The sequence below is a fragment of the Hemibagrus wyckioides genome, linkage group LG16 (assembly GCF_019097595.1).
Source record: "Hemibagrus wyckioides isolate EC202008001 linkage group LG16, SWU_Hwy_1.0, whole genome shotgun sequence".
Classification (NCBI taxonomy): domain Eukaryota; kingdom Metazoa; phylum Chordata; class Actinopteri; order Siluriformes; family Bagridae; genus Hemibagrus; species Hemibagrus wyckioides.
In genome coordinates, this window is record NC_080725.1 from 20,716,619 (window position 1) to 20,860,797 (window position 144,179).

At 38.5% G+C, this 144,179-nt stretch overlaps 8 protein-coding genes across 11 annotated transcripts; 5 read left to right on the forward strand and 3 right to left on the reverse strand.

The window, feature by feature from the left end:
• The first annotated feature begins 24,415 nt into the window (after positions 1 to 24,415).
• Positions 24,416 to 58,925, forward strand: phf24 (PHD finger protein 24). Of its 2 annotated transcripts, XM_058410983.1 has the most exons (9): positions 24,416 to 24,803; positions 37,435 to 37,826; positions 42,413 to 42,598; positions 49,072 to 49,150; positions 49,355 to 49,557; positions 52,095 to 52,261; positions 54,710 to 54,745; positions 57,238 to 57,330; positions 57,661 to 58,925. In XM_058410983.1, the coding sequence occupies exons 2-9, from the start codon at positions 37,437 to 37,439 to the stop codon at positions 57,755 to 57,757; spliced, it is 1,251 nt and encodes a 416-aa protein (XP_058266966.1). In that variant the 5' UTR covers positions 24,416 to 24,803; positions 37,435 to 37,436; the 3' UTR covers positions 57,758 to 58,925. The 2 variants fall into 2 exon arrangements, with proteins under 2 accessions (XP_058266966.1, XP_058266967.1); XM_058410984.1 differs by lacking the exon at positions 54,710 to 54,745 and having other exon boundaries at positions 24,430 to 24,803.
• Positions 58,926 to 65,828: 6,903 nt separating this feature from the next.
• Positions 65,829 to 75,392, forward strand: prkab1a (protein kinase, AMP-activated, beta 1 non-catalytic subunit, a). The gene is made up of 8 exons (XM_058412794.1): positions 65,829 to 65,990; positions 67,445 to 67,645; positions 69,557 to 69,723; positions 70,708 to 70,801; positions 70,888 to 71,002; positions 72,032 to 72,165; positions 72,821 to 72,889; positions 74,162 to 75,392. Exons 2-8 carry the CDS (start codon positions 67,496 to 67,498, stop codon positions 74,237 to 74,239), a joined length of 807 nt encoding a protein of 268 aa, XP_058268777.1. The 5' UTR covers positions 65,829 to 65,990; positions 67,445 to 67,495; the 3' UTR covers positions 74,240 to 75,392.
• Positions 75,393 to 76,926: 1,534 nt separating this feature from the next.
• LOC131366628 (phospholipase A2, minor isoenzyme-like) lies at positions 76,927 to 79,017 on the forward strand. The gene is made up of 4 exons (XM_058411247.1): positions 76,927 to 77,081; positions 77,463 to 77,610; positions 78,523 to 78,656; positions 78,743 to 79,017. The coding sequence occupies exons 1-4, from the start codon at positions 77,033 to 77,035 to the stop codon at positions 78,859 to 78,861; spliced, it is 450 nt and encodes a 149-aa protein (XP_058267230.1). The 5' UTR covers positions 76,927 to 77,032; the 3' UTR covers positions 78,862 to 79,017.
• Positions 79,018 to 79,154: 137 nt separating this feature from the next.
• LOC131366627 (phospholipase A2-like) lies at positions 79,155 to 82,237 on the forward strand. Of its 2 annotated transcripts, none has more exons than XM_058411244.1 (4): positions 79,155 to 79,779; positions 81,442 to 81,589; positions 81,775 to 81,908; positions 82,002 to 82,237. In XM_058411244.1, the coding sequence occupies exons 1-4, from the start codon at positions 79,608 to 79,610 to the stop codon at positions 82,118 to 82,120; spliced, it is 573 nt and encodes a 190-aa protein (XP_058267227.1). In that variant the 5' UTR covers positions 79,155 to 79,607; the 3' UTR covers positions 82,121 to 82,237. The 2 variants fall into 2 exon arrangements, with proteins under 2 accessions (XP_058267227.1, XP_058267229.1); XM_058411246.1 differs by having other exon boundaries at positions 79,659 to 80,757.
• Positions 82,238 to 84,393: 2,156 nt separating this feature from the next.
• On the forward strand, positions 84,394 to 87,845 carry LOC131366686 (phospholipase A2-like). Its single transcript, XM_058411344.1, has 5 exons — positions 84,394 to 84,685; positions 85,926 to 86,049; positions 86,395 to 86,542; positions 87,129 to 87,262; positions 87,393 to 87,845. The coding sequence occupies exons 2-5, from the start codon at positions 86,001 to 86,003 to the stop codon at positions 87,515 to 87,517; spliced, it is 456 nt and encodes a 151-aa protein (XP_058267327.1). The 5' UTR covers positions 84,394 to 84,685; positions 85,926 to 86,000; the 3' UTR covers positions 87,518 to 87,845.
• Positions 87,846 to 87,926: 81 nt separating this feature from the next.
• Positions 87,927 to 90,929, reverse strand: LOC131366685 (uncharacterized). Of its 2 annotated transcripts, XM_058411343.1 has the most exons (3): positions 90,834 to 90,929; positions 90,687 to 90,742; positions 87,927 to 90,604 (listed from the first exon to the last, which is right to left on the reverse strand). In XM_058411343.1, the coding sequence occupies exons 1-3, from the start codon at positions 90,851 to 90,853 to the stop codon at positions 88,356 to 88,358; spliced, it is 2,325 nt and encodes a 774-aa protein (XP_058267326.1). In that variant the 5' UTR covers positions 90,854 to 90,929; the 3' UTR covers positions 87,927 to 88,355. The 2 variants fall into 2 exon arrangements, with proteins under 2 accessions (XP_058267326.1, XP_058267325.1); XM_058411342.1 differs by having other exon boundaries at positions 87,929 to 90,604; positions 90,687 to 90,866.
• A 21,158-nt stretch (positions 90,930 to 112,087) lies between these two features.
• Positions 112,088 to 113,773, reverse strand: LOC131366509 (protein phosphatase 1 regulatory subunit 3C-B-like). Its single transcript, XM_058411005.1, has 3 exons — positions 113,620 to 113,773; positions 113,452 to 113,507; positions 112,088 to 113,053 (listed from the first exon to the last, which is right to left on the reverse strand). The coding sequence occupies exons 2-3, from the start codon at positions 113,463 to 113,465 to the stop codon at positions 112,126 to 112,128; spliced, it is 942 nt and encodes a 313-aa protein (XP_058266988.1). The 5' UTR covers positions 113,466 to 113,507; positions 113,620 to 113,773; the 3' UTR covers positions 112,088 to 112,125.
• A 3,000-nt stretch (positions 113,774 to 116,773) lies between these two features.
• LOC131366496 (protein phosphatase 1 regulatory subunit 3C-B-like) lies at positions 116,774 to 119,468 on the reverse strand. Its single transcript, XM_058410980.1, has 3 exons — positions 119,278 to 119,468; positions 119,118 to 119,174; positions 116,774 to 118,539 (listed from the first exon to the last, which is right to left on the reverse strand). The coding sequence occupies exons 2-3, from the start codon at positions 119,129 to 119,131 to the stop codon at positions 117,570 to 117,572; spliced, it is 984 nt and encodes a 327-aa protein (XP_058266963.1). The 5' UTR covers positions 119,132 to 119,174; positions 119,278 to 119,468; the 3' UTR covers positions 116,774 to 117,569.
• Between the last annotated feature and the right edge of the window lie 24,711 nt (positions 119,469 to 144,179).

Consider the following 144,179-nt stretch of genomic DNA (forward strand, 5'->3'; position numbering starts at 1 on the left):
TATGTTTATGTTTTATGTATTGTGTACCACAGTCCTGTAATGTGCAAATGGGCAAATGTACGCTGTGGTTGGTTTTGGTGTGTTCCAACACATGTGTGTAGGAAGCATTGCAAGTCCAATCCATTGAGTCCTATGTGGAGTTCTGGTTGAGAGACCGTATAGCCTGTGGGAAGAAGCTTCTCCTCAGTCTCTCTGTGTTGGCCTTCAGGGAGCGGAAATGCTTCCCTGACCTCAACAGAGAGAAAAGTCCATTGTTGGGGTGGCTGAGGTCCTTCACAATCTTCCTGGCCTTGGTCTAGCACCACTTGTTGTAGATTGAGTGCAGGTCAGGGAGCTTGGTACAGATGATTGCACCACCCTCTGAAGAGTTCGTCTGTCCTGCATGGTGCTGTTCCCGAACCAGGTTGTGATGTTTCCCGTCAGGATTCTCTCTATGATGCAGGAGTAAAAGTTCATAAGCACCTTAGTGGGCAGTCTAAAGTCTAAAGTGTCTGAGATGGAAGAGACGCTTTCTTCACCAAGGTGTTGATGTGACAGGACCATGACAGATCCTGCGTGATGTGAACACCGAGGTATCTGAAGCTGTCCACTCTCTCCACTGAGCTCTCGTTGATCACAGGGGTCTGGTAGTTCCTCTCCTGCTTTTTGCTGAAGTCCACTATCAGCTCCTTATTCTTGCTGACGTTAAGGAGGAGGTTGTTCTTCTGGCACCAGTTCTTCAGAGTCTTACGTTCCTCCAGGTAGGCCGTCTCATTGTTGTCAGAGATCAATCCGACCACAACGGTGTCATCAGCAAACTTGATGATGTTGGTGGAGTTGGTAGTGGCCATGCAGTCATACGTGTGCAAAGAGTACAGCAGGGGGCTCAGAACACAATCCTGGGGGCTCCAGTGCCGAGGGTGAGTGAGGTTAGGACTCTGCAGGCCAGTCAAGTTCCTCCACACCAAACTCACTCATCCATGTCTTTATGGACCTTGCTTTGGTCACTGGTGTGCAGTCATGTTGGAACAGGAAGGGGTCATCCCCAAACTGTTCACACAAAGAGCATGAAATTGTCCAAAATGTCTTGGTATGAAGCTGAAGCATTAAGAGTTCCTTTCACTGGAACTAAGGGACCGAGCCCAACCCCTGAAACACAACACCTGAATTCAATGATTTGGAGGGGTGTCCCAAATTTTGGCAATATAGTGTATGTTAATGTGACCCAATCCATCTACAGCTATTAGAGAAAATTACTGAACACCTCTGACCAACAGAATTGAGATTTTATTAGTGCTGTGTTATAATACTTGCCTTTTAGTGGTGGAGTTTTGACCAGGAAATAAATTAAAGCTGTAATAAATCACATTATGTCTATTAGCATAAACTGTACTCTGGATTTTTCAGTTAAAATATATTCATTAGCATTACACACATGATTTTTCGCTCATATGACAGACGCAACCCTCCAAAAGAAATGCTGACTCTCTCTCTCTCTCTCTCAACATCTTTTATTGGCCCATGTTGTGGTGAGCTCCGTGTCATCCATCTTTTTTCTCAGCTGCCTGTCACTTAATTGCTTTTCTCTTGCATCCCAGATTGGCACAGTAAAAACTGCTGAGCTTGATTTTTTTTTTGCAGTGTGGAGAAAACTGATACCAATCAGCATACGTGAGAAGAACAGCATTTAATCCGAAGATTTAACTGGATGCTGCAGGAAGCCGCTCGTGCATAGGAGTCCATCTTACAGGCCTGGAGAATGATATATAAATCAACAGCAGCTCACAGTGGAGGGAAAAGCCACACAGCTCTGACCTCAATCAACCAGCTTATGAATGATTAATGAGCAATTCCCACTAGCAGTTAAAGAGACACCATGTGCTCTGCCTTCACCCTCCGGCGCTACATAAACCTACACTTGTGGTTTCTCACTTATCAAAAATATGGAGCGATGTGAATTTTTTTACCTACTTGCACACATGGCAAGAGTGGCATGATTATGCAGCAACTGTACATCTAAAAGAATTCCTAGAAAGGATATATATAAATCTAAGTGAGAAATATTTTTATTCAGAATTTTTATATTCCTGTAAAGCAGCTGTGCAACAACAACTAAGTTTGTGTTATGACGTTCCCGAGTAGCTGGACATTTGAACCCTGATCGGAAAAGTTATGTGAATTATTATTATTATTATTATTATTATTATTATTATTATTATTATTATTATTATTATTATTATTATTATTTATTAATTTATTAATTTATTTTTGTAAATAAAACAGGTTTTCATTTGTGATTTTATTTTTTTGTAAATTTAGATTTATTTATTTTCAACAATTAGTTTTTCTATATCATTCCTAGATTTGCATTTATATTATTTTTCTATATTTTTGGATTTTCTCAGAATTTATTTTCAGGGTTTTTGTACATTGTATTTAAATAAATAAATAAATACACAAATAAATTAATAAATGAACAAATAAATATTTATATTTTTATATATTTTTCCTTTTCTTTACAACATGTTTATTTGTTCCTTATTTTCTGGGTTTTTTTTTTAAAGAATTTATTTTCAGTGTTTTTCTAAATTTGTATTTATTTAAATAAGCAAATAATAAATAAATAAATAAATAAATAAATAAATAAATAAATAAATAAATAATTTTTTTTTTTTTACATTTGCACATTTATGGCACAGGGATGGCTTGATATATTACACATACACTTTAAAAGCATGACATCTTCATATGTTTTTCCTTATATGATGACACATAACCCCATGTGGCACATTTTTCCATAAGGGAATGTCATGCCAAATGACTTTGCAGCTCTTTGCACTGGTTGTATATCATTACTTGTGGCAGTAAGACTCTAAAGGCCTGGCTGGATTTGAAAGAAATACAGAAATGAGCCACAAAGGCTCTAGAACCAAGATTTGTTTCTACTAAAGTGGTGGAAAGGCCAAAATGTAGAAAGAAAGTATCTGCTCATGATCTGAAATATACGAATGATCACATCTGTGAAGCACGGTGGTGGCTTGGGTTTGCACAGATACTTCTGGAACATTCTTAATGATGTTGCACAATTCTACATGACTATAAACTGTTTAAGAAAGGACATTATCAACATTTACATTATTTATTGTCCGGTTTCACCCAAATGAGGCTGAGGTTCCCTTCTGAGCCTCAAAGTTTCTTCCTCATATCATCTCAGGCTCCATCTCCACCATCACCTCATTAGGGATAAACGTTAGGGATAAATAGTAACTTAACTTTAAACCTTATTATTTTTTCTATGTTTCTATACTTGTGTGAAGCTGCTTTGAGACAATGTCGATAGTTAAAAGTGCTATACAAATACACTGAATTGAACTGATGACGGAGCTCATGATGTTGCAGTAGAATGAAATCAGAAGTCCATAGAAATATTCTGTCTAACAATTTACAATGAAATGCATCCAATTCAAATGGATTTTAAGTCCCACAAAACCTCTAAGCCATGACTTGTTGTGTGGATTTAATTTTCCATATGAAACATGTGGAGCCTATACTGGGTTTGGCAGGTACAAGGTAATAAAATGCTGCATACAGTGTTACACAGATAATTAATACATACTCAAGTTGATCATGTGAGAAGCTGATGAGCACACATGACAGAACAGATGGTTTTCTTTATGTTTTTTTTACTATTTCTTTTTATTATTTTTAATTGATTAAAACGTTTTCCAAATACTTTAAAGTGGGTTAAACTATTAAAAACTATCATTTCGAAACCTTCTTTAAAATTTAGATGTGATTTTTATCTTTTTTACTGAGAGAACAACGGTTCTTTAAAAAAAAATTAATAAAAAAGATAAATATAAATTTAAACAATTAACTCATATTCCTATTTCATATTCCTGTAAATCTACGACAATGCAAGTAAAATTTAATTGACCCCGGATTATTAATTTATTAATACATTTTATTAATTACATTTGTTCATTTATTTATTTATTTATTTATTTATTTATTTATTTATTTATTTATTTATTTATTTATAATTATATCTTAATTATAAGTTAATTTTTTCTATCATTATTTTTTGTAGATATCTCACATTTCCATTTCTATAATACAAGCATTTTAAAAATAATATATTAAAATTAATTTTATTTATTGAATACAATTTATTTTATTTTTATTTCATTGTTTACTACTTTCAAGCTTAAAACAACTTTGTTTTATTTCTACAAATGAAATAAAACAGAAGCAATCTGCCTGTAGAATAAAAAAAGCTTTCAACGCTTGAAATGAGTAAAAACACTTCTAATATATTTAATATTTAATTTAATCTTATACAAAAGATCTTACATATCTTATAATCTTACATCTGATTCATAATAATCTCATTATAAGAAAAATTAGATACATTTTCTTTGTGTGTGTGTGTGTGTGTGTTGTTTTGCACTCTATAATAAAAAATAAAAAAAGTATTGTACTAAATATAAAATCAGACACAGAAACATGAGCCAGTCTGCTCAGAGAGAGGGATAAAGCGGTGGAGGAATTCATTACAGCTGGAGGAAGAAGAGATGGCCTTGGATAAGGAGATGAGATCCATTAGCATGAAGAGAGGAACGTCTTTTCTTTCTGGACGCTAATGCTAGCACCGCCCATCATCTGATATTTACCGTAAGGTCTGAGTGGATCTGTTTCCTGTGTTATTAAAAGTCACAACATATGAATTTTTCTTAAATTTTAGCAAATTCTACACTGATTTTTAGAACTTAGATTTCAGAAATCTACAGTCAGAGCCACTTGCCACCATTAATAATAATAATAATAATAATAATAATAATAATAATAATAATAATAATAGTAATAATAATAATAATAATAATGTCACTGTTACATCATTAGCAGATGACAGAGACATAAACAAATCTATTAAAGCAGGAAAACTAATAACACACACCTTACACACACTCTCCAGGCAATGTTCGTCTCCCTTGGCCTTCTCACAGCATTGGCAGAAACATATTTCTTCCAGCTTTCAGGTCTCTAATGACGTCTTGCTTCTCCTTTATCGCCATCCATCATGTCTTAAAAAACACACACACACAAGCCGTTGCCTCTATAGACCCTTCTTGTGAAATCGAGTGACCTGACGATGACATGCAATAAATTTCAATTTGTAGAGTCAATGATGATCTGATTCTGGTATAGACAGTGATTGAAGGGATCTTGAGGGTTGCCAAGTCTGGCAATATTATCTATAATAATATTTAACCCTTCCATATTTCTTCCTTAACTTTTTATTATTCCAGTTTGATGTATAATTAAACAAAGGTAAACTTTTCTTTCTTTTTTCCTTTTTTTCTCTCGGTTTGATTTAATCGATGTAATTACACCTTGTATATTCTTGCTACTGTTTGATTGTTGATTAATTTATTATGACAGCAGCTCTGGCAAATCAGAGATTCACCTAAAACAATTATTAAAAACTGCATATAATTGTAGATGTAGTCAATTTATGGAAGAGGTCTGTTTAAATGAATGAATATGTTTTTAGAGAATTACAACTTTAACATCAATTCATATCAGGTCACCCCATCACTGATTACTGTCCTGTAACAGCACAACCCAATACTGTGTTCTACAGACGGACCATCGAGAGCGTCCTGAGCAGCTGCATCACTGCCTGGTTTGGGAACTGCAGCAGATAGTGAGGATAGCTGAAAAGATCATCGGAGTCTGTCTCTCCTCTATCAAGGACATGTACACCACACACTACATCCACAAAGCCAACAGCATTGTGGACGACCCCACACACCCCTCACACACACTCTTCACCCTCCTGCCATCTGGAAAGAGGTACCGAAGCGTTCGAGCCCTCACAACCAGACTGTGTAACAATTTCTTTTCTTAAGCTATCAGGCTCCTCAACACCCAGGACTGAACTGTTCTACACTCTTTCACACACACACACACGCACACACACACACACACTCACCTGTGTGAACAGACTCACAATATAATGCTTACTTCTTATTTGCACTACAACTGCTGCTTGTACTAAAAAAAAGACATTTTAGAATTTTACAACAAAATAAAATTACGACTACAGACTTCATTAAATTCTAAAATTACGGTAAGGTCTGAGTGGATCTGTCTCCTGTGTTGTTACCACATAGTCACCACATATTTATTTTTCTTAATTTTTTAGCAAATTCTACACTTTTTGAAGACTTATTATTGAGTAAAAGCTTTAGAACTTTCAGAAAGTTAGAGCGTCACCATCATTAATAAAACAAAAATAATATAAATATAATAATAATAATAATAATAATATAATATAAAAAAAAGGTTTTAATGAAAATAATAAAAAGTATTTCCTGGAGAAAGAAATTAAGTCTCGAAGACTTTATTCTAAAAAAAGGGACATTTTAGAATTTTAAAACAGAATAAAATTAAGACTACAGGCTTCATAAATTTCTAAAATTAGACTAAAAATGAACCCAGCTCCAATCATCATTATATAACCAGACACAAGAACTGTTATTTTTTCCCTCCATTTCTGTTCTTTTAGTCCATGTGTAAACGCCTTGCTAACAGATGTGGCGAGTCACTGACTGGGACAAGCATGCGGTAATTGTCGAGGATGTGCGGAGGTGGCTAATCATATTAGCATAATAGAGAATTTCCCGCTGGTTGGGTCGGGTGGAGAAATGGCCGGTTTAATTGCAGAGCACAACTGACTGAAGTGTTTTCCTCTTTCTTTTAACACCCACATTAACTTTCCTGACTCTCTGTGGCAAAGCAAAACATGATCTGGTTGTTAAAGTCCTTCTGGTACGTTCTGGAAAAAAGAAGTTTGCAGGGGCGTGGCTTATGTCAGGATGTGATGATGTCATAAAATAAGATAGGATCCAATAGTACAAATGAAACCTACATCACAAGAAGGTGGGGATTTGTTTGAATCTGGATGGGGGAAAAAAATGTTTCAGTTGCTATGGCGACAAAGAGGCTTTGTTTATCTCGAATCATCATTGTTTATCATTAAATTGTAATGACCGATTGTTCTACTGAGAAAGACAGATGTCACCGAAGTTTATTAAGTTTAATTATGTAACAATCATACATAATTTCTATCTATTATTAGTTACATTTAATGTTGTGGATTGTCCATAATAAAAGTTAGAACTTGTAATAGGATCTTTAATTTAAATAAATAAATAAATAAATAAATAAATAAATAAATAAATAAATAAATAAATAAAAATAAACAAACTTGTCCTCATACAAATCATCACCATAACCAATGTTTAGACACTTCTCAAAATCCGTTTAAATCCGTGAAGCACCCACCTTAGGAGTCCCTGTGATTTAGCTGTTGCTATAGAAACCATAATGTATTAGAACAAAGGAAGTAATATGAACCTGATCTGATAAAGAAAACGAATCAAGAGATTCTGATCTTCTGATAAGAGAACAAATAATGTGGTCAGCTGTGGTCATCTGGTCAGTGGTCAGTTTTGAGAAGAAAGATTGCATGAAAGTGTCTTTTTATCCATTTTGTTCACCTTCTTTCTTTCAGATGTTCTTGAGGAAAGGAAAGGAAAGGAAAGGAAAGGAAGAAACGGGAAAGGAAAGGAACAAAAAGAAAAGAAAAGACAAGAAAGTACATCGAGTGCACATAGAGCCCCGCAGTTCATTTAAGCAATAAATAATAGAGATGGTCCTCCTCTTACTGTAAACCCTATTAACTTTGGCATTAAAGTGATAATCGTATAAGATGGAGGGCTCTCATGTTAGTTCCTCTCTTCCATCACTCGCTCCACCTTTCGGCGTCTGCCCTGATGCACTTTCTATTCATTATGTTCTCAAAAGTCTAAAAGGCAGCCCACTTTAAAATAGGCTGATCTTGATGAAGTGCTGCAGTAATGAATTAAAGATGTGCTGCTTATCATTTCAGGGACAGGTACGAGAACACAGACACACACACACACACACAAGCTCGACTCACTCGATCGTGGTGTTGAATTCATCCGATTTTGCCTGTGACTGCCGCTTCCATGCGATTCATCATGCCTAATACGCTTTTAACTGCATTAAATTGTCATGTGTTTTCATTACAGAACCAACGTGAGGTTCCGTTCCAATTAAAGGAGCGCTATACGCTGCCTTCCTGTTCCACTGTCACTTCATTTCATATTTAATTGACTCCAGCAGGTCTGTACAGTATTACAGTACAGGATACAGTATCGTTTCATCCTGGGTTATTTCAGCCGTTTATGAAGCGCGTATCTCTTTCGTAGTCTGTCTTCAGCTTTCAACCAAATCTGCTTGCAAATGCAGCAGGACTAATGTCTCTAGATGTTGAAGAAGACGACAGTGACCACAGTTGGCAGACGTCCTGCATGTACACATTATAAAAAAGGTTCATTTCTAATGCTACAAATACTGAATTTTTTTAAAAAAATTTAAATAATTTAAATAATATTATTGTGTAAAGAATAAAACACTTGGAGGCATGCGGTTTCAAGAAACAAATCAGAGCTAATGTCACTACCCAGAGCTGATTTAGTTCATTTAAAGCCTTTTTAATTCTATGGATTGTATTTAAGCTTCATAAGTTCATTTGTGGAAACTGTTGTGATGAACAAAACCATCTAGCCATGGGTGTCACAGTCCAGTGACTTCTGTGCTGGTCCAAGCATGGATTAATAGAGAGGGTTGAGTCAGGCAGGGCATCCGGCATAAAACATTGCCAAATTTAACCATGCGAATCGTCAGTACTCGGTCAAGGCCCAGGTTAACAACGACCACCATCGGCACCGTTGCCCTACAGGGAGCAGGTGGAAATTGGGCTACTGTTGGTCGAGGAGGGAGGAGAGTGCGTAGACAGAGACAGAAGAGGAAAGGTAAGAGTGTAGGACTGAGAATAGGAACTCTGAATGTTGGTACTATGCTAGTGGGTGCAGGTGTTGAGGATGCAGAAGATAGGGATAGGTGGAGAGAGATGATTTGCTGCAGCGACCTCCGAAGGGAAAAGCCGAAAGAAGAAGAAGAAAAAGAAGAAGTCGTGATAAACAAAACGTGTAAGAATCATTTTTTGGTCAAGATGGAAAAGTCCTGTTGGTTTTTTTTGTCGAGGGAACCAGAGTGATGATCTCGTCTGGGTTGTTCTACAAAAATACCTAATTTCTGCAGCTCTCTATTCTATGTAAATTAGGTATGATGTGCTAAAGAGACGAATTGTTTGGGATTCGAACCACACCCAACTGATCACTGACTCAAATCCTTACCTACTAAACCATCATTGTGCACAGAACAGAAGGAATATTTATCCCCAATTATTCCCCCAATTCATTTCTTCGCTCGATCTTTTGCCGACACAAACCTATAATTTGTTACCATGAGCAAGCCCAGCAGCCTATAATCAACATTTTACACCTCCACTGACAGACGCTGATAACAATAACGACTCTCAGTGCCACCTAGTGCAATAAATAGACCCAAATATCTGACACGTTTAATTTAAACAGTCGGACGCTGCTGACTTCCAGCTTTAACGCTTAATGGATGTCTGCGGTCCGACCTGCCAGAATTATTTCTCTGACGCAGCTTAGCCATGATAAGTGACCTCTTAATCAATCCCGAGGAAGCCTCGTATATATCTCGCTCCTGTCTTCGCTGATATGTGGGTTATGGGTTCAGTGCTCAGTCCTTATCAGGAAGCAGATGAATGAGGTGTGTATCCTTGTGTGGGATCTAAAAACAGCTCAACACCTTCAGTGTAAATGAAATGCTGAACTGGTCCAGGAAATATTGTTCCAGCTCCAGGGAACATTTTTTTTTTAAATACACACATGATTACATCATAATGGAGATAAATTTGGATCTGAATTCATATCTAAAAATATTGTGCACATAATTGGAGGGAAGCTTTTTTAGTAGTAACACAATCCCACTGTGTTTCTATTCAAATTTCAACACGAAGTAAACGTGCTGTAAACTAAATGGATAAAAAAATCAATATTAAAATCAATATTAATTAATATCAAAATTAATGGTGTATGAATTCTGGCTCTAATGGATCCTCAACCTCACATTTTGTAATAAAAAAAAATTCAGTATTCTTTCTTTCATTTGTTTTTTAACACAATACCCGTTTTCTACCAACCAAACTGCTATCTATCTATCTATCTATCTATCTATCTATCTATCTATCTATCTATCTATCTATCTATCTATCTATCTATCTATCTATCTATCAACCAACCAAACTGCTATCTATCTATCTATCTATCTATCTATCTATCTATCTATCTATCTATCTATCTATCTATCTATCTATCTATCTATCTATCTATCTATCAACCAACCAAACTGCTATCTATCTATCTATCTATCTATCTATCTATCTATCTATCTATCTATCTATCTATCTATCTATCTATCTATCTATCTATCTATCTATCTATCTCTTGTGAGTAAAGTTTTCATCATTTTAACCATTTGTTATTTGGACAGATGACACACGGAAAAAGTCTTCACCTGTCCAGTATTAGTGACCCAGTCCAGATGTAAGCCTCAGCCTCGGATGTGATCTTTGGCTGGAGTTCATCCAACTCAAGATTTGATGTTTGATGTGATGTTTTTCAGCACACCACGGAGGTAAAGAGTGATTATTTAAGTTGCTACAGACTTCCTGTGAGCTCAAAGCCATCTGGTCTGAACTGCCACATGTGGAGGGCTGATTTTATTGGTCTAAATAAACAATCATGAAACGCTGTGAAATGCTGTGGAAAGAAATATATACACAATTAGAATAGGGTCAAAAAAGGGATTTTAACAAAATAAATGAAATACAACAAAATGAAATAAAAATGAGAAAATAACTAAGATAAAGTGGAGAAGCAGAGAAGCAAATGGAATAAAGTGGCATCAGTGGAAAAATAAACAGATAGAAGAAATGCAGCATATGAAACAATGAGTTACTGATGAATATTGTGGTTTGAATATATGAATATAGGATGACTTATGAATATCGTTTTTCAGATTTTTCTGTGTCTGTGTAACTCTAGAGACTTTGTGTGTGTGTGTGTGTGTGTGTGTGTGTGTGGAGGAATTCCCAGGAGATTTCTGAACCATTCTAACCATCCTTGTAACTAAAGCCATGGATAAAGTCACAGAGATCACATTTCATTGTTTTTTCCCTGTTCTGATATCTAGAGTGAACATTGACCAAAGCTCTTCTCATGTATCTGCATTATGATTCTCAGTATTGTGCTCCTGCCACGTGATTGGCTGAATGAATGTGCAGGTGTTCCTAAAAAAGTGGACGGCAAGTCAGAGTAGTAATCTTCTAAACCTCTTCTAAACAATATAGACGAATGTAATTAAAATAAGACTTGATTGGAGGAGATATGTCCAACTTTTGGGAAAAACTATCCCTATATAGGGATGGCGAGGAAGAACGGATGGCTGTAGCCATAGTTACCACAACCAAAAAAAATTAAAAATAACACAGACCCATTATACAAATGAGTCAGAACCTGAGATAAAAACCTCTTGGTCCAGTAGTAAACGTCTTCTGCACCACTATATACACACACAGGTAAATGAGAGACAGGTGAGATCAGTCAGCATGTGTCTGGGTATGGAGTAATGTCTGGACCGGACTTATCAGCAGCATGGAATGGAGAGCGATGGCTCATGGAGTGTTTGTGGAGGACCTGGATGTGACAGTGAGGTTTTCAGTAATTTATCTCTTTTTCCCCATCTACTATGTGTTCAATTCTATTATTATATGCACTAGATTGGACTGGATTCCACTATTCCTCAGACACTTGGGGGTGCAAAGCCACAGACCAGTCAGGGTGCCCATGCTGACCCTGTGCACCACCAAAAGCACCAACAATGGGCATCAGAACTGGACCATGGAGCAATGGAAGAAGGTGGCCTGGTCTGATGAATCACGTTTTCTTTTACATCATGTGGGAGTACATGTGTGTCTCTTACCTGGGGAACACATGGCACCAGGATGCACTATGGGAAGAAGGCGAGCCGGCGGAGGCAGTGTCCTGCTTTGGGCAATGTTCTGCTGGGAAACCTTGGGTCCTGCCATCCATGTGGATGTTACTTTGACATGTACCACCTACCTAAGCATTGCTGCAGACCATGAACACCCTTTCATGGAAACGAACGATATTCCTTGATGGCTGTGGTCTCTTTCAGCAGGATAATGCACCGTGCCACAAAGCAAAAATGGTTCAGGAATGGTTTGATGAGCACAACAACGTGTTTGAGGTGTTGACTCTGCCTCCAAATTCCCCAGATCTCAATCCAATCCAGCATCTGTGGGATGTGCTGGACACCTCACCTCACCCACCACGCAACTTAGAGGACTTAAAGAATCTGCTGCTAACATCTTGGCACCAGATACCACAGCACACCTTTAGGGATCTAGTGGAGTCCATGGCTTGACAGGTCAGGGCTGTTTTGGCAGCAAAAGGGGGTACCGACACAATATACGGCAGGTGGTCATAATGTCATGGCTAATTGGTGGATCTAAGACTAAGAAGAAAGAAGGAAAACCTTAAATATAGAATACTGTAAGAATACTGTATTCTAACCATATTTCCATCAGTATTTACATTACAGTAGAGTACACACGTGCAAACTGGCAGTAGATAATAAATATGAAGAACCTTGTGAGTCTAGAAAATAATGTTAATAGTTGTAGTAGTGCAGTGTGAGAGTGTTATCACCTGGAACACACTGGTGAACACTGTACACTGTTACTGTGAATGGTATGAAAGATCTCCTGTAACGTTCTTCTGGAGAATGAGCTCCACTGACTCTGTAGTGTGTTGTAGAGCAGGTGAGACCGATTGTCCATGATGAGGACCAGTTTTTTTGTGACCTCCTGTTCCTCACTGACTCAAACGTCTCCAGATTGTGTCCAATGATAGAGCCAGCCTTCCTTAATCCTGCTGGCATCCCTGGCACTGATGCTGCCCCCCTAGCAGACCACAGCACAGAATGGCACTCACCACCACAGACTGGTAGAAGATCTCTTAATCACTGAATCACTTCCTGTCATTGTCCTGCCTCGCTGTCTACATTCATTGCTGTTATTCATTTTTATATGGGAAAGATTCCTTTGTTCTGATTGGCTGGATGTTTGACATCATGTCTTCTTCTTATTTTTGGAGAGCCACAGAGACTTGAATTTCTCCTTTGAGCTGAAATGCTATTAAAAATGGCAGACATTATGCACATCTTCACTAAATATCATAATGTTTTGGTTTAAAAATCACTGACTGCAGCTTTAATTCACAGAGCGTTAACTTTCAGTAGGCATTCGCGTACGCAAACCGACTTCGTTTAAACAGACACTGTAGAAATGCAATAACACTCCAGTTGAACACCAGGTCTTCCGAACTCCACACGCTAACTGAGCGGTATCGTCGTTAATTTGGCAGTAAGATTAATTATCATGCTGTAGGTGTTAGCTCAGAGGAGTTACTGTAGCAGAGCTCTCCCTCTTGTACTCTCTCGTTTTTATTCACTGCTTTATAATCGCTATATGAGCTCCACAGAAGAGCTGCTTCCTGAGCTGAAAAAAAAAACCAGTTTGCATCATCATGCTTTTAGGTGTTTGTTATGTGTAAAATGAGTCACGGTGAGACGCCCCCACAGTGCTTATACAGAGTCTGACCTTTCTCAATGAACAACAAACGCACTGGCTAAAAAGAGAACAGGGAAAGAGGAAAGAATGAAAAAACATGCAGAGTATAGCGGATAATTCACCAGCAGGAGATTCATCATCATCATCATCATCATCATCATCATCATCATCATCATCATAAGGAAGACAATAGAAATGTGCACAATTTCCCCAAAATCATAAGATTTAAATGATGTAATATACATTAAAATATAAAAATCAGTGACAATAGTAACAAATATTAATTGCTAAAATGAATAAATAAATCATTCTAAATGCTAAAACAGTACTACACATAGAGGTTTTTTTATTTTCTTAAAAATGGCAAACAATGTTGTCATTAAAATAAAGAAAAATATATACAGTAAAAGGCATTATTATTATTATTATTATTATTATTATTATTATTATTATTATTATTATTATTATAAAGTAAAAACAATAATTAGTAACAATATTAACAAATATCAATGGCTTAAATAAATAAATAAATAAATAAATAAATAAATAAATAAATAAATAAATGCTAAAACAGTACTATACATATATGTTATTTATATTCTTTAAAAAGTACATATTATATATAATTATAATGCAACTACTTAACTTTTAATTCTTCAGTTAAAAATGGCAACAATGTTGTCATTAAAATAAAAAAGATTACAAACTGATATAGCAAAAAGTTTTATTGTTATTATTATTGTTATTATTATAAATAACATATATGTATAACACTGTTTTAGCATTTATTTATTTTAATAATTAATATTTGTTATTCATGTCACTGATTATTATTTGTATATAATAATAATAATAATGATAATTATTATTATTGTTATTATTATTATTATTATTATTATTATTATTGTTGTTGTTCTTTTTGTTAATAATAATAATAATAATAATAATAATAATAACAATAATAATAATAATACATTTTACTATATTATTTTGTAATTTTCTTTTTATTTTTATGACAACATTGTTTGCCATTTTTATAAATATAAAAAAATATGTATAGTACTGTTTTAGCATTTAGAATTATTTATTTATTCATATTATTATACTTTTATTGTTATTATTATTGTTAATATTACTATTATTATATTTTTTAAATAAAATTTAAGGAAATAATTAAATAAATGTAATCAGATACATAATCATTTTGGTAATGATTAATTATTTGATTATTTGTGAATATGTTTTCTTTCTCAGAGGTCAGAGGAGGAACTTTACTCTAATCAGTGTTACATTACTGATCTAACAATTAACATTTAAAAGACAGAGCTAGAAGACTGGGTGAAAGAAAGCTGTCTCTGTGCAGGACATCACACCGCTGTAGCTTTGATTCGGAGTCTTGATGGAGACGAGCTGAAAATGAGGACTGATTAGAGTCTCGCTCAGATTTCAGCATCGCTGGCTTTAACACAATTAGACGTCCATTCTGTTGTGTTCCACTGAGAAATGTGTTCATTTCAGACAGTATCCAGCCTCATGACATCTAAAAAAACGTTTAGCCCGAAAAGATGGAGAAAAAGTGGAAACTCGAGTAATCTGCATGGACAGTGATGTTCCTCAGATCTCAGAGGCTTTTAATGGACAGGAGAGCAGAGTGTATTCCGCTCTCTTGCATGCTTATGTCTGTTAATTATTTATTTTACTAAAATGAATATTACTTTCAGTTAGACTACATAGAACAACCTTTACATTTACCTTCATGTTAATCTTTTTTTTTTTTTTTGCTTTCACTGTGTAAATAAAATACAACATTTTTTACAAATTAATAAAAATTAAAAAAAAAAAATATATATATATATATATATTTTGGAGATTCATGGATATTATTTTATTTATTGTTTTTTTTGTTTGTTTATTTGTTCATTTGTTTATTTGTTCATAGTAATATTATTTTTCCGTTACTCTAAACTGACCTAAAATGGTTTAAAAAAAGAAAAAACCCAGTAATAAATAAAAAATTACTTGGGTATGCATGGCTGTTTTATTTATTTATTTATTTATTTATTTATTTATTTATTTATTTATTTATTTATTTATTTATCTATCTATCTATCTATCTATCTATCTATCTATCTATCTATCTATCTATCTATCTATCTATCTATCTATCTATCTATCTATCTATCTATCTATCTATCTATCTATCCCACACACCATTTGAGACAAAGCCCTCTTATAATCTTATCTCAGGGAACTTCAGTTTTATTGATGGAAGTCTAAGAAACCTAGAAAGTCATGCAGTGCAGGCATTCTGGGAGCTGAGGATGTTTCATGCCTTTATTTATTTTTTTTTAAAAGCTATATATATATATGAGACGTTATTTCATTTGCATTTTAAAGCAGTGAAACTTCTACAGTCCTTTACGAATGGGACAGAGCTACATATCAGACGGAGGCGGTTGCTAGGCAACACTTTTGGCATCAGATTTTTGGTCTTTTTTTTTTTTTCCCTTCGCAGTAGGTGATTTGCATTACTCCTCTGTTTGGCTCTGGTACAGGCACAGAGATAGCGCTCGGTCACGTAAGAAATCAGTTACGTGAAGCTGAGCTGTATTTGCGTCTTATGATGTTAATCATCACACGCTCGTCTCGGTTCGTTTAGATCGGCTTGTGTGGAATCTGATGTGGTATGACACCAGATCCAAAAGAAGGTCAACAAGCTGAAAAACAGCTGAGGTTTCATCTGGAAGGCAGACTCGCTTTGTTCTGTGGTTTAAGTGATACCAGGGTGCCTGAGATTGAAAAGCAATCACACTGAGGCACTGAGGGGAAAATGGGAAATACGAATGCAAATGCGTGGATCTTATTGCTTTTCATTAGAAACATAGAGAAAAAATCTAATACACTGAAAAGCAAAACCTTCATTGCTTTATTCAAAAGGAATCACTGGGAATCAGCAGGGGATTAATTTATTTATTTTTGTACACACAATACTCAAAACCCAGGCTTAGTCTTTCTGAAAGCTCGCTTTTAACCCCGGATAAAGGAAAGTTTCACACGGGTTTTTACCCGGTGTTATGAAACCCTGCTCTGAAGCACGTGCCATGAAACAATGTGGTGTTTTAATGTTACGATTCGATGCTTAGCAACAGACAACTCAACAGTGCGTGCTTCGTATCTTTCTACCTAAATGAGTGATGACTTAGCATGGTGCTAAATTGGTTAAGTTTCATTAGCCTCGGCTTATCAACTGCATTTCAAAGACATAATAATGTGTACATTTTCGAAATTAATTTGAACACTTGCTTTCATTTCATTCACTCCAATGACATGCAAAGAGTATTGTGTTCCTATGCTAGCCTTTTTCCCTGTACTGCATCTCATTACTCAGCTGCGGTCTATTTATTAATCTTCGGTTTCATCTTCGGACTTCCTTGTGCGGCTTCATATGCTCGCGTCTCATGGCCCAGTTCTCGCTGTTTTATTAATGCATGACGTCTGTGTGAAATCTGGGAATTAGCCCAGAATTATGCTAACTAACACTGACAGCGCTGGTTCAGTGAGATCAGTGTCACAGAGAGGACGTTGTGTCTGAGTTTCTTCCACAGTCTCATTAAAGATATCCGAAATCCGAGCTTAGAGGATCTGTGTTTTAGTAGCAGGGCTGTTAGCTGTGTATTGCATCAGGGAAAAAAAAGAAAAAAGATGAAGGCTGTGTAGAAAGAATATCGATGCAAAGACGGGATGTTCAACAGATGTGGAGAGGAAAAAGTGTACTTTCTTCGGATTTAGCGACAGACCCGGTGTTTCTTTGGGGTATAGATAGAAAGAGAGCTCATTGTAGCTAGCGAGTTGTTTAAATAACGTTTAAAAAGATCAAAGAAACATCCAGGCTTGCTAAAATATTAATAAAAATCTCACAACATTATACATAGCTAGCTGTTGCTAACTGCCATAGCTAGCTAACATGTACTTTAATAAATGTGACCAAAAACTGTTTAGCCTGGGAGATGAATAAACAAAAACGTTCAATCAAAGTTTTTTTGGTTTGTTTGATTTAATGACATTTGGCTGTTCAAGGGAAAAAAGTTCAAATAAAAGCAATTTGTTTTCATTTTGTGTTTGTTTCCTTCTACTGCATTTATTCAGAAGACAAACTGGTCATTTTTATTTACATGCTAATTGCTAATTTTTTGCCTTTAACCTATTCTGTTTCCCCATCTTTCAGTGAATTCAGTGACCTGTCTAGTGACCTGTCTTCTAATTTGTATTTATCGCAATGGTTTTATCGTGAGGCATTTATAAACCGAAGCTTAAACAGGCAATCATATTGTATTCTTCAAGATCCTGAAGATTGAGGCCAGAAAAAATGCACAATAGATATCAGACCCTTTTTCTGAATAGTTTTAATTATATACAGTCTCTGCATACGAATGCCCCCCCACCCGCCCACTAGAAATTTTAACCTTAAGAATTGAAATTTTGCAAGAACGTTGCATCGGCATACAAAGTATTTTCAGCATACGAACAAATTGAACCGAACTAAGTTGTGCGTACATCCAGGAGCCGTTCGAAACGATTGCGTCAGTGGAAAGCGAGTGAAGTGAGTTTATGATTTCCATGAAATTTCTTACAGTCAGTGAAACCTGTTTCGAAAAAGTCGACCCACGATACCAACGTTGTCTTCAGCATTCGTTCAAAAGCTAGGTGATTTTTCAGGCGTTTTTTTGTTGACAGATTGGTGGTGTGTGCGGTCTGTTCTATTTTTAGTCCAAGCTTGATGGCACGACTTCCTGTGAGGAGCCTTGACATGGAATGCTTGGCTTGGGTCAGTTCTTTGTAAGCAGCTGTGCAGTTTACATACGCTTCATATTGGAAATATTGGTCATATTTTTGGGCGGCTGGAATGGATTATCTGCATTTACGTTATTTCGTATGGGAAAATTTGTTTGGCAATACAGATTTTCGTCTTAGGAACTCGCCTCCAGAACATGATAAATTCATATACCGAGGTTCCACTGTAGACAGTACATAGAGTTACATAGAGTAAAGCAACAAGTAACATTTTAATTATGGATAATCAAAAAAATTTAGTAAAAAAAATAACTTTGATACACTGAAAACAAGGTGTGGATGCAATAAAATTCATTGTAACACAGAAAAGGCGATAACAATCGGATAACCATCACCTGAAAGTTTGAAGTAGAGTCTAGAACAGAAACCAAAATAAACATGAACAGATCTGTGACACGAAGGAGGACATTATGGTATTGTTGTCACTGTTCTCCATTAGGACCTCACGTTACAGGCTTCGGCCGGCTTCACGTGGAGATGACATTTGGCCGGCTTCCACGAACAACATGATGTAATTGCAGTGCAAATGGATGATGTGCTTAAAGCTTGGCTCATTTTGTTGCGAACATGGGAGCTATGAGAACACCGAGGACAAACTCACTGCATGACTCAGCTTGTGATTGGAGTTTATAGTATTGGCACGTTTGACCAAACCTTTTTCCCTTTAGTCATGGAAATTGTCATTAAATGTTAATAGCAGAGAGAGTACTGGAGTATGCGACGGCTAATATGAAGCCAAAGAGAGTATATAAGCTTCGTCGCTGGTCATTGCTGACCTCATATTAAGTATCCCAAGACCTTAGACAAGGAGATGTTCCACTTTTCACCAGAAAATTGTGATCCCGTAAACTATTACTGCTTTCTTCTCTATATTTATATGATGCATGAAAACCAGACCAAGAGCTTGACCAAACAAAACTCCACCATCGTGTTCTTTTGACCGAATTCTCGTCCCTGAACAGCGGTGGAGCTCAGTACTGTCTCGCAAAATGATAAAAAAAGGGCGCAGTCGTGCTACCTCCATCACCATTAGCGGCCCATCAGCAGAGCAATACCTCTTCCATTAGTGCTCATTTGGCCAAACCCAGGGGAGGAGGCGAGCGCATCAAGCCTGCTGCCCAAGCCGTGATGAATAGGCGAGTCTCAGTGCCAGACGCACAGCACTTATAAGCGAGCGGGCATCGTTCCTGGTGCCAGGGTCTGTATACCATCACACTGCTCATATGATGCTCAAATGTATTTTTTTTTCTTTTTTAAATGAAACTTCTGCTCTTTTCTCTTTCATCCACATCCAAATATGAAAATGGAGGGCATACTTTGGCTAGTAATGATGACCATTCTCTCTTTTAAGCTGCCATTTCACCTCACAAAGGCAGTCACTGGAGCATTTTAAGTGCTCCGGGCATTTTCAGAGCAAGCTTCCTTTAATTTTTCTATTGTGTGCATGTTGACATCATAATGGAGAGCACTTCGAATCCCTTTTTCTAAAGGCAGTAGTTAAAAATAATCCCAAAGGAAAAACAAGCTAAAATCTTACATCTGTACTTGCCAATGATTTTGCTACTTGTTTTAATTGATGGTATCTACCCTCAATCTTGGACTTCCTAGAAGGGGCCTTTCAGTGTGGAGTTTGCATGTCCTTCCCTTGCCTGCGTGGGTTTACTCCGGGTCCTTCAGTTTCCTCCCACAGTCCAAAAACATGTACATTAGGTTGATTGGTAATTCTAAATTGTCCATAGGAGTGAGTGTGTGTGTGGTTGTCTGTCTATATGTGTAACTTGTCCAGGGTGTACCCCTGCCTTTCGCCGAATGTGTGCTGGGATAGGCTCCAGTAGATCCCCGTGACCCTAATTAGGAATAAAGCGGGTATAGAAAATGGATAGATGTAATTTTATGTTTTTTCACGCTCTGTTTATTTCCTTTTTCCCTTGAAAGAAGTAAAATCCACCTTCACTAGCCAATCTCAAATGGCTTCCTGTTCGTATTCTTTGCACCTTACACTATACAATAATGTTAGTTATTAGTTAGCTATCTTGTGTCTCACTATTTAAACATCATCCTGTGATCTTGAGTCTGAGCTCCCTGGTAGTTTCACTGGAGATAAAACTACCCTTGCCTGTGTTTGGGGAGCTGTTTAATGAATGTTTTCTCACCTCCATATTCTCCTCTTTGTTCAAATCAAATTGTCAGAAGACCACGGAAAGTGACACACACACACACACACAGAATATTTTTAGATGGTTTTAGGTTCAAATGAACAGCATCCATTTCCTGTAGAGTGTGTTAACATTATTATCACTTTACTCATCCCCATGCCGATCTCACTGTTCTTTCGCTTGAGTGTCTATTTTATCATGATTTGTACCTTCACTTTATACAGCATGATAATCAAACTCTACTTGGCCTGACTTCACAGAGACTTTGTGTGAAAATGCCAGATGTGCCACCAGGAATAAGTAAACGAGGTTCGAGTTAGAATTGATTAAATCTGGACCTAATAATCTCTATGGTGGTGTACTTCAGTGCAGTTTGGCATTTTGTGTTGTTGTGGATTGCATTTTGGGAGTTAAAGTAAGTGGAAAAGCACTTTCACATGTGTTCCAGTACACACACACACACACACACATGCACACACACACAAACCCCACCCTCTGTTAGTGTACAGCATCATATAGCACATATCACCAGGAAGTGTAATGAGAATTGCATTAGAGATCTGGATTTTACTCTTCACACACACACACACACACACTGTTAATGCGCACGATCATTAGGTTTGTTAATTGGAACAGCCGTTGTATGTGCGCTTCTTTGAGTCTTTGTGTCGCCTGAACAGGTGTGATGAGCCTTACTGGTTTTAAATGTCGTGTTAATGTTTTTCCCTGCCCTATTCCAGTTTTAGTCCAGTTATCACTTCCACTGTGGGGATTTGTGATCATTTACAAGTAAAGTGATAGCTCTGTGGTTAAAGTGTTGGTCTTCCTCACTTCACTCCACTCCAAGGCTGTGAATTCAAATCCCAGGACTACCAAGCTGTCACTGCTGCTCCCTCAGCACTCAGTTGTATTAACACGATAAATGTAAGTTACTCTGGATAGGTGTCTACCAAATACATTGGCATAATGGCATGAGTGAGGTCAGGGGGTGATAAAGCCTGTGATGCAGTCAGTGCACCAGTTAGGGTTGAGGTCAGGGTCAAGGAACAGGTTTGGTCCTTGTAGTTACAGTGAAGGGAAATTGTAATGCTACAGCATAGAGATACACCGATCAGGCATAACATTGTGAACAGTGGGTGGTATATAATAGGCAGCAAGTCAATATTTTATCCTGAAAGTTGATGTTAGAAGCAGGAAAAATGGACAAGTGTAAGAATTTGAGTGAGTTTCACAAGAGCCAAATTGTGATGGCTAGAACACTGGATCAGAGCATCTCCAACATTGCAGCTCTTGTGGGGTGTTCCCGGTCTGCAGTGGTCAGTATCTATCAAAAGTGGTCCAAGGAAGGAACAGTGGTAAAACAGAGACAGGGTCATGGGCAGCCAAGGCTCACTGATGCAGGTGGGGAGTGAAGGCTGGCCCGTGTGATCCGATCCAACAGATGAGCTCAAACTGCTGAAGAAGTTAATGCTGGTTCTGATAGAAAGATATCAGAATACACAGTGCATGATGGGTCAGGGCTGTTTTGGCAGCAAAAGGAGGACCAACACAATATTTGGCAGGTGGCCATAATGTTATGCCTGATCGGTGTACTTCCTATACAGTACAGTTGTATGCTTGGGTTACAATTACGGCAACAGCTTAGAGAAGAACGACAAATGGGTTGTGATGGTCAGTGTCCACAAACATTTGTCCATATTGATTTGCCTACTTTCTGAATCCTGCTTCTTAAATGTTTCCTGTTACTGTCATACATCATTAGACTAATGTCTTGTTAACAAATTTGTCTGCACATGTACTTTGTGAAGTCTTGCTTTTCTTTCTAAAGCCTGTTTGTCTCTTTAGATAGTTCCCAGTATTCCTTCATTCTAATTTCTTGTTTATGCGATCTTGTTTTTTTTTAAATGCAGTCTAATATTTTCTGTGGTATTTATTTACAGTATCTTATGACTCATATTCTGTGACAGAGCATTAATAAAGGAGCGTTCAGATGTAATTACGGCCTGACCCGTGCCTGAGTCGTGCTGGGATTTCATGCAGGTGGATTATAAAGGTAGCTTTGAACAGTGGGATAATGTTACACTGGTGTTTATAAATGAAAGATCATTACATTTAATCCACTCCACTGGGTTCCACATCACTGCAGGATCTCTAACAGTTGGGAGTTTTATCCAAACGCTAATGTATAATGAGCCTTTCCATAACAACACGCCTGTGTAACTCTGTAATAATCTGTGAGTCAAGATAAAGAGGAGCTTTTCTTGTCATCAAAGCTCAAGTATGAATATAAACAGTCTGAAACAGAAGCAGAGAAGCTTCAGGAAGAGAGCACAGAGCTTTACTCAGGTCTTGCTTCTACTCTTCCTCCAAAGATTCTCTCATTATCCTCCTTTGTCATCATGATTTTCTGCTCCGTCTTATCGTTCCCTTCATCAAGATCATCACTAACAGGAGCATCATCATACTTTTCACCCTATTCTTCTTCATCATCATCTTTATCTTTATCATCGTCATCATCATCATCATCATCATCATCATCATCATCATCTTCTGCTTATTATCTTCTCCCTCTCGCTGGGGGTGATTTATATCATTATTATCACCATCACTATCATTTACTTCTTACGTCATCATCATCATCATCACCACCATCATCACCATCATCAACATTGTTGTCATCATCATCACCATCACCATCACCATCATCATCACCATCATCATCAACAACAACTACAACGCAATTTTTTCTGCATTGTATTTTTTATTCATCATCATCATCATCATCATCATCATCATCATCAACATCAACATCATCACCATCATCATCATCACCATCATCAACATCATCACCATCATCAACATCAACATCAACATCATCATCTTCTTCTTTATCATCTTCTTATTGTTATTCATTGTATGATCATCATCATCACCATCATCATCATCATCTTTTTCTTCTTCTATTTCAATCTTCAGCTTTTTCTCAGTACATTCATCATTGTATCATCATCATCACCATCATCATCATCATCATCATCATCATCACCATCATCATCATCACCTTCATCATCATCATCATCATCATCACCATAATCAACATCAACATCACAATCACCATCATCAACATCATCGTCACCATCATCATCATCTTCTTCTTTATCATCTTCTTATTATTGTTATTCATTGTATCATCATCATGATCATCATCATCTTCATCATCACCATCATCATCATCACCATCATCATCATCTTCTTCTTCTCCTCCCCCTCCACTCTTTCTCACAGTGTTTCATGTAACATAATTTGCAGCTCTTGCTGTTATAGTGCTGCTATTTAACCATTACTGTCCACGTGTATTTGATTATTATTATTATTATTATCATTATTATTATTATCATCATGTAGTCAGCAGTAGTAATAATAGTAGTATGCATTATTTTGCAGAGTTGTAGCATTACGTAACCCTTACATAAACAAACAAAAACAATTAGAATTCATTATCATGTCCCAGCCACTCATTACAATCCACAACAAATCCACACTGAGCTCCATTAAGGCTGTGTGTGTGTGTGTGTGTGTGTGCGTGCGTGCGTGCACGCGCACGCTTTTTGACATGACGGTGATGATAATGCTTATGTTTACACACAGTGAAGAGACAGACACTAGCTCCACTCTCCACGCCTCAGGAAGCTGCTGATGTATTTGACGTCTTTCGCAGCCTCACTCGGATCTTATTGGTCCAGTTCAGCCGGACCAATGCAGAGCCTCCGTGTGCAGGATGCTGCCAGTTTTTTTTTTGCTCCCCCATTAGCGACTCTGAGGAGCTTCTGCACCCAGTGACGCGCGAGCGCAGCCTCCTTTCATTCAACTTTTAATCTTGCGTTGCTTTGCATCACCTAAGCAGAGACCTGGAGGACTTCAGTACCGGAGCTGTCCACTCTCCACTCACACTCCACCCTTAGCGTCACGATCTCTCTCTCTCTCTCTCTCTCTCTCACTCTCTCTCTCTCTCACACACACACACACACACACACACCCTCTTCCACACTTGAGCAGAGCACTGACATGCCGGGCTGCAGCGCATAGAGAAAGGAAGCGACAAAGTGCAAACGGAGTGCATTTGAGTCTCAACGCAGGTACGTTCTCATCTTTCTTTCCTGTTTCAACCTGTCGCGCAAACCCTTTCCCTTTCATCTACTTTTATGTATTTTTATTCTTCTTCTTATTTTTTATTTGCTGGCCGTGCAACGGACTTTCACTTTGTCCCGAGCTCTCGCGCAAACCAGGCTACTCACGTTTTATTGATTACGACGCGCGCGTGCAGTGTATTTGGGTCAGCGCTCGCGCGAGGGTGTGGATACCGCTTTAGTTCGTTCATTAGCCTCATTAGCAAAAACAAACAATCAAACAAACAAACAAATAAATCACGCCGAGTTTGAACATGCATGAATGCATTTCTGGGGGAAAAAAAATTAAGTCGATTGGTTACATGTTCTTGATTTGATTTTGATGCACGCGGATGCATGCATGGTTCATTGTCAGATCTGTGTGTGTGTGTGTGTGTGTTAGCTGTAAAATCGGCACTGCGGAGCTGAGTGTATCAAATCAGCCTGCTTTAAAATATTCCTGCATCATCTCTGACGTATTTCGAGAATCATTACGTATAGTCTATGGATATGCATGTGCACTCTCAGAGAGAAAAATGGTACCAAAAGGTACTTTTCCTTGTCGCTTGGGGGTGGGGTGGGGGGTGGTACTCTTTCAACCTGGGAAGAGTGATGTGAAGATCTTTATCTTCAAAATAAATAAATAAATAAAAAGAATAAACCCTTAAAGGAACATCAGATGTCCATCAAAGGCACACATATGTAACTTCAGTTAAGACAACTGTACCTAAAGGTTGTTAACTTTTTATTTCCAGCCTGGTCTGTCATAACAAATTTCCCTGAAGAGCTTTATTCCTACATGACTTCCTTTTTCTTGTTCCAGTGCCTCTACCGCACTCTCAGAACTGCACTTTACCTGTTTTGTTACCTCTGTATAATGTATCTTTTACCTGGGAAGGTATGTTTGCAGCTTATCTTGAACAAATGAATCTCTGAAATGAAAAGGTACACTATATTGCCAAAAGTTTTTGGACACCCCTCCAAATCATATAATTCAGGTGTTGTATTTCAGGGGTTGGGCTCGGCCCCTTAGTTCCAGTGAGAGGAATTTTTAATGCTTCAGCTTCATACCAAGACATTTTGGACAATTTCATGCTCCCAACTTTGTGGGAACAGTTTGGGGATGACCCCTTCCTGTTCCAACATGACTGTACACCAGTGACCAAAGCAAGCTCCATAAAGACATAAAGAGTTTGGTGTGGAGGAACTTGACTGGAGTCCTGACCTCGACCTGATAGAACACCTTTGGGATGAATTAGAGTGGAGACTGTGAACCAGACCTTCTCATCCAGCATCAGTGCCTGACCTCACAAATGCACTTCTAGAGGAACGGTCGAAAAATCCCATAAACACACTCCTAAACCTTGTGGAAAGCCTTCCCAGAAGAGTTGAAGCTGTTATAGCTGTAAAGGGTGGGACAACTCCATATTACATTCATGTGCATGGAAAGGCAGATGTCCCAAAACTTTTGGCAAGATAGTGTACCAAACTGTATTGTTCCTTGTCACTGGGCTGGTACTGTTAAGGATACTCTTTTAACTTGGAGAAATTGCATGTGCTGTACCTTTACTTATTTCCTTGTTTATTTGAGTAAAACTGATCCAATTATTTTTTAAAGGTGAAAGACACATACTACAGGTACAAAATAAATAACCTTAGTGGTGCCATCAAAGTAACCAGGAAAAGTAGCATTTTCATTTCAACATTCCTGAAGCACACATTTTTGTGCTTTTACTGTTGGGTTTTTAAGCTAAAAAGGATTAATTAGTTTGACTGAAATTGTACCTCAGGAGTTTTGTTACTTTATCAGAAATAATTGTGCTTGTTACTAGGATGCTGTCCTTAAGCTCCCCTTATCTTTAACCTGGGAATGTGGAAGTGGTAGAGCTTTAAGGGTTTGTCAGTGATCCTTAATGTCTAATTATATAGTTTCAACTATCTAAGGTGAAATATACATATTAAGTGCACAAAAGATGTACTATTGATAGTAGCCATGAGGAAAAGTAGAGTTTTGAACCCTTATTTTCGAGAATGTACTACAGTAGAGGTTTCAATGAAGCTGCTGGCAAGCTACAATATAAACCGATCAGCCATAACTTTATGATCACTGACAGGTGAAGTGATGATCTCCTTATCAAGGCACCTGTTAGTGGGTGGGATATATTAGGCAGCAAGTGAACATTTTGTCCTCAAAGTTGATGTGTTAGAAGCAGGAAAAATGGACAAGAGTAAGGATTTGAGTGAGTTTGATGAAGGGCCAAATTGTGATGGCTAGACCACTGGATCAGAGCATCTCCAAAACTGCAGCTCTTGTGGGGTGTTCCCGGTCTGCAGTGGTCAGTATCTATCAAAAGTGTCCTTTAAGTCCTGCGAGTCCTTTAAGTCCTTAAATCGATGCTGCACCTCACAACGTACAGGACTTAAAGGATCTGCTGCTAACATCTTGGTGCCAGATACCACAGCACACCTTCAGGGATCTAGTTGAGTCCATGCCTCGATGGGTCAGGGCTGTTTTGTCAGTAAAAGGGGAACCGACACAATATTGATTGTTATCGGTGTATATTCCAGCTAAATAAAAAAAATAGCACTTTAGAAGGCTCATAGAAGGCAAATATTTTTGTTTCTACAGACTTCCCAAGAATCAAATCTAAGTATTTCAGACTCTTATACACAATTTTGTAAACACACTTTGCATGCTTTTCTACCCTAGATTATTTATAACAGCATCCAAAAAAATGACAGTTTCACATTTAAATCTCTGAAGGTTTCTTTCTTGCGTCCTTTCAGTCTGTTTTCCCTCGCCTCTGGTCTCGCCTCTGGCTTATTCTTCAGAAATCTCAGTCAAATCTTAGCGACAATGACAGAAGTGCTGTTCAGATTGAAATTGAATTGAAAGGTTTCCTCTAAGGAGCCCGACGATGATTAGAGATTTCCGTTAGTCACTCTAATAACTTTCATTTTCCCTGATACTCTCATTGGGTTTGGATGTAATTTCAAGTAAGATGTTCAATGACAATAAATGAGAAGTGGCAGGCAGAGGCATAATTAAAAACAGGCAAAGGCTGAACCGGAATCAGGCAGAAAATACAGGAAATAAAAATCTAAACCTGTTTAGAAAACTAGAATTTCAACTGAAAAGAAATAAGAAGTAAAAACCTTCGGCTGATCCCTGTTCGAGTCCGCCACAGTAGATCATCCGGGATGCATATTTGTTTTGGCACTGGTTTTAAGCCCGATGCCCTTCGTGATGCGACCCTTCCATTTTAACCGGGATTGGGATCAACACTGAGAGTTAACCCATCAGTGGCTGGACCGGTTCCCTGCTTGGTGATTGAGCCCAAGCCACAATGGTGAGAGCACAAGATCCTGCCACTAGACCATCAGGGGACTAAATATATGCAAAGTAATTCACTAAAAACAGGAAGCAGGAAGCAGGTGCTTTAGTGTTCAGGTGAGCTAGAGAGTTGTAATGTCTGGGTTGGATTAGACATGGAAGTTGTGGCTCCTGGATATGTGTCGGAGACAACGTGACATACAATACAAGAAGGAAATGTTGTATAAAGACTAGAGCTCTTGTTTAAAGTGGAACTTTTCTTGGACATGTAAATACAGACAACAGGAACACTTTGGAGTTTTTTTATTTCTCAAATCTTATCTTTCGTCTCAATCCCATTCCATTATATCTTTTTAAATGCAGGTTTAAAATACATAACTACAGTATATGATTTAAAAAAAAATCATATCTACAACATGCCCAGGAAGTTTACAATCTAAAGGGACAAATTATAGAAATGAAAAGGTTAAATAAATTGTTTGCATGTAAGGAATATCACTGAACACCCTGACCTCTCAATTTATATTCCACAGAAAAGATCATCACCTTGTCTATTCCTATAGAGTTACCTCCAGGACTTTCCCCATCTATCTCTCCCATCCTCTGTTCTGAAGCCTTTGCCTAAACGTTAGTGTAAGATTATGAGGAATGTGGTTTCACTTTAAGGTATCCATTTTGCTAAAAGTCACATGAGCATCTGCATTGAAAGCTGCAGCTATTGACCTTTACTTTATTCGATTAACCGCTTTTATTGTATGTTTTATTGAGAATGTGCTCGTTTCTGACCTTTCCCTGTGGCTTTGTTAAAATCGCTAATCCTTAAGAATCCTGTAACGTCCAAGAAGAAGGTTTTAAAGTGGAAGTGCGGTTCCTTGGGATGTCTATTGGCTCTGCAGTGCTCATTAGTGTTGGCTGTGTTCCTCTGCCAGTGCATGTGTCCTGACTTTAATGCAATGACCTTGTTTTAAGAGACACCTTTCCAACCTTGCATTTCATGCCCATTTAGCACCAGTGCTCTTTCACCTGTCTTTGATGATCACTCGGATTCCCCACCCTCTATTTTTAAGCGAAGGGATGATTGGTGGGAAAAAGAAACGTTGGTGGAAAAAGCATTGAATTGAAAACAGTGGGTGAATTCCAAAGTACAGAATGTTAACTTGATCTGCTGTGTTTCACAACGTCTTAACACAAGCTGTTCTGTTTTCTGCCTGGCAGAATTCAAATCCCAGCATGGGGGCTCTTCTTCCCTTTCCTTCAATTTCTACAGGCATTTAAATTCAAATTCCTGCACGTTCCCGAATGAGTCCCACTTTCCCTGTGAGCTGCCTGCCAGAAATCCCATCTAAATGGTGGAGACGTTTATTATTTGCAGTTGTTAGAACCGTTGATAGCACTGACTTGGTCACACATTCCACACAAGGCGCATCAGTAAAAGATATATTTTTATAACAGGTGATGCTGCTCCATCTCTGCTCGTCTTTGTCATTGTTTTTGTTTGGCTGAGTGGGTTGGGTGACTGTTTGTGATTCTGTGGGCGCACCGGCAGAAGGTGGCCTTAGTGAACTCGTTAGCGAGATTAGTTCCAGGGCTTTTGGTCCGTGTGCTGCGGGGACTCGAATCAATGGTGAGCCGTTCCCATGGAGAGAATAAAAGCTTTGTAGCTGCCTCATTTACAGAGAAAGTCCCTACAGGAGTGAGGAATGAAAGGCAGAGCTGGTTGGGATTCCAGTCAGTACGGGAAAAGCAGACCTGCGCAAGATAAAATTACAATGACCGCAGCATGGGAAAAAATAAGTTTTTAATGCAGTTAGGTAGAATGCTGATCACGAGCACAAGCTAGCCAACCTGGCCTCGTGAGAAACACATACAAATCTGAATAACGGAAATCTTTAATTTCATTGAAAAGTTACTAGCCCTAACTCTGCCCCTCATCTTAAATATAGCCATAAGGATAACAAGGCTGTTTCAAACAAAGTGTTTCAATACAACACAATTACGAACTATTGTTATGCCACAATATTAAAACATTGTAAAAACATTCCATTGTTAATTGAAAAAGAAAGAAAGATAAGAAATAGGTGGCCACGCCTCCTTCACCGGAACTAACAAGCAAGAAGCCACACCCCTTCCATTGTAACAAACAGGAACAGAGGCCACACCTCCTGTATTGTAACAAACAGGAACAGAAGCCACACCACCTGCACTGTAACTAACAAGAACCGAGGCCACACCACCTGCATTGTAACAAAGAAGAAAAGAGGCCACACCTCCTGCATTGTAACAAACAGAACAGAAGCCACACCTCCTGCACTGTGACAAACAGCAACAGAGGACACACCTCCTGCATTGTAATTCCAAGAACAGAGGCCACGCCTCCTGCATGGTAACAAACAGCAACAGAGGACACACCTCCTGTATTGAAACTAACAAGAACAGAGGCCACACCTCCTGCATTGTAACAAACATGAACAGAGGCCACACCTCCTGCATTATAACTAACAGGAACAGAGGACACACCTCCTGCATTGTAACAAACAGCAACAGAGGACACACCTCCTGCATTGTAACTAACAAGAACAGAGGCCACACCTCCTGCATTGTAACTAACAACAACAGAGGCCACACCTCCTTCATTGTAAACAACAGCATCAAAGGCCACACCTCCTGGAACAGGAACAGAGGACACACCTCCTGCATGGTAACAAACAGCAACAGAGGACACACCTCCTGTATTGTAACTAACAAGAACTGAGGCCACACCTCCTGCATTGTAACTAACAACAACAGAGGCCACACCTCTTTTATTGTAACCAAGAGCATCAAAGGCCACACCTCCTGCATTGTAACAAACAGCAACAGAGGACACACCCCCTTCAGTGGAACTATTTGTCAGAGAAACCATGCCTCATCTATTGGAAATAACATGTACAGAGGCCACACCTCCTTCACAGGACACTGAAAGTTCACCTTCTCAAATGGAACTAAAGCACAGAGGCCACGCCTCCTCAACTGGAACTGTCAGTCAAAGAAACTCTGCACCCAACTTACACACATGGTCTCCATGCTTTCTTGATTGGGAAAAAACACAACAATCATATTTATTTTTACAGCAACTGACAGACAGAAAGGCCACACCTCCTTTACAGAAACCAACACACACAGAGGCCACGCCTCCTTCACTGGAATTTCTAGAAGCAATGCTTGTGTCAAAGGAAAAATTAATTTGATAATGTTTCTAAAATAAAAGACTGCATTAGTAATAACAGCAGACATTGCAGGTACAGCGACTCCCACTTTGATCCTATAACGTTTATCTGAGACAAACCAGTTTAGCTATATTATACATTTTAAAGCCGATGCACCGATTATCATAATTGAGCATAAGTGAGTTTCTGTCTTTACAACCTTTCACTATTAGCTATTTTTAAATAATGCTTATTTTCTTGGGAAGGAATCGGAGGCCTGTATTTAATTTGTCCCCAAACATATGAGTAGATGCAGAGCTGAATCACTGAGGAAGTAACAGCAGTCACTCATGTCAAGCTTCGCTTCAAGGTTGTCATCTCTGATATCCTCCTCCACAATGCTTTTTATAATCTGGAGGCGTTTAAATTTTCAGAATGCTCTGGTTGCTCCCAGAGCTGGCTGGTCTGACACAGGGGCTTTGGGGAAATGAATAATTTATTACTTTTTCTTGTTAAAGAAGTAGTTTTAAAAAACGCTAACATTCTTACAAATGTAATTGATCAGCCTAGACATGTTTAATGTGTGATATTTGCTTGTTTAGCCTTGTATTAGAACAATGGGGTGAGCGTTTTTTTCCATTAATGTATGAACCATTTGTATTAAATAACATTGAGATATTAATGTACAAATGTAGAAACTTGGGTTGCAATGTTCAAAGAGAATGAAAACATAGATAAGCGTTGTGTACAGAACATTAGCTCTGTACGTTAGTGGGTTGTGCATGAGGGGATTCCATCCATCCATTTTCTATACCTGCTTTATTCCTAATTAGGGTCACGGGGATCTGCTGGAGCCTATCCCAGCACACATTGGGCGAAAGGCAGGGGTACACCCTGGACAGGTCACCAGTTCATCACAGAGCCACACATATAGACAGACAACCACACACACACTCACACTCACTCCTGTGGGCAATTTTAGAATTACCAATCAACCTAATGTACATGTTTTTGGACTGTGGGAGGAAACCGGAGTACCCGGAGTAAACCCACACAGGCACAGGGAGAACATGCAAACTCCACACAAAAAGGTCCTTGCCTGTTTGAACCTGGGATTCAAACCCAGGACCTTCTTGGGCTAACCACAAAACCACTGTGCTGCCTCCATCGGGGATTATGAATGTTATCTTAGAGACAGTTGTAAACATTACAGAATGAGGATTTATTGAGGCTCTTATTGGCAAACCTTTAAATGTACACTAAATGCAATGCATATGTATGCTGATCAATACCAAAAAGCTATAAATGACCAAGCATGTTCACAGCACAGCTAAAGGTCAGTTCTGACAACCACAAAACTGACCTCCATAAATCTGACCCTCCATAAAATCCAAAGCTCACAAAGAGCTGAAATGGACAAATTGGTGTCTATATGGTAACAGCAGGCTTCCTATGCCGCATGTGCTAACTCTTCTACTAATGCAGCTTAGCCACTGCAGCGTTTCAGCTACCAGAGACGGACAAGAAGGGTGCCATTACTTTGGTCCAAACCGTATGGCTATTTCCTGAGAATCTCATTTGCTGTTAAAATGCTCCTGCAAATGATTTCCGAATAAATTGATTCGTATCAAGTTTCATAAATGTGGCTCTGAAAACAGCGTGACCCATCCCTGCTTATCATAATATCCCTGATGTAAATAACACGACTCTCTAATAAGAAACTATTTAAAAGCCTGAAACCCTCAAATCCATCTCCGTCTCCAGCGAGGAAGCGGCGGTTTGTTTACAAATGCATGTTATTCAATCCTCTTGATCAGTTTTCCTGATAGTGCTGATGGATCCATTGGCATAAAAGTTTCCAGCGAAAGAGAACATAATTAGATCTGCCGTTTAACATTCATAGCTCAGATGCAGAATTCACTTCAGGCTGCCAGGAAAGAATATTAAGAAGCAAGGGAAGCTGGAGCGGTTAGATAGGAATGGGAAATTTAAGTTCAGGACTTAGACTCTGGAATGAATTAATGGTATTTTTATCCTTAGTCCTGATATTTTAGGATTATTTCATCCTGATATTTTATCCTTCAAGGAACATAGGTCTCTTTGTAAATCATTTCTATGTGAAAATGTATCAAATATTATTGGTCAAATTATGAAATAATAATCACAGCATGCAGTTCCCCTATTTTTTATTTTTGTAATTGATATTATTCTTGTTTTCTCTCTCTTTATGTATTTATATTTATTTATAATATTTCTTGCCATTGCTTATTATTTTCCTTTCTGTTTTTATTATTTATTTGATCATTTTTATTGTGATTTTTGTTAGACATTTTCTCTTCTATCCTTTTTTAAATATAAATGAATGATAAATTATTATATATATATATATATATATATATATACATTCATAAATTATTTTTTATTGTTATTGTTATATTCATTTTTTCTTCTGTATTTCTATTTTTGATTTATTATTATTATTATTATTATTTATTTTTCTTTTTTATTGTTTTTTTTGTGGCTGTTATTTTTTTATGCTTTCACGGTTAATATTGTCATTTTCTCTTCTTTGTTCTAGTTTTATTTCATTTTCTGTTTGTGTACATGTTTTAAGTTTTATTCTTATATTATGTTTTTTCTTATATTTTATTGATGTCATTATTGTTTTTGCTATTTTTATGTCTGTGTTTTTGTGTTGTTTTTCTGTTTTCAATTTTTGTAATTACTGTCATTTTACATGTGTTTACTCTTGTCAAATTTTTTCTTTTGTGTTGTTTTACTGTTAATTTTCATTGTGCTGTTTTTCTGTACTGTTATTTAAATTATTTTTAGTGTATTTTATTCTGTTTTTTTTTATTGTTTTGGCTGTTGTTCTTATAGACGTCTTGATTTCTAGAAAATCTTATTTACAGTTTGATCTAAAGCAAATAAATTCAGAAGCTTCAGCTCAAACCGTCTCCCTCTGTGTTGTCTGAAAGCCTGACATCTGATCGTGGGGCCGACATTGAGGAAGAAAGCGTGAGTGTGGATATTTTGAGGCTGAGGATTAGTTACTGCAGTGAGCTGTCTCTCACAGACTCTCACACAGCCTTGAAGTTTCTCACTGCTTTCCCACCTTTGCTGATAATTAAAGTTGCTCCCCAGGACTCCATCCTCAGGGAGAAAGCTGATATAGCAGGTCTGACCAACATGACAATAGAGGACAGCTGTCTGGGAAAATGAACTGAAGAACTTGACGACAGTGAGTGAAACACACAGAATAGAAATAACAAGCAGGATTATTTTCTATTTATACAGATTGATTGCCACCTCACGGTTCAGATCGGGTCCTGATCTTGAGATACTGTCCTTGTGTTTGTGTGGATTTCCTCCGGCTTGGATTCCTTCACAATGTTCCTGGGATAGACATTAGCCTTTGACATCCACCTTTGACTCTGACCAGAATAAAGATCTTACTAAAGATAAATATATTGTAACTGTTGGTACAAACGCTGTGGTATCTGAAAAATAAAACAATTCAGGACAAGCTTTTATAGGAAAATAATCAACCTAAAGAGATACTCCATACCATTGCTAATTATTGTCCTATAACATCATACATAAGGTCCAGATGTGCTTTGTTATTTACTTAAGAGCTAACATCCAGATGTGTACATACCAGTCTCCACTATAAGGAATCCTGATCTAGTGAAATTCTCATAAGATTTGTACTTGTACAGATTGGAAATGTCAATATTTAAGTAGCCTTTCTCAGAATTGCAGGATAAAAGGACAGGGCTTTTCAGGCATCCGTAGCCAGCAACACATTAGAAAAGTTTATCTGTTGAAATATGGGCTTAAAACGTTCAAAATCCTTTAAAGTGTCTACTTGAATAAATTGAAGTCTAATTTGTGCTGGTGGGAGATAAGGTTGCAGTTTTCTCTCATCTCTGCCTCAAACTACTTTCACAGTCTTACCATTTTGTAGCATGTAGTATATATAGTAAAAAACCAAGTTCCTACTACATATTCTGGTGAATTCTGAGCTTGTTTGCTGACTTATGCCCCTAAAAGTAGTCTTTAGTTGTTCGTAGTTGTTTGATGGGATATCTAGATTTGGTAGCACCGCCTCTTCCTAGCGGTCATACAATACAGCAATATGTGGGTTTGTTTTTAAACTAGGTGACTCTTTGCCCTTGAAAAAAATTTGGTACAAACACTACAGTTCCCATTATTCTAACTATTAGCATAAAACAGTTGGATATTGCCTGTCCCCTTTTTCAGCAGCATTGGTTAAAGATGTGAATTCCCCATTTGTGATGGTTATCGACTTTGTAGAACATTCAAACCAAACAGAATATCTATGAGCTTTTTGTAAATAGTTTTAATAAATGTAAGGTACTAAAAGAAAACACAATAGATGGTACATAAGACTACAGCTTACAGTAGACTTAAAGATTTTCAGCAGCATTGGTTATGGATGTAAATTCCCCATTTATTATCTCCATAGACTTTTTAGAACGAGTTTAAAGCACCAAACCAAGCAAAAGACAATATATTCAACAGCTAGAGGACTGCATGTAGAAATTATGGGATATATATGATTTTTGTTTTATGCTGCACTTTATGGTTCTTGTTCAGTATTTTATTTTGGTTGTCAATATACTTGTATATTCCTGGAAAGATCATCCATAATCTATGGAAAATAATGAATTCACCTAGCTAAACCCGTTCTCCCGGCAGCCCGATGATAATAATAAGTTGAAGTCTCAAACCACTATTGCGGCTCTTGTTTACAGCCTTATTAATTAGTTCCACATTCATCTTACAGACACTAATTCCCATGCCACCATCAGTGTCCCTTTCTTTTCCCAGACATGATTGATAAACTGACATTTTTGTTTTTTTCCGCTTGCCTATTGGATTATGCTAATCCACCTCATGTACTTTATGTGTCTCAGTGTCTTGTACAGCAACAAATCAGTACAGTACATTTTGGCTTTTTTTGTCTTGTTTGACATTGGCCAATTCAGTTTTTAATGAAGTAGCTAATACTAATTATTAGGGATTGTTTCTGGTGAAGGACAAACCACATAGCTCTTTATTTCACAGGCCGGGTTCTACTACAGCTATAAACTTAATTAATTTTGACAAAAGAATAAAAGTTAATAAAATAAGTTTAATAAATGTGGGATAATAGATGTAAAGATAATAGAACTAGAGTCAAAATTAAATATTGAATTTGTGTCCAAATATTTAGTTTTTTAATACTGGACATGACAAATTTTTTCTTACATTCAAAGCTCAAAATGTATATTTCCTTGTTTATCCAAATCCAGTGACCTAGCTAACCATTAATCTACTGCTTTTATAGACTACTCTAGAAACAATCTAGTTAGAAAGAGAACAGAAAAAGAAGTTAATTTGTTGTTTGTTTCCCTTTGGACTTCTCTATTTTTTCCACCAAGACTGACTAGTATAAAGTGAGAATTGAAGAAGAATCAATGGATGAATTAATGAGTCAATGAATCAGTTGACACTTGCCTTACAGCAAGAAGATCCTGAGTTCGAATCCCGGGTTCGAACAGACAGGGGCCTTCCTGTGTGGAGTTTGCATGTTCTCCCCGTGTCTGTGTGGGTTTACTCCGGGTACTCTGGTTTCCTCCCACAATCCAAAAACATGTACATTAGGTTGATTGGTAATTCTAAATTGCCCATAGGAGTAAGTGTGTGTGTGTGTGGTTGCCTGTCTATATGTGTGGCCCTGTGATGGACTGGTGACCTGTCCAGGGTGTACCCCTGCCCTTCACCCAATGTGTGCTGGGATAGGCTCCAGCAGATCCCTGTGACCCTAATTAGGAATAAAGCGGGTATAGAAGCTGGATGGAAAAATCAACTGATTTCTTTTTAAAATTTGTAGGTCTGAAAAACTGAAAGGAAAAAAATCATTTTATATCAGAGATGGATTGTTTCCACCCTTATGTTATGTTATATAACATTTTAACCAAATGTAAAGGGATCTGATAACCAATCCCATTCTACTTTATCTACATGTACTAAGCCTCTAACCTAATATCTCTCTCTCTCTTTCTTCGTGTTGTAGCCATGGGCGTTCTAATGTCCAAGAAGCAGCAGGTGGAGAAGGTCCAGAAATGCAGTGTGGTGGTCTCAGCATTCCGCGATGGTCTGAAGAACCAGCCAAGTGCCACTCAAGTTCAAAACAACTCTGAGAGCAAAGATGAGGCTCCGAACCAGGCAGAGTCTGATGAGTCTGGACGAAAAGAGGAGGACAGTAAACCTGGGCCTTCCACTGCTCCAACCAAAGAGGAGAACAAAGCCAATCAGGAGGCCTGGGGACGCTTACGGGATGGGAAAGGAGTAGAGCCTGAGGAGTTAAATAAAGTGCATCAGCTCACGCCGCCAGCGTTTATAAGACCGAAGAGGCAGCCGAATGACGATCAGCCTGTACAGATTGAGCTTGGTCAGAGAGAGCAGGTAAGACTGTAAGAATAAAAGCGTTCTGGATCAACATAATATCACTGTATCATTTTACGTGCAGTCTGTAATGCTATAGGGCTTCAGTTCACGGTTGTATAAACAAGATAGATTAGACTTACTATAAATATTTTCCTTGTGGCTGTGTTGCACTCACTCCAATGACAGAAAAAAACAGCTTTGCTAGCTAACCCAGACATTTTTAAATGGTGAACCTGACTGACGACTTTGCATTTGGACATATTTTAACAATAACACAGCCAAGTCCCTAGAATATCACAACCCAAACAAAGGCCCTATCGATATGGAATGGGTACCATGGCAACAATCGCAGATTTCCTCTCGTCCTTTTCACACAAAACACTCCTGTCAGACTCGTGCCTCTCTTAACCTGCATAAATGTCATTGAGTCCACAAAGTCCACAGCCGAGGTATCTGACAAGAGATAGTGATTCATATCACACCTTTACAAATGAGACCTCTCTTTCTTCACACACTCAGCTGTCACTGCTCAAAGGCACAAAATCATCCATCAGACCTTTATTCTAACATCAACCAAATACACTGATGTGTGTGTGTGTGTGATAGAGAGAGAGTCCATTCTGAAGACAGCTGTAGACTCACTTTATTACTCAGGATGTAGGGAATGCACCAGCCTCAATATTTACAACATGGATCTACGGCTTAAACAATGTACTGGGGGAAAAGTGCCTCTTAGGACTAGTGAAGGAGGCGTGGCCTCTGTGTCTGTCAGTCACTGAGAACAAGGCGTGGTCCCTGTGTTGATCAGTGTGAAGAAGGTGTAGCCTTAATGCCTGTCAATACAACTGAAGAAGGTGTGGCCTCTGTGTCTATCAGTCATTAAAAAAGAGGCAGGACCTATTTACCTGTCAGTTATTGTGAAGGAGGTGTGGCCTCTGTGTCTGTCAATCATTAAGAAAGAGGCAGGACCTATTTACCTGTCAGTCATTGTGAAGGAGGTGTGACCTCTGTGTCTGTCAGTCATTAAAAAAGAGGCAGGACCTTTTTACCTGTCAGTTATTGTGAAGGAGGTGTGGCCTCTATGTCTGTCAGTCATTATAAAATGGGCAGGGCCTGTTTACTTGTCAGTCAATTTGAAGGAGGTGTGGTCTCTGTGTCTGTCAGTCATTATAAAAGAGGCAGAGCCTATTTACCTGTCAGTTATTGTGAAGGAGGTGTGGCCTCTGCGTCTGTCAATCATTATTAAAGGGGCAGGGCCTGATTACCTGTTAGTCATTGTGAAGGAGGTGTGGCCTCAGTGTCTGTCAGTCATTAAAAATGAGGCAGGACCTATTTACCTGTCAGTTATTGTGAAGGAGGTGTGGCCTCTGTGTCTATCTATCTATCTATCTATCTATCTATCTATCTATCTATCTATCTATCTATCTATCTATCTATCTATCTATCTATCTAATAAAGTCATTGTGCAGATATGCTGTGGGTGAAATGCTGAGGGTGGAGAGCAATCCTGGTGGTGTTTGTGTGTGTATGTGTGTGTGTGTGTGTGTGTGTGTGTGTGTGTGTGTGCACGTAGCCTTTGTGAATTAGGAATGTTGATTCTGGCTTGGTTTTAAAGGGGAACTTCTTCCAGGAGCCATAAGCAGAGGGAGCCACTGTTTGTGTGACTGTGTTGGTGCATTTGGCACCAGGCCGGTGGTGGGCGGGTTGTCAAGGGGCCCAAATTGGGCGAGAAAGCCGAAAGCTGAAAAGAAGAGACGAATTCTGTTAGCGTCCAGATCCGAGCTGATTAATTCAGCTGATTAAGGCTGACAGCAGCGGGGTCACCGGTTCCACAGTGGTGGATGAGAACTCTCCACAGTGTGGCTTTGTTTACCGAGCCGCTCTCTCAGTGGAGAACCAGAAGAGGAGAGTGGTGAGAGAGGCACCTCTCACTTAGCGACTGTTTGCTGTGAGGGTTTTATGAAGCCTGTGATAAAGGTGTTGAGCACTTGGTTGGAGAGCTGGAAGCAAATGGATTCGTTATGAAACAGATTGCAAAAGGACAGTATTACTGTCACTGCATGTTTAGTGTAATAGCAGGGATATTGGCACTGGTGTGAAACAAATAGAAAGCATGGAAAGTAAATGTTTTTAAAAGTTAGATTTAACAATCAACAAAATTCAACCACTGAAGATGTCCAAGTTTAGCAGATTTACAAGTCAATATGTGTCCAGAATACTTGATTAGATATTTGCAACAAGGAAGCTAACAAAACAAATTATCTGAAGACCACTAGGAAAGTGAAAACAGAGGAAGCAATCTTTGAAAAAAAAACAAAACAAATCGGGACGATGACCTTCTTGTTAGCAAACATATTTTATGCTACGTTGATTCTTACACTTGTACAGGAAGCCATAATGAACCTTAACATTATTACTTCTGAGGTAAAAAAGTCATCAAGCACTAGGGGATGTCTATTTTCATCTCCAATCTAGCTAGTGACTTTGTCAGGATGATTCCTTTCACCTTACTGAAGGTGGGTTGCTTTACGAGGACAAACATACTCTTGAAGAGTGAGGACAACATCTCGGACAAGGTGACAACAAATGTCTTTAAAAGTGCCTAGGCTTTTATGTCAGCTTGGCTCCCTACAGACTGAGAAAGAAAACTCATCACACCTCCTCATCACATTCAGACCCTGAGATCCTGCTCTGTTTCACTGATGGCACCCGTGGGAGGCTGACTGGCACTCGAGTCCTTTTATACTCTCCTGCCCTCCTGCATGCTGCTGAGAAAAAGGCTTGGTCGTGTTTATCGGCATGACGAAGGATGGATTAACTCCCGAGGCATCTTAAATACATGGATTGTTTCGTATGGGAAACGTAGAACTGATTCACTATTGTAACTGCTGGGATGACAAGGGGGCTCCGAGTGTTTTGTCGGAGGCTAATTGCAATGCTGATTAGCCTGGTATTAACATGGTCAGGCAGCTCTGGAATGGAGATTGCAGGAAAAATAATCATACCAAATAATCAGACAAGTATTTTAGAGTTTATTATTATGTATGCACAAAAAAAAAACATGCATCAAGGAAGGCTCTGCAGGACAAAAATACTTTATTGCATTTCATAAAACCTCTCGAACAACATGGACGTGGGATTTCATAGCATTCCAAGCAAGCTACCCTGATGTACCTACGCTAATGTCGCTGGGGAAATTGTTGCTATATTTAAACCTCAGAAATGGAAGAGGGTTAATGGAGTAATTATGAAAGTTCGATTATGGAAATTCAAGTTCATTTGAGGTTCAGGATGCCAGACTAAACTGCACCACAGCACCTTTAAATTTAGCAATAAAGCAGCTATTTAGTTTTATTAACCTGTGGCCAGAGAAATGAAGGAATGAAGGTTTTATTACAGAAGGGTTTAATCACTTTCCATAGTCCCTATTTCAAATTCTTCCTATTTTCAAGTAGACGCAATGTTCTTTTTTCCCCTTAGCTGCTTTGATTAGTGAATTTAAGTACTTCTAACCCTTCAGACAACCAGAAAAGGTCTCCCCATTTCTGGATACTGGCCATAAATCTTTGATAAATAGGACAGTGGTAGGACTACAGTCACATCCCTCTGGTGGTAAAATCAGATTGGATGAACTATAAAGGAATTTTGACTTTTGAATTAAGTATTGATAAAGCTAAGTAATTGGGTCCCACTGGCAATGTAAGACCAATGAGAGTGTTCTGCTGTATGATATTCTGCTAGTTTATGCTACATCAATACCTACACTTTTAAAAATGCAGAAGCTTTATTCTTTAGATTAATAGGTGATCTGCAATGGCTTTCAAGATTAAACTTGCCTGGAATCATACAAGAATACCTTCAACCAAGGAGAATGAGCTTTCACAAATAAGTGAACCTCAGATGATCATTTTGAAGAGAACCGTGGACTGGACCAAAATGACATTCACACTCCACCAAATAGAACTAAGGTCACGAAACCTTTGTTATCGCCACATATACATTACAGCACAGTGGAATTGTTTTCTTCACATATCCCAGCTGAGGAAGTTGGGGTCAGAGCACAGCGGCAGCTAGAGAGGTTGCAGGGAGGGTTAAGGGCCTTGCTCAATCGCCCAAGAGTGGAGCTTGGTGGTGCTGGAGCTTGAACCCCGATCCTCAACCCTTAACCACTTGAACCACCACTGAACAAAATAAATAAACCCTCATTGAATACTACTATGAAACTGGTCCTGGAATTTTCCAGAGATATGTTGTTTCAGCATAAGCAACGGCAGACTAGCTGGAAAATAGCAGAGTTGATACCATGAAGACACTGGAAATGTACAGTTAGGCTAATTGCATTAAGTTACCAGCACCTGCTAGAGCTTACCCTCAAGACGCTAATTTCCTGCTCTAGAGGGGAAAATGTAGTTTAAAAAGCCTTGTCTGACTTAAAACACCCTTGTGCCCTTACGGCCAGAGTTAAAAGACTGTGACCAACCGAGCCAAGTCATTTTACTGTTCAATTTTTCTTACAGACTAGTAAAATAAGCCATTATCTCTTTATTACAGGTTGTAAGACTGAACCCTTTTTTGAGTCTTTTTTTTTGTTCTCTTTTTTGCAGCCAGTGAATGATGAGATGTGCGAGGTGTGTGAAGTCTGGACGGCAGACGATCTGTACCCATGTCGGACATGTACGAGGGTGTTTCACGATGGCTGCCTGAAGGAGATTGGGTACTTGCGTGCTGACACTGTGCAGGAGATGCGAGAGACGGCTCACACCACCATGGGCTGGAGCTGCTACTACTGTGTAAGTCTGACACACTTGTATATATTACGATTAGTTAGAAGAACTGAAGAAGAGAGGAACTAAGGGCAAGAAGCCTTCATTATCACGACACGTACATTACAGCACAGTGGAATCCTTTTCTTCATGTAGCCCAGCTGAGGAAGTTGGGGTCAGAGTGCAGGGGATACAGCACCACTGGAGCAGAGAGGGTTAAGGGCCTTGCTCAATTGCCCAAGAGTGGAGCTTGGTGGTGCTGGGGCTTGAACCCCGATCCTCCAGTCAACAACCCAGAGCTTTAACCACCTGAACCAGCTAGCCAAAAAAATTTAGCTTGAGCTAAGGATGCTTGCTAGACCTTGACTAGACAGTTATAGCTTAAGTCTATAAGAAACTACAGGTCATGAATGTATTATGAATTAAGGATTTTACCTTTAGGTTATCTAAATGTGTTTCTTCAGTGTGTTTTGAAAACATATCTAAGCAAATATAAGAATATCATGAAGACCAAAGAGCTATTCCATTTCTATATAGTGAAGCATGGTGGTGGTAGCATCTGCACTCTTAATTCCAGTTATTGATCTTTGAAGGGAAGGGAAATCTCTTGCGCATTAATGTACCATTACTTGACAGTTATCATGCTTAACTAGCTTGGTAGCATACTTGTAACTAGTTGGAATTACATTACACCAAACAACTTGTTTACTAGCTCCAGTTAAAATGTCTTATTTTATTTTATATTAGCTATCCTGCAAGCTAACATTTAAACATAGGGTATCATATCATAAAGACCAAAGAGCTAGTCCATTTCCATATAGTGAAGAATAGTGGTGGTAGCATACATCCTCTTTATCCCTGTCAATTTGACCTCCTATAGGAAGAATTGGGGGATTTAATGCTTTGTTTTGCCTGATTTAAGCTGTCTTGCTAACACACAGTGTTAACTAGATAAACTATTTTAATTAGGTAAACAATTTTATGTCATTAAATAAATATTCATAATCTTGCTAGCACACTAGCTAGTAGTGTACCTTGGCATTCGTTTTAATTAGATGCTGAAATATTTTATCTGATGCTAGTTCACATCTTGCTAGCTAGGTTAATAGCTCGACCACTGGCGTTATTTAAAAGGCTAAACTATTTTATCAAAAGTTAAATGTCTTTCTAGTTACTAGTTATTGTTTATTAACTATGTAAGTCCTTATTACTGAATAAAACAGCTTGCTAGCATACATGTTTAAATAATATGCTTGTAGACCTTTCTACTATTTCTAGTTACTGCTAATTGTTTACCAAGTAAACAACTAAGACCAGTAACCAAGATAACTAATTTTACATAATGCTAGTGAAATTAGCTGCTTCTTTTATTTAATACATTTTGCCTAATCCTAGCTGTCTTGCTAACACTTTTAATCTTACTTAATGCCAGCTTATAATGAACATGACTGCAGGTTTTTATTAATGACACAGACGTTTTTTGAAGGTTAAAGACATTGCTAATTCACTTGCGAGTTCTACTAATGGCATCAACAAGCTAATATCAGGTTTAATGTTAGCTAGCATAGTGTTACACCTAAAAATTTAGATATATTGATACTGAATAAACATTTTTGCTAATGTTTGCTAATTTAAAAGCAAAGCTAATTGTAGGTTTCAATGAGACACATTAAGACTTTGTATGCATCGTAATTTGCTTATATTCTTGGCTACTGTTTTTTATCAATAAAATATTCATGCTTAGCATGCTAGTGCTTCTGGCTACTAGTTCAAATGACACAATACAACAAAATGCATTACTTTACTTGCTAGCAAGCTCAAAATATACATCAGATACTCCAAGACAGATATCTTCCCAGACCTCTGTCCAGACTTGTTTTGCTAGCTCCCTCATCACTCAAGGAGACAACACCTGGGTTCTTGATTTCTACTAAGATCATGTGACTATTTCTGTAATGCCTAATGGTCTGATGCCTCTGCATCGCACTACACAATGAAGTAACACAATTCTTTTTCTCTCTAAACAAACCGACCCACTGTTTCCCTAACAGCAGCGTCTTAAACCACCTGTACAGTATTCTGATCACACAAAACACTGCAGCGTGTTGCTTCCTCGTGGAAAGCGGCGGCTGTGTGGGGTTTTAAGGTTAAAGAGGAAATAAGTGTGTGAGGATTATCTTGTCATGTTTCACTGTTTGGATGCTCGTGATAGCTGATCCTCTCTGCCTGTTAAAGATTTATAGAGCTGAATTTGCGGTGCGGGATGTCAGATGGTGCCAATGTGCTTCAGATTGAAACACCCGGCTTATCTCAGCCTCGCAGCCCGCTGAGGATTAAGGAAATTGGCCAGCTGGTGGAGAGCGTGAAGAGTGTGAAGTGTTGTTTTATTGCAGAAGTGTGAATTAGCGTGGCTACATATGCACGCTTTAAAATGTGTGTATGTATGCTGTGTACAGATGTGCATGAATCCATACATTGATTCATAAATATACATACCCTTGGATATGCAGATCCTCATTTTTTACAAGTGATGTCTGGTATTTGGTAGATGAGATCATTAGCTGATTGTTAAGTGCAGCTAATCACAAACAAAGCATGCTAGTATTTCTGGCACCTAGTTTAAAAAAAACACAATACACAAAACTGTATTACTTTGCCTGCTAGAAAGCTCAAAATATACCTCAGATACTCCAAAAAAGGTAATGTTGAAAAGCACAATATTAGCGCTCATTTTTTAAAAACATATTTGGCTAGCTTTAGTGTTGCTAAACATTCCACAGGCCGGATTACAAACAGCCATTAGCAGCTGTGATTTAGCATTCCTCAGCAGTTTGTTATCATCCTGGCTGCTGCGTCTTGCACATGTTTCCTCTGAGGAGTTGTTTCACAGCTTCTGGTTTTCTCACTTCATACTAGCTCCTGAATAATCTGTGTGTGATTGTAAAGGAGAGAGAGAGAGAGAGAGAGAGAGAGAGAGAAAGAGACAGAGAGAGGAAGAGGGGCAGAGAGGGAAAGAGAGAGAGAGAAAGACACAGAGAAAGAGAGAGACAGAGAGATAAAGATAGAGAGAGACAAAGAGAGAGAGAAGTGCAGACATAGATAGATAGATAGATAGATAGATAGATAGATAGATAGATAGATAGATAGATAGATAGAGACAGAGAGAGAGAGAAATACCGACAGAGATAGATAGATAGATAGATAGATAGATAGACAGAGATAAAGTGTGTGAGAGAGAGAGAGAGAGAGAGAAAGAGCCTATCTATGATTGCATTCACCACATAAATTCCCAGTGGACTGACACCACATGATTTTTGATATATTTCTCCACACGCTAGCCGACATTAGCCGAGTTTCACCACGCGCCAGGATGAACCCAAGGCTAACGCGGAATGACAAGAAGCATGGTGGAAAGATGAAACTGCAACATGCACAAAATTGGTTGGTGGAGACTTTTATCCGAGGTGTCGCATCGATTTTTCGCCAGTGGTTAGCATCTCAGGAAACACTTTCCAGTCACCGATGATGTAACAGCCCTTATCATGAACTGAGCTCTTTTTAAACATGACACGGCTTCCTCTTCCTCGTTATACCTCATCTTACAGCTGGTTAATGTTTCCTGGTATTACACAACGCTGTTCAGGTGGAATAAAGTGTCATTTTGGGAACAATAGTAAACAAAGAGCATGAATATTACATGCTTAAAATGTTAGCAAAGCTGTGACTGTGGGTTTATTCCTCAAAATCAAAGCTGAGGAGAAAACAGACAAATTGTTTACAAGTTTATTCAATGTGTTTGTTCTAATATGTTTATCATTTCTATATTAGCTAGTTTTGTTTTTGCTTTTTAGAAAAAAAATATGTCCGAATGATGGTCAGAGAGTTTGGTGGTCAACACTTTTGGTGTTTTCACACTCATTTGTTCATATTTTTTACTAAAAAAAAACCCAGTTGGAGAATTTTTAATGCCATTTCAGAAAAATCATCTCATGCTAATTTGTGAACACTTATACTGATACTAGCAACCTAGCTAATATCAGGTAACTAATTAGCCTAACCTGCTCTCTAAAACAGCTTTATTTTAATCAGTAATGCAGAAAGACAGACTGGTGAATGAAATCTGTTTGCGAGGAAGATTTTCACCTTTGTTCTAGCTTCAGGAACAGAAAATGAAGAGAAATTGACCGGCTTTGTGCAACTGACTGAATGCAGCTACGGTTTAAATTGGGAGCTGAAGAAAATCCTAAAAAAAATATTGGCGTCATTTTTTCATGTATATCTATTCACTCATTCTGACGGCTCATTTTTCACGAACGCGCTTGACCTGATAAAAAAAAAAAAAGCATTTGTTGTCTCTCATCTTTGAGAGGTACAAAGTGAAAGAAATGCCAAAATATTTTCAGAAGATTCATATAAAACACTTAAAGGACATTAAAAAATGTGTATAGGTTTGAAAATAGCTTTAATGTTGAAATATTTTATATCAGTGTTTTAGACCATTAGTTAAAAGGATGACAAACTTTTATTTTATTTTATCTTATTTAATTTAATTTTATTTAATGTAACTTAATTGTATTTTATTTTATGTTATCTTAGTTTGATGCTTAATTTGACCAGTTACCAGAACTAAATAATTCTTCGGAAGCCTTCCACTCAGACATTTTTAATTGTCAGTAATCAAGCACCTTATAAACCTGATATTAGTAAAAGAAGTGTTGTGTTTAAGTTGAAGGGTTAAACGTTTAATCTCCCCGAGCACAATGCCCTCTCCATCTGTCCGGCACTTCTGTTGAAACAGAGCCGATAAAGCGAGCGTCTCGGCCGCCGCTGGCGCGAACAGCCTTTAAAGAGGTGCATTGGAAAAGCGGAGTAAGAGCTCTGTCTGAGGATGAGCAGCTTTTGATATCAAAGAGACCTGGCTGCATTTGATCTTGAGAGCTTCCTCCTTCAGGCACTGCGAACTCATTAGGCCTTTTTAAGAGTCCAATTAATCAGTGTGATTATTATCCTCTCTTCATCTACTGTTCATATCTCACCCACTTCTTTCAGAGAGAGAGAGAGAGAGAGAGAGAGAGAGAGAGAGAATAGCGAGATGTAACAAAGGTTTAAGAAAGAGCTTGAGCTTTTAAAAGAACAGTTCCTTGTTCCCCGAACCTGTTCATACGATTCCTTTGCTGCTGAATGCTGCACTCTAATTGGTCAGAAAAGGGTTGATTAATTTTCCATAACAGCTTCCCTGACAGCTGCACCGGGTTTTATTCATACGCTTATTCAAATGTGTAGCACTTTTAACAATCGGCATTGTCTCTAAGCAGCTTTACAGAACATAAGAAATATAGTAAAATGTTCAAGATTATTATTAGACTTTTATTTAAATTTGTTTTTATTTATCCCTAATGTGCAAGCCTGAGGCGACTGTGGGAAGGAAAAACTCCCTTCGATGATAAGAGGATGAAACCTTGAGTGGATCCAGACTCAACCTCATCCTCATCTGGGTGACACCAGAGAGTGTGAATTATCATAAACATCGGAGAGTGTGATTATAAATAATGTCCTTTCTACAGTCAGTTGGAGTTGTGTAACCATGAGCTCATAAATTAGCTCAACATCTGACTTACAGATTAAACACTGACTCCTCCATGCTGAAGCCTTCAGTGCTCAATGATGGAGATACAGCATATGTAGAATGATATATTGTGTCCTGATTAGGAGTTCATTGTTGTTAAAGTCCTCAGAATCCAACTGATCCAGCTGGTATATCTCTAGGTAACCCAGGGCTGTCATTTCAAATCCTGCAAATCCAGGACAAACACTTGGAGCTATGAGTCAAATGCAGTGCTTTTCTTACACAAAATTAGAAAATAGTTAAAAAAATTAGGAGACAAGAAGCGAAGAAAGCGAACAATCCAACAGAGAAAGAGCAGGGTCAAAACAGGCATGGGTCAGTCTGGCTATGAACACGGTCCAAACAAGTCCAGAACAGAGAAAAGATGAAATTCAATAACTGGGTCATAGTAAACATCACAAACGTGAGAGAAACAAATGAATAATTCTTAAAGAGTCCATGGTGGCCATGTTTGTAGGCCACAGTGAAGCAGAATTTGTTCTAACATGCTGTTAGAAAAAGGGTATTCAGGGGTTGTACGGGGTTGTTATAAGACACCTGGCAACAAATTCTCACTTTTTAACCCTGACTTCACCCCACCATGCTGTAAGATTTAAGCTCCAAGACCTGAGCACTGTGTCCTGTCCTGTTTTACTTCACCCGAGCACAGACTGCTGTCTCTTCACTGCCCACTTTAACCTCTTAACAGCTTGTTAATTATCCCAAAAGTGTTTTAGGAGGAGACGAAAAGCACCTCCAGACTTGTAGATTTCCAGTGGGTGTTAGTGTGAGTGACTCTAACAAGCTAATTGGCTCACCCGGTAATGGTTTTTCCATATTGCTCTTTTTCAACACAAGGAAAAAAACTCAATGCTAATGATAATGTCTTTCTCAGGACAACGTGAACTTGCTTCTGACTGAAGAAGAGATGTACAGCTTGATGGAGACGTTCAAGCAGTGCAAGATCATCCCAGGTACATCTACACACATGTCTAGTCATGACCTCTTTGTCCTCAGCTATGTAGCGCTGTAGGAAAACTTAAGCATGCACCCCAGATGGTTGTAGCTTATTAAAAACATCAGTTCATTTATCACAGTGTGTGCTAATTAGCTCTGTGTCTCACTGTGCACCAGGACCGGTGATGGCTGAGGCTCAGTTCTTTGCTCCTCTCTTTCAGAATCCTGCCTCGTCTCAGACGAGCTCCTTCAGTACAGGCACTTTGTATCCAAGCAGCTGTTTGAGAAGGATCTGACCGACGATCAGGAGGAGGAGGTGCTGGCCCAGTTTGCTGCTCTTGACCCAGAGAAGAAGGGACAGATAGAGTGGTCAGATTTCCTGTATCACGAGTCGCTGTCAGTGCTGCAGAAATTTCGGACAGAGGTACGAGAGGGTCAGCTTGTGTTTGTGTGTGCAGACACGTTTATTAAACTTCTTTATTTTTACCAAATATTAGTAAAGCTGGCTATGTTGGTGGGAGAAAAGCTGTGACATCAGAACTTCTAGATCATTTATGCTATGCCTCCTTCACTAAAAAGAATATGCACTGATTATACACCCCCTTTTCTAACAATAATAAGCACAAAGACCACGCCTCCTTTATTGTGAGTGACAAAGAAGCCACACCTCCTTTAATTTTACTGACATAAACAGTGACCACACCTTGTCCACTTGGACTGACAGAAACAGAGGCCACACCTCCGTCACTATGAGAGACAGATGTAGAGGTCATGTCTCGATGTGAGAGACAGATACACAAGCCATAACTCCTTCACTGCGACTAACACAGAAGCTATACCTCCCTCACTGTGACTTAAACAGAAGCCACACCTCTTTCATTGTGACTGACTGAAAAGAAAGCTACCCATGCCCTACTATAACTAACACAGAGGCCACGCCTCCTTCACTGTCACTCACTAGCACAGAAGCCACACCTCTTTCATTGTGACTGACTGAAAAAAAGCCACACCTCCATCATTGTGACTAGCACAGAAGCCACATTTTTTTCATTGTGACTAACTGAAACAAAAGCCACGCCTCTTTCACTGTGACTAACACAGATGCCACACCTGTTTCATTGTGACTGACTGAAACAAAAGCCATGCCTCCTCCACTGTGACTGACAAAAACAGAAGCCACGCCTCTTCCATTGTGACTGACTGAAACAAAAGCCATGCCTCTTACGGTGTGGCTGACTGAAACAAAAGCCATGCCTCTTACGGTGTGGCTGACTGAAACAAAAGCCACACCTCCCTCACTGTGACTTACACAGAAGCCACACCTCCTTCACTGTGACTGACTAACACAGAAGCCACGCTTGACTAGATCATATGCCACGCCTCGCGTGACTAGATCATAAGCCATGCCTCTTTCAGTGTGACTGACTGAAACGTAAGCCACACCTCCCTCACTGTGACTTACACAGAAGCCACACCTTCTTCACTGTGACTGACTAACACAGAAGCTACGCGTGAATAGATCATATGCCATGCCTCTACTACCATAACTAACACAGAAGCCACACCTCCTTTACTCTGATTGACTGAATCAAAAGCCACACTTCCACTACCATCACTAACACAGAAGCCACGCATCCTTCATTCTGACTGACTAAAACCTAAGCTATGCCTCCTTTATTGTGACTGACTGAGACAAAAGCCACACCTCCTTCATTTTGACTGACACAGAAGCCTTTTTTATTGTAACTGACTGAAACAAAAAGCTACCCCTGCCCATCTATAACTAAAACAGAAGCCACGCCTCCTTCATTGGAACTGATCCAGAGGCCACACCTCTTTCACTGTGACTGACTAAGACAGAAGCCACACTTCCTTCACTGTGACTGACTAACACAGAAGCCACACCTCCTCCACTGTGACTGACTAACACAGAAGCCACGCCTCCTTCATTGTGACTGACTAAAACAAAAGCCATGCCTCCTTCTTCATTGAACTGACCCAGAGGCCACACCTCTTTCATTGTGACTGACTAAAACAGAAGGCACACCTCCACCACTATAACCTATACGGAAGCCACACTTCCTTCACTGTGACTGACTAACACAGAAGCCACGCCTCCTTCATTGTGACTTACTAAAACAAAAGCCATGCCTCCTTCTTCAGTGAACAAATCCAGAGGCCACACTTTTTACACTAAAACTGTCACGCAAAAGGCCACACCTCCAATAAATATTATGAAGTAAACGAGGTTTTCTTGCTAATCCATTGGTACAGTCAGAACCGATAACGGTTTGCAATTTATATGCTAGAAAGCAGCTTGAATATTCATTTGAACATTAGCTTTTGAATATTAATGAAATGTTTTAAAACTACTAAACCCCTCTGTTCTCAGAAGCTGGAACAGTTTTTGATGGAATGTAATGACACAATTATTACTAATCACATATTTTTTTTTTTCGTGCTACGGCTGTTAATTACCCATCTGTTGCTTTCACTGGCAGGCTGTGCCTTTTAGAAAACTGGCCTTCAGTGCATTATATGAAAATGAATTTAAATGGAATACATCAGTGTGGAGATTTAGACCTTAAAATAAATACAAGTATAATAAGTGAGAACAGGAACTGAGCTTCCCTGTGGATGTTCTATAAAGGTAAATGTAACCATAAATGGATAAAAAGTATGACTTGTCATACTTTAATAAATAGATAATTGTAATAATTGGCTAGATGTACTGTTGTATTAAAATAATTGACTTTGTGTGGGAATGTTAGCTCTGCTTCATCACTACACACTATCATCAATTAGTTTCCTAGTAAAGCTGATTCGTCTTGATTCAAGAGGACATTAATTTGTAATTAATTTGACCAAATATATTCGTGGTCATCACACCCCTATGAAAACAATTCCAGTGAAAATGATAAAAGCTCCTAGATGTTTATTCTGTATTGATTTTGCCCCCAGAACTCCCTGGTGCGTTTGCTCACGGCTAAAGAGCGTGACCGAGCGCGTGCAGTCTTCCAGAGTCTTGACCAGGATAAAGACGGTGTCATCACGGCCGGAGAGAGCCGGCGAGCCCAAGCTTCATGGTTCCGTAAGCACAGCAAAGAGCCTCAGTCCTGCAACGTCAGGTGGGTCAAGACGTCTAACTCGGAGTAATCACAGTGCTCTTCATGCATTCTCCGTAATGAGCACTTAAACAATCAGGCCTAAGGTTAAAGAAATTAATTACAAGCCCTTCTCCGTCCTTCAGAATCCTTCAGGAAGCAGGAAATCTGCACGAGTGTGGCCATTTTTAATAATTGTTTTTATGATAAACACCGCCACAAAGCGGCTTTACAGAAATCTGGATGTAGAACAAGAACAAACCCCTAAGGAAAACTATCCTCTTCTGGGTGAAATTCTAAATCAATCTATCTTCAGCTCTCAGGGATAAATTAGACGCTACTTAGTATTTGGTAATCTTGTGAGCCATGTAGAAGATTTCGTTTCTTACAACTGACAAATTGCTGTCGGACGATGATGGGATTTTAAGCATGCAGAAAGAATTAGAAGTAGAGAAATGAAGAAAGAAAAAAAGAAAAGTTTTCAGTAAAGGAAATGGGAGCAGAGGAACGGGGGAAGAGATAAAGCCTGGCGTTAATGAAACATTTCCCGACACGCCTTCCATGTTAAGCAGCTTGTAAAAGCTAATAAGTTTGAAATAACGACGATTTCCATTTCCAGGAGAATTCTGATAACCTACATGCAGCCATTTTGAAAGTATCATTCAGTAATCCAGGATTTGGAAGGGAAGATGTATGTTTGAGGTACAACGTGCTGTAAATCTTCATCTACACCCAAGTCTTAAGCTGTGTACGGTGGCTGAGAAGTGCAAAACAAAATAACAATTCAGACAAACCGGAAAAGGTAGGTATAGTTTGCGAATGGAATTCTTACCGCTGATTGGACGAGACATCTGTCACTCAGGATCTACAGGAAGTCCAGCAGTAGCTGCAGCAGTAGAAAGTGGATTGGTGTGTGTATGAACACAGCTCTGCTCTTATAGCGCTCCTTACATCCTTTAATCTGGAATAGTTTGGTCTTCCAAACATTCCTGTGTTCTTCAGGTGTGTTTTTAGAGATCGCAAACTAATCTTTACACCATGATACGCTATCAGTATACCCAAAATCACGCCATATGAACGTCCTTCCTCAGAGTAGCATTGAAGTAATTAAACTTTCTTATAAATATAAATATGGTTGTTATTTTCTTTAAAAGAAGTGTCACTATTGAAAGAAAAATGGTTCAAAGTGAAGGCACATGTACAAGAAATAAAGTTAGATACTCAATTTCCTACTGCTTGTATATCTTGAGTGACAGATGTCTCGTCCAATCAGAGGTAAGAATTCCATTCATGAACTACATATACCTACCTTTTCTGGTTTGTCTTGAGATTTAGAAGGGTCATATCTTCTCAAATGGAACACTAACGATTGTAACACTGACATTTGTGAGGCGTCTCGTCTTCCCGAGCGTTGTCCTTGAATTTTTTTCTCATCCATCATCAGGGCTTGGAAGCCCCACCCCTCTCCCTTTACGTAAGCAAAGCTTGAGTGCAATTTTTAGGGTGGAAACACTTTCTGCACTGTTTATACTGCACAATGGTGTAAAATAGTGCACAAGTTTGTGATTTGGGATGCACCTTTAACCTCCTGGCAGGTTAGAAGAGGTAGTCAGGCTGAACTGAAGGTGAATTTTGGCAGTTCAGTACTTCCACATCAAATGGTCTCTCTGCGTAAAATTACATTCCTCCAAGTTCTCCTGTTTTCTTTCACATTCCAGAAATTGGTAGTAGGTTGACTGGCTACTCTAAATTGCCCCTTGGTGTAATTATGTGTGCAGTGGACTGGTGATTTATCCAGGATGTAATCCTACAATAATTATACTGTACACCGATCAGGCATAACATTATGACCACCTGCCTAATATTGTGTTGGTCCCCCTTTTGCTGCCAAAACAGCCCTGACCTGTGGACTCCACTAGATCACTGAAGGTGAACCAGCATTAACTTCTTCAGCAATTTGAGCAACAGTAGCTCATCTGTTGGATCAGACCACACGGGCCAGCCTTCACTCCCCACATGCATCAATGAGCCTTGGCTGCCCATGACCCTGTCACCGGTTCACCACTGTTCCTTCCTTGGACCTTGGATAGATACTGACCACTGCAGACCGGGAACACCACACAAGAGCTGCAGTTTTGGAGATGCTCTGATCCAGTAGTCAAACCTGTCACTGGTCATAATGTTATGCCTGATCGGTGTATACTAATATAGTGGCAATAATACAACTAGATTTTTGACTGATTTTATTAAATAATGGAAAGAATCCATTCAATCAATATTCAATTAGTATCATTGTGTTTGCAATACCTGACCATTCTCAAGGCGGGTGCCAATAATTTTGCACCTGACTTCACAGCGTATGAATAGCTTTTAATGGCTGTAATGGATTTCACCTGTGTGTCTTTGTCTTCCATGTTGTCTCATCCATCTTCCCATCATCCTTATTATCACTGCATGTGTTGCTTCCTTCAGACTCAGGGGATTGTGTTCTCCTATAATGAATATGGGGTAAGTCACAGTTTAAAAGAAAGCCTTACCTTACTACTTACCTTTTGTATTTTTTTATTTAAATATTTGGAATATACGATAAATAAAAAACCTCAATCAAAGTAACAGCTACATTCTATATGGCTATGAGAAAACAATAAAGCTATTAAGGAAGAAATATCCCAGTCTGACGATCTATAAAGCAATGAACGTCAACAAAATGATGACCAAAAAAAATTAAAACACTAGGACGTATACGGGGGGGGGTGAAACCGGACATGGGTAAGGGTGAGGAGGACAGGTGCAGGGGGCTGATGGGTAATATAGTTTAAACATAGATTCGTTGACAAAAACAAACAAGCCCTATAAGGAAGGGATTAGTTTGCCTGAGTGACTTTCTTTTCCCTATACTGTGATCAAATTCCCGCGTCTATAGAGTAATTAAATAATCACAGGACAGTGGAGTTTCTGAGGGTCTGTCAACACAATATTCGCATCACACATGCTTCTATTATCACATTAATCTAACGTCAAATGAATGAAGCCATAAAGCTGCTCTAACTAAAAGGTTTGTGATATTACGGGATGCGTGAATATAAAGTGGATTTATATCAGTAGCTCATGGCATCCGTAGTAATGAGCCTTCAGTTTGATTTTATTTGCTTTCTCCTGCTAAAAGCCACGGAGCGTAGTCTGATAAAGTTATACGACTCACGGCATTTAATAATCTGGGTTTGTATTTTCACTTTTTCAGAGGTGTGTCCGTGTCCGAGGTGACACCGTGTAGCAAAAAAAAACAACCCAAAAATACCCACAAAGTCACAATCAGGATCCTAGAGAGTTGGTTAAAAAGCAGTAGATAATTTGATCTGTAATGTTTTGAAGGAAAGCACGGTGGCTTAGTGGTCAGCACTGTTGACACACAGCAAGAAGGTCCAGGGGCCTTTCAGTGTGGAGTTTGCATGTTCTCCCTGTGCCTGTGTGGGTTTACTCCGGGTACTCCGGTTTCCTCCCACAGTCCAAAAACATGTACATTAGGTTGATTGGTCATTCTAAATTGCCCATAGGAGTGAGTGTGAGTGTGTGTGTTGTCTGTCTATATGTGTGGCCCTGTGATGGACTGGTGACCTGTCCAGGGTGTACCCCTGCCTTTCACGCAATGTGTGCTGGGATAGGCTCCAGCAGATCCCCGTGACCCTAATTGGGAATAAAACGGGTCTAGAAAATGGATGGATGGATGTTTTGAAGAAAGAAAAACACAAACATGGCTGATTTGAACGAAAAAATAACTTTCAGCAAATGCTGGCATTAAAATTAAATTTTTTAATCCCATCCAAATAGGGTTAATCTGTTACATTTGGGGTGTGTGTGTAAATTGTAAATATAATTTCATTTCAGTTCAGTTTATTTGTAGTGATATTAACAGTGGATATTGTTACACATCCACATGAAAATTCAGATTTTATTATTCTATTATTGAATATTAAATCTTTTTTTTTATTTTTACAAATCTGTTGCTTTTATTCCTGCTAATGTTTACATAATCAAGTGAAGAATTCTATTAAAAACAAGCTGGTGAGTGTGTCATCTGATTCTAATCATCATCATCATCATCATCATCATCATCATCATAAGAACTAGTCCTGATGTTGTTATTAGCTAACAGATCCAGTCCTGCCATTATCCATGTTAAGCAAGAAGCTTGTTTTCCTCCGGGAAGTGCTCCAGCTTTGGTCTCTACATGTCGTGACCATTATTGCCTTTTAATCGGAGCTCATTAAAATCAGCTCGAGGAGAAAGAGGAAAACTTGGAGTCCTGAGTGACGGCTTGTGCTGTGCGAGTCTCAGAAACGGACCTGGCTCATGTTTAGTTTTCGTTTTCTGTGGTACATTTACACATGGATGACAAATTTAAGGAAAAACTGTGTTATAAAACTGTTTTCTTTCTTTCTCTCTTTCTTTCTTTCTTTCTTTCTTTCTTTCTTTCTTTCTTTCTTTCTTTCTTTCTTTCTTTCTTTCTTTCTTTCTTTCTTTCTTTCTTTCTGTAAGGAGAATTAGGCTAGACGAAACAGAAGGGAACTAATAAATAAATAAGTAAATAAATAAATAAATAAAAACAAGCCACATTTCCTTGGTTATATTATTAAGTTGTTTCTCACTCTTACTCTTTTTCTGCATTTTTTCCTCTTAATTTCGCTTCTTATTTGCTGTCAATTTTTCTATTTTTTTCTTAATACTTTTATATATTTTTAAAAATGACTGTGTCGATATGCAGAAATATGTAAAGGCATCGTGTTGCGTGCATCTGCAACTTTAAAATACAGATGTGTTGTACAAAATCAGTCCATCTTCTATCAGGGTGTGTGTGTGTGTGTGTGAGAGAGAGAGAGAGAGAGAGGGAGAGAGAGAGAGAGGCAAAGAGATAAAGAGAGACAGAGAGACAGAGAGAGAGTGAGTATGGTTGAAAGGAGGCACAAAATGGAGTGTGTCATAACTCATTCTCTTCTCCACAGCATCAGCCACGTCGGCCCGATTTCAGAGAGCAGTCCTGCCAGCTCAAGCAGTGACAGGAGCAGAGACAAGGCCATGGAGAAGTACGACAACAGGTGTGTGTTTGTGTGTATGCGTGTGTTTGTGTGTGTGTGTGTTTGTGTGTATGTGTGTGTGTGTGTTTGTGTGTGTGTATGTGTGTGTGTGTTTGCTCTCAGCTTTAAGAAGCACATAGTGCATTATGGACTATAAATGGATTAGAGATGATCCTTATGGTTCTGTGCTGCAAGCAAACAAAGTTCCCTCTCCTAATGACTAAATGTATGATTAAGGGTACTCTGCTTTATATTGTTCCTGTTCACATTAACTCATGAGTACCAGAGACTATCGTGCATGAGGTATTGGTCAAACTGACAATTATTTATGTTCTTTGGATATCTCTCAAGGCCAGTGCCATGGGACGCATTCCTGCGCGAGAGCGCCATCTACATCCTGGCTGCTCGACCCAACAGCAGCGCCATGCATATCCGCCTGCCCCTGTAATCCCACCAGAACCCAGGGTGGGGTCTGCGGGAGGTCAAACAGCGCCCCCTGGACGTGTGGAAAAAGTCCTGGCACTGACATAAAGGACGTGACACTCAGAGGCTGGCTAAGCCTCTAATCGACGCACCCGGTCCCGAACAGAACACTATTACTTCTATAACAGCACACTGAAGAAAAAAGAAAAAAAAAAGAAAAAAGATTTTACTCTAAGATGTTTTTCTGAGATGTTTCTCTGGCACATATTGTAACCCGAACCCATGCGGTTGGTCGGGTGAGAAGATTGACAGCTATTTCTGTATGTAAGCTATAAGGAGCACTGCCATTTACTGTGTATAAAATAGCAAAAAAAATAGCACCACAGTATTAAACCATCAGCCTTTAAATATCCAGTGTTAGTCACTCGTGATCAGAACTCATATGGGATAACAGACCGTGTTAAAGCCATCGTAAACAAGAAGACGATTAGCAGTGTAATGCGTAGCACGAGCACTAACAGGAAGGAAAGCTATCTGCATATATAATATAATATAATATAATATAATATAATATAATATAATATAATATAATATAATATAATATAATATAATATAATATAATATAATATAATATAATATAATATATATAAATGTGAATATTAATATGTATTATATATGTGTATTTATTCCTGAACCTCACCGTTTTAAAAATGTCCTGGTTTTAGATGCACCATGTTTATTATTATTATTATTATTATTATGATTATTTTTTAAAAACGTGCTAATAATAGGGGTTGAATCTGTCACTGTTCACAAGCCCAATCTGCCAAAAATCAAAGACTAATTCACGGCTTGTAATTAAAAATTAAAAATAGCTAATCTTCTAATCACTGGCTTAAATTCTCCGGAAGATTCCCAGAGGTTTGAATCCTTTAATGATTTTTTTTCCCCCAGATGATTCCTAAATATTCTTTGAAGCAAAGCAAGCTCACTACAACAATATCAGCTCTTATAAATTGTACTAAGTGGCTTCTACAGTCTTGTTCTTTTTGAGGGTCCAGCTCATGTGTACTTGCTTCAGTGGTGATCACTTGTTGAGTCGAATTGAAGCGGTAGGTGCAAGTGAAAGTGCAACGCTCCAAATTTTCGCAGCAGTTACTGGAAATAAAAGCATGGCATTAACTCCACAACCATCAACTGTCTATGTTATTATTATTATTATTATTATTATTATTATTATTATTATTATTAACCATTTGTTTTTAGTTTTGTTGCATGTTAAAAAAAATCAATGGATCACTGAAATCACACATTGGATATGGATGACCTAAACATTCATGTAGAAAATCTTTACTTATATACATTGTGTAATTCGTTGAGAACAAAATGATGTGACAATGGTCAATGGAAACCAAAATCATCAACCCAATGAGGGCTGGACTTTGATTCACACCCAAAATTTAAATTAAATACACACTGGTTCGGGGGGTGGCACAGTGGCTTAGTGGTTAGCATGTTTGCCTCACACCTCCAGCGTCCTGGGTTCGAGTTCAATTGGATTCAGGTCTAGGGAACATGAGGGCCAGTCAATGGCATCAATTCCTTTGTCGTCCAGAAACTGCACACACACTGTGGGCACATGAGGACAGGCATTGTCATGCACCAGGAGGAACCCTGGGGCCAGTGAACCAGTATAAGGTCTGATAATGGCTCTGAGGATTTCATACCAGTACCTAACAGCTGTAAGAGTACCGTTGATATTCCTCCCCAGACCATCACTGATCCCCCACCAAACTGCCAAACATTCACACCAGTAGACTACTGGAGGTCAAACTGTAAGGCTCCGGCAGTGCTCCAGCAGTTCCTCCTCAAATAAAGCAAGGGGTCTCCAGGTATCTCCTCCATGCTCTTGAAACTGTCCTGGAATACACACTAAACCTTCTTGCGAGCCACATATGGATGCCATAATAGAGGATCTGGACTACCTGTGCAACCTGATTGGAAGTCTGCAAGTCTGACAATGACCAAAAACAAAACACAAAACTAGAGACAAACCAATAAAGAAGGATAAGTTGAGAGCACATGTCTGTGGCCACCACATGGAAAATCGTCCCCTTTTTGTGGTTTGTCTCGCTGTTGCCCCTCCAGTGCACCTGATTTCACATTCATCTGCACCAAAGCAGATGTGATGATATTAGCCTACAAAGGTAAACCCATGAGCCTTATCCTAGAAGCATAAGCCTGGGATTTTTAGCCTAGGATGTAAAGACATGGAACTTTAGCTTTAAAGATTAAGCCCAAGAACTTTGGCCTAAAAGATAAGCCCAAGAACTTAACCAAGGACATTAAGCCCAAGAACAAATGAAAAGCAAACACCTACTAAGTTAAGCCTAGGTACTTTGACCTTAGCCTAGAAAGTTAAGCCCAAGAAACTTTATTTTAGTAACTGAATCCCAAGAACTTTATTACGATATTTTTAGCCTAAGGCTCTTGTGTGTTTTTCATTACAGTGCTGTTGTAGCTAACATCACACCAATGATTAGGAAAATGAGTTGACATTTAGAAATTGGTTTATAGCTTCATTTTCTTTCTCTAATGTTTTTTTTTTTTTGCTCAACAAAACTCATTTGTGTTCTCTAGAATTGAGGTTCTCTTTTTTTCCTTTATGAAAACATTAAAACGTTAATTATTGATGAGTTCATTATTACTCTCATAATGGGTTGGTTCAGTTATTTTAAGGGTAAATAAAACTTACTTCAGTTACTTTAAAATATCTAAATTACACTGGGGCCATAAACCCCATGAAGCGTCTATCATGAAGTGGTGCAATCATCCATCCAGACTTTATGGGTACATCCAGTTGTCATACTATATAACTGTTGCGTCTCTATAGTACTATTACTATTAATGCTCTCTACTAGATATTAACAACACTGTGTAACGTGTACTGCTCTTCTGAAATTTTTACATATAGAGATGCTCCTGTAGGATCAGAGGGTGTAAAAAAGAGCTTTTTTTCCCACATGAAGTGTGTGAAAAGCAAAGCCATCGCTCCGAGGGCAGCCGTCTCTTTCTCCCGGAAGACACGTCCTGGATCTGACATTCTCCGTTAAATACCAGATCGCTTTTTATAGAATGCCAGATTGATTTATTCAGCATGGATTATTACGGAATTGTGTACAGTCGCCTGCAGTCAGATTCCATACACATTGCAAAGTAATTTCTATGTAAATACAGCCTTGTTTTTTTACCATTACACATTCCTTTAAGTTTATTATTTATTTATTTAACACTGAGAGAAATGATCAAAGTAAAATCATGGCTGTATTCTATAAGAGAAAAACATAGGGCTTTTCACACGTGGGATCGTTCACTCAGGGGGATTATAAACCCCGGGTAAAGGGAATCCTGGGATCTTTCCTTTTAGGTTTCACACTACTCATACTTTACCCTGGGTTAACAATTAATCAATGAAACATTAAATTCCTCATTTGCATCATCAAACGTGATTGGATAATAAAATAACGGCTTGTCTCGCACTTTCAGTTTCAGTTGTGAGGGCAGGTCTGCCATTCTGAGCAGGTATTTTTTTCATTTTGTTCGTTGATATTAACTTCCTGTTAACTATTCAGTGTCACACAGTGCATTTCTGTTTCTATTACTACACACAATTCCAATTAACCGCCTGACGCTAACGAGCTATTTTTGTTGTGTTGCTACGTGTCACTACTCGATTCGTACCGGAAACACGATTTGTATTGCACATGTGCAAAATCTCAGGTTTTTGTTCCAACAACACATTACAACATTATATTATTAAGATTACAGGGTGAAGAGGTGAACAAGGTACAGGAGTTTAAGTAATTGGGGTCAACAGTCAAGAGTAATGGAGAGTGTGGGGAAGAGGTAAAGAAGGAATGGGTGGAGAAAGGTGTTTGGAGTTCTGAGTGATAGAAAAATATCAGCGAGAATCAAGGGGAAGGTGTAAAAGACAGTGATGAGACCGGCCATGCTGTATGGTTTAGAGACAGTGTCACTGAGGAAGAGACAGGAGTCAGAGCTGGAGGTAGCAGAGCTGAAGATGTTGAGGTTCTCTTTGGGAGGGACATGGTTGGACAGGATTAGGAACAAGTACATCAGAGAGACAGCTCATGATGGATGAAGTTAGGGAGGTCAGATTAAGATGGTTTGGACATGTTCAGAGGAGGGAGAGTGAGTATATTGGTAGGAGAATGTTGGACATGGAGCTGCCAGGCAGGAGGTAAAGAGGAAGGCCAAAGAGGAGGTATATGGATGTAATAAATGAGGATATGAAGCTAGTGTTGAGGATGCAGAAGATAGGGATAGGTGGAGAGAGATGATTCGCCGTGGAGACCCCTGAAGGGAAAAGCCCAAAGAAGAAGATTATTAGTAATATTATAAATACCCGAAACTGCCGTAAATCGTTTCGTCATACTTCGGACAAGAAGTAGACGCATTTCCGTGCATGCTCGGTACAAATCGTGTTTCTGGTACGGATGTTCTCTCAGCAGGTAGTTAAAAAAACTGCATTGTGGGTAATCTCGCCATAACCCTAACCTGATAACTGAAATAACGGTCGATGAAACGAAGGAAAAACAATAAGAATATTTGCTCGGATATTAATAACTGTTATGTATTGATGTGAAGTTGCTCAGGATAGATTTTTTATCCTGTGAAGATATATTTTAAATAACGCAACAGTGTGAGACTTAGAGGAGAGTGTAGTCATAATGATCCTTTCACATCGGAAATGCATCGGTTTTTAATATGGACGCAGCTTTAGTAGCATGGCTTCTTTACAGAGACATGCTGGGGATCAGAGAGATAGAGAGAGAGAGAGAGAGAGAGAGACGCTTTTCACCCCGAAAGGTCATGACATCTGGGGTTTCTGATCCGAGCTCAGTCCACCAATTAGTCTCAGAAGAACAGGATCAGTGGCTGCGGCTGTGGATTCTGGCAGCACTAACTGCGCTGAAAAGGGCATGTGTCTCGTTTATTTTTAAAAGGCTTCCTTCTTAAAGCACTTGTTGTTTGCCATTGTTGCCATTTATTTTTAGCCCTTGTTAAGCTGGAGAAAGAAAGAAAGAAAGAAAGAAAGAAAGAAAGAAAGAAAGACAGACGTTGTTCTCAGCTAGAGGTGTGATGTGAACGGAGTCACCCACACAAACACAACACAAATACATCAGCTACAAACAATCTCCCACACACACGTGTTGAAAGGGAGGCGAGTGATTCTAGGTGCTCAGTGTTTATCACAGTGAAGCATCGAGTTCTGCTTCTGAATACACACACACACACACACACACACATATACACAAAACCAGCTGGTAGAGTCTGCTTCTGTAGCTCCAGGGAGATCCTGACTCGTTTCTTTGTCTCTGGCTTTTTATAGGACGCTGTCATGAAAAATTAACACGCTCTTCTCTGAAAGCTTTTACAGACTGAACTCCTGTACACATCGCTAAATATACGAGAACGGGATGAAGCGGAGAAGAAAACGGGAGTAGTAGCATGAATTTTGTGCTTTATGGGTCAACACACACACACACACACACACACACACTGTTCCCAGCAACACTTCCTCTATATTTCAATGCCCTGTATCTTGTGCGAAGAAGATGGTGGCCAAACGTCATTCCACAAATGAAATAAATACAAACTACTTATATAATGAGTCCAACTTTATTTGATTGAATTTGCATCACAACCCTAAATAGTCACAGATTAGTAAGATTAGTAGCTATTTAATATAAAATGCTAATCACATCACATCACAGTTTACCGCAGGCTATCTTATTACATTATATTGCCAAAAGTTTTGGGACACCCCTCTAAATCATTGAGTTCAGGTGTTGGTCAGGGGTTGGGCTCGGCCCCTTAGTTCCAGTGAAAGGAACTCTTAATGCTTCAGCTTCATACCAACATTTTGGACAATTTCTTGCTCCCAACTTTATAGGACCAGTTTGGGGATGACCCCTTCCTGTTCCAACATGACTGCACACCAGTGACCAAAGCAAGGTCCATAAAGACATGGATGAGTGAGTTTTATGTGGAGGATCTTCACAGAGTCCTGACCTCAACCCCATAGAACACCTTTGAGATGAATTACATGCACATGAATGTAATATGGAGTTGTCCCGCCCTTTGCAGCTATAACAGCTTCAACTCAGCTTCAATCTCCACTCTAATTCATCCCAATAGAATATATTTGTACTGAATAGCAAACAAACAAACAAACAAGCTTGGGAATAACAGCATTAATAAACAAACAAACAAATCAATAAACTGTTAAGATTCATGTTTAGGTCACGCCCCCTACCCAAACCTGCTGTATCGAGTCTGCACTGAGGCAGAAAGCGACCGAGCCTCAAGATGGAGCTACGACTGTGTTTATATCTAGACATGCGGCTTGTACAGAGCTAAACTGGTAGCTATATGCTTCCTAAACTTGTCATTTTGTGAAAACTGCTTTGAGGAAACAGGACATGAATGACATTTGAATGATATGTTACTGAATAAATTTATTAAGAAGAAGAAGAGGAAGAGGAAGAAGAAGGCTAAACTGGTAGCTTATATATCCACATTTATAGCCAGGAATAAGAGACACTTTATCTCCATCCTCTGAAGCATGACATCAGCAGCAGGGTTATATAACTGGAGAGCGTGATGACAGTTTTAACCACACACACACACACACACACACACACACTTTGGCCTTCTCATTCACTCTACACGAATGACTTAATCTTGAGGATGAGAGTTCCCCTGGAGCGAGGTCACTTCCATATGCGTCCAGGAAAAAAACTGAGAAGAAAAAGGACAAGAGTGCACAAAAAAAAGGATGAACTTGTTAACCTGTAGTACAGTCAGGAAATAGTGGATGCTAAAAACACTTTTGGGTGTGTGTGTGTGTGGGGGGGGGGGTGTATGTCAGGAATGAGCTTTAATGTTGGGGCTCGCTCTTATGAGAAACTAATCAGCAACGGCGTGATGTGATGAAGCAGTGTGACTGTTATCAAGCCAAAGTTGAATGTTTTTCTATAACAGCACATGAGATGTTTTATTCCTCTTATCCCACACCAATTAATTTAAATACTGCATACTTTTATCCGTTTATTGTTACTTTTAATGTTTGTAGTAGTAATTACTTATCAGTTAGGTTATAGCAGCTGTATGTACTTCCCTATGGGTTATAACAGCTATAGTTCCCTCACCACTATTTCATTTATTTTTAATTTTTTCAATTAAAAAAAATATAATAAAAATATTAATAAATAAATAATAATAATAATTTAAAAAATAATAATAACAATAACAACAATAAAAATAAACAATAAACATAAACAATAAAAATAAAAATAAAAATATATTAAATTAAATTTAATTTAATAATATGCTCACTGTGTTACTGAGAAACTACAAGTGTAATAAATCTCTTCTGTCCTGAAAATGCTGGTATCCTTTCTTAAAGCTTTACCTCTGACACCGGAGACTCCTTTTTATAAATATTAAATAAACGTCTCCTTAGATAAAACATCATGATATCAACAGTTACGTACATTTTTTTTTAACCTATTTTTATAAACTGTCCATTGCACATTCTTTTTTAATGAACTGTTACTAATATACACCTGTGATTATAAAAAAAATGAATCAACAACCAGATTTAAGATCAGATTCAAAGGTTCTACAGGCATTAATGTCTAAAATAATAGAAATGTGAACAGCTAAACTGGTTACACATACTCTCATAATGCATCAGTTCAACGTTGTACAGCTTTTATAACTTCATTGTCAGTTTTATGTCGCCATCTAGCGGCAAGAAACTGGAACGACATTTCTCTCATTTACTCGTGCGCAATAAATATGACGCGGCATCAGATTGGGTGGATTTACTCGTAATAAAGCTCGTAATGAAGATAAATACACGCTGCTGTAATTTGTATTTTATTCTGAAGTAAATGCGAATCATAACCCAACTTTGACTCCGACAAAAGATGTATTTAATGCGTTGTTGTTGTTTTTTTGCTATTTGGCAACACATTTAGAGGGAATTTCGTGGGAAGAATCCGGCAACCCAGGGTTGGCAATCGCGCTGCAGGGGGCGGGGCCGTGTTGATGTCCTGCAGTCAAAAACCGACGTGGATTTTTCTTTAAAATAAATATAATTAAAAAGAAAAATGAAATAAAGTTAAGCGACTGGTGAATTGTTACTCTGGTTTATTTACGGTAACGAGGTAAGAAATTTTATTTTAATAATTAAAAAAAAAAAAAATGGTTGATGTGCCTATCGGGTACGATGCTAGGACGTTATGCTAGCTAACCAGGTAACAGCTGAACAACGCTGGTGTTTGTTTATAAAGCTAACAGCTAAGCATGTGGCTCATAATACATGCCGAGAATTAATTTATAGATTTAAACATTTATTTTTTATATATATACATCAGGCAGTTTATAATTTTACAACGTGCCTCCTTTGCAGAGTTCCAAATTCTCTTGTACACCCTACATAGTGTACACTACAGTGGCTCGTGCACAAAAGAAAGCGGTCCAAACTCTTTTACTATGTAGTGCGCTTTAGATACAGAAGGGAGCCCTGTGCGGTTTGGGACACAGCCCTGATGATGTTGCTCGCTTGCTGGCTGGAACGTTGTTGTGGTGGTTATGTTAACCTACTGTTTGTTCTTGAACGTCCTTGTGCTGTAGTTTACTTGAAAATGAGTGATTAAACTGAGCCATCATCTGATTGGTTATTTCGTGTTGTGACGTCATAAGCCTGTGTTCTTTCGTTCTAAAAACGCGTGCTAGTACTTTTCAGCTCTACTGTAGTGTCTCTGTATGATTAACAAAACTTTTCTATTTTTTTTCTTTCGTTCTTTTTATAAGGCGCTCAGGGCTCTAATAATCATAATTATTTACATATTCAAAGGCAAAAAAATAAAGATGTTTAAGTATTCGTGACTTGTGTTTACGCCGAAGGTACCCCGGTGATTACTGGCATTTATTTATTTGTTGTTTATTTGTTTACTTTTTCAAAGAGCTCAACAGATTGCAGGAGATCTTAAATTATTAAAAGAAGGGGGAAAAAATTAAGGATTATTAATAAAAAAGAAAAGGAAAAGAATTGCAAAGTTATTTCTGTGTATGTATTTATTTATTTATTTATTTAACTAACCCCCATAATTAAGAAAAAAAGAAAGCACAATTTATTTATATATTTATATTTATTTATATAAATGGTTTGTTCTTTTACTTTTACATATTAAGTGTATCTAAAATAAATTTCATATGTATATTATTTAAGCATTAATTTTATTATTATTTTTTAATCTTTTTATTTAAAATAATATTTACTTTACTTAATCCTTAAATATATTTCCCCAGATTGAGATATATAAATATATTTAAATACTTAGGTATAAAAAGTACTATGTCTTTGCCTCTGTTAAACTCCAGTGAATAAGAATGATTCAAGAAATTTTAGTGATTCGTTAAAGAATCGATTCCGAAACATGATTCACCGAGTCAGCAGTGTTATGTGTGTTCAAGCGAATACACTGGAAACCAAATGCAGAGAAGTTACATAAACGTCAGGTGAAAAGTTTTCCACTGCAGTGGACGATGATTTATCTGTTTGTCAACACTCTAATCGAGGTTTTTTTTTTTGCTGTGTTTTATCTGTTGCCCACAGTGTAATCGAGGACTTATCAGCTGACCACACGGCTCCACTTTTAAAGGCACCATGGGAAACACAAGCAGCGAGAGGTCAGGAGTGGGGCAGGGCGAGAAAGCCAGCCGCAGGGACAGCCGAGGTGCTAAAGAGGGAGACCGGCCCAAAATCCTCATGGACAGCCCTGAGGACGCGGACATTTTCCAGGGAGAGGATGTTAAGGTCTGCAGTGTGTGTGTTTCAGATTCAAAACACTGTCTGTCTGTCTGTCTGTCTGTCTGTCTGTCTGTCTGTCTGTCTATCTATCTATCTATCTATCTATCTATCTATCTATCTATCTATCTATCTATCTATCTATCTATCTATCTATCTATCTATCTATCTATCTATCTATCTATCTATCTATCTATCTATCTACACTATATTGCCAAAAGTATTTGCTCACCCATCCAAATAATCAGAATCAGGTGTTCCAATCACTTCCATGGCCACAGGTGTATAAAATCAAGCACCTAGGCATGCAGACTGTTTTTACAAACATTTGTGAAAGAATGGGTCGCTCTCAGGAGCTCAGTGAATTCCAGCGTGGAACTGTGATAGGATGCCACCTGTGCAACAAATCCAGTCGTGAAATTTCCTCGCTCCTAAATATTCTACAGTCAACTGTCAGCTGTATTATAAGAACGTGGAAGTGTTTGGGAACGACAGCAACTCAGCCACGAAGTGGTAGGCCACGTAAACTGACGGAGCGGGGTCAGCGGATGCTGAGGCGCATAGTGTGAAGAGGTCGCCAACTTTCTGCAGAGTCAATCGCTACAGACCTCCAAACTTCATGTGGCCTTCAGATTAGCTCAAGAACAGTGCGCAGAGAGCTTCATGGAATGGGTTTCCATGGCCGAGCAGCTGCATCCAAGCCATACATCACCAAGTGCAATGCAAAGCGTCGGATGCAGTGGTGTAAAGCACGCCGCCACTGGACTCTAGAGCAGTGGAGACGCGTTCTCTGGAGTGACGAATCGTGCTTCTCCATCTGGCAATCTGATGGACGAGTCTGGGTTTGGCGGTTGCCAGGAGAACGGTACTTGTCTGACTGCATTGTGCCAAGTGTAAAGTTTGGTGGAGGGGGGATTATGGTGTGGGGTTGTTTTTCAGGAGCTGGGCTTGGCCCCTTAGTTCCAGTGAAAGGAACTCTGAATGCTTCAGCATACCAAGACATTTTGGACAATTCCATGCTCCCAACTTTGTGGGAACAGTTTGGAGCTGGCCCCTTCCTCTTCCAACATGACTGTGCACCAGTGCACAAAGCAAGGTCCATAAAGACATGGATGACAGAGTCTGGTGTGGATGAACTTGACTGGCCTGCACAGAGTCCTGACCTCAACCCGATAGAACACCTTTGGGATGAATTAGAGCGGAGACTGAGAGCCAGGCCTTCTCGTCCAACATCAGTGTGACCTCACAAATGCGCTTCTGGAAGAATGGTCAAAAATTCCCATAAACACACTCCTAAACCTTGTGGACAGCCTTCCCAGAAGAGTTGAAGCTGTTATAGCTGCAAAGGGTGGACCAACGTCATATTGAACCCTATGGATTAGGAATGGGATGTCACTTAAGTTCATATGCGAGTCAAGGCAGGTGAGCGAATACTTTTGGCAATATAGTGTATCTATCTATCTGTCCGTCTGTCTGTCCATCTGTCCATCTGTCTATCTATCTATCTATCTATCTATCTATCTATCTATCTATCTATCTATCTATCTATCTAAATTTTATGTAATTTTATTTCTGGACATACATACACCTACAATTATTATGGTGCTTTTAAATACATGGTCAAACTAATTTGTTTTTATTTACATACTACACACACACACACACTTTAAACACAATAAATCAGTTAAAACTCTTGCAAATCAGACAAAAAGGCAGAAATGTTCCACTGACAGTAATTACATTAAGAAAATTCATATTTCCTTTACGGTGCCACAGTTTCACAGACAAAACTTTACTAATACACCTAATGTTGTAGTTTAGATTCATCACCCGACTGTATAGAAGGTCTCTATGCACTACCTTCAATTTTTTATCGTAAATAATATTGTGTGTGTGTGTTTGCAATGCTCTTCCCCTCAGGCTCCCTTAGAGAAGGAGGAGTTTTTAGCCTGGAGGCAGGACCTCGAGTCTGCTGATAAGGAGCTGTTGGCACGGCCGACAGTGTTTCGTTGGACCGGTGCCGGAAAAGAGGTCTATCTCTCTGGATCCTTCGACAACTGGGCAAATAAGATTCCTCTAACTAGAAGGTAAATAAGGACGTTAACAGAGATTCTAATCTCAACAGGCCACATGTACGTGAACAGAGGGGGAACAAAACTACTGCAGTGTTACCTGGCAGTGTCTGACTTTTATCACACTTAATGCCATTACATAATTATACACAATACAAAGCTTTCTGTGAGTTTATACTCCACAGCTCAGTCGAATTCCCCAATCTAAATGCAGTATATTTTAACACACATCACATTTTCTGTAGTAACAGCTCATAACAGCTCATTCACAGGGGATTTGCAGTTAAAAAGATCTAAGATGTTGATTTGAAGAGGTGATGTTTATGTTATGTTTATGGAAGGAGTCTCCAGTCTCAGCAACAGTCAGAGGTGAAGGTGTAACTTTAAACCTTAAGGACATAGAGAGGCAGATGAGAAAATGACTTTTTATAACTTAGGGGAAAATAAGGTAAGGATCTAAACTGTTTACAGCTTCAACTCTTCTGGGAAGGCTTTGAGTGTGTTTATGGGGATTTTTGACCATTCCTCTAGAAGCGCATTTGTGAGGTCAGGCACTGATGTTGGACGAGAAGGTCGCAGTCTCCGCTCTAATTCATCCCAAAGGTGTTCCATGGGGTTGAGATCAGGACTCTGTGAAGTTCCTCCACACCAAACTCACTCATCCATGTCTTTATGGACCTTGCTTTGTGCACTGGTGTGCAGTCATGTTGGAACAGGAAGGGGTCATCCCCAAACTGTTCCTATAAAGTTGGGAGCATGAAATTGTCCAAAATGTCTTGGTACGCTGAAGCATTAAGAGTTCCTAAGGGGCCGAGCCCAACCCCTGAAAAACAACACCTGAATTCAATGATATGGAGGGGTGTCCCAAAACTTTTGACAGCATAGTGTATCTGGGTAATTGCTGTGGAATAAGATTTCAGGCTTCAACCTTAAAGAAATGAATCCACCTTTTTTCCTGTAACAGCACTTGTGTCTTTTATCTTCTTTTCCTTCATCCAGTCAGAATAATTTTGTCGCAATCGTGGACTTGCCTGAAGGTGAACATCAGTATAAGTTCTACGTGGACGGACAGTGGACCCACGACCCATCTGAGGTGTCCAACCCAACTCTCACTAAAGTTACACAAATTACTCGACAATCTGCAGCTAAGTGTAGCTAACTGTATTTTTTTTTAATCAGCCTGTAGTGACCAATCAGCTGGGAACGATCAACAACTTCATCCAGGTGAAGAAAACTGATTTTGAGGTGTTCGATGCTCTCATGGTGGACTCGCAGAAATGCTCGGATATGTCAGGTAGCTAGAGTTTGACCTTTTTTATTATGATGATGATGTTTTATACCATAACAGCTATATAGCTTTATAACAGATGCAAATCACAGGCTCATAATAATGTGCTCTTTCATATAAACTGACTAAAAAGAGTGTAAAAGTTGTAAAAGTTTATTACGTTAGGAAAATGTAAATTGTTAATGCTGATGTCTTCTGGACAGAGACGTTTTGCGGTTTCTCAATAATATTGAGACGAATTGATTTATTAATATAAAGGCAGAGACAAAACAGATGCTGATGAAGTACCGAGTGTTATAGCTGTTATAATGGTTACAGGAGCTAACTTGTTTTATGGACGTTCCACAATGTTAAATGTAACTACTAACGCATTAAATGTCATGTTTTATTGTTAAAGAAATGTAATTGTTGGTAAACCTCTGTGCTATAAAAAATCTTGTTATTAGGAAATCGGGACATGAAGCTAACCGTGTTATAGATTATTTCCCTATAAATCCATTTGTATTTTAGTTCTTATTTAACCTCTATACAGATTTAAGATCAGGACTGAAGTAAGGCCCCAGAAGTTTTCTGTCCTCAATATGCAAAATGCGTCTCTGTTATTCAGCTCCACTTATTGCTGATGTTAATTTTCAGGGAAGAAACCTTGAGAGGAACCAGGCTCAGGAGGGAACCCTCCTTCATTTGGGTGACACTGGACAGTAAATAATGTAACTGTAACTCATTAACGTCCTTTCTACAGCATCAACCAAGGGCCCATGAGGAACTATTAGGTCAGGGTTAGGGTTAGCCCTAACCCTAACCCTAGACACTAATTCCTTGCTGTCACAAGCTGACAGATGAAATGGCAGATCTGTGACGGTGTGAAAGTCCCCAAGTGGCTCTGTCCACGGCTGTCTCCTGGTCACAGGCTGTCCACACATATCCACCCACAGTACCAGCGCGCAACACCAAGCGACAAGACTCCGACCAGGGGTGGAGCAAGGGGTCACACTGGAAACTCTGGAAACCAATGTTTCTTTCTTAATTTTTTAGATCTCTCAAGCTCACCTCCTGGACCATACCATCAGGACGCTTACGTACCCAAACAGGACGAGAAGTTCAAGTCTCCACCCATCCTCCCTCCTCACCTGCTGCAGGTCATCCTCAATAAGGACACAGGCATCTCAGTACGTACAAGATGCATCATTACACTACAACCTATAACTAAAATTGGAGCTATAAAAATGTGGGTGGAGTTTAGTTTACAGTCTCTCATGATTGGCCTGCTTGCCTCTACATTGCTTCCTGGTTTATTAAACAGCTTCCTGGTTTATTAAACGCACAATCTGGCGTGTTTAACAGCCTAGCAGTCCCGACTAATTAGACATTTAGCCTCGACATTTGCCTCGAGAGCTTATTTAAATGATCCCACACTTCTAAACGTTCTCTTTCACTGAATTAATGAAGTCGCTCCTCATGGCAGGAGTGTGGGAAGGTGCACGCTTCAGGCAGTAGACTGTTCTGTTTGCCAGGCTGAATTTTTCCAAGCTTTATGTAACTAACATCTATAAACCAGGTTTTTAGTGATATGAGGTTGTGAGTAATATTATTTGGATTTAACCAAAAATGTTTGTTAGGTATGTGTGTGTATGTATTTATTTATTTATTAGAAGTACATTCTGCATTTCAGCCATATATATATATATATATATATATATATATATATATATATATATATATATATATATATATATATATATATATATATATATATATATATATATATATATGTATTCCCTAAAATAATCATAAGGGACAAATTCTCTGTTTTTGTCTCACCAGTGTGACCCCGCGTTACTTCCGGAGCCCAATCATGTGATGTTGAACCATCTTTACGCTCTGTCCATTAAGGTAAGGGTGACATATGAAATGAAACACGATGGACATAAACACACCACACACACACACACACACACACACACACACACACACACACACACTATATGACCTCTTTTTTTCAAAAAGCGCTGCTTATGTTCACATGTATAGTTTTTTAACTACAGAAAAAGTAAAGGAGCTCAATGAGAGCTGGGTAGAAATGTCTATTTTTATTCTAAATGGAAAAGCTAGATAATTAGCTAATGTAGCTGAAGGGGAGAAGTTGTTTTGTTCCAGTGTGTGCATCATGTGCATCACCCCCCCCCCTTTAGTGCAGAAAGAGATTTGCCTAGCTATTACATTAATAATCTTTCTTTTTCAAAAATCTTTATCTTTCAAAGATAATAAGACAAAATTCATACTAGGTGGAAAACTTACAGCTTTACTTTTGGTGATACTATGGTGATTTTATTCCTTGTCAGATTGTGTGACTGTGCTCTTACTGTGGTAATAAAATGGTAATATATTTCAGCAAGTATATTAATACAAACCTGTGCCCATGTTATAAAAGGCAACGATATCATAACAAGACATAGTACACAGTTTAGTCTGCTATAAAGTGCCAAAAAAGTGGAGCATTTACCAAGAAAAAAATGTAAGCAGAGAACAAACAAACCATTAGTGAATAACGTAGAGGTTTAACATTATGACCAGTGAGAGGTGAAGTGAATAAGACTGATGATCTTCTCATCATGGCACCTGTTAGTGGGTGGGATATATTAGGCAGCAAGTCAACATTTTGTCCTCAAAGCAGGAAAAATGGACAAGAGTAAGGATTTGAGTGAGTTTGACAAAAGGCCAAATTGTGATGGCTAGACCACTGGATCAGAGCATCTCCAAAACTGCAGCTTTTGTGGGGTGTTCCCGGTCTGCACTGGTCAGTATCTATCAAAAGTGTCTTTTAAGTCCTGTAAGTATCCTTTAAGTCACAACCTAGAGGACTTAAAGGATCTACTGCTAACATCTTGGTGCCAGATACCACAGCACACCTTCAGGGATCTAGTGGAGTCCATGCCTCAACAGGTCAGGGCTGTTTTGGCAGCAAAAGGGGAACCAACACAATATTAGGCAGGTGGTCATAATGTTATGCCTGATTAGTGCAATATTAGTGCTTTATTGCCTGATTAGCCAACAACATTGCTGCTGTTTCTTACATATTGTCTATTTTTCACCTATCACACATTATGTAGCAATCTATAGGATGTGGTACAAGTCTAGACTAATGCTCTGGTTTTTGATTCCCAGGATGGAGTAATGGTTCTTAGCGCCACACATCGCTATAAGAAGAAGTATGTCACCACCCTGCTGTATAAACCCATCTGACCCCAGCAGCACCACCCTCTTCTCATGAATTCTACCACACCTGCCAAGTTTCTATTCACTCCACTACTGAGAGCTAGTGTCTAGTGTAGGTGTTTTCCCCTCTCTGTTATTTTGTTAATAAGTAATATGTGGCACGGGTTGCCAAGAGCTAACCATTTCAATTTTTTTGCTGTCAATAGAATATGTTCTACATGATAAAACAACCAGCTTTGGTATCAAGAGACCAGTAATGTAGACAGGTGGCATGAAAGAGACCAAAAAATATATGTAGGTTTATATATTTCAAGTACTATCATAAATAAGGATTAAACACTTGGATGTGTGCTGTATGGTGCAGCTACTCAGTTACTGTTACAGTACGTCTCAAAGTGTTTTATTCTTCTTATACCACAGAGATCACCAAAACGATGACATTAACTTATTGAAGACTGACACATCATACTTTTTATCCGTTTATAGATACATTTTCATGTTGGTGAAAACTCCTGAATTTCATATAAAGTGCTGACACTGGATTCTTTACACATAAATAACAGAAATCTTTACAATATCAGCGTTTTTTAAGTTGGTTTCTGTGAACCGTACTCAGAGCTGCTGTTATAAAAGAAAATTTTATCAGCACCTTCTGACCTACCCAGAATTCAATAGCGCTATGGTATCATGTGAAATCTCAGACTAAGGGATAAAGGTGACTGAATCAGTTCTCTGTGTGGGATGTATTTGCTGAGATTTTGTTGAATGTTTGCAAAACCAGGAAACAAAAAAGGGAGGATAAAGTGTCTGAAATGGGTTTTTTTTATTTTTTATTTAATTATATTATCTATCACTAAATACAGGTCGTGTGTCAAAAATGTAGGTGTATAATTTATACGTTTCATTTAACCATTTCTTTAGTAAAAGCTTTTTGTGGTTTATATTATTAGGGAATAATGTTTTTTGTTCTTTCTCTTCCTGATTTATTTTGTATTTTTATATATGTGTTTTTATTTTATTTTATTTTTTTTTTGAATACCTGACTAATGATCCACAGCAGCAATGTCTCACTCAATTTATTTGTGCAGCTTGATTGCTGAAATTTAACGTATACTCTCAAAGGAAGAGGATAAAAATCAATTGCCAATAAAGCTTATTTTTTAACACCCTTAGATTTTTTTTTTCCTGTTTATTCTGTGAGTGAATGTTGACCAGTGACCATAGACTTAATGTAGATTCCTAATGAGCAAGCCAGAGGTGCTGAGGGGCAAACTTCTGTTGAAGACACCATGAGACACCAGATAGTGAGAATATGAATCATTATACATACATATATAGATGTAGAAGAGTAAAAACAGCAGTACTGTGTGTGTTGAAATGTTCATAATGAGCAATTTGTGTGAATAATAAGTCCTGTGATGAGGCCATGATTGATGAATCTTTAGGATTACATCAGCATCTCTGTAGTCTCCAGGTACAAGCCTACAGTATCCAGGTGAGATCATCCACTGAAGCTTGTCTATAAATAAAAACAAACCCGTTCATTATCCATGGTTAACTCTCAGTCTCAGTGAAATTGATCGTCAGTAGCATGTGATTATGCATTCTGAAATGTGGGACTAAATGCTGCCAACCCTGTGTGGACTTTGAGGACACCTCCTAATTAATACACACACTAACGTTCTACATATGCTGTATCTGCATCACACAACTGACTGTACATGACTGCAGAAAGGACATTGTTCTTATCACACTCCCTGGCTTTCAGAATAATTTATAATCACACTCTCCGGTGTCACCCAAATGAGGATGAGGTTCCCTTTTTGAGTCTGGTTCCTCTCAAGGTTTCCTCCTCATACCATCTAAGGGAGTTTTTCCTTGCCACAGTCTCCTCAGGCTTGCTCACTAGGGATGGTTTTGTCTAACATCTAGGAATGTTTTTTGTTTCTGTAAAGCTGCTTTGAGACAACGTCCATTGTGAAAAGCGCTATACAAGTAGAATAGAATTGAATTGAGTTGAATAAACCACAGTGTTTACTCAGAATTGATTCAACCATGGTATCAGGCTTCTATTACTGTGATAATTATCGAAAGATTGGGTTGCAGATGTTGCTGGATCAGACCTCACCCTTATACCACTGGTGCCTCCAGAGGAAGGAGCTTACTTAAGTCTTGTAGAGCTTTTATCCTCAGCTTTGCATGATATGTGTCTCTCATTGTTCTGGAATGTTCTTACCAATTGGGGAGTGGAAATCCATGTGTCCTCATCTTCCAAACCCTGGTCCTGGAGAACATCATTCCTGAATGTGGTTTACATGCACTAACCGTCTTGGCTTACCCTCTGATTTGTTGGATCAGGTTTATCAAAGCAAGAAAAGCTTCTGACCAACCCTGAGTTTCAAAACCTTACATGACTACAATGACTTTACCTTATCTTTCCATCCAGGGGTATATCTGCTGCCGTATTAATGAAAATATTTTCATTATTCGAATGTTACGATCGATGGATCACTTTTAAAACAGAACCCATTCCCAAAGCAAAGGGGAAACCAGTGGCTTCCCAGAATAAAACAAAGCAAAACTGTTTCCGTTTTCTGTTTGCATAGCATATAGAAGTGCCTATAATACCACAGTGTCCTGAGATAGGGTAGGGTTTCTCAGGTTGTGAGAATTTCCAGCCTTGTATCCACATGTTCGGTGAAATTAATATACTGCCGAATCGCTGTTATCTAAGCAGGTTAAACCTTTCAAGGCTGCGTTGGGGCTACATAAGGAGATTTGCTAAAGCTTGATTTTCAGTGAACCTCTCAACTCGACACCATGAAGACCCTCCACACTGTCTTCCTGCTTGTTTTTGGCATTACTGTTGGCAAGTGCAAGCTTTGTCTTTTTATTAATAACTGAGGGTTTATCTGGATAAAAACAAAGTGATTGTAGAGATATTAGGGTTCGGTATTTTGGTTGTAGAATTATGAAATTTGTGGGAACCATAAAAATTGGAATGTTTATTCATGTTTCTTTCTAAACCTTAAACAAGGGATTGCATTATTTAAATGTTAGCTACAAAGGCAAAAAATCCTTGAGCAATCTTTAAGTAAGATCCAAGGAACAGGTTTGGATCTGCTGAAAAACTCAGCTTTGAGATAAAGATTATCATCTTTATTGTGGGAACATGGGATTGTACCATGGCTGTGTTCGTAATCTTTGTGATGTTACCCGAGGCTTAACTTTGTTTATGTCTGTGATTCAGCCCAGGCTCTTGACTACAAGGCGCTGTGGCAGTTCAGGTCTATGATCATCTGCGTCAAGCCCAATAGCTGGCCAGCCCTAGACTACGCAGATTATGGCTGCTACTGTGGTTATGGTGGGTCAGGGACCCCGGTGGATGAGCTGGACAGGTTGAAAACCCCCTTTAATTGCTGCATAGGCTATATTTAATTGAATGTATGTATATTATGGTCTGCCTTGCTAACTCTTTCTAAGATGTTAAGAAAAGTATTTCTTGAACAACATTATAGGATATTGTACAGGTCTGAAGTAGTCTGTAGTAGGTCAATAAATGAGCATTCATCATTTACTATGTACCCATTTCTTATAATTATGGCTTTAAGGTAAATTAATCAAATTCTTTTCTATCGCAAAAAATGGCTAATAATTTGTAGTGAGTTATCAATAATATAGTCAGACTTGCATAATACCCTGGAGCAGATATAGTTCTATGTATTGTATGTATTACTGATTTTCCAAACTCTTAAAGCTTTTTCATGTCTGAGGTTTAACTTAATTTTATGGAGTGAGGATTAGGATTTTGGGTACATTGTCTAATATTCAGATATTGTATAGATATTGAATATGAAGATACTGAAATACTGAAAGAAATCTCACCAGTGGAAGAAAAGTTTTACCAGTGGGCTTAGACTTAAGCAAGGCTTAATTCCCTTATAACTTTTTACACCCCAAACCTATAAACACACTCATTTTCAGCAACTGTTTGCAGTGGGAATGAACCTGGAATACACCCAGGATGGAATGCTAGTCCATCACAGGGCATCATGCACTGACAGGGGCAGTTAATCTATTTAGCCAAACCACCAAAGTTGGGGGAAAACTAAAGAATCCTAAGGAAACCCATGTGGACATAGGGAAAACTGTGCAACCCCAATCAGGATTAAAAAGGGTACCATGGAACCCTGGAAGTGCCGAAGCTCCCCGCAGGGCCAAAATTCTGCCCATACAAGTGTTCAATCGGCATGGCATTGGGAATACTAGCTACTGACAAACTTTTTATTGGGACTTCTTTCCAACTACAGATGCTGTCAGGTACATGACAAGTGCTACAGTGATGCCATGCAACATGAAGCATGCTGGCCAATCATAGACAATCCGTACACTGAGATCTATGCCTATAGCTGTGATAAAGACACTAAGACTATCACCTGCAAGAGTGAGTAATGATAAGCACCTTTCAGCTCATAAGATTTACACAGTGAACAATTTTAATGAGCATGGTTAATGTTCTTCCTCTCTCAGGCAACAACAATGAATGCGAGATGTTCATCTGCGAGTGCGACCGGAAGGCTGCCGAGTGCTTTGCTGTGTCTCAGTACCATGAAGATAACAAGAATGTGTCCAGTGATCGCTGCAAATAATTTATAAATGACGTACACACTATACCACCATACCGTAGAGCTAGCTAGTATTTGCATTAAACAGTTAGCCATTATATGATGAGTATGACATAAAAAAACTGTCTCAGTAATTATTTTATGTCCACTCAAGCAATAAACAGCTTATGATAAAAAGCAGCTGCTGGGATTTCTCATTCAGTTATATTTCTTCCTCCCATTATAACTATACCAGTCTTTGCTTTTGGTCATGCATGATAAATACCATTAAGCCTATTAAATCTATTCCATAGTATATGTACTGTAAACTATTTAACATGGTGTATGTTTAGCTTATACATAATAGACAGGAATAAGTCCAGACCTCAACCTCACTGAGATGCTGTGGCAGAATCTTAAGAGACCTCGAACATCAGCGAACTGTAATGGGCCAAAATTATAGACATTACAGACAAACATATATTATTGATCTCTACTGTATGTATGAGACAGGAAAACCAAATGATAGGACAAGATGAAGTATGTGTTTGTACTGATGTGTTGGACCCATGACAGACTGAACATAATTAAATGAGTCACTATGATGTAAATGCTCAGATGTTTGGTTGTACAGAAAGTGTTTTGAATTTTGCCATAAATGTTAAATCACCAATAATCTATTGTGATATGATCTGTAGTAGATGCAATAACAGAGATAAAATCTGTTTTGGTGCTGAGGACACATGCAGAGCTTCACACACTATATAAAGCCTTCCTGATAGCCCGCCCTCATGGTACCCAACCTAACACATGAGGCCAGCTTTGTCTGGAAGACTTTTTCAACCAGAAGAAAAACCAGCAGGGAGTCACACTTTTCAGTGTCAGCTCTGGTTGTGACTAGTAGGTTCCCCCGGCTCTGCATCCCGCAGGACTCGGACACAAGCAGCAGGCTTCAGATCAAGTGTGAGCACTAAACTTATAACAATGGCAGCACATTTAGGGTTGCAGACAGTAACTCAATCTGTGTGCTGTTTCACTTGCCAGCTACTGTGAAATTTTGTGTAGCTGCATAGCAGTAGCTATTCTTAAGTGTTTTATAAATATACAACATCTAGCAGAGGACTTTATCATACATTTAGTTCATTTAACCCTACAACTGAGCAGTTGAGGGGTAAAGCCTCTTGCTAGCCCTGGAATTTAAACTTCTGGGCCAACATCTTACCCACTGAGCTACCACTTCCATATAACTTACTGTATATAAGGATGTTACTACTGCTTGAGTAATGTTAAATTTAGAACATCTTACAGTCCAGTGGATACCTTTCATGGTCTTGGATACAGCAGTGTTGTATCTTGGTGAAGTGATAGCTCAGTGGTTAAGGTGTTGAACTAGTGACAGGAAGGTTGAGAGTTTGAATCCCAGGAGCACCAAGTTGCCACTGCTGGGCCCTTAAGTCGGGCCCTTAAGTCAGACCCTTAACCCTTAGTTGTACAAATGACATAAATGTAAGTTGTTCTGGATAATGCTGTAAAGGTAAAATACCTGCTCTAACACATTAATGCTGGCAGAGAAAGGGCCTGCTTAATGACCTGATTCTAGCCCTGAGTGGACCTGAATGATCTATCATTTACCCACCCCTAAAAGTAAACGTGACACCAGAGGCATTCCATTAAACCTATGTTTCTGCTTTCTGTTAACATACTACTCAGACTGCCTATAATAACTGTGCTGATGTGAGATAAGTCAGGGTTTGTGATGTGAGAATTTCCATGCATGGATCCATGTGTCCATTTAAATGACTATATGTTATCTATGCAGGTTTACATTTTCAAGGCTACTTTGTGACTAACTACTGAGGCGTACATTTTAATAAACCTCTTGACCGGGCACCATGAGGACCCTCTGTTCTGTTCTCTTGCTGGTGTTTGGTATTACCATTAGTAAGTGCAAGCTTTGACTTCTTTTTTCCTGAGTGTGGAACAGCAATACTAATATATCTGTACTAATTTCAGAACAAATTAAATTATATGATGTAGTTTAGATATTATGATCTGGTGTTTTTCTGTCTTTAATTTAAGAATTTCCATGTCAGAGAGAACCAAAAATATTGGGTTTGTACAGATTCCTTGTTCTTAAAAATTATATAAGTGATATACATTGCTGAATTGTTGGCTATAAAAACTGCCGAAATCTATCTAATCCTGCAGAAGTCTATAATGGCTACATGATGTTACCTGGATATGCCGAAAAACACAGCTCTGAGATGAAGGTTATTTTTTTGGTGGAATTAAAACTGGCTTGTATCATAACTTACATTTCTGGCATTTGGCAGACACCCTTATCCAGAGCAACTTACAATTTGTCTCATTTTATACCATTAAGATATAAGACCCGTTAAGGGCCTTGCTCAGGGACCCAGCAGTGGCAGCTTGGTGGATCTGGGATTCAAATTCACACCCTTTTGATCAGAAGTCCAGCACCTAAACCACTAAGACACCACATTCCTGATGGTCCAGTCTTGGTCTGGAATCTTTGTGAAGTGACTTGCCAAGTGTACCAGTGGATTAGCAAGCTACCTTTGATTTTACCCAAAGCTTAACTTTCTTTGTGTGTCTGTGGTTCAGGTCAGGCTCTTGACAACAAGGCACTATGGCAGTTCAGGTCTATGATCCTCTGTGTAAAGCCTGATAGCTGGCCAGCTCTAGACTACGCAGATTATGGCTGCTACTGTGGTTTGGGTGGCTCAGGAACCCCAGTCGATGACCTGGACAGGTTGAAAACCAACTTTTATGCTTTGCATGTCATGCTTGTTGGATGTAGTTCAAATGATGAATGTTAGAGGTTTTAATCTGGCATGCATTTAATCTGCATGGCATTGAGAATACTTGTTATTGGCAAACATTCTAGTGGTACTTCTACCAGGGATTACTAAATTACGCAGTTCTCTTTAATTACAGATGCTGTCAGGTTCATGACAAGTGCTTTAGTGATGCCAAGCAACATCAGGCATGCTGGCCAATCCTGGACAATCCTTACACTGAGATCTACGCCTATAGTTGTGACAAAGTCACTAAAACAATCACCTGCAAAAGTGAGCGATGATATAAAACTCAACCCAATTAACTCAAAAGCGTTAATGAGTAGTGTTACTTTTTTAACGTTGCATTTCCTTTTTGTCTCGCAGGCAACAACGATGAGTGTGAGATGTTCATCTGTGAGTGTGACCGTAAGGCTGCTGAATGCTTTGCTATGTCTGAATATCATGAGGAAAACAAGAACCTGCCCAGTGATTGCTGCAAATAAATGATAGATAACTTGCACACCATATCAGCCACCAGAGCACTAGCCATCATATCACTTGAGTTTGATATGAAATGTACTTTCAGCAAATATTATGTCTATGTATTTTATCTTATGAAAGCCTTCACCCAAGCAATAATCAATAAATGGTACCTTCTCACACTTTCAGTGCATGGAAAATACTTTCCTGTTACATGGTCAAACAAATATGACACAACTTACAGGAAATTCTTTAGCTTTACACAATGAAAGTATGAGAATGTAGCTTTTAAGATGGTATGAAACAGGTGTGGAGTGTAAAAATGGGGAGTTGAGGCTATGTTTGTTCATACTTTGCCAGATCTAATACACTATATGGTCAAAAGTACAGTATGTAGGCACCATCACAGCTGTTGCCACATATATAAAAACACACAATTGTCTAGAATGTCTGTGCATGTATTATGAATTTCCTGTTACTGGAAATAAGGGGCCCTGTGATGGATTGGTGACCTGTCCAGGGTGTACCCCTGCTTTTCACCCAATGTGCACTGAGATAGGCTCCAGCAGACCCCCGTGACTTTAATTAGGAATAAAGCAGGTATAGACAATGGATGGATGGATGGAAATAAGGGGTCTAGTCCACACCAAATGACCATGCCCCTGTGCATAGTGTGAGCTCCATAAAGACATGATTTGGTGGAAAAACATGACCCTCAACCTCCCTTAACACTTTTGTTCATTGACTAAGATGGAATGACAACGTCATGCTAAATGTTTTAATCTGAATGTTTTATTCAAGGCTTCAGATGAGCAGTGTTGGTGTACAGCAATTCATGCAAGTGATGCCTCAGATTCTAAATTGGACTGAGGTCTGGGCTTTGACTTTGCCAATCTAAGACATTTAAATGTTTCCCTTTAACCAACTCGTGTAACTTTAGCAGTATGTTTAGGGTCATTGTCCAGCTGGAGGGTGAAACTCCATCCAAGTATCAGATCTCTGACAGATTGAAACAAAGAATTGCCCTGTATTTAATATTTTTGTCAAGAATCCTTTCTTCAATCTTCACCACTTTTTCAGTCCCATGGAGTATGGAATCTATTCTTGCCACACTCTGGGTCAGTTAAAACCAGTCAATTTACCCATTTTCTAATGGCCACTTCCAGCATGATTATGTGCTATTTCAGACAGCAGTAATCTCAAAGTGGTTACATGAACATTACAATGAGTTCAGTGTTCTTCAATGATGTTCCCAGTCACCGGAATTTGGACTATTTTGTCAGGTTCATTACATTAAATTTAAGTAACAAAAATTCCCCTTTTTCTCTAGAATTTATTGCAACAAAACAGGAAAAATAGCAAGTGGTATGAATACATTCACAAGGCTCTATATACACTGACCAGGCATAACATTATGACCACCTTTCTAATATTGTGTAGGGTTAGTCCCCCTTTTGTTGCCAAAACACAACAAACAGTGATGCACTGGGTATTCTGACACCTTTCTATCAGAACCAGAATAACAAAAAATTTTTTTTTGCAATTTGAGCAACAGTAGCTGTCTGTTGAATCGGATCACACAGACCAGCCTTGGCTGCCCATGACCTTGTTGCCAGTTCACCACTGTTCCTTCCTTGGACCACTTTTGACAGATACTGACCCATGCAGACCGGGAACACCCCACAAGAGCTGCAGTTTTGGAGATGCTCTGATCCAGTGGTCTAGGCACCACAATTTGGCCCTTCGTCAAACTCGCTCAAATCCTTACACTTGCCCATTTTTCTGCTTCTAACATCAACTTTGAGGTCAAAATGTTGACTTGCTGCCTAATATATCCCACCCACTAACAGGAGCCATGATGAGCAGATTATCAGTCTAATTCACTTCACTGGTCAGTGTTCATAACATGATGCCTGATCAGTGTATAGTCCTCACTGAGAAATGAAGCTGTGTGAATCTCTCCACTACTGGTATTCGGCCTCAATGTTAGAACCTAGAACAGCAAAGACTTAAACTGTTAAATGCTTTTGTACAGTTTAGGGTTTTTTTACACTGATGGTCCAAAATCTCAGGAATAAGGAACATTTCTGATTATGTGAAAATGTTGGCGAGAAAGTGGGTTGAGCTGGTCAGCAACGCATGCTGATTCTCTCCCGTGTCTTATTACCGCCAGCCTACTTATTTTTTGTCTTTCAGTGACTGCAGTAATGAGAACACAAATAAGTAGGTTGAAGGAAATAAGACACCGGTGAGAATCATCACGTGTTACCTGCGGTTTGACCCGCCTCCTCTCCATCCGAGAGATGATGTTCACCACAAACCCTGCTGCTGATCCAAATCTTTCTGGGTGAGAATTTCCAAGTCTTAAACAAACTCTTAGAAAACTCCCCAAAAAAAGATAAATGATTCTTTTTGGAGATTCAAAAAGAGAGTTCAATTTGACCTGTGGATTGACCTGAGGCTCAGACACCCCTGTGGCTGACTTGGACAGGCTGGAAATCATCTTTCACTCTTTTTTATGTACTTAAATTCTAAAGCAAAAACTTTGAAGTAGTTCAAGAGGTAGTCTCCAAACCCACCTGAACTAGGTAAGAAACCTGAAAATAGTATACTAGTGTGCTAAATAGTATACAGTATATACAATGCTATATGTTCTTAAACTGTATACTACAGTCACTTAGTGTAGTACCTGCAACAGACATATTTAGACATGTTCAGACATATTTTCCTCATGATTCCTATTTCTTTTAAAATATCTTGTTCTACTGCATGTGTGTGTAAAAAAAAATTGAGTCATTGACTTTTGTGAAACTCAAAACCTTTGCAGGAAGTTAGGGTTCCAAATCAGAGCATCTTTCAAGTATCAGATATGGAGGAAGGCCAGGGCTTCCAGAGTTTCTTTTAATATTAGAGTGTTCAAAACCCAATTGTATGATCTGCTATTTTAATGATGAAAACAGACACTTAATTTTTGTTTTGTTTTGTACATTCCAGACTATTCCGTTTTTAAAATGTGGTCCTTCAATACTCCAAATGCATGAAGATTGGCAGGTCTAATACAGACTTTTATATATTTACTTTTGTAACTGTAATTTTAATCTCACCCCTCACACACAATTCTGCAATTCCTTCACACCTCACATTTTGAATACTTCTGATCTACAGTATGCAAATCTGACATTTAGCTAAGCTATGTCCCCGTAGATACTGTAATAATGTTTGGCGAACTTTCAAGTCTGACATGTTGACTAGTGATGGCAGCAGATCCCTGAGAAATTTTTTATTGAGCTGAAATTTTCTAACTCACCAGCAAATATGGCTACTAAATTTTTTAAGTTATCAGCCATCCATAACTTCTACTAGGCCAAAAAAACAGATGAACTACATCACAGCATATGTCCAGCAGTCCTCACAATATCTGATTTGTCCAGTCATACACAAGCCATTCTCACCCAGTTTGCCTGGTAGTCCTTCTGTTTCCTGGAATCATCCTCTGCTACTTTCAGAGCCAGATATTGGTGATATTTTTTTAGTTGCTGGATCAGAATGTTTCTCCATGGTTATGTTTCATGTCCTTCTGATATGATGGTGGGAATTTGCCCATATTTTATTTGCATTTTTTTCACAGCTATCACTGGCCAGAGCAAAGAGTCTGATACTAGCAGTTTCAGATTTCTTTGTGCTTTCTGAAATGGCATATAGACACACAAGTAAATAAAAAAATATATATAAATCATCGAAGCAATTCATGGATTATATTGCTATTTAGCTTATAATTTGCTTAATATATACTTAAGATTTGAGAATTTTTTTCTCTCTATTATCTAGGTAAGTTAACCATTTCAACATGAAGAGAATTTGTTGAGAATTTGAGAGACAGTGTGAATCTGTCCACTGGACACTATGATCATCTTCCACACTATCCTCCTTCTGGTACTTGGCATCAACTCTGGTAAGTGCAACTGCGTTTTATTTTTAATTGAAATTATAACAATCATTCACAGTACTTTTAGCTGTCTTGTAACATTACATGACTGCCATTTACAGAGGAAAATTTTAAATCTGTGATTCTGTGACAGTCTTGGGTCTATTTTTCTCTACTTTTGAACAGCTAAAGCTGTTAAGGAATTAACTGTAAAAGGCACGACACTTAAGAGCTGAAATTGAGTAGATACCAATAACATCATACTAGTATGGGCAGTAAAAACCTTGCGGTAGAAACACAAGCTATAACTCAGGTTTTTGGACTTATCTGATGCTTATCTTCATATCCTGTGTGTGTTTGCATGTGATTCAGCTCAGGCACTTTACTACAGAGCATTGTGGCAGTTCAGACACATGATTATCTGCACCATACCTACTAGCTGGCCATTTCTGGAATACGGAAACTATGGTTGCTACTGTGGCTGGGGCGGCTCAGGCACTCCTGTTGATGACTTAGACAGGTTAAAATACACACTTCTTATTGCTTTAAAATAATTTTTCATGGGCTATGCTTAATTGCTTTGCTAAATATAGTATTTCTCAAACTAGCCCATCAGGGACCAACAGGCATGCCACCATTAAAGTCAGAGAGATCACACCTTTCCCCATTCTGATGTTTAATGTGAACATTAAATAAAGCACTATAATAATAAAGTGCTACTGCTACATGATTGGGTGATAACTGCAAAAATTAGTAGGTGCACACACATTCCTATTAAAGTGGACAGCAAGTGTATGTTATGATAAGGTATGATGGGTAAATTGCTCTTTAGCACATAGGTTATGGATTATTTCATAAAGAATACAGCCAAGAATAAATAAACAAACCAAAATTGTTCAATTCTGGTTAGTCCTTTGGTAATGGTTCAGGGGTAATTACTTGTGGGGACAAATAGGAAAAATATTGACATTGTTTTGCAACTTATTACCTGCTTATAGTTCAATATCCCAAGCATTCAGCAAATTCCATTGCTATTAGAAAACCTGCTTATTGGCAAACTTCATAACAGTAACTTATGAATTCTCAATTCTCTCCCATGCCTACAGATGCTGTCAGGTTCATGATAACTGTTATGGTGAAGCATTGAAGCATAAGGCATGCTGGACCATCTTTGACAATCCTTACACAGAGATCTACGCCTATGATTGTAACAAAGCCACTAAGAAAATCACCTGCAAGAGTAAGTGGTTATGATAAACCAGAAATGGCTTTGAAAAATGACCAAAATCAACCTATGGAAATTTACAGAGTGGATTAACTAAAAAAAATGTGTTACTGCCTAGTATTATTTGTATGTATTTCTATCTTAGAAAACAACACAGTTTGTGAGACAATCATTTGTGAGTGTGACCAGAAGGCTGCTGAGTGCTTTGCTGCATCTATATACAATAAGAAATATAAAAGACTGCCCAAGAGTCACTGCAAAAAGAAATAAGATATTTCCAGAAATAAATTTGAAGTGCATGCAGTGAACACTCCACATCAAAATTATCAGCACCTCTGTTGCTTGAAGATCAGCTTGTACTGAATACACTGATTTTAGAATGATCTGTACCTCAGATTGCATCTTAACCCTGTATACAACTAAAAAAAGCTCTTTCAAAAACAGTATGTTGTTCCATATTACAGCATTTTAATAAAGCTGTTCCTAAAACCTGCATGTTTATCTTCATAATTGGAGTGTCAACATTTAATTTTCCAACTTACTTGGAATTGTGTCCTATAGATTTTAGCCCAATGACCAATTCTTTAGAAGAAACCCACTGAAAATGATTTGCCTTGGTTTGTCAAGTACACACTAAGGTAGAATGAAGTTAAATAATCTGGTCAACATGACAACCATTTTCTATCATTTTAATTTAGTTTGGGTCAAATCTTAAACCTGTACAAGTTTCAAACAAAAACTAGTTAGACTTTCTAGTACTCCAAACACCACACTGATTTATTCTGATGAACATATTTCATAGGGAAAATGTTGAAACTGTTCTGGAACCATAAATGGTAGGTGTTTGAAAATAAGAACCATGTGCTAGAGATTGAAATAACACCAAATACTGAGAAACCTATTACACCTCAACAGAAGAGCTATTCACTTGAAAGAAAGAAACCAGTCTTTTGACAGTCAAATTGTGCATTCTCCATTATAACAAATACTCAGACAAGCATCCAATTAACCAATAAAGTACCTCAAATGAGCAAATATTTAAACAGCTCAACAGTCCTCAGTGATTGCAGCACATTTGAGCTGGTCAGGAGGGCCCAATGTTGCAGTGTTACTGGTGCAAAGTACGCTGGAAGTAAGCCTGAGATTTAGTATCACTCTGGCTTGCAGATTCTTGTGATGCAGCACTATCCTGGTATGATGACTGGGTCTGGAATCCAGACACTTGTGAAGAGGGTGGATTTATCTGACCTTGCAAAATTGTGTACCTGCCAGAAGTTTGACTTGGGTAGGATGATCCCAAGGACTGAGCCTGTGCAATAGCAGAATGACCTGCCAGAACTTGTACTGTGGTACTGGGCTGGTATATTGACTGGGTCTGAAATCCAGACATTTGGTTTGGAAGGATAGCAGGTTGGGAGGATGGAATGCTTTGGTCCAGTGAAGTCAAATACCTGCCAGAGGTTAGAGCTTGATACAATGCTGAAGCACCCATGGACTGTGCCTGAGGTGTAGAAGCAGATTGACCTGCCCAAACCTGCATTGAGCTAGGTAGGTTTAAGGGCTGCATCTGGATTCCAGACACTTGGGAAGAGGATGGAGTCATCTGACCAAGTAATATGGTGTACCATTTAGCAGGTCCTGGTGTTTCAGCCCCCAAACTACTCTGAGCCTGAGATGTAGTTGCAGGTTGGCCTGCCCAAACCTGTGTTGTGGTGCTAGGCTGGTATGATGAATGGGTCTGGAATCCAGAGATTTGGTTTGTGCTGACCCCAGACTGTGAGAAGGATGGAAGAGTCCTGTACCTGCTGGAAGCTTGCCACTGAACCAAGGTTGACAAATTCAAGGACTGCATCTGAGAGGCAGAAGCAGACTGCCCTGACAAAACTGGTGTTGTGGAGATAGGCTGGTATGAGGTCTGGTTTTGGAGTCTAAATATCTTGTTACTGGTGACCACAGCCTGGGAGGAGGAGGATGGAATGCTTTGGTCCAGAGAAGTCAAATACCTGCCAGAGGTTAGACTTTGATACAATGCTGAAGCACCCATGGACTGTGCTTGAGATGTAGAAGTAGACTGGCCTGCTGAAACCTGTGTTGTAGTGCTAGGCCGGTATGAGGTCTGGTTTTGGGGTCCAGATATTTGGTTACTGGTGACCACAGCCTGGGAGGAGGAGGATGGAATGCTTTGGTCCAGTGAAGTCAAATACCTGCCAGAAGTTAGACTTTGATACAATGCTGAAGCACCCATGGACTGTGCTTGAGATGTAGAAGTAGACTGGCCTGCTGAAACCTGTGTTGTAGTGCTAGGCCGGTATGAGGTCTGGTTTTGGGGTCCAGATATTTGGTTACTGGTGACCACAGCCTGGGAGGAGGAGGATGGAATGCTTTGGTCCAGTGAAGTCAAATACCTGCCAGAAGTTAGACTTTGATACAATGTTGAAGCACCCATGGACTGTGCTTGAGATGTAGAAGCAGATTGACCTGCCCAAACTTGTGTTGAGCTAGGTAAGGACTGCATCTGGATTTCAGACACTTGGGAATTGGATGGAATCATCTGACCAGGTAAAATGGGGTACCATTTAGCAGGCCCTGGTGTTTCAGCCCCATAGATACTCTGAGCCTGAGAGGCAGACTGGCCTGCTGAAACCCATGTTGTGGTGCTAGGCTGGTATGACTGTATCTGGGATCCAGAGATTTGGTTTCTGGCAACCACAGACTGGGAGGAGGATGAAATGCTCTGATCCAATGAAGTCAAATACCTGCCAGAGGTTCGACCATGATTCAATGTTGCACCCATGGACTGAGCCTGAGAAGTGGAAGCAGACTGACCTGCTGAAACCTGTGTTGTGGTGCTAGGCTGATATGATTGAGTTTGGGGTCTAGATATCTGGTTTGAGGGGAGCACAGACTGGAAACAGGATGAAATGCGCTTGTCCTTTGAAATGTTGTACCTGCTGGAGACAGACCCTTGATTCATTGTTGAACCACCCATGGGCTGAAACTGAAATGTAGAAGCAGTCTGGCTTGCAGAAACAGGTTTTATAGAGTTAAGCTGGTATGATGACTGGGTTTGGGATCCATATGCCTGGTTTGTAGTGGCTGCAGACTGGGATTGAGAAAGCAAAGTGCCATAGTTTTCAGGACCACCAGAAGACTGAACAAAACTAGAATCATGTTCAGCAGTTTGGACTTCAGAAGTAAGAAGAGCACTTCCAGAATTTCCTTCTCCAACATTTCCATTTGCATCTTTTCTGTCTAGTAGCCCAAAAGGTTGAACACGTGTAGCAAGTTGAAAATTTTGGTTCCCAGTGGTATTAAAATGTCCAGCGGGCCAATCCCCAATTGAGGTTCTGTTCCACACTATAGGACAAAGTTAGTTTTAGGTTATGGAGTTAAAACTACAGATGCACATGCCTGTTAAATGTTCATGCCACATGCTTACCTTCAAATCCATCTGCATCTCCCCAAAGAACCAAAGCAATGAAAATTAGATGGAGCCTAAAAGAAAAAAAAACACCACAAGTTACATTCTTGAATTGTGTGTAAAAAAAAAAAAGCATAGAAAGAAGAACACACTCTGAATCCACACCTCTTCATTGTCCATGACATATCTCAAAGGATAATTAACAAAAGGAAGCCCCACTACTAACATAAAAACCCACCGTGTCTAAATACTAAAACCTCCACTAACCCAAACACGCTACTTATATAATTAGTTTCACCTGGTCACATGTCACTGGCAACTAATACTGAAATTTCTCCTGGGTCCTAAACAAACTTGTTTCTCTTCAGTCTTGTCTTTTCGCCCTGCAGTTACATTAGGCCCCTTATAGGTGATAGAGCAAGGTGTTAGGCATAAGTCTTTATAACCTTTAAAAACTTAATCATGTTTTGACAATTGATTCATTTTTCTCAAATAGTACTAAACATCACACCATTAAAGTTATGGAATTATGAGAATCCTTTAAAGCAAATTAATTTCCAACTATAATATATGAGCAGAGAAAAAAAATGGACTAAAGTAAACATGCTGTGAAACACACTGGAACATTTTCCATGTACTGCAAAAGAAACAGTGACCACAGTGAATTGAACTGTGACCATAAAATGTAGGACATTACTGAAAATAAGATACAGATTCTGCCCACCAAATATCGAAAACCCATTACCACTCAAGTCAAGGAGCTATTCACTTGAGAGAAAGAAACCAGATCCTTTTATTACAATATAAATATTCAGAAAATCATACAGACAACCTCAAATGAGGAAATATTCAGAATACCAGTCCGCAGTGACTGAAGCACTCAATATTTAAATGATATATTTGAGCTGGTCAGGAGAGTGTATTGCTTCAGAATGAGTTTGGATTATATAGATTCTAAGAAGTTGTATCTGTTTGAGCTCACACTTTCTGTTGTATTGAAAAAAAAAAGCTAGATAGGACCCTGAAAATGCACTTGTTTGACATTTGAATAGGAGGTCCACAATTTCATGGTTCATAGGCTGGGTGACTTTGCACTCTGGCTTTGAATAAATTTGTTGTTTGCAGTTTTTTTGGGAAGGCATACAGAAACCTAATGTAAATATATACACCAGGATGTACTGGTCTTGGCGTCCTACCTGGGGCAAAGTACCCTGAAAAGCTGTGCCTGCAAAATTCTTTGCAACACCTTGAGAAGATACAACAGCATTAAAGCCTGTGCCTTGAGATGTTGAAGCAACGTGGGAGGTTTGACTGGTTGCTATAGTGGCGATTCCAGTCAACACATGTGAACCTTGTATTTGTTGGAAAGGCTTGGCTAGAGAGACTGAGTGTGGGAAAGGAGTGAACTGTGTAGTTGTGTGAAATGCTGGGGACTGCACATTTTTCTTGGAAATGGCAGGAGTTCCAGCATTTTGGTTGAGAAATGACAAAACGTTTTTGTTTGTTTTTGTTTGGGTGTTAGAATTCATAGATGGAGAAACTTGCATGTTCAGTAGCCAAGTCTGGAATCCAAAAGCATTTATGATATGTAATTTTGCAGGCTGATAGCTGTCCTGAGCCCAAGATGTCAAAGCAGCCTGCTTTTCAGAAACCCTTGATGCAGAGCTAGAATGCTCTGATCCAGTGAAATCAAATACCTGCCAGAGGATAGACCTTGATACAGTGTTGAAGCAGCCATGGACTGAGCAAGAGATGTCAAAGCAGCCTGGCTTGCAGAAACCTGTGATGCAGAGCTAGGCTGGTATGATGACTGGGTTTGGGAACCAGATATAGGGTTTGTGGTGACCACAGCCTGGGAGGAGGATAGAATGCTCTGATCCGGTGAAGTCAAGTACCTGCCAGAGGTTAGACCTTGATACAATGTTGAAGCACCAGTGGACTGAACCTGAGATGTAGAAGCAGACTGGCCTACTGAAAACTGTTTTGTAGTGCTAGGCTGGTATGAGGTCTTGGTCTGAAATCCAGAGATTTGGGAGAAGAATGGTCTTGTAAAATGCTGCACTACTCACATGTCCTGATGATTCAGCCCCATAGCTACCCTGAGTCTGAGATGTAGAAGCAGACTGGCCTGCTGAAATCTGTGTTATAGTGCTAGGCTTGTATGATGACAGGGTCTAAGATGGGATACTCTGGTACTGTAAAATATTGTACCTGGATGATTGCCACTGAATGCCATTAAACGTTGAAGCATCTGAGGACTGGACACTGGCCAGTCAAAACATGTGTTGGAACTAGGCTGGTTGGTAGGCTAGGCTACTGGACTACAAAAACTTGGAAAGAGGATGGAATTGTCTGACCAGGTAAAATTGTGTAGATGTAGAAGCAGATTGGAAGATGTGGTTGCAGATTGGAAAACTTTTCAGTTCAGGTTTATACTGACCTTTTTTATATTAACATACATTAACAGAAGGAGCCTCAATTACTAACATATATACTACACTATGCCTAAATACCAAAACCCTGATTATATAATGAGTATCACCAGGTCACAAGTAAACTATGAGATAAGTCTCTTCAGGGTCCTAAACAAGCTTGGTAAACTTGTCGTGCTTTAGCGTTATTTGTATTCATTAATCCTCCTATCAATTACATAGAACTTAGCTGTGGTTACAGGCGACAGCTCACTCAAATTCAGATTTGAATGATTAAATTCTAACTTTCTCAAAGCACATTATAATAAGATGGGCCCACATGTGTGACAAGTGTCAGATACAATACAGGTACAGATAATTATTTACATGGCTCATTATCCAGAGCTATTTAATATAAACTTAATGAAATACTGTGACATTCATGGAAAAAAGTGCAACAAGGTAATTTACTTGCCTTGTTTGGCTCAAAAAATTGTATGAATTGTAGACTCAAAGTTTAAAATAAACATCTACGGTTAAATTGTTTTTATGGTTTCCATAGCTTAAATGTCCAGTTAAACTAGCCATTAAATGAAAATTCTTTGTTAAAATGTACACCAATCAGGAACAACATTATGACCAGGTGCCTAATATTATGTTGGTCCCCCTTTTGCTGCCAGAACAGCCCTGACCCCTCATTCACTGTATATTCTGACACCTTTCTATCAGACCAGCATTAACTTCCTCAGCAATTTGAGCAACAGTAGCTCGTGTGTTGGATCGGATCACACGGGCCAGCCTTCGCTCCCCACATGCATCAATGAGCCATAGCCACCCATGACCCTGTCACTGGTTCATCACTGTTCCTTCCTTGGACCACTTTTGATAGATACTGACCACTGCAGACCGGGAACACTCCACAAGAGCTGCAGTTTTGGAGATGCTCTGATCCAGTCATCTAGCCATTAAAATTTGGCCCTTCATCCAAACTTGCTCAAATGCTTGCCCATTTTTCCTGCTTCTAACACATCAACTTTGAGGACAAAATGTTGCCATGGTGAGAAGATAATCAGTGTTATTCACTTCACCTCTTAGTGCTCACAGTGTTATGCCTGATCGGTGTATACACTTTTGCTGTAATTAAAAAGTTAATTGTAGGTCAGTCTAAAAATAAATAGAAAGAGGACACATGTAGAAGAAGAGGTACGGTAAAAGAGGGAAAATAGAACTGAGGTTAGAACTTGGGGTCACAAGTTTGTAAAAGATGCCGTCCTACTGTTGAGATACTGTACTGTATATGCTAATACGATATGCTGTAGGAGCGTAGCCAAATCCTGGTAGTTCATTAGATAAGGTATTGAATCTATAACTATATGGATTTAGCTGTTCAGGACAGTCTGGATTCATAAGCCCAGCTGGAAGAGAGTTCTGGCAGAGGAACATCATCTAATGCAAACCAGTACCAGCACTACTGGTCCACAAGATTACATCTTACTATTACAGATGAAGGGATCTAGACACTATATGGCCAAAAGTATGTGGACACATCACACACATATGTGGATCCTAAATTTTTTGTCACAAAGTTGGAACTTCAGTCTTGACCTAAACCATGATGAACACCTTTGGGACTTCTTGCCTACCATCAGTTCCTGACCTCACTCATGCTTTTATGGCTCCAAAATCTACTGGACACCTTCCCAGAAGAGTAAAGGTTGGTTTATTTTTTGTGGAAGGTTGTAGTTATGTATATATTGGGGGTTAAATCTTATATATTATGCTATATATTTTGGATTGCTATGATGGATTGCCTGTGTATTGAAGTAAATAATAATCTCACTATCACCCACAGGAGGATGCTGCTACAGAAAAAAAACAGTGGATGGCGCTGTAACACAGGAGATAGATAACATTTTGATATTCATCACATGGCAGATTTTAGTTCACTACCCATGATGAAAAAGCCAATTAAATGACACAGTAGAACAAGGTAGGAGAAGTTTCTTCATGGTTATTCTATAAAAGTAGAATTAACCTGGTTTTACAAAAGCACCTATCACAGGGAAAAAGTATAACAAATTACCCTGGCTCCCTTTTATGTGAAAGTTTATTTGTTGCCATGGTAACCTTTATCTTCCTTATCATGTTGAGTACCTATTTTTCCCCTATATTTTATTTATATTTACTTCTGTAATCCACAATCAGATTACCAAATGATAGCTAAAGATTTTTTTATTTTTTATAAACAATCTAAAATGAAATTTTTGTGCAGTTGAGCTGGAAACAATTTGGTTCAGCAATTGAATGTCTTCTAAAAAAATAATTTTATATACGGCGTCTATCTATGTATGTGCAGTTGTTGTTTCACTTTATCACAAAGGTCTCAACCGGGGTGGAGTCAGGGCTCTGTGCAGGACACTCGAGTTCTTTGACAAACCATGTCTTCATGGACCTCACTTTGTGCACAGAGGCATGGTCATGGTGGAATAGGTCAGAACCAGGCTTTCAAATTTGTAGCAGCAGTTTGGAGAAGGCCAACATATGAGTGGCACTGTCTGGTGTCCATACTTTTGGCCATATGGTATATCACCAAAGGTCAGTAATTGTGGAAGTGAGCAAGAAAGCAACAGAGTGATCCTCATAGCTCAATAACCATCCTTCCTTGGTTGAATGATCACATCATTCTGTGTGATGTATCACATGCGATCTGGGAGATTTTTCCAGACTGATAACTAACAAGAAATTGAACTGCAATGTTCAACTCCAACCTCAAGAATATTTATAAATATAGACTACCTGCTACGTTAAACGACATCCGTGGAATTAAGATTAGATATCACTATCCAAAAGAGTAATTACATAATTCACCCTGTAGTCATTTTATTTCATAAATGTATTTTGGAAAACAAAAGTAAAGAAAGAATTTCGGAAACAACTTCAGCAGAAGTAAGATTAGATATCACCTTCCAAAGGAGTAATTACATAATTCACCCTGTAGTCGTTTTATTTAAAAAATGTATTTTGGAAAACAAAAGTATTGAAAGAATTTCGTTGGAAATAGAGGTAGTGGAATGAAAGAGAAAGACAACTTTATGTGTCATATAGAGTGATATAGTGATAATGTTCTGTTTAAGCTAATGGGAAAAATTAATTAAATTTCTTTAAGCATTTTCCACAAATATTTTGAGATCTTTTTTTATCTGCTTTCTTTAACTTGAAATAGCCTTTATTTGTCACATATACATTATAGCATAGTGAAATTCTTTTTTCACATATCCCATCCTTGGAGGTTGGGGTCAGAGCGCAGGGTCAGCCAGGATACAGCGCCCCTGGAGCAGAGAGGGTTAAGGGCCTTGCTCAAGGGCCCAACAGTGCCAACTTGGCGGTGCTGGACCTGAACCCCCGATCTTCCGGTCAATGACCATCAGCCATAACATTATGACCACCTGCCTAATATTGTATTGGTCCCCCTTTTGCTGCCAAAACAGCCCTGACCCATTGAGCCATAGACTCCACTAGATCCCTGAAGGTGTGCTGTGGGACCAAGATGTTAGCAGCAGATCCTTTAAGTCCTCTAAATTGCGAGTGGGGCCTCCATGGATTGGACTTGTTTGTCCAGCACATCCCACAGATGTCTGATTGGATTGAGATCTGGGGAATTTGGAGTCCAAGTCAACACCTCAAACTCGTTCTTGTGTTCCTTTTAAATCATGTGGATGGCCGGGTGCATGTGCGCTGCTTACCTGGGGAACACATGGCACCAGGATGCACTATGGGAAGAAGGCAAGCCGGCAGAGGCAGTCTCATGCTTTCTGTAATGTTCTGCTGGTAAACCTTGGGTTCTGCCATCCATATGTATGTTACTTTGACACGTACCACCTTCCTAAGCATTGTTGTTTTAAACAACTTCAGCAGAAGTAAGATTAGATATCACTATCCAAAGGAGTCATTACATAATTCACCCTGTAGTCGTTTTATTTCAAAAATGTATTTTGGAAAATTAAAGTATTGAAAGAATTTCTTTGGAAATAGTGGTAGTGGAATGACAGAGAAAGACAGCGTTGCATACCTCGTGTGCGTCAAATGATAATATGAGTGATAATGTTCTGTTTAAGCTAATGGGAAAAATTAAGACTTTTTTTTCAAGCATTTTCCACAGACCATCAGTGTTTATTATTTACATTGCTCTCTCTCTCTCTCTCTCTCTCTCTCTCCCTCACTCTCATGCTTTGGGCAATGTTTGCTGGGAAACCTTGGGTCCTGCTATCCATGTGGATGTTACTTTGACACGTACCACCTACCTAAGCATTGTTGCAGACCATGTTACACCCCTTCATGGAAATGGTATTCCTTGATGGCAGTGGCCTCTTCCAGCAGGCTCAAAGCAAAAATCCAGGAATGCTTTGATGAGCACAACAACGAGTTTGAGGTGTTGACTTGGTCCAAATAAGGATATTGCGAAGGCATGATGATTAGATAAAGGAAGCTTGTTGTGCACAATACTTTAGACAAGAATTAAAACAATCCACTGAACCTGGATCAGCAATCCATCTCCAACCTACAATGTTCATCTCGAACCTCAAGAAAATCTATAAAGGACTATCTGCTGCTATAAATGACTTCATCGGAAGTAAGATTAGATATCACTATCCAACGGAGTAATTACATAATTCACCCTGTAGTCGTTTTATTTAAAAAAAAAATCTATTTTAGAAAATGTAAGTATGGAAAGATTTTCTCTGGAAATAGCAGTAGTGGAATAAAAGAGAAAGACAGCTGTGCATCATTTAGAGTAATAATGTTCTGTTTAAGCTAATGGGAAAAATAGACTTTTTATATATAATATATAACATATACAGGGGTTGGACAATGAAACTGAAACACTGGCCAATTTAGTGTTGGAGGTTTCATGGCTAAATTTGACCAGCCTGGTGGCCAGTCTTCATTGATTGCACATTCCACCAGTAAGAGCAGAGTGTGAAGGTTTAATTAGCAGAGTAATAGTACAGTTTTGCCTAAAATATTGCAATGCACACAACATTATGGGTGACAGAGTTCAAAAGAGGACAAATCAATGGTGCACGTCTCGCTGGCGCATCTGTGACTAAGACAGCAAGTCTTTGTGATGTATCCATCATCATACCACCAAGAAGGACGAACCACATCCAACAGGAGTAACTGTGGACGCAAGAGGAAGCTGTTTGAAAGGGATGTCCGGGTGCTAACCCGGATTGTATCCAAAAAACATAAAACCACAGCTGCCCAACTCACTGCAGAATTAAATGTGCACCTCAACTCTCCTGTTTCCACCAAAACTGTCCGTCGGGAGCTCCACAGGGTCAATGTACATGGCCGGGCTGCTATAGCCAAACCTTTGGTCACTCGTGCCAATGCCAAACGTCGGTTTCAATGGTGCCAGCAGCGAAAATGTTGGGCTGTGGACAATGTGAAACTGTTCTCTGATGAGTCCACCTTCACTGTCTTTCCCACATCCGGGAGAGTTACGGTGTGGAGAAGCCCCAAAGAAGTGTACCACCCAGACTGTTGCATGCCCAGAGTGAAGAATGGGGGTGGATCAGTGATGGTTTGGGCTGCAATATCATGGCGTTCCCTAGGCCCAATACTTGTGCTAGATGGGCGCGTCACTGCCAAGGACTACCGAACCATTCTGGAGGACCATGTGCACCCAATGGTTCAAACATTGTATCCTGAAGGCGGTGCCGTGTATCAGGATGATAATGCACCAATACACACAGCAAGACTGGTGACAGAGTGGTTTGATGAACATGAAAGTGAAGTTGAACATCTCCCATGGCCTGCACAGTCACCAGATCTAAATATTATTGAGCCACTTTGGGGTGTTTTGGAGGAGCGAGTCAGGAAACGTTTTCCTCCACCAGCATCACATAGTGACCTGGCCACTATTCTGCAAGAAGAATGGCTCAAAATCCCTCTGGCCACTGTGCAGGACTTGTATCTGTCATTCCCAAGATGAATTGATGCTGTATTGGCCGCAAAAGGAGGCCCTACACCATACTAATGAATTATTGTGGTCTAAAACCAGGCGTTTCAGTTTCATTGTCTAACCCCTGTACATATATGGCACAAGTAAAACAATCCAGCTCAACGACACTTTTCCTCCATTTCACATTTTTTGCCCATATAAGGACATTGCGAAGGCATGATGATTAGATAAAGGAAGCTTGTTGTTTACAATACTTTAGACAAGAATTAAAACAGTCCACTGCACCTAAGTCAGCAATCCAAGTACAGACTTGCATATATCCTTTTGATATGATTTCCAGTGACTTCCTGTTTCACCCTGAATTTATCAGCTGTTTAATCAGCGAGTCTCATGTTGTTGTTTTCTGCTGGGTTTGTATGGAAGACAGAAGGGCTCTCATAAAGTGTTTATTATCTGTCTTCGATTTTTATGTCATTTTAATTAGGGAAAAAATAGCACTGACAAGCTGCCCCAGCAGTGACATGCTGCTATCGATGGGCCCTTAAGCAAGTCCCTTTGCCCCTTAGCCCTCGCCGCTTCAGGGGTGCTGTATCATGGCTGACCCTGCGCTCTGACCCCACCCTCTAAAGCTGGGTTATGCGATGAAAGAATTTCACTGTACTGTACTGTACTGTACATGTGACAAATAAAGGCTTCTATACCAATGACACTGATTCTCTTGTTTCTTTCCACCTTTCAAAAACAAAGACTAAACAAGATATAGAAAAGGTAGACTGAATAAGATAAATAGTATCATTTTCTATTATATCTTTCACCTAGGATTTGGTGTAAATGATAAATACTACATGGACAAAGCTTTATTTTTGTACCTCCCCAATAATAAGGCATTGATGTCATGTAGATAAGACACAGATGGGTGTGAAGATTAGTAACTCCAGCAGTGCGACACTGGTGTGTAACAAGGCATGTATTCCGTATTAGTCATAAGATGATTTAGTAATCCTTTACACATTCCTCTTGCAACAGTTGCATGGGTGTCGAATAACTAAAGGGACGCAATACATGATATGAATCAAAATGTACACGTTTCCTAAGAAGTCTTCGTTTGACGCAGCCATTCTTGCGTTTGATGACCGGGACATTTATTAAATAAAATGGAGGCAAAATAAGGTGCACACCATTAGGGAATTGCTGAACCGGAACCGGAAATTATTTTATTTTTGCATACTTCCAATTATAACAACACATATCACATGACATGAGCAGTATGAGGGCTGTAACGTCTGGGACCCCCGCCCTATGCGGGGCTCGACCCCAGACGCCCGTGGTGTGTGTGCACACGCCAGCACACGGTGTAATGAGACCCATGCGCAGGATTCAGCGAAGCACTGCTTTTATTACATTTAAGACACGACATAGGGAAACAAATGTAACACTAGACATGGCGTGGTTAACTAAACAAAACAAAACCTAGACCTTAGCTTGGACATGGAACCTAGCAAACAAAACCCCAACAGAAACCACAGTATAGATAACAATCATGGACAAGGACACAAACGCAAGGATCCCTATTTATAGGGGTAGACATTAGGGCTAATGGGATACAGGTGACAATCAGGATAGGAACAATAGGCGTAACAAAAGACACACAAAGAAGCAGGCTTCCAAGGTTCACCTGCCAGCGCCCTCTCTGGGCCTGGCAGGGAACTGTCCAGCTGTTCCTGACAAGGGCACTATTACAAATTATAAGCTATTACAAATCTTAACAGTCTTACTACTACTATAACTGCTTATAGCATTTTATTTCTAACCGTCTTTCAGGTTAAAAAAAAAAAATAATAAAAAAGAAAATGAACAATAATAAACGAAATCAGAAAGAACACTGCAATTTGATAAAATAATAAAAATAAAAACTTATATAAAAAAATAAGTGTAAAAAATTCTTTCAAAAATAGAAGTTCTAATAGTTTATTATATAGATTTTTTTTATCAATTAACAAAATGGAAAGTAAAAAAAAACAGAATAGAAATCCAAATCAAATTAATATTTGGTGTGTCCAGCCTTTGCCTACAAACATCATCAGTTCTTCTAGCTAGACTTGCACACAGTTTTTTGAAGAATCTCAGCAGGAAGGTTGTTCCTAACACCTTGGAGAACTAACCACTGATCTTCTGTTCATGTTGACTACCTCAAATCCCTCCGTCTCTTCATGTAATCCCAGACAGATGTTGAGATCAGGGCTCTGTAGGGGTCAAACCATCACTTCCAGGACTCTTTGTTCTTCTCTACATTGAAGATCTTAATGTTCTTAATGACGTTGGCTGTATGTAGGTTATTGTCCTGCTGGTGAATAAATTTGGGGCCAATCAGATGCCTTCCTGATGGTTCTGCATGATGGATGAGTATCTGCCTGTATTTCTTGCAAGGAGCCTCCACCATGCTTCATTGTTGTCTGCAGACTCTCATTATTGTACTTGCTCTCCAGCCCTTCAGCAAACAACCTGCATCTTTCTACAGCCATGAATTTAAGATTTTTAATCATCAGTCCAGAGCACCTGCTGCCAATTTTCTGCACCACATTTCCTATGTTTTCATGCATAGCTAAGTCACTTAGCTTTGTTTCCACGTCAGAGGTTGGCCGTAATTCTTCAACTAAGTCCACTTCTGGTCAGATTTCTCCAGATGGTATATAAATGTACATGGGCCCCTTTATAACATGTTATATAGAATGCATACTGGTCTGCACTATTTTGTGTATCTCTCCTGTACTGTCTCCTGTAGTGTTTTGTTTTGTACTGTCTTTTTGTCTTGCACTGGTTGCACTAGGTTGCACACGTTGCACTTTATGTAGTTAGGACATCTTACTTTAAATCCTTAGCTCTGTGTTGTGCAGCACCCGAGTCTTGGAGAAACATTGTTTTATTTCACTATGTACTGTGTCTGCTATGGTTGAAATGAGAATAAAAGCTTCTTGACTTGACTTGACTTTGTTGGTGGCACTGCTGAACATCTGATGTCGAAGATAAATAAGCATGATGTGTCTGTCATCTGCCGCATTAAGTTTGCTTAGCCGACCACTACATCTACGGTCCTCAACATCGCTTTGTGCTTTTTCAAAATACTGTAGCTTGAACAGCATCTTGAAACTCCAGTCTGAAATCCTTGCCTTGGTGCTGTGTTCAGTCTTGCCATGGTGTATGACCTGTAACATGAAACTGTCCTCCACAGCCTCACCTTAGAAGCAGAGTTTGTTCACCTCACCCAGATTATAGCCTCCTACACGACTGTTTCTATTTCAGGTAAGGACGTGTTTCAACCTACATATGAAATTGATGATCTGACTCACCTGACTCTGATCCTATGAAATCTCTGACTTTGTGCAAGTGTACAAAGCGTGCAAAGATGCTGGTTTGAAGCCAGGGGGTAATTTAGATTTTTCACAAATTGATGAAAATGATTAATATTTTATATATATATATATATATATATATATATATATATATATATATATATATATATATATATAAGAAAAATGAAATAATTTAAAAAAATAAATTAAATTGTGAATATTTTAAAAGAAAAAATCGTTCAAGTTATGTTCAGTCAAGAAATATTAATAAAGAAACGATCCTGCTTCTCACAAAATGTCTTATAACACAACTGATGAGGATATTAATATTATATTGTCATTTTCCCAGTCCTTTTTTTAATTAATTCATTATCCAAATATTTAGACATACACCTAAAAAGTGTTAATATAATAGCATTTCAAAAGTAATGCATTTGTTTTGTCTCTCAGTCCGAATCTGTTAGACACCCTCATGCAAGGTTTACTGAAATTCTGCAGGCAAAGTGCTTGTGATTATAAACAGATAAGGAGACTAGATGAGGCAGGTACAGACTGAAATACCACACAAGTAATAATAATACAGACGATTCAGTCTATGGACGTCATTACAGTACAAAAGCAGTGGGACTTAATTACAGTGAGCAAATAAAGTGGACTGTTTATGGGTTTATGTGCATTTGGGCTCAGGTAAGGCTTGGCAGAAGTCTGGTGAATGTGAAATGATTGTAGGTTATGTGATGTTTGATGAAGTGCTGAGAATTATAGGAAGTTGGGAAGTGAGCCAGAATCATGTCTAATGCTCCCAGTATAGGCTCAGTAAAGCAACCCTCTGGGGAAGCGGTGGCTTAGTGGTTAAGGTTCTGGCCTGCTAATCAGACAGTTGTGAGATCAAATCCCAGGTCCACTGAACTGCTACTGCTGGGCCTCTGAACAAGTTTCCTAACCCTCAGTTGTATAAAATGAGATAAAAATGTAAGTTCCTCTGGATAAGGGTATCTGCCCCTTAAATGCTGTAAAGGTAAACCCTGAACAGGTTAAAATGGTTGCTGCAGATGAATACAGCTTTTCTACCTCATGCCTTTATTTTAATTTCCAGCGATCCATAAGACCAGAATAAAGCCAAAAAGTGAGAAAATATATCTGCAATTTATTTGTATAGTGTTTTGGAGATTATTTAACGCCCCACATAAAGGCACTGTGACTCACCATCTGAACTGAGAGCCGAAAGTCATAAACTCTGAACAAGCCTTGCACCTGAGCAATGACGCTCTCCCCGAATAACTTAGCAATGTATGTATTGTACTGCATTTAGGATCATAATGTACAACATTCCTTACATTGTATTTAACAACGTATTTAAAGTGCATGAATAACCACATATGTTAGGAAATGCATTACATCATATCTCTGTTGCATAAGAGCTGAACAGTACGCTCAACATTTCTTAGAACTATGCTTCGGTGCAAATTAGGGTTTGCTCCAGAAGGCATGGAATTTATTAAAGAGGGAACAAACATGCGGTGAACATTTCTGGCTGAACTTTTTATTCAAATAAAAACCTACTGAAGTCTGTCAGACTGTGAGAGTGGAATGTTCTTTGTCTCCCTCCCAACCACAAGACATCGACACATGACACGCCTTACACAAACAGAGCCACGCTGCCATGGTATTCAACCGTTCAGCTGTGTGTCATAGCATGTGAACTTGCACGACAAGCCACCTGAGTGTGAGAGAACGCTCAGTATCTTTCCTTCAGGGTGCAACCATTACTGCTCCATTTTTTAATTTAGATTATTGTTTTTTACTCCTTTTAAAAAAACTTTTAAAAAAGACACGGAAAGGAATTCTGGGAAATACATTTCTTTCTTTTTTTTCTGAGACAGCAATATCTCAGTGATCCAAATCCTTTAACCTTAAATGCCTCTATAGTTCTATAACATGTCAATATTCCTGTATGACTAGGTTGAACAATTAAAATCCCTGTAGGTGTATCGTATTAAGGCATGGTTTGGGTTTGATCCAGTAGCGTAGCTATGGGTGGGCCTGGGCCCACCCACCTGTCAGTCAGGCCCACCCAGTCAGTTGCTTGCTACAGAAAAGATTGCTTTGACTACGGCGATTGCTGGATGCCTTTATACATGCCTTTGTCCGTATTAGTTTTTTTGGCATGTCATATGTTACTGCTATGAGTCAATTTTTGTACTTTCTGTGCGAGAGCGCCCTCCGGTTTCGAGGAAGAATGAAACGTCTCTACGCTCATGCCACCCCTCTCCCTCCACACCGAGCACATTTCACAGAGGGTCACCGAAGTTTAGTTGCACATTAAACTAAAATGAAACAGAGCAACTTACTAAAGTTTGTGTCAAAAAGACGTTGTGTGCAGCCGGAGGAGAAAGATAATTCCGATGTTCAGGAGCCATGAAGCTCGAGTAGTAAGGAGCTCTGCTAGTGTTCCTTCACCTTTTACTCCATCACCAGCAGCACTTTATTCTCCAGTGTGTACCTCCCCTACACACCAGTGTAAAAGGAAGCCAATCTACATTTTCCTACTATGTAGTTGTATAGTCACTGTTGTTCATTTCATGTGGTTTATATGGCCGTTGAGCCATATATCGGACAGTTTACATACTGTCCTGCTGATTTGATAATGGTGTTGCGGCGCGTCTGTCAGATGTGCGCCCGCGCGCGTGTGTATGTATGTGTGGTGTGTCCGCCGTGCTCATGCTGTTCTTATTGTTTTGCTCTTAACATTGCTTACGATGACATACAAGCTTATGCTCTGATTAAATGGTGGTTTGCATTCAGGCAGGTGTAGTTATGTTGGCTTATTTTGATAAAAGATGCATTTTAGGCTAGGCCCACCCAATTTTCTCTGGGCCCACCCACATTGTGATTCCTGGCTACGCTAGTGGTTTGATCCAACACTAATGTATAATTCCACACATGACTAGCCAAAATATGTAGTAGTTAAAAAACACTAGTTAAAAAATGTAGCTAGCTGAAATAAATTTAGCTAAAAATAAAAAATTCTCCCCAGAGGTGTTAAGATCTAAAATTCTGTCTTAGCATTTACACTTTTGAAGCCTGTTTATATACACTATATTGCCAAAGGTTTTGGGACGTCTGCCTTTCCATGCACATGAATGTACAGTAATATGGAGTTGTTCCGCCCTTTGCAGCTATAACAGCTTCAACTCTTCTGGGAAGGCTTTCCACAAGGTTTAGGAGTGTGTTTATGGGAATTTTTGACCATTCCACTAGAAGCACATTTGTGAGGTCAGGACGAGAAGGTCTGGCTCACAGTCTCTGCTCTAATTTATCTTAAAGATGTTTTGTTGGGTTGAGGACAGGACTTTCACTGGAGCTCATCCATGTCTTTATGGACCTTGCTTTGTGCACTGGTGTGCAGTCATGTTGGAACAGGAAGGGGTCATCCCCAAACTGTTCCTATAAAGTTGGGAGAATGAAATTGTCCAAAATGTCATGGTATGCTAAAGCATTAAGAGTTTTCTTTCACTGGGACTAAGGTGCTGAGCCCAACCCCTGAAAAACAACCCCTGAATTCAGTATGAAATTGTTAATTTTTCTAATATTTTAAATATTTCTAAAAGTGACTTGAAGGCAGAATTGATCAACTTAGGTTAAATTTGACCTGTGAATTCTTGCATTTCTGGACAATAAAAAATAAAGTAGTTTTTTTGATGAGTTGCTTTTTTGTTTTCTTCTTGTTACTTACTGCAAAATTAAAAGAAATGTAAAATTACATTTTTTTTCACTATCTGCTTGTTTTTTCTTGTTAGTAATATTTAGTGCCTTTGGAAATGCCACACAACGTGCACTACATTAATGACTGGTTTTCTTGAATCATAATGAACAACAACAAAGGCAGAGGCCACTTGTCTTAGTTTATCTGGGTCAGTTTGTTGTGGAAAGAAATATCTCCATGTCATTGACCTAAAATCTATCCTAAAAGAGAAAATGAGAGAGAGAGACTCCAATTTACCTAATGCTTGGACAATTTGTTTTTAGAAAAGTAGCAGCGTATGTTTTGTGTTTTTAGGAAGGGTTGTACCTGCACTCAGCAGTAGGGTAGGACAGGGCTCGGCAAGCCTGGTATGAGGAATGAGTCATAATTCATGTGTTCTATTTTTATTTCCTCAAGATGAACCAACTGTGAGATTGTTTTCAACATTTTAGAGATAACATCATCTAACTCCTTAGTTAAAGAACTTATTTAGTCTAATGAATCAAAAGGATTCTTGTGCTGGTTTCTTAAAGGTTCTTTATAGAAATCTACTACAGAGGATATCCAACCCTTACATAAAAGCAGTTGTGGTAAACCTCTGGCACTGTTGCCACAAATTTACTGCAAGTTCACATTTCAATATGCAAAATATGTTTGTACCAAATGTCTGATGAACTAGAAAGCTAAATCCTTAACCATCGAGCCATTTAAATATTTCCTAATTTGCATATACCAAAGCTAGATTTCTAAATATGTACTCATGCAAAAAAACATTTCAAGGTCTAGATCCATTTATGGTTTCTTTATTCAAATAGGTTCCATGTAGGTATTACACTATATTGCCAAAAGTTTTGGGACACAACTCCAAATCAATGAGTTCAGGTGTTGTTTTTCAGGGGTTGGGCTCGTCCCCTTAGTTCCAGTGAAAGGAACTCTTAATGCTTCAGCTTCATACGAGACATTTTGGACAATTTCATGCTCCCAACTTTGTGGGAACAGTTTGGGGATGACCCCTTCCTGTTCCAACATGACTGCACACCAGTGCACAAAGCAAGGTCCATAAAGACATGGATGAGTGAGTTTGGTGTGGAGGAACTTGACTGTCCTGCACAGAGTCCTGACCTCAACCCGATAGAACACCTTTGGGATGAATTAGAGCGGAGACTGTGAGCCAGGCCTTCTTGTTGAACATCAGTGCCTGACCTCACAAATGTGCTTCTAGAGGAATGGTCAAAAATTCCCATAAACACACTCCTAAACCTTGTGGAAAGCCTTCCCAGAAGAGTTAGAGCTGTTCTAGCTGCAAAGGGCGGGACAACTCCATATTACATTTATGTGCATGTAAAGGCAGATGTCCCAGTTTTGGTCTGGCTCGAAGTCTCCGCTCTAATTCATCCCAAAGGTGTTCTATCAGGTTGAGGTCAGGGCTCTGAAAAACAACACATGAATTTAATGATTTGGAGTGGTGTCCCAAAACTTTTCTCGTTATAGTGTAATGTAAATGTTCTATGAATCCTAGCAGCGCTGATCCTGATTCATAAGTCATAAGCTAAGGAACCTTTCCAAGTAAGGGCACATTCGAGAAAGCTTTGTTTCTAAGAGAGCTGGTTTAGTTCTGTACTTCTATTGGTTCATGGTGACCAAGATAAGGGCTGGGAACCAGAGAGTTACTCTTTATAGGACCGTGGAAATCAGAGGCGGGACTTGGGTTGGAACTGAGCTCAACATTCACAAATCTGTTCCAGAAAGATTTGGATCTGAATTCCTGTATGTTTTTAACATCTCTTGTACTTAAGTCCTCCATTTTTAATTTCTACTTAAGTTAAAGTATAAAGGTACCAAAATGTACTTAAGCAAGAAAATATTTATTTTTATTTTATTACTGATTAAACACCATGCAGATGTTGAGATGACACATTTGCTTGTTTTTTGTTAGTGTGTGTGCATGTCTGAGCAGGTATCTGAATATGAAAGATGTTTTCTTCTGTTCTTCAACTTGAAATAAATCCTGCAGGTAAGCCCACAGGTCATGGGTGTGCAGGCGGCAGGATGGGGTCAGGGTTTCTTCCATTTTAGGCTACAGTATTTCAGGCCCTGGCACTGCAGTTTTAATGCTCTACTGAATCATTTGCACTCACTGCATTTATTGCTTTGTTAGTGACCACCACTGGTTTTTAACCCACTTAAAGTGACCAATCAAAAAGAGAGAGAGCGAGAGAGAGAAAGAGAGAGAGAAAGCATGAGAGAGAAAGAACCCTGGAACTCCATTAACCCAAACTTGAGAGCTGCTGACTGCTTTAACCACCGAATAATAGCAAGAAATTTAAGATACAATCTCAGATGCTCAGCCAAAAGCTTATACCTGGCAAAATATTTGTACCCTAAAGTAGGACGAGAAAACCAATTGTTAAATAACAGCCTGGTAAACCACTATGACTTATATAAACAGCCATCAGACAGGTAGCAACACCTCCCTCGTCACTATTTCAAAACTACATCCATATACAGGTTTATGTTTCAGCATGGGAACATGTACACACTAGTCAGAAAGAGTTGAAAGTAAAGTGACATGGCATGTGAATGAACTGCTTCTAAAGATTTCAGGAAATGATCTCAGATGTCTGACTTGTTTGAGAGGTCTTGTATGTAATGTAAATCAGCTTTACTTGAATAAACAATGTCACTGAACAATGTAAAGAATCTTTACAGAAATGTAGATTTAGATCTTTAATGAAAACAGTGATGAGGGGGGAAAAATATCCCCTCTGACTGGAAACAAAAGAAACCTTGCCAGAATGCAGACTCGAATGGGAATCGTTCATGGGTTTTTCCTAAATCAAACAAACAGATAACCATAACTGATTTGATCTTATTTCCTGAAAGACGACTGTCTGACTGTAAACCTAAGCAACACTTTATTCACTTCGTTAAAGCTGATTATTATTATAGAAGTGATCATTTTGGATACTATTCACATCAACTGTGTTTGCTATCGTGATTAGATGCTTGGTGGTCTGGCTCTAGAGTCAGGAAGTGAGCAGGAAACTCAGCCCTTGCACATCTGCATTCAGACTTAACAAAAGCATCACAAACACTATAACTGTATCACAGATGTGATTGTGTTTCTTGTTTCGTGCAATACCTCCAGTGTAATAACACTAATGCATTTCCATTGACACTGAGGTGACAAAATAATAAACCTTTTCTATATTCTTACAAAACACATCAAATATCTGCAATCTGGCTGTTTTTTTCTTCCTCCTGTTAAGACATATTTGGAAAACAGACCCTGCCTTTGTCGTCCGTCATGCTATCGTCTTTTCATGCCATCTAGAAAATAAAATAAAACCAACATTAGATCCTAAAGACAGATTAAAAGGGTCATTATAAAGTCAGCTTGCAGTAATTAACGTTCACATACACCACATTATCGGGTATCTTATCATTCTCTAGAAGTAAATAAGTTACACAGAAGAGATGCATCTTGTAAATCCTTTAATGATCTAATGTTATAGTGTATGCTGCCAGATAAAGAAATAGTGTATGATCATCATTGATAGTGTATGATCATCATTGATAGTGTATGATCATCACTGATCATTTGATCAAAACATTCAGGTTTATAGACAAACCAACGTGCAGAAATGCATGTGTTGCAATTAAATATTCATTAACTGTCTTTCTTTGCTGTCTTGCAAACAATCCGGTGGTCAGTAATAAATAATAAAGTCTGTAATGTTTCTTCAAATGAATTAAAAATACTGAAACAAAGCTGGACCATTTCTCAGGAGCAATGACTAGGGATTTTAAAAAAAAGGTCTGCAGCCTCAACGTTTTTTTTTCTCAATCATGTACGCTTCCTCTACAAGGATTCGATAGTTTTGTCCACCATTGCTGTCCCACAGTATAATGTTGACGGATCCTGGATGGAAGGACTCTAAACGATCCTGAACACTGGGACAGAAGGGAACAGGGATGTTAAAGTCAAACAGTACTGTCTCCGAGTCTTCTCCATTTATTACTGCAGCTGCATGAATGCTCTACCTCACTACCTCGAGTGAAACAACCGTAATGAGCGAGTGCTGATGTTCGTTATATCGCTTGGCTTTTCTTATTTACAGATGTAGAGTCTGTGTCATTTTCTCAACACTGACTCACATCCTGACTCATACAGACTTACCAAACTTGCACAAACATCGCTGTTGGTCTCTCTTTTCTCCCTCTCAATGCCTATTTAAGCAAAATTCATCAAACAGGGTTATAGAAAATTGAAATGGATGAGTCTACCAAAAAAGGTATACTCTTGCTAATAGTCTCAGAAGGGAATTTTCAGGTGCAGTGATTGGCATCTTTGAGACTTCTGGGGCATCAAGGGTTTTGTCTCAACCATGCACACTTCCACATCCTCCACAAGGATTTGATAGTTTTGTCCACCATTGCTGTCCCACAGAACAATGTTGCCAGATCCTGCACGGAAGGAAACACAGAACTCTAAACAAACACTGGGACAGAAAGGAACAGGGATGTTGAAAACAAATACTTCTGTCTCTGGGCCTTTTACATTTTACATCAATGCATTTACATCCAAAACATTTACACAGTTATATTACTACTTCTGTATGAATGCTAAGTCTCATTACCTCATTACCTCATGAGTAAAACAACCGTAATGAGCGTGTGCTGATGTTTGTTATAACAGTTGGCTTATCTTATATACAGATGTAGAGTCTGTGTCGCTTTCTCACCACTGACTCACATCCTGACTCATACAGACTTATCGAACTGGCACAAACACGGCTGTTAGTCTCTCTTTTCTCCCTCTCAATACCTATTTAAGCAAAATTCATTAAATATGGTTGTAGAAAATTAAAACGGATGAGCATTGCTAGAATTACATTTTGGACTAATGTCTAGCCTACTAAACTAAACAAGCCTACTCATGGCTTTTGTATTCTCAGAAGAACTTTGTGAGTTAAAACATTCTTGGCTTCTTGGTGGCTGCACAGGAGAGGGTTAAAAAGCTTATTACAAACATTACTCTGTGAAATTAATCCCATCTATGTAGGGTTAGGGGCAATAAATGTGTAAGATATGTCGTGTCGTAAAACCGCGAGACTCTTTCTGATCGTCCGAAAGAGGAAAAAATTCAGAACCTTTCCATTTTTTTGTAAGGGGGGCACTGTTTTGTATTCATCTATTTTATGTGAAAGACTTCCATTACATGATTACTACTTTAGTCTTAAAGCTTCAGTAGGAAGATAAAGAAGGAAATTCGAACTAGGTGGAAAATGAAGTTGCTGATTTTGTATTCATTCTCCAGCTGGTTACTTTTGCATCTTCCGGCTTTTCTATTAGCATTAAAGGCCAGTTTTACAGACCACTGTGGAATTTTTCTTCTCGTCTGTAAAGCAATGCAAAAACCAAAACAAGGACGACTTCATCCAGTCATGTTTGTATCAGAATATATTTATTTAAACAGAAAATGCAATGAAGATACAGATACAACATTGAAACATTCAAACGTTCTTTATGCTACATATATGTTACATGAGCCATTTCATCGCTGCCGCTAGGTTAATGATCTGTCTCAGTGCAACTACATCACAGGAAGTGAAAGGCCTTCACAGCTTGAAACAGGCTGATCTTGTTAAAGTGCTAATGCTTGTTAGCATATCCGATACTCATCTGATATACAGTTGCACAGTTCTCAAGACAAATTTATCTATCTCACTATATCATCCCTGACTGGTCACTGACTCATACAAGTACACTGGAGACATGTCTGTCTGTCTGTCTGTCTGTCTGTCTTTTATCCCTCTTGATGCCTATTCAAGCAAAATTCATCAAACACAGATGATTAGAAGGTACCAATACTGATCGGTTATTTCATGTCACCCTCTATGTTATCTAAAACCAGTTTGCACTGGATGTTAGACACAGTTTTCTGCTCAATTGCTCCCAGAACATACATCCTGTATTTCTCTTTCTATCTCTCCTGATAAATTTGTCTTTCCCTAAATAAGAGTTTGCTCATATTCTCAGAGGAAATGTGTGAGCCAAAATTTGCTGACTTATACGAAACTGGACCATTTCTCAAAGGCAGTGATTTGGGATTCTGAAAGTTCTGGGGCCTCAAGGGTTTTTTCTCAACCATGCAGGCTTCTTCTGAGTCAATGTCCTCTACAAGAATTCGATAGTTTTGTCCACCATTGCTGTCCCACAGATTAATGTTGCCAGATCCTGGACGGAAGGACACACAGAACTCTAAACGATCCTGAACACTGGGACAGAAAGGAATAGGGACGTTAAAGACAAACAGTTCTGTCTCAGAGTTTCCTTTCTTCTCTTTGATAGGCGTACATGGGATGTCCTGGTGGCTTCTCCACGAGTCGTACGTGATGCGAATATGCACGGCTTTCTCTTGACTGATGTTGCAGACCCTCACCTTTCCGAGTAGCGATCCATAGATCAAGGTGCAGCTCTCCAGATGCACCAGAGATTTTGTCAGACCTTCAAAGTATGATGGTAAATCAGCAGGCTGAGTGAACCCCAAACGGAGACGCAGCTGCTTTCCTTGGGCAGATAACTCCGTCTGCACTTTGACCGGTGGAGACAGCTCCTCCATATCGGAGATCGGAGGATCTGACTTGAAGATGCGTACCGCAGTTAGGGACAGTCCTTTAGCATCTGCGAATACTACTCGTTTTTTCTTCTTGAGAATCCCGCAAGGGCTTGTAGAGTTTAAAGGAGAGATAGGAATCTGGGGGGATCTAGGAGGTCTGGGTTGCTGAGAATCGCACATGCTAGGTCTAGAAACAGCATGATGGGCTCTAAGCGTGGACAAGCCCAAAAGTTGTCCTACTGGAGGATGGCGATTCAGGCCCATGTGCATGGCAAGGTCCACTGGCATGACTCTGATTAGAAAAGAAGAAAATGATATTAGAGAAATCTCAGCTTAAAGGGAGGAGCGGCTACAATTTTTTTTGGTTAAAATAAAGTTCAAATTAATTACAGATAAAGTTTAAAAAAAACTTAATTCTTTGAAACCCTCATAAAAGGCTATTGTTGAAATTATTCATACCATTTTTGCTCTTTAACCAGAACTAATACAAATTTTATCTTAATTATAGCAGGTAAATTGTCCTAGTTGCCAAGCACCTAAGGTTTACCGCTACACAGATAGCGTTTCCCTGATAGGAAGTAAAAGATCTCCTGATGAGTTAAATCAGGGCTGTGCAGCATGCAGAATGAACAAAAATATAATAGGATAATAGTTCATAAAAAATACTAAGAATACTTATAGAGGACTTACTTGGCAGTGTTCATTACTCCGTCTGCAAGATCGATGTCTTCTCAACGAAAAGTACACTGAAAAGAAAATCAAACAAGTAAATTTCACTGTGGTGCAGAAATATTAAAAAGTAAAGAAAACATTAATCAAAGCTCATTAGATAATCATGAACAAGTGTAAACAACTCACCCAAAGCCTTTGCTCTTGACTGGGTAATTTAGATTCAGTCACAACAAAGTCTTCTGAATTCGATGGTTTCTTAACGCTGTAAGTCCTATAAAAACGTCAGCACATGATCCCTCCAGCACACGGCTTTGTATCATCTGAAACTGCCACTCACCATGCCACAAGGTTATAAGAGAGCTCCAACGCCTACGTAGTGGGAGAACGGCCCTAACTGCATTGACTCCACCTTTATGCTGGAATGTGGGAGAAAAAAAAAATCAGCAGTATACATTACAATATTTTATGCCTTAAGATGTATGAATGAATAAAATTTAAATATGCTTTAACTGTGCTTGGTGACAATGTGGTCAGTTTAAAATAAAATAAAATAAAAAAAATAATAGTGTAGGTTAGATGATCAAAGTAAATAATACATGTATTTATTTATTTATTTTAGATTTTTTTTATAATATGTTTTATATATAAAGGATGTATAGAAGCATAAAATAGATACAATTTTTTTAGTGTTTTTATCCATAAGTGAAATTTCTCTCTATATAAATTTCAGTATGTTTCACTAAAATATAATGTATATTACACACTATTCAGTAAAAATAGAGATAAATACCTTTCTTAAATAACTTTCTTTTTAAAAGTTTTCTTAGCTACTTAGCTAAAAGGTTCTGGTTTTGAAACTTATAGGAGTGGTGGAGTAGTGGATAGATAGGAGTAGTGGAGTAGTGAGGGTTAAGCAATGGCAGTACTGGGACTTGAACCCTGATTCTTAAAAGCTTGAGCCAACACAGAGTGACAGATTAGAAATTTTAACCTTTTTTTTTGTATCTTCAGATGGAGTGTAGTATAGTATAGTATAGTGTAGTATAGTATAGTATAGTATAGTATATTTAAGCTAGCATAAGTACAGTAAAGTATAGCCTAGCATAAATGTTTGGAGTTATATTTTGGATGATAATTAAAACTTCCATTAGCCTCATAGATAGATGGGAAAATTCAATAGATTCTTTAGCTTGTTTTTTTATGCTAATTTAATGCTATTGCCATATTTCTAGCTGTCTCTGGATGAATGCTAGCACCAATATTGTGTTTGTATCAAAATACAGGTTTAATCGAGCTTCTAATATTATTTTGTCATGAATTGATCTACATAGAAAAACTTTCAACGGTTGTATCACATGAGTTATGAGTCACAGCTGAACCTTGATAAACCACTGATCTTCATTATCATCAGAGAAACTCATCTGGTATACAGGTGCACAGTGCTCGAGAGAGACATCTGTCTCACTGTCTCACCACTGACTCATAAAGGCAAGACAGACATGCCTAACTGTCTGTCTGTTTCTCCTCCCTCCCTCCGTCCCTCCCTCCGTCCCTCCCTCTGGATATCTGTTGGAGGGAAAATTCATCCGACATGAATGATGACGAAAATTTAAATGTCTAGTAAAAAAGAATAAAGACGTTAAAGCGATCTCACAAAGAAGGAAAACTGGCTATGATATTTTTTTAGTTAAATTAAAACATTCTTTGTTTTAACAATTCAGATTCAGTACCGTAGAGTGCAAACGTTTGCACGCCCTTTCCAACAAGATGAACAAGACAAAGAGGTTTTAAGGTTTCACACAGTCATCGATAGAAAACAATAGTTTAATATCTGTTAAAAACATTACAAACTACTATCTTTAAATCAGGCCTGGAATACCAGAGGCTGTTGTCAAAAATATATTTTCTTTTTAAATATATTTTCAGTTCATTTTGCTGTATAAACTTTATATCTTATAAACCAAAACTAGTGATCTTTTGAGCTCAACTTTATATCAATTACAGCAGTTTAACATCCTTTAAAACAATTTTTTGATAGTAATCAAAAATTATTATTCCAGTAGATCGCTAGTAGATCGCTCCCTCCGCTACCGCCTCTGCTCGACTGACTCCACCATCTCACAGGGTAAGATATAAGTATACATTAAGACTCTTCTCTGTTCTGGCACCGAGGTGGTGGAATAAACTTCTCCTAGATGATTCTTTCAACACAGTTTTTAGGCTGATGGTATTCTGATGGTATTCAAGTCTGTGACCTATTGAACCACTGTTAATGTATTCAGTGATTGAGAATTTAAAGCACTTTTGTTTGTTGCTCTGGATAAAGCTGTGTGCCAAAGGCCAGAAATGTGAATGTAAATTTAACATCAGTGATCTAGAGTTGCCTCACAGCAAGAAGGTCCTGGGTTCGAATCCCGGGTTCGAACAGGCAGGGGCCTTTCTGTGTGGAGTTTGCATGTTATCCCAGTGCTTGCTTGCTTGTACTCCGGTTTCCTCCCACAGCCCAAAAACATGTACATTAGGATTAGGTTGATTGGTGATTCTAAATATGTGTGGCCCTGTGATGGACTGCTGACTGGTCCAGGGTGTACCCCTGCCTTTTGCCCACTGTGTGCTGGGATAGGCTCCAGCAGATCCCCGTGACCCTAATTAGGAATAAAGTGGGTATAGACAATGGATGATCTAGAGTTCAGAGCTATGTGTAAAAGCATGAAGCTCTCCAGATGAATTGAATCAGGAATGTCACAGCAGGGAAACTAAATTCTGTCCTGCTCTTTGGTACAGTGGGTAAAATCAATGAATTATATTTGTATTTTTTATTAGTATATAAATGATCTCATTTCATAAATTGTCTAAATTGGCGTCTTTTCACCTATGAGAAATTCCAATATTAGTAAATTTCACTGTGATAGATGAACATCTATTTTCATTTGTATTTCCAAGCAAAGCAAATAAGCCAAAAACACACCAACAAAAAGATTGTGTAAGCTTCTCATGCAAGACCATTGCTACTCATCAAAGAATTTATTTTTCACCTGAATTTAACTTGTGTCTTTTACCTTACATGTCCTTTCAAAACACTTTCGCAGAAGCCCGGTGGCACAATATGTCTTGTTATGTTGTCATAAAAAATGACACAACATGAGACATGATAAATGAGCTATAGATGATCAATGAGCTACAGATCCACCCTGGAGAAGATCTTGGAAAATGTCGTCACTGGAAAGTAAGCGCATTTTTTTCATGTTGAAATTTTGACAGGATAACAGGAATGATAACAGTGTAAAAAAATTTCGGCAGTGTTGATATATTTTATTATTTAACACAAAAAACATTAAATTATGCTTTAAGGGGGACTTGCCAAAGACAGTGTAGTGAGTTTAAAAGATATTTCCAGTGTAGATTAAATGAGCAAAGTAAATTGTGTGTGTGTGTTTAGAAAATAATTTAAAGATATCAGCCTCATATTTCCAGTGGGAAGCTAAAGGAGGAAATTTGGAGATGGAAAACTGAGTAAAGTTGAATTTTATTCCCAGTGCAGAAGATAACCCATGGTCTTCTGTCTCCTTTTTGCATCTCCATCATTTTAAACCAGCCATAAAGACAAATGATCTAGTCATATTTCATTTTTGTGGACGAATGCTAGCACCAAATAAACAGTCATGCTTGTATACATTTGAATACATATTTATTTGCGCCTTTAATATTTATTTCCATAAACAAACATTCATAGAAAACAGATATATTTAAACAGAGTCATATTATTATATGTTACACATTTATATACAGTTATATTACAAGGCATTTCACCACCGGAGCTAGAGTGCAGCTACCTCACAGGAAGTGAAAGACCCTCACAGCTTGAAATTGGCTGACCGTGATAAAGCGCTTATCAGAAAATTCTCATCTGGTTTTACAGGTGTACAGTGTTCCAGAGAGAGAGAGACATCTATCTCGCTGTCTCACCACTGACTTGTCGCTGACTAATACAAGCATGATGAAGTGCAGAGAATTGGCACGAACATAAGCGTCTGTCTGTCTGATTTTTTTTGCTCATTCTTGATGTCTGCCTAAGGCAAAAGCTACTGCTGATGAAAATAAGAATGGACAAATATACACAAAACCCATCACTCATGCTAGAAGGATTTCTCAGCATCAGGAGGTGAGTAACTTCTTGGGATAATGTTCTCTTGCCTACTCCAGGTCTTCAGCATATTTTTGGAGTAAATGTTTGAGTTATAGCTTGTAGGTTTGTATGGAGCGGGACCGTTTCTCAGCGTCAGAGGGCTTTGGATGTTCAGGGTCCTCAAGGGTTTTTTCTCAACCGTTTTTTCCACCACTTCTTCTGAGTCCATGTCCTCCACAAGAATTCGATAGTTTTGTCCACCATTGGTGTCGAACAAAAGCGTGTTGCCAGATCCTAGACGGTATGTCACGTAGAACTCCAGGCGATCCTCTGCATTGGGATAGAAAGGAACAGGAACGTTAAAGATGAACATTTCTGTCTCGGAGCTTCCGTTCTTCTCTTGGATAGGGGTACACGGGATGTCCTGTTGGCTTCTCCACGAGTCGTGCGTGATGCGGATATGCACAGCTTTCTCTGCACTGACGTTGCAGACCCTCACCTTTCCGAGTAGCGATCCATAGATCAAGGTGCAGCTCTCCAGACGCACCAGAGATTTTGTCAGGCTTTCAAGGAATGATGGGAAATCGGCAGAAGGCTGAGTGAACCCCAAGCGGAGACGAAGCTTCTTGTTTTGCACAGATGACTCTGTCTGGAATTTGAAAGGTGGAGAAATCTCCTCCACTTCAGAGATCGGGGGATCTGATTCAAAGATCCTCACCGCAGTAAGAGGCAGTCCTTTATCGTCTGCAAACACCACTCGTTTTTTCTTTTTGAGCGTCCCCCAAGGGCTCGTAAAGTTTAGGGTGCTCAAAGGGGAGATGGGAGTCTGTGGGGATCTAGGACTTTTGGGACGCAGAGAATCGTATGTGCTAGGTCTGGAGACAGTACGATGGGATCTAAACGTGGACAATCCCAGAAGATTTTCCAGTGAAGCATGGCGACTCAGGCGCGTGTGCATGGACAGATCCAGTGGCATGACTCTGATTAGAAAAGAAGGAAAGGATATTAGAGCAATATTACACTGAAGATAAGAGTAGCTTCAGCCAGAGTACTTTGGTTTGAATAAAGTTTAATAGTATATACCTGAGTGGAAAAGTTCTATTTGGATTTAATTAATTTTATTATTCAATACATTTAGTAAATTAGGTTTCACAGATTATCTCAATTATATTGAAAAAATAAAATAAAACCATTGCAATACTTTTGAAATCAAGCCAAGGAATATTATATCTGTATGTGTATATATATATATATATATATATATATATATTTACAATACTTTTAATACTATTCTGTTTTTTTTCACGGTCCATTCTTTGAATTTTTCTTATCTAATAATAAAAGCAGGTAAGATGGCCTTTTAAACAGTTTAGTTGCTAAGTGCCTGAAGGTAATGCAGTATCTACATACGTATTTCCCCTGTTTTAACATGTCTTTTTTGAATAAAGAGCTTGATCATTTGTTCAGAGAAACGAAACTGTGCTTTGGTGCATTGTGCAAAATTGCTGGAAATCACAATATTATTTCATACAAAATGTAACAGTTGTTGCTTACTTACTTTGCTGCACACATTCCTGCGTCTGGAAAGATCAGTGTCTCTCACAAAAAAAGTCCACTGAAAAGAAGAAATGGAAAAATTTAATTTCACGATAGTTCAGTATTTTAGTTTCTGGATTCTATGTTAGAACACTAATAAATAGAATATCCAAGTTACTCACCTGATACTTTTACTCTTCAGCAGGAAGTTTGTTTTGGTTGTGTGTATTTGCCTTGTGGCTTTAGTCTATAACTCTTCTGATGAAAACACAACCGTAAGATCCTGCTAGTGCGCTGCTGGTCCTGTATATCATCTGCAAGCGTCACACAATATGCTTCATGATTATAGGTGTTCCTCAATAAGCTGCAACACCTTCTGAAGGAACAGCCCAAACTGCATTGTAACACCACCCAGGATTAGACTTTAGAGAATTCCATCACAATTGTTGCCAGGTTACCAGGAATGCTAACATGGGAAATGGGAATATTTATAGCAGTATGGAAATCTTTTAACCGGGCTTTGTGAGAATATAATCGGTAAAGAACAACAACAAAAACATAGTTTTCAGACTGCAGTAGCATGAACAGTATTGTAGATTAAATTATTATAGTAATTAATGTTTTTTATCAAGAATATATTATATAAAATGGAGAACATTGGGTTTAAATAAACATAAATGAAAATTTCTATACTGTGTATTGCACAAACATATAATGTATACTATAGTATAAGATAGAACGGGTACATGGTATGCTATACCTTAAAATACCTTAGCATAGCAAAGTAGGCCAGCACATAGAAATATATGACAATATAGTACACCATAATATAGCCCTGTATTGCTTAAAAATGTAGTATAGTATAGTATAGTATAGTATAGTATAGTATAGTATAGTATAGTATAGTATAGTATAGTATAGTAGCAGTGCATAGTACAGTAGAATACAACACTGCAGCACATCATACTATAGTGTTTAGCGTATCATACTACGGTGTAGTGCTGTGTAGTATAGTATACCATAGTATATACTGCATATTGCACCCTAAACTCTGAGACTGTACCATACAATGATGTCTGTTTGCTTCCATTCCATGCAACAAAGTTGCGTGAATTTAGTAAATATATTCTCTCTCTCTCTCTCTCTCTCTCTCTCTTTCTCTGGTGGTTGGATGGGAAATATGTATGTGAAACATTTTCAACCATGTTGTCTTTCAAGGCAAGCTGGTTGAAACCAGGCAACCAGGGTTCTAAAATATCTAAAATATGCAAGTAAATACCATGAGGCATGATATCATCAATACTTACTATATTTTCAAGAATCCCTGTACCACAAGGTCCAAAAAATGTCCAGTGTATTATCTATCATGCGTCCACAAATAAAGTCATGATTGTCACAGTCGTAAAACAAGTTTTTTGGGAGTAGTGTGTCTGTGGTGTGTGTGAGAGAGTGTGAGAGTGTGAGAGAACATATTTGGGTGTGTGAGTCTGAGATTCTTTGCTGTCACTCCAAACCACTCCTTATGAATGCCCATGGTTTCTATGGTAACAAGATATGCAACTCTTCTGAAGTCCAGGGCTCGGCATTGATGGGGCACATGGTTTCAAAAGTGATGAGCTCATGTTTGTTTTGTGCCCACGCACGGGTGCCTTGAAGGAGAGGTAGTGGTGTTGGTGGAAGAAGGACAAGGGTGGGCTGCTGTTGCATAACAGAAACCGTGTGTTTAGGTCTCACGGTACGTTATGATATTCTTCATGTCCGTATTGTGTTTCCACTAATCTCCTTTCAATCACAAATAAATACTAAATGATCCTAAATACCTTTCTCCCATCTGTTTCCAAAGGCACAGCTGCAGCTTAATGGTGATAAAGCCGCAAACGTCACGTTAAACAGGTTTGCGTCATCGTCCCAATTGACACAGCGCTTCAGCATGTCGGGACACCCTCCGTTTAACGTCAGCCAGAAGATCATAATAACATCATGCTCATTATCTCCTTAAAAGTGTATGAGATAAAAGCGTTTTTGCACTCCCAGTTTTTAATAGAATAGGAATTTATATTTATTGATATATTTTGCTATTGTTCTGTTAAAAATAATGCTATTTTCTCACACTGAAAATATTCAACTCAGAATAAAAAATGAGCATTAAATATAGAGTATAAAATGAATAAATAAAATAAATGACATGCTAGGGTTAAAAAAATTTCAAGTGAAAAATAATTCTATTTACAGTAATTCTAAGGTTTTTATTTACATTCGTAATGTTTAAAATGTCGCAAATGTACACGTTAGTGCAGTTAAAAAAGGAAAATGTGTTTATTTTTTAATGCTTTAAAGATGTTTCACACTGTCTTCCTTTACAAGTGCAATAGCCATTAAAGAAACATCCCAAATTCTGGCACAGCATGAATGGGTGGATGGATGGATTTGTTGTTAACAATAACAAAAATGATGAACTGTTCCCTAAGGTGCCGCTGCAGAATGGTGCAATCTGTTCTAACTACACTGACAGCAGGGGTACAAACGTTACAAGAATTGACAAATGACTTGATTTAATGCTCAAAATGTAATAAAATAGTATGAAAAAAGCCAACGTGTAGTAAAAACATGGAAAAAAGTTACTAAAATGCTAAAGTTTATTCTATTCCTCAAGCATCGCATTGGGTATTGTTTATTTATTTATGTATTTATTAGGGCTGGGCAACGATTAAAATTTTTAATCGCGATTAATTGCATGATTGTCATGAGTCATAACGTGCGTTAATGCTCTCTCTCTCTCTCCATGGTTTGTCTGTGTGTCTATTCAGAGACGCTGAGCAACAGACATTTAAAATTATTTACAAAATAATAAAAACTGCGTTAATGCGCGTTAAAATAATTGTCAGCGTTAATTAATTAATGAGTTAACGCGATAATAACGTGTTAACTTGCCCAGCCCTAGTATTTATGTATTTCTGAAATCACAAGCACAGGATTTCTCTTTTAACTATTTCAAGTGAAGACACATATGTAATGTACTTTGTACCTGAGCTGTACTCAGGTTCCACTCAGTGATTGCAAAATCGTACAATTCAATCAAAAAACAATAAAAATCTTCTGAGTAACCAAAAGTGAATATTCAGTGGTTCGTTCAGTGATGGTCCCTCTGGGTTTCTTTCTTTTTCCTGTGCAAAAATTGACATTTGTTCATCAGGGGTTGTGTATCAGCTACGACCTGAAGAAGCTAATCACACAAGAGAGCAGGACTAATGTTACATGTTGTAACAGATCCGAGTGCCTGAGTGCTGATTAACTGCAGATTTGGGACCAAGCCCTGATCTCTGATAGTGTGGTTTAGGTTCATACCATTCTTACACACCTACTACATCACCTGAACCTTAAACACACTCCTTTTACACTGTACAGGTGTGTTAGATCGGGTCTGAAACTGGAATAGGAACATTTTTGTTATAAAAGTGAGGTCTGTTCTCAGTTTATTTAGATTACAGCCCTTCCCTTTCTCACTGACTGAAATAAAGTCTTAGATTACAATACAGAAGGTCAAGCATAAATTGTAAAAGCTCTAAATTTGTACTGTATAAATGCACTGAATTCTGAATTATTCTTAAAAAATGTTCTTAATTATATCTTAAATATTGACAACTATATATATATATATATATATATTTCTGGGCTGTTTCGGCAGCAAAAGGGGCACCACGTTATTAGGCAGGTGGTCATAATGTTATGCCTGACCGGTGTATATCACAATAGCATTTAAAAGATATAAAAGTGTACCTGAAATATATTGCAGAGTATTTTACACATGACTTTAAACTGAATTAAACCCTGCAAAAGCACTTTTAACCTGGAGATCATCACATGTTGAGCTTGCAGTGCCGAAATATATTTATAGAAATGCATAATAAATGAAGTTGAAAACATCTGGAAGTGAAGCACATCATGAACATCCCCCGAAGAGACAAAGTCTAAGCGCCACCTGTTGGTTAAACGTGTGAACTAATCGTGCAGTACTTTGACCTTTCCTGTTCGGATGACTTTCCTTTGTGAGTCGTTGCTATAGAAACAGTCGATCTCGTGAATATTTGCCTGTGGTTTGAGTTGCACTAGTGTCAGATCCGCTGTTAAAAAAAAGTTATCTAAACTTTCCGACCAATCAGAATCCAGAACTCAGCAGCACTGAGGTGAACTTTTCTCCCACACAGTGGCATTTAGGAGACACTGGTATGTCCAGTATGGCATGAAACAATGCTCAGGAATTTTCATTTCATTTAAATGTTTCTCAGTACTCGAATAATCCATCATGTGTTTATTTAGAAAGTTATGTTACTAATCAGACTTCAGGCATGCTGATTAGTTTTAGAGATTCAGTGGTTCGTTCAGTGATGGTCCCTCTGGGTTTCTTTCTTTTTCCTGTGCAAAAATTGACATTTGTTCATCAGGGGTTGTGTATCAGCTACGACCTGAAGAAGCTAATCACACAAGAGAGCAGGACTAATGTTACATGTTGTAACAGATCCGAGTGCCTGAGTGCTGATTAACTGCAGATTTGGGACCAAGCCCTGATCTCTGATAGTGTGGTTTAGGTTCATACCATTCTTACACACCTACTACATCACCTGAACCTTAAACACACTCCTTTTACACTGTACAGGTGTGTTAGATCGGGTCTGAAACTGGAATAGGAACATTTTTGTTATAAAAGTGAGGTCTGTTCTCAGTTTATTTAGATTACAGCCCTTCCCTTTCTCACTGACGGAAATCAAGTCTTAGATTACAATACAGAAGGTCAAGCATAAATTGTAAAAGCTCTAAACTTGTACTGTATAAATGCACTGAATTCTGAATTATTCTTAAAATAAAGTTCTTAATAATATCTTAAATATAGGCTAATGTATATAATATTCCTCTTATAAGGTTACATTAAACTAATACTAATTATAAGACTATGGCAAATTTCAAAGCTTGACATCTTCTATATACTTTTTTTCTAAATAGGATAGATAGATAGATAGATAGATAGATAGATAGATAGATAGATAGATAGATAGATAGATAGATAGATAGATAGATAGATAGATAGATAGCTATCTTCTAGCAAAATAAAAATATTGAAAGCTTGAAATAAATAAATGCATCTAAAAAGAACAAGCTAAATAATCGTACATGACTTATAAATATATTTCAGTTCAAGATATATTCAGCTGTTAAGCTTTTGAACAAATCTATTCCATTATTTTATTTTAATAAATGTATATTATATCTAATAATACATGTGATAAGAAAAGAAGAGAGCTATTAGAGGAATTTAAAAATAAAACCAGGAATCCATTCATGATATGACAAACTAATTTACAGAAATGTGTGGGTGGATAAACATTTATTTATTTATTTATTTATTTATTTATTTATTTATTTATTTATTTATTTATTTATTTATTTATTTATTTATTCATTCATTCATTCATGTAAACGATTTAACTGACTAGTTGCTTATTACTTTAATTTAGGTTTAAATATTTAGTTTATATTTATTTAGCACAAACATACAGTATGTACACCGATCAGGCATAACATTATGACCACTGAGAGGTGAAGTGAATAAGACTGAGTATCTCCTCATCATGGCACCTGTTAGTGGGTGGGATATATTAGGCAGCAAGTCAACATTTTGTCCTCAAAGTTGATGTTAGAAGCAGGAAAAATGGACAAGTGTAAGGATTTGTGCGAGTTTGATGAAGGGCCAAATTGTGATGGCTAGACCACTGGATCAGAGCATCTCCAAAACTGCAGCTCTTGTGGGGTGTTCCCGGTCTGCAGTGGTCAGTATCTATCAAAAGTGGTCCAAGGAAGAACAGTGGTGACCCGGAGACAGGGTCATGGGCGGCCAAGGCTCATTGATGCACGTGGGGAGTGAAGGCTGGCCTGAAATATATTGCAGAGTATTTTACACATGACTTTAAACTGAATTAAACCCTGCAAAAGCACTTTTAACCTGGAGATCATCACATGTTGAGCTTGCAGTGCCGAAATATATTTATAAAAATGCATAATAAATGAAGTTGAAAACATCTGGAAGTGAAGCACATCATGAATATCCCTCGAAGAGACAAAGTCTAAGCGCCACCTGTTGGTTAAACGTGTGAACTAATCGTGCAGTACTTTGACCTTTCCTGTTCGGATGACTTTCCTTTGTGAGTCGTTGCTATAGAAACAGTCGATCGCGTGAATATTTGCCTGTGGTTTGAGTTGCACTAGTGTCAGATCTGCTGTTAAAACAAAAGTCATCTAAACCTTCTGGCCAATCAGAATCCAGATAATAATCCATCATGTGTTTATTTAGAAAGTTATGTTACTAATCAGACTGGTTAGTTTTAGGGAACAATACTAACCTTGCAGAGTTTACCTGTTGTAACAGATCTGAGTGCCTGAGTGCTGATTAATTACAGATTTGAAACCCCGCCCTGATCTCTGACAGTGTGGTTTAATTTCTTACACACCTACTTCATCATCCCAACCTTAAACACACTCCTTTACACTGCACAGGTGTGTTAGATCGGCTCTGAAACTAGGATAGGAACTTTGAGAAACTAGGTTCTGTTTCTTTACATTACAGCCTGTCCCTGTTTCTGACAAATCCTTTAAAATGTTCCTGACTGAAACCAAGAATTATATTAATATACTGTAGCTTTATTATAGAAAATATATCAGAATATATACTATAGTCCTGTACACTGAAATGTACATAATATAATATGTTTTACAAATAAGAAAGATAAGTCGATAAGAATAAAGAGAGAGTTTGCAGTGAACACTGAAGGAGTGAGAGATTTGGCCATGGGGAAAAAAATAACAAAAAGCAAAAAATTAAATTAAATTAAATTAAATTAAATTAAATTAAATTAAATTAAATTAAATTAAATTAAATTAAATTAAATTAAATTAAATTAAATTAAATTAAAAAGTAATTAAAAATAATAGCACCAAATAATTCACTCTTCATTCATTATGAGAAAAAAGACAAATCATAATATTTCAATATTCTTTCCAGGTTGCTAACTTGAGTGTTCTGATCTAATTTGTAGAACATATTTTATTTTTACACAAATATTTTTTTGGTGTGTGTAATAGAAATTTGTTCTATTGTGTACAATGACAATAAAGTATCTTTATACCAAATAACAATATATATAACCAATATATTTTAATCCTATACAAAAATGTTCATATATTGTTAAATCCATCAGTTCAGTATTCATCAGAATACATCAGATATCAGAACAGATTTCTTACCATGAGGATATGAGACACCGTATCTAGGATAAGCTACAAACTCAAATGAAAAGATGCAGAAATGAACAAAATACAGAACTGGATTTATTCATTTTTATCATTCAGGTGTCGGAAGTGAACCCCATCAGTCCAGAACACACCAATTCCATCATTCACAGAAAACTTTTAATCTTTCTTGACATTTAAAATACAAGTCCAAGAGACGACGTCAGAGCGCCACCTGTCGGTCAAACCTGTGAACTGATTGTGAAGCATGATGAAACAAGTACTTTATTAGAATATAATAATAATTATTTTTCTTTTTACAGAATGGTGGATTTGGCATTCGGTACCTCTTCTTTTTTCTTTTATTGTAATACCAAAAAATAAATCAATAAATAAAAAAATAACCTCACAGGAGATTGTATGTATTTTCACATGCGCTTATGGGAGTAAAACCTGTGACATGAATAATCTATGATCACAAGAAAATAAGTAAATGAATGAATGAATGAATAAATGAATGAATGAATGAATGAATGAATGAATAAATAACCATGTGAAAATAAATGTGTTATATACTTATATAAATAAAGTGATTTTATCATTTAAAAAAAATGCTAAAAAGACAAGGACAGAAAACAAAGAAAAAAGAAAAAGTGCAAAATTGTAAAAAGGAAACTGAAGAGAAATAGAGAGAAAAACAAAATTTGAAAATGTACAGAAAAAGAAATATATATACATACAGTAAATACATACATGCGTTTAAAAAAAAAACAAAGAAAGGGAAATCTAGCTTGTATTTTTCTTCTTTATTCATGTATAAATCTTTAATCTTTTGTTCTAAATATATTCACTGAAAATTTTCAGCTGATGTTGTTGACTGTTCCGTATCTATATGTGGTGTCCATCTCATCTCCTGTTTCAATAGCAATATATAAATCCATTATTATTTACTGATGTATCATCCTGACACTTTGGCAAAGCCCAGAGACCAGAGTTTCACAGAAATAAATAAGTTCAAAACTATCACCTTTAACCTCTCACCACTATAGTGTCATAAACATCGTAAAGGTAAAGTGTCTCCTCATATCTCCTCATGCAGTGAGGAGCTCCCACATGTGCACTCATTAGGTTGTAATTGGTTGCTTGTGCTTCACTGAATCCATAATTTCTTACAGATAGTGAAAAATCAATAAGGATGGCTTCAGGTGAATGATTCGGTTCAGCAGGTACGCTCTGTTATCCAGAAAGTTCCAGTTTATCACCAAGACGCCACCGGCTACCCAAATGTCACTAACTCTATCCTCTGGTCCTTCTTCTAATCTCATTATTGATCTTTACAGGTGCAGATCTTTACAGATTGGGCACACTCTAGTTTGTTTCACTCGATAGTCATTAATCTCCAAATAAGATTCAGTCTGGAATAAATGAGTCAGTGACTCAAAAATCTCTTATATTCCTTGTCTTCATTTTCACATTTATTGAGTCTTTGTTATGAGTTTTAGCCTATCTATCCATTCATCCACCCATCCATCCATCCATCCATCCATCCATCCACCCATCCATCCAACACAGAGTCTCCATCCACCCATCCATCCATGCATCTCTCCATGCATCTCTCCATCCATGCATCCCTCCATTAATCCATCCATTCTTACACCTAACAGGGGTATAGTTCTTTAAACACTAGCACTGAAAATGATTGTAGTGTATCGAGTGATTGAGCCATCCATCCATCCATCCATCTATCCATCCATCCATCCATCCATCCACCCATCCATCCATCCATTCATCCATTCATCCATCCATCCATCCATCCATCCATCCACCCATCCATCCATCCAACACAGAGTCTCCATCCACCCATCCATCCATGCATCTCTCCATGCATCTCTCCATCCATGCATCCCTCCATTAATCCATCCATTCTTACACCTAACAGGGGTATAGTTCTTTAAACACTAGCACTGAAAATGATTGTAGTGTATCGAGTGATTGAGCCATCCATCCATCCATCCTTCCATCCATCCTTCCATCCATCTATCCATCCATCCATCTATCCATCCATCCATCCATCCATCCACCCATCCATCCATCCATCCACCCATCCATCCATCCATCCATCCATCCACCCATCCATCCATCCACCCATCCATCCATCCATCCACCCATCCATCCACCCATCCATCCACCCATCCATCCATCCATCCATCCATCCATCCACCCATCCATCCATCCACCCATCCATCTATCCTTACACCGAACAGGTGTAAAATTCTTTAAACACTAGCACTGAAAATTATTGTAGTGTAATATCACAGCGTCCAGATGATGGCAGCAAAATGCCACATAAAGATCTCTCTGAATCTCAAACACCCTCTCTGTCTGTCTTTCTGTCCTCTCTCTCTCTCTCTCTCTCTCTCTCTCTCTCTCTCTCTCTCTCTCTCTCTTAGTCTGCAGTGCAGTGCTCCCCCCATGTTTTCTTTGACACATCAACAAAAATCCCTTATTGCACAAATATGGCTGAAAACTGTTTCTTATTTACAGATTTTGCAACAATTTCCAATACTGTGTGATGTTCACATCTTATTTTAAATGGCAGTTATGTAAAGAACTTGTTGCTCAAATTGTTGTCATGGCAACAAAATTATTTTGCCCCAGCACTACCGGCTCTATTGTGGAGAAAAATAAAAAGTTTACAGACATGGCCACTGTGTCTGTCAGTCAAAGTAAAGAAGATGTGGTCATTGTGTCTGTAAGGACTAGTGAAGAGAGTGTGGTCATTGTTAGAACCAGTGACAAGGGTGTGGTCATTGTTATGGCCAATGAAGGGGATGTGGTTACTGTCAGGACCAGTGAAGAAGGTGTGGTCACTGTTAGGACCACTGAAGGTGGTGTAGTTACTGTCAGTCCCAGAGAAGAAGGCATGGTCACTTTCAGTCCCTGTGAAGGGGGCATGATCACTGTCAGTCCCATGGAAGAGGGCGTGGTCACAGTTAGAACCAGTGAAGGGGTCGTAGTCACAGTTACTAGTAGTGAAAGGGGCATGGTCACAGTCAGTCCCAGTGAAGGTTATGTGGTCACTGTCAGGCCCAGAGATGAGGGTGTGGTCACTGTCAGTCCCAGTGAAGGGAGCATGATCACTGTCAGTCACAGTAAAGGTGATGTAGTCACTGTCAGTCCCATGGAAGAGGGTGTGGTCACTGTTAGGACCAGCAAAAGAGGCATTGTTAAGGAACACACAAAATGGCCAAAATTTTGTTGCCACCTGTCCACTGCACCCATGTTGCTATTATAATATTCTAATTTAATTCTAATGATTTCCGCTGTTCTGGGAAGGCTTTATATTAGATGCTGAAGCGTAGCTGTGGGGATTTGCTTATTCAGCTGCAAGGGCATTAGCGAGGTCAGACACTGATGTCGGGCGAGACGGTCTGCATTTACTTTGAGAAGCTGGATGAACTGGATGTGGTCTGAGACTAATATAATGCAGCAATAATACAGCAAATATTTTGCATGAGCTTCTATAAGCTGTTTGAAACATTACGCTCATAGCTGCTGTGCAAAACTAAACAATTAAATACTGGGCATGAAACATGTCTTGGCTGACTGACTGCATTCGACTACAAGCAGAGAAAATTGATGAAAATTGAATGCTGGTATACTTTAGGTATAATTGTGCATAATGCTGCTTTATTTTTCCACTATTAAAATACATCTTTATGAAATTCATTCATTTATCAAAGCAGCTGCAGTCTTAAGCCATCATAGCAACCAGAGCTCAGGATCAGTGACATCCCAGGAGAAGCATGTGCATCTCGACAGCATGTAAGAGATAGATAGGTAGATAGACAGAGAGAGAGAGAGAGCGAGAGAGAGAGAGAGATTATTCCTGCCTCACTTGCCATCTTCTCTTGCTGTGCTTCTCAACCAGATGCAGCTTTTAAGTACAAATCTACTGCATCCAAGTAAAATATTATACAATGCTGAAAGAGTCTTGGTCATAAACTTTTTTAGAGGAAGTCGAAATTTTTGGATGTAGACGTGGGAAAAAATACAGCAGTAAAGCTCAAAAAAGCCAGAAGCAGACAGAAGAAGTCTCCAGTGTCAGTGCTTTGTAACAGTCAGGTTGAGTTTCTCAGCACAGGAAAGTAAAGACAGAGAGAGAGAGAGAGAGAGAGAGAGAGAGAGAGAGAGAGAGAGAGGGGGAGAGAAGACAACTTAATTTTTTTTTTTACCTCAAACCGTTAAAAAATGCCACTCATGAATAAAAGGAATGTTTTAATTGTGGGCAAATCGCTGTAGTGTTAGCAGAATAACACACTTTGGGCCACACGGTTTCGGTGTGTTAACACATCACCCAGGCATGGAGTCATTTTTGTAAAAGCAGCACGGTCTATTGTGTTTTATTCCTTACACAATACAAAATACAGCTGTTCCCAGCTTATAATAGCACCTTATCATGCTAACATCACAAAAAAAAAACCTTGTGAGTTGGCTTTTCAGGAGGAAGTAACATGTTTTTTTTTGTTTTGTTTTTTTTGCAGATGTGGGCGGGGCTTATTCTTGGGCTAAAAATTGTAAGCAAAAATAAAAAATAAAAAAAATAAAAAAACAAAAAAATAAACCTTGAAGAATTGTCCAGCAATTGTGGAAGCTTTTTCTAAAATCTATTCAGAATAATTTGGCTATTAAAGATCTTTTTAAAGATAAAAAAACAAAACAAAAAACAAAACAAAACAAATTTTTTAATTTAAATGTATTTTTCCCGACATCAGATCATATTATTAATGACTTCTGCCTCATTTATTCCAAAACTATCCATTTTTATCTTCTGTTTGCTTTTCAGTCTGTCTACACCAACACATATTTCCATCTCTCTCTCTCTCTCTCTATTTTTTTTTTAAATAAAATAAATCTCATTTTTTATATCTGACTTATCTCTAAACGCCTACACTGCATCATGTGTTGTACCTGTACACGTAAATATTTTACTCAACCTCCATTCAGTGGCTTTTTAGACAGAGTTGTGTCTATAAACCCACCGTGTGTGGTCATGTAGTACGCTTTATTAAAGCTAAAACGAACGGGTGCAGCAGACATCTAATCTACACGTGAGGCGATTTAATCAAAAATCCATTTCGGCTTTTTAATAACGCAGTGCTTAACAGTGTGGGAAATGCGACAGGCGATCAAGACGTATCTTATTACCGATCACTCTTCGCTGCAGAAGAAGACCAGATACTCAAATCTCAGCATTCTTTCTTTTTACTTTTTGTTTACTTTTTGAAATGGAAGGCTACATTTCCAAAGTACTGTGGGTTTTACAAATACAAGGAATTTGCCTTGGTGTATTGGTGCACAATAATAAACAAAAAAAAATTAAAAAGAAAAATCTAAGAATTTTAATCAAGATTAACTGTGTAGAAAATATAGAGAAATATATCCACTGTGTTAGAGTGCAGTATTATATTGTACAGAAAAGTAACCTAGTGTAAACAATAAATGACCAAAGCTACAGTCAGTGCAGGTGGAAACTAACTGGACATTAACTGGATATTAGTGACCAACTAATATAATATATTTTGAAGAAAATAAGAAATAGTTGAAATATCTGCAGTGAAAGACAAGGAAAGAAACGGACAGATGATGAAAGATAGATGAAAAAGAAAAGACTTTTTCATCACACAAAAGGTTCTTCATGGCACTAAAAAATAAAAAGAGGTTCTTTTATACTGAAAGATTTAGACTGAAAGGAACCAAAAATTGTCTTCTATGGCAGGGGATCCCCAACCACCGGGCCATGGATCATTTGGTACTGGGCCACAAAAAACAATAAACTTATCAGTTTATATATAAGTTAAAATTATATGTATTTTATTTTGAAAAACCTCGCCAGACTCTTGCATTTGACTCAGTCACGGGTTTTTCCATACATCAGTAAGTCCGCAAGCTAACCCATGCTAAAATGTCCCAAAAACAAATGTCAACCCCCCGACCCCCTGCGAGCCGTGGTAAAATGATCCGATATCAAAAGGTTGGGGATTAAACTGATGAACTAAAACCCCGCCTTTTTGATTTATTTTTAAAACTGAAAGACTTTTCCATATAAATTTACTCCAGCATGATGTTTTAAAAGTTTTCAAAGGCGCACCAGGAGACAAGGACGCACTGAACTTTTAACCAGATGAAAAAGAAACTGATGTGGGATTGATTACGGGATATTATTACAAACGTAGATCAGACTTTGCTGCTTCAAAGGAGTTTATTTGAATCAAATCAGCTTTCAGCTTTTTCTGACATATTAAAGGAAATCGGCAGATTGCAGACCAAAAAGCTGAGAAGCTGATATTCCTAGAGCTACAGGAAATGTGAGGAACTCATACTGCAGTTTTAAAGTGAATGTGTACTACACAACTTTCACACAGAAGTCTTTTATTTTGTCATGTTTAAAGCGTGCCCTGATTTACATGACAAAAGTACTCCACATTTTTTTGTCAACTTGTCAGGATTCTTTTGTGTCGTAAATCATGATAACGACAAGGATTTAAAATGATTTTATTACTCATTAAGATATTGACAACTCTGGGTTATAATAAAATCATTGTTTAATAACTTGAATAAATCCTTCAGCATTATTATATAATGGTGCTGAATGGGGAAGTGGTAGCTTAGTGGTTAAGCTGTTAGACTTTTTTTCGGAAGGTTGTAAGTTTGAATCCCAAATCCACCAGGCTCCCACTGCTGGGCCCCCGGGCAAGGCCCTTAACCCTCGGTTATTTAAATTGACATAACAACAACATTAAAATGTAAGTAGCTCTGGATAAGCATGTCTGATAAATAATGTAAATGTACACTGATCAGAAATAACACTGTAAGTGCTAACAGGTGACGTGAATAAGACTGATGATCTCCTCATCATGGCACCTGTTAGTGGGTGGGATATATTAGGCAGCAAGTGAACATTTTGTCCTCAAAGTTGATGTTAGAAGCAGGAAAAATGGACAAGCGTAAGGATTTGAGTGAGTTTGATGAATTGTGATGGCTAGACCACTGGATCAGAGCATCTCCAAAACTGCAGCTCTTGTGGGGTGTTCCCGGTCTGCAGTGGTCAGTATCTATCAAAAGTGGTCCAAGGAAGGAACAGTGGGGAACCGGCGACAGGGTCACACCTTGCAACTTAAAGGACTTAAAGGATCTGCTGCTAACATCTTGGTTCCAGATACCACAGCACACCTTCAGGGATCTAGTGGAGTCCATGCCTCGACAGGTCAGGGCTGTTTTGGCAGCAAAAAGGGACCAACACAATATTAGGCAGAAGGTGGCTAATCAGTGTATATAATATTTCAATGCAGCTCTTATGAAAGCATCATGAATAAGTCGATACACTTCAAAATAAACTGTTGCTGAACCAAATATTCGCTTTTATTAACATTTTAGATTCTCTGAACAATTCATAGAAACATCCTCGATTACTGCACAGTTTCAGACAGAGTCATCTGGTGTTTTTTTAAATTAGCTGGAAGACAGGTGTCTGTTATTACAGTGTGTTATAGTTTCTCTTTAATTCTGCTGAATTTAATCAGTTTAGAGCAAAGGCAGCAAAAGTTTTCTAAAAGTGAATGATTACAACATCTGTAGCACATCCACAGCTGCAGCCAATCAACTACATAAATATAAAGGAAAGTCATCTTGGAAAGAAAAGAACTTTCTAGAAGTTTTCCATTTCTTGATTTCTTGTAATCTGTGATTGATAATGTGGTGATTGTTTAAAGATGACCGCAGAGTGTATTCGGAGTGTGGCTTTGATTTTATGGAGCTGAGAATTCCTGTAAAGCTGTACTTAAACGAGCTTAAACCTCAGTTTAATGTTGAGAGACATCCAAGTTTATAAATCCAATAAAATGCGATGATAAGTGAAATCTCTGCCCAAGGCTTTTTTATGTGTAGGAAATGTTTGTGTCAGAGTTGAGAGAGAGAGAGAGAGAGAGATGATATATTTTCTACCTTAGTGAGGTTCATTTCATCTGACAGAATGGAAAAAAAAAGAAAAACCTTGAAACGTGCCACACACAGAGTCAAATACATGGCTGCGCATTTCTTCTGCTTGCGTCTTCATCTGGAGGCTGCGCACGTCGGCGGAGCTGCGGGAGCGTCTGCGCAGCAGGGAGTCTGATAGCTGTTAGCTGCTGGCTCGGAGAGAATCAGGCTCCTGACTGCATGGTGTTCATGATTGCAGCTATCTGAACAGGTTTCTGTGTCGGGGTCATGCGCCTCTAACTACCCCATCCAGCGCAGTGTGCAGGGGTCCTGCGGGTCCTCAAACAACCCGGGAATTGCGCAATGGTTTTCCAATTATGACAGGATGTAGAGGAAGTGAAAAGAAAAGCTTTCATATACCTTTATGCCTTTATTATTTTTTTTTTTCTCCTGGTACTGCGGATACAGTGAAATAAAATGATTTATTTTTCTACAGTGGCATTGATCTCGTGCCTTATTATGTTCTTATCACATTCTACGTTTTCAAAAGCTTAAATTCTACATTTTATAATAAAAATCTATATAAGAATATTGCATATTTCTATGGGCCATAATTTTGTATGACTAAGAAAAATCACTATGCACAACAAAGGCAAACACAGTTTAGACGTTTGTTGCTTCAAGGGTGGCATTTTAATTTATTTATTTAATTTATTTACTTATTTATTTATTTTATTTTATACTATAAAAATATTTTCTGTTATAGACTATAAAATGTTTTCTATGGCATTAAGAAAAAAGAGGAGAGAACCAGTAATTAATACAGTCATATTTATGGATTTAATAATGACCTCAAAAGGCATTTTTTTCTTGTTATATCATTTACAGCCAAAACATACATTTCAATGTGATATACAATACCAGGTTTCAAGGTCAAGGTCATAATTGTGTGTACGGTAAAAACGACACACACACACCGGTGTATTCATGCAGCGGTGTGTGTAAATGTCCTCGCAGCCCATAATTCTGTCGTTACATTTGAATAGTAATGTGTGTCTTGCTTTTTTAGGACAGGACATTCGCTTCTTTTATAAAACTCCCCAGCAAACCGGCTCCGGAGTGAGGAGAAAAATGTTCTGCTAAGCCTTTTGTGGAGTTTAGATGACCGTGTAACAGCCTCGAGCCTCTATGGAAAGAAATACGGGCTGGCTGGAGAGCGCTTTCTGCTGGACGTCTCTCCTATTTCTTGCAATTTGCTGTGATTTGATGTACTGTAAAGATACTTGAGACGGCGGTGTGTAAGAAAGACGGGGAACGAATATGAGACGTGGAACAGGAACAGGAAGAGGAGATACAGCATCCTGAGGGATGTCATCCACACACACACACACACACACACACACATACACACACACAAGGTCAGGAAGAGCTCCGTGTGGAAATATCTATCCTCCTCCTTTATTCTGTCATTTGTCCCTATAACACCTTCATCTCTTAGAGTAAGGTTATCTTCAGCCGCCTGATTCACGAGGTGGCTTTCTTTCTGATTTTGTTGGTGCCTCCTGATGACTTTAGTTATGTCGGAGATGAGCTGTCGCACCTCTCGATTCAGCTGAGTGTGTTGGGCTGATGAGCTGGACACACTCTTCCAGATTGCTTCTGGCTGAAACTGACCTGCTGCCACGTCTCACCTCACAAACCCCAGATGAGTTTTTTTTTTATCTAATCATGCAGCCCATTTTCTGAAGAATGGAGACTGGGAGAGATAAAAACAAAAACATCCAGCATATAAAGAATCTCAGTTTTCTATGTCGGGCTTTCATAACCCTTAGCTTAATCGCTTGTGGGCAGGTAGCGAGCGCGGACGTATTTTTTATTTTAATTTTTGCATGCTAGCCTTCATCTTGTCTTTGTTAGCAGACACGTACACTCATCAGAGACGTACTGATCTAAAGCTTTTGTGTCTATGTCTATATATACAGTATACACATGCAATATAAAGCTGTATACGGCAAGATGAGATGGAACCGCGGTTCTAAAGTCTTCATTGACTTTTGCAGGTCAAACGGAATAAACGGTAGACTATGAGCAGTGAAGTGAAGGAATGTTAGATCTCCTACACACTTAACAGGAGGAGAAATGTTTTTTTAAAGAACACGAAAATGGTTCTATTACTTGCTTCTTATGTGGAATAACAAAATTGTTCTTTGTATAGACTCATATTGAACAAACACACACACACACACACAGATAGATGGATGGATGGATGGATGGATGGATGGATGGATAGATAGATAGATAGATAGATAGATAGATAGATAGATAGATAGATAGATAGATAGATAGATAGATAGATAGATAGATATTGAACCCATGAGGGAAATTCTTCTTTATATAAAAGTTTCATCGCTTACCATGCCTCTCAGCTCTGGTCTGCTGTAATGGTGGTTTCATGTTGCTCAGGATTGGTCACTTGAGTAAACACAGGCTTACTGTGACCACAGATCTGTCAAGGCCACTGTTTGTTTTCTTTCGTCAAGATTTCTGGCACTTCTGACCTGATGAAAAGAGAGAGAGAGAGAGAGAGAGAGAGAGAGAGAGAGGGAGAAAAGAGAGAAAAAGAGAGAGAAAGGGTAAAGAGAGAGAGAGAGAAGAGAGTGAGAGAAAAGGAAAAGAGAGAGAGAGAGAGAGAGAGAGAAGGAAAGGAGAAAGAGAGAGAGAGAGAGAGAGAGAGAGAGAGAGAGAGAGAGAGAAAAGGGGAAAAAGAGTGAGAGAGAGAGTGGGAGAAAGGAAGAAAGGAGAGAGAGAGAGCTTGCAGAGGTTCGTGAAGGCCCCACAGGTGCCAGGCAATACTTCTGTCTTTCTCTCTTTCTGTTTATACTTGAGAGATTCCTCAGGGAGAGAGAGAGAGAGAGAGAGAGAGAGGGATTGTGGAGCTTTTTCCTTTCTCTTTCTATCTTTCTCCCCAGAACTCCAGGTCTCTCATCACATTTATAGATTCTGATGCCATTTTAGGAGAACATCTGTTGTTCACTGCATCTTTTCCTCTACAGGCAAGAAGGAAAGTTTTACCCCTGAATAATATCTTAGTTAAATAAAAGTACCCTGAAGGGCTGTTTGGTTCAATCCTCTGGGGAAATCCTGGGAAAAACCCAAACGCCAAAACCCTGCAAGAAGGATTTGTCTTTTAGAAACGGTTCCGTGATGAATTTCCTCAGAAGTTAGGTATAAAGAAGTGAGGTATAAAAACACCTAGGGTATGAATTTATAGAACATGAATCAACAATGATGCAAAGTCTAACAGCATTTGGGAGAAATGACCTTCTGTATCGTCCTTCAGACATTTAGGTCTATCACTGAAGGAGCTGCTCAGAGATGTAACTGTGTCAATGATAGACTCCTTTTTCATACTCTGGACATCCATCCATCCATCCATCCATCCAATCAATCCACCCAGGCAACTGCTCATCCATCCATCCATCCATCCATCCATCCCCTAATCCATCCACTGATCCATCCACTAATCCATCCATCCATCCCCTAATCCACCTAGTAATCCATCCATCCATAAATCCATCCATCCATCCATTCACCCACTCAACCATCCATCCATCCCCTAATCCATCAATCCATCCATCCATCCATCCCCTAATCCACCTACTAATCCATCCATCCATAAATCCATCCATCCATCCATTCACCCACTCAACCATCCATCCATCCATCCATCCATCCATGAATTTATTGAAAATTAATCAACAATGATGTAGTGAATCATTCAATTAAAGCAGATCATGAGTTATTCCTCTTACCTCACAGCAGCTTGCTAATATTTAGACACAGTATACTTTTTATCCATTTATAGCTACAGTCTATGTAAAAGGGCAAAATTCATCCTTCATCTCACGTACCTTCGATTACTTTCATCCCCTCAGCTAAAATCTCTTTTTTTCATGCTCTGTGGAACCACGGTTCTAAGTCATTAGATCCCATACACACTTAAAAGGAAAAGGAATTGTTCTATAAGGAACCAAAAAACGGATCTATTACTTGCTTCATATATGGAATAACAAATTGTTCTTTCTCTAGAATCATATTGAAGGGTTTATTGAAAACACACACACACACAACGGTTTTTTTTTTTTTTTAATTCAAGTCTAGATGGAAAAATTCTTCCAAAAAGAATTCCAAAAAAATATAATAAAAATAAAAAAATAAATAAACACAATAAATAAACAATATAATATAATATAATATAATATAATATAATATAATATAATATAATATAATATAATATAATATAATATAATATAATATAATATAATATAAATGTAATAAATACATAATAACATAAAGGCTCATATTTAGCTGTAGCGTCTCACTTTAGGCTCGTTGCTAAGATTCTCATCTAGAAAGTGTTTAGATTTGAGATTATCTGGGATTTCGTCGCTCCTCATCTCTCACAGCACCCCTCAGATTTCTTGCTAAAAGGCTAGCAGGGTGCTGCTAACTCTGTCAGCGCTAACTTCTGTTTCTCAGTAGTTAGCTAAGCTATCCTAGCTGGAGACCCATTTGCACTATGTTTAGCACATTAAGCACTTTATGTCGCCATTATGGCTCTCTGCTCTTGCTGCTTAATGTAATGTTGCTGCCAGATCCTGATGTGCGACCCCCAGCTGTGCATCCTCCTGCCCTTCAGACACGCCCTTGCTTTGATTCCTTTCGTCTGCTTCGTCTTCTTTTCATGTGCAACTCACTTTCTATGGCCTCCCCTCGAGATTTTTTTCATTCTTCCCAAGAGCTTCTGTTCTGATTTCTAAGTGGCTGTCTGCCATCTCATCCGTTGATGCGGGTCATTGAGTAATTACAGAGCTAACAAAAGGTCTAGAGTTAATTATAGATGAGACACCGGCATCTGGAGACTGTCGTCTCTCAACATGACAGCGGAAAACGTGATGATTCCTAAAAAAGCGTGCGTGATGAAGCTCTGATTCATTGACAGGAGGCTAAAGGTCAGAAGAAGACAGGTGTGGGTGATTGTTTTTGTGGAATGGAATGACCCGAAGTATGTCATTCTACAGCAATTGTTTGTTATTAAGCAAAAAATGTAGAATTAACCCGTTAACATATTCTAGCACCAAAGATAAAAAAATAGAATAAAAAGGCAAATCCTTGCAAAAAAGATGCCTGATTGAGCTTTAATCCAAACAAAGGCTTAACTCGGATTTTCCGACTTCTGACTATCAAAAACATTCGCTTGAACTCGAAATTTTGCGTCAAACTCGTAGTGACAGATATGAATATGAGAAGCACTAAACTCCTTGTTTTATTATTTGTGTTCATTTCACGCTATTATTTTGAATGTGTGAGAAAATCCACATAAGTGACTACGAGGACAAGGCTTTCGTGTCCTGTAAAATCCTGTTCATTCAGAGCACAGCGTGTGTGGAACAAACATAGGACAGACAGATAGTGTGTGATTAATCACCACTTTCACACTCACTCTCTCTCTCTCTCTCTCTCTCTCACACTCACACACATACACACACACACACACACCCTGCAGCGATGCCATAACACAGCACTCAACTATGACAAAAGACAGAGGGACTCTTTCTCTTACACACCGGTTGTGCTTACACTTGTAGGAGAGATGGATCACACACACACACACACACACACACACACACATGGCACAGATGGAGCATCTGTGTGCTCATATATATATATATATATATATATATATAGAGAGAGAGAGAGAGAGAGAGACACATGCAGCTGATTTTTCTGTCTTATTCACACACTTATTATACAATATTATTAAGTATATTTGAAATTGATTGCAATAACAAAGACGCCATTTTCAATGATAGACTCCTTTTTCATACTCTGGGCATCCATCCATCCATCCATCCAAGCAAACACCTATCCATCCATCCAAGCAAACACCTATCCATCCATCCATTCATCCATACAATCCATCCTCCCACCTACCTATCCACCCACCCTCTCATCCATCCATCCATCCATCCATCCGCCCACCCATCCAAGCAAAAACCCATCCACCCATCCACCCACCCACCCCACTCACCCATCCATCCATCCTTCCATCCATCCAAGCAAACACCCTCCCACCCATCCACCCACCCCGTCATCAATCCATCCACCCACCCATCTAAACAAACACCCGCCCTCCCTCCATCCATCCATCCATCCATATAAATGCCCACTGACCCATCCATCCACCCTCCCCAAGAAGTCACGAAGCAGACATCCTCCCTCCTGAAGACTCGCGTCAGAAACAATTTCCGTAAATGTTAACACAGTAAAAGTTTACTGTGTGTAAAATCTATTCAAGTCTCTGAGTAAGTTAACGTACCATCAGATTTCAAGCATTAATAGAAATCATGCAGATGTACTGAAAAAGTCAGGAATTTAGTCAATACCTTCTGACCAATCAGGACTGAGGAATGAACAGCTGTGTGGTTTAACGGAAACATAACATAATGCTGCTTGTTCAGAAATCCACCGAATTAATGACAGCTTTATTATAGCAGCCTCATGAATCACTTGTCAGTTTGATTTGGATTATTATTGACTGTGAAAGTGGGATTATTGTGTATCATAAAAAAAAAAAAATACACACCATTTTTGTGAATCCGAAAGCCGACAGCTCGGTTCTGGCGTATAGTGATGCATCGTGTGTGTGACTTTTCTGATCTTTCTGACACTTTTACAGCATCTTCACTTCAGTACAACAGCTATCAGATCCTCTTGTTATTATTTTTATTTCCCACTCACACCAAAGTGCCTCGCAGCATCTCGGAAAAAAAAAGAATCAAAGAGAAGCCAAAAGCTGAGCTGTCGCGGGCTGAATACGGTTACATCAGCCATGTTTGATGTTTTATTTACAGCAGAACGTAGGCAGCAGATTAGCACTTAACAGCCTCGGAAAACACATGCTGTCACTGGGAAACAGCTCCGAAGACGAACATTTCACTTTATGACAATTTGATTCTTCTTTTCATTTCTGGAAAGAAATTCATGAACATCTCTGCTTCACCTGGATCTGATTGCCATTGACCCCGGGCTGACCGTCTGCCTCAGAAATGGACCCCATACGTCCTGTGTATGACATGCATTCAGACTGCTTTGGAAAAACAATAGCAGACATAAATCCTCTATGTAACATAAAACAACTTACATTTCACAAGAAAAAGTGTACTTTTAGGATTCCGACACTGTTTTCCACACAGTTTTTCTGAACTGAATTTTTTCCAACACTGGTCACACAGAAACACAAACCTGGACGTAGAAGCTGATAACTTTGAAAGAAATGAAACGAGTTTAAGGAAAATATAGGAGCTATATTTTAACCTAGAAGGAAATGAGAACTTATCTTCATAGCTATCTAAAACATCTGGTTGAATTTTTTTTATTTATATGTATTGTGCAGAAATAATGGGAAATAAAAAAAAAATATATTTTTAATAAAATGTATTTTTAAATAAATAAATAAATAAATAAATAAAATAACTTTGTATTATTTACTTGGAAAACATAAATAATGCTACTTTGTGGAAATCCCAGCAAAAAAAAAGTAATAATACTTCAATAATACATAATATTTCTAGCATTATGCATTAATATTAAATAATTTCATATATTTTATAAATATAAAATATATTACAAAATAAGATGTCAAATAAAATAATCATTTTAGATTAACACTAGCATAAAACAAAAAACAAACAAACAAATTAATTAAAAGGATTCTTTTATGGTTTGCTGGATAATTATTTTGTTATTGGGTTCCAAAAAATAGAGAAAAATAAATAAAATTAAATACAATTAAATTTAATTTAATAAAATTAAATTAAATAAATATTTACTGGAAAAATATACTCTTCTGGTTCAAAAGAAAAAATAACAGCTTGAGGGCTGTATTGAGCTGAAAACAAACTGATAAAACGCTCATTCATGTATTGCTCAGAAAAACATGATGCCGTGATCAATCAGGCACACGGAGCAGGCAGTAAACAATGATTTATGAACTGTATACATTCAGAGGCTGATTTATCTTTTTCTTCTTCAATCCAAATCTTCAGAACATAAAACTCTGAAGTCCTTTGGCCTGAATTTCGCAGCTTTCATCTACAAAATGGCTAAAAAAAGTCCCAACATTCAAAACACATGGCATGTCTTACAGTTGGGTTGATTCACAGTCGAATCACTGAGGCCACCTCAGATGACCCGAGTGTGATTGCCTCATGGAGGGAGAGCCCTCACCACGGTTCCAGTCCAACTCATTAAACGTCAATACGGAGACAAGCAAAAATAATCCTTAAACCTTCTACGTTTATTTAGTGCTTGTTTTTGTTTTTGTCTTTTTCGAGTTCAGTTAAAGTGCCTGGAAACAAATCGTCATAGCAACACAATCCAGCCCTTTACGCATCCTTCAGCAGTCATTCATGACAACTTCAGCAAGGCCTCGGCTGCTACCATGGTGACAGCACACACATGCGCTGAGAAACAGCACGAGGACGTTGACGTGTGTTTAAACCACAGCATCACGCAGACGAGCTCGGACAACTTTCATCCTCAGGGCCGAGCCGTGTCGATGAAGAGCTTCCCGAGGACAACACGTTAACACAAGTCACGGGTTTTGATAAAGTGAAAGCTGGGTTCTTTGTCTTGCCTGAGTTTTAAAAACACAAATCACATGTTTTTGTTTTAAATTTTGGATGAAGTTATGAATAATAACTTAGAACTAACAACTTTAATTAGCAGAAAAAACATATTGAAAGGAAAGACTATGTATTATGTATGATGTAGGCTAAACCACGCCCACTGTCCATGATCAATCAATCAATCAATCAATCAATCATTTAACCATAGAACAAAGAAATTATATTTAAAAAACTGATATTAATCAACCATTTTGGGTGAAGGAAGAAAGATGTAAGAAATGTGAGTATTTTTTATTTCTTTACTTATTTTTAAAAATTGAGTTCATATAATATGAAACTGAATTCATATATTATATTATATTATATTATATTATATTATATTATATTATATTATATTATATTATATTATATTATATTATATTATATTATATTATATTTATATATAAAGACTAAAAAGAAAACCAGAAAACCTTAAATATAGAATACAATAGCTTAAATTAAACTTAGTACTAGTGCAGATATGAAATCCAGTTATAGATTTAAGCATATTTCATGTCAAGGAGCTTTTATTGTCTTGTCATCCATATATAGCTGATGCGGTACACAGTGAAATAAAACAGCGTTTCTCCAGGAACCTGGTGCTACATAAAACAACACAGAGCTAAGGATTTAAAGTAAGTTGTCTTATAGCCACTTAAAAATGCATCGTGTGCATCAACCATTATACATTCTTTATTCTTATTCTTACTGTATTATGTTATACAGTACATTGTGCAAAAACAAGAGCACTGTAAAGAAAAAGGTTTCTTGTAAACATATACACTTCAGGTTGAAATGTGTGCAACAGCAGCAATTGAGCAAATATGTGCAAAATAACAGCATGTAAGTAGTTATAATATGGGTGGTGCTATAGACATGAATGCATATTGAATTAATTTGAGTGTTTGAGTTTGAGTTCGGAACAGTTCAGTTCACACAGTATTTCCATCACAGTACGCATGTGCAAACTGGCAGCAGATAATAAATGTGAAGAACCTTGAGAATCTACCATATAATGATGTTTATGGTTGTAGTAGTGTAATGTAAGTGTACGATATTATTGCCAATGGCAAGAATGACCTTCTGTAACGATCTCCATG

Excerpts from the sequence above, each read along its gene's own strand:
- phf24 (XM_058410983.1), top strand. The coding sequence starts at position 37,437 with ATGGGCGTTCTAATGTCCAAGAAGCAGCAGGTGGAGAAGGTCCAGAAA. Across the intron at positions 42,599-49,071 it reads GCTGGAGCTGCTACTACTGT|GACAACGTGAACTTGCTTCT; the intron begins GTAAGTCTGACA and ends TGTCTTTCTCAG. Across the intron at positions 52,262-54,709 it reads CCTCAGTCCTGCAACGTCAG|ACTCAGGGGATTGTGTTCTC; the intron begins GTGGGTCAAGAC and ends TGCTTCCTTCAG.
- prkab1a (XM_058412794.1), top strand. The coding sequence starts at position 67,496 with ATGGGAAACACAAGCAGCGAGAGGTCAGGAGTGGGGCAGGGCGAGAAA. Across the intron at positions 71,003-72,031 it reads GAAATGCTCGGATATGTCAG|ATCTCTCAAGCTCACCTCCT; the intron begins GTAGCTAGAGTT and ends TTAATTTTTTAG. Across the intron at positions 72,166-72,820 it reads ATAAGGACACAGGCATCTCA|TGTGACCCCGCGTTACTTCC; the intron begins GTACGTACAAGA and ends TTGTCTCACCAG.
- LOC131366628 (XM_058411247.1), top strand. The coding sequence starts at position 77,033 with ATGAAGACCCTCCACACTGTCTTCCTGCTTGTTTTTGGCATTACTGTT. Across the intron at positions 77,082-77,462 it reads TGTTTTTGGCATTACTGTTG|CCCAGGCTCTTGACTACAAG; the intron begins GCAAGTGCAAGC and ends TCTGTGATTCAG. Across the intron at positions 78,657-78,742 it reads TAAGACTATCACCTGCAAGA|GCAACAACAATGAATGCGAG; the intron begins GTGAGTAATGAT and ends TTCCTCTCTCAG.
- LOC131366627 (XM_058411244.1), top strand. The coding sequence starts at position 79,608 with ATGGTACCCAACCTAACACATGAGGCCAGCTTTGTCTGGAAGACTTTT. Across the intron at positions 79,780-81,441 it reads CAGCAGGCTTCAGATCAAGT|GTCAGGCTCTTGACAACAAG; the intron begins GTGAGCACTAAA and ends TCTGTGGTTCAG. Across the intron at positions 81,909-82,001 it reads TAAAACAATCACCTGCAAAA|GCAACAACGATGAGTGTGAG; the intron begins GTGAGCGATGAT and ends TTTGTCTCGCAG.
- LOC131366686 (XM_058411344.1), top strand. The coding sequence starts at position 86,001 with ATGATCATCTTCCACACTATCCTCCTTCTGGTACTTGGCATCAACTCT. Across the intron at positions 86,543-87,128 it reads CCTGTTGATGACTTAGACAG|ATGCTGTCAGGTTCATGATA; the intron begins GTTAAAATACAC and ends CCATGCCTACAG. Across the intron at positions 87,263-87,392 it reads TAAGAAAATCACCTGCAAGA|AAAACAACACAGTTTGTGAG; the intron begins GTAAGTGGTTAT and ends TTTCTATCTTAG.
- LOC131366685 (XM_058411342.1), bottom strand. The coding sequence starts at position 90,804 with ATGCTTTTTTTTTTTTACACACAATTCAAGAATGTAACTTGTGGTGTT. Across the intron at positions 90,605-90,686 it reads AGATGCAGATGGATTTGAAG|TGTGGAACAGAACCTCAATT; the intron begins GTAAGCATGTGG and ends TTTGTCCTATAG.